The sequence below is a fragment of the Tenrec ecaudatus genome, chromosome 2 (assembly GCF_050624435.1).
Source record: "Tenrec ecaudatus isolate mTenEca1 chromosome 2, mTenEca1.hap1, whole genome shotgun sequence".
Taxonomy (NCBI): domain Eukaryota; kingdom Metazoa; phylum Chordata; class Mammalia; order Afrosoricida; family Tenrecidae; genus Tenrec; species Tenrec ecaudatus.
The window spans coordinates 87,978,754-88,122,932 of record NC_134531.1 but is presented as its reverse complement, the minus strand read 5'-3'; positions in this window follow the sequence as shown (position 1 = coordinate 88,122,932).

Genomic DNA, 144,179 nt, shown 5'->3' with positions numbered 1-144,179 from the left:
ATTTTAAATATCATTTTTAGGGACTCATACAACTCTTATCATACTCCATACATACATCAATTATGTAAAACACATCTGTACATTCATTGCCCTCATCATTCTCAAAACATTTGCTCTCTACTTAAGCCCTTGGCATCAGGTCCTCATTTTTTCCCCTCCCTTCCCATTCTCCCCTCCCTCATGAGGTCTTGATAATTTATAAATTATTATTTTGTCATATCTTTCCCTGTCCAACATCTCCCTTCACCCCCCTTTCTGTTGTCCGTCCCTCAGGGAGGAAGTCACATGTAGATCCTTGTAATTGGTTCCCTCTTTCCAACCCACACTCCCTCTACCCTTCCAGTATCACCACTCACACCTCTGGTCCTAAAGGGATCATCCGCCCCGGATTCCCTGTGTTTCCAGTTCCTATCTGTACCAGTGTACATCCTCTGATCTAGCCAGACTTTCAAGGTAGAAATTGGGATCATGACAGTGGGGGGAGGGGAGGAGGAGAAGGAAGCATTTAGGAACTAGAGGAAAGTTGTATTTTTTATCGGTGCTACATCGCACCTTGAATGGTTCATCTCCTTCCCTAGACCCCTCTGCAAGGGGATCTCCAGTGACCTACAAATGGGCTTTTGGTCTCCACTCTACACTCCCCTCTTCATTCACTATGGTAAGATATTTTTGTTCTGATGATGCCTTGTGCCTGATCCCTTCAACACCTCGTGATCGCACAGGCTGGTTTGCTTCTTCCATTTGGGCTTTGTTGCTTCTGAGCTAGATGGCTGCTTGTTTACCTTCAAGCCTTTAAGACCCCAGATGCTATACCTTTTGATAGCCAGGCACCATCAGTTTTCTTCGCCACATTTTCTATGCACCCATTTGTCCTCAGCGATTATATCATGGAGGTGTGCACCCAATGATATGATGTATTGTTCTTTGATGCCTGATAACTGATCCCTTCGGCACCTTGTGATCACACAGGCTGGTGTGTTCTTCCTTGTGGGCTTTGTTGCTTCTGAGCTAGATGGCCGCTTGTTTATCTTCAAGCTTTTAAGACCCCAGATGCTATATCTTTTGATAGCTAGACACCATCAGCTTTCTTCACCATTTTCTTATTCATCCACTTTGTCTTCAGCGGTTGTGTCGGGAAGGTGAGCATAACAGAATGCCAATTTAATAGAAGAAAGTATTCTTGCATTGAGGGAGTCCTTGAGTGGAGGCCCAATGTTCTTCTGCTACCTCAATACTAAACCTGTAAATATATGCACATAGATCTATTTCCCCATCCTCACATATAAATTTATTTGCATATGTACATGTCTTTATCTAGACCTCTATAAATTCCCTTTGTCTCCCAGCTCTTTCCTCTATTTCCCTTGACTTTCCTCCTGTCCCACTATCATGCTCTGTAGCAGACCTGAAAGAACTTTGTAACGTGTCCTGAGAAACAATGGAACCCTAAGCATTTCTCATTTTCTTTACAACTTATTACCACCATTAACAAGGTGTTTAAATGAATTTTGGTTTTGAGTTCTATGTAGCTATTGAAATGATTATTAGCCTCTAGATAGAGAACATTAAGGTAACAGAGTTTTCAGTAAATATAAACTTGGCTAGATAGAAATTTTGTCCTGTGTCTATTCCTAACTAAGACGGGTAAGTGTTGTTTAAAGTCATTGCTCTCAAGTGAAGGAAGCCTTGTGGTACAGGGCTGATGCATGTGACTGTGATTCACAGGAGCTCCTCTGGAAAAAGACAGAGCTTCTACTTCGGTAAACAGCTACAGTCTTGGACACCCAGTTACAGTCTTGGTGACTCTGAGTCACCATTGACTCCATGGCAGTGAGTTTGGTTTAGAGTTTGACATCAAGTGAGATCTGACTCATTGGATTCACCTGTGAGTAATTGTGCACAGGCTTCCCTATACAGGTTTCTGAAGCTGTAAATGTGAGTGGATACCCTCAACTTGATTCAGTGGATTGGCTGGGAAACTTGTTTTGCCAACTTTGTGGTTACCAGTGCAACAATGCCCAACAGAGATCTTAGCAGATAATGATTTCATGAAGTTGTACAAAGTTACCCTGAGATATACATCAAACAGGGCCCTCAGTATCAATCATGGAGTTCGGGGACTCAGTTTAATATAGCCACATGTGCAGTCAAGTGAATTTGGTAATATCAAAGAGCATTTCACTCCTCAGTCATAAGCTACTACACCATAAATACATTTGACATCTTATATGTAAGTAAATTTTTATGAACAAGCACATCTCATACATAAACATAAAAGATTAGTCAACCAAATCATTTCATTACAAACCTTTAGGCAATTTTATTGCACCACATTTTTTGTAAATGAGCGTCCACTTATTCTACTACTTTACCAAGGAATTCCAGTGACGCAGTTTGTTAAGCATGGGGCCGCTAACTGTGAAGTCCTAAGGTTGAACTCACTAGCTGCTCCATGGAGAGAATGTGAGTGCGTCTGTTTTAATAGAGGTTTAAATCCCTCGGACCCCTCGGGAGTTTTCCTCTTCCCTGTACTTTGCTCTGCATCTCAATCAAATCCAGCGCAATGGGAGTAGAGCAACCACTTGACTTGCAATGAGGACATGAACAATGGCCCAAACTTTATACTTTACCTTTTATCTGGATCAGTATCCCCCACTCACTACCACTGTGCTGATTCCAACTCATAATGACCCTACAGGGCAGAGGAGCATTGTCCCTTCGGCTTTCTCAGACTGGAACTCTATGGGAGTAGAATGCTTCATCTTTCTGCCATAGAGAAACTGGTGATTTCCAATTGCTGACCTTACCCACTATGCAACCAGGATTCCTTAATCATACAGATACCAGATACTCAAGATTGAATGAAGGAAGGCTTATTAATAGCCTGCAGTAAGCAGATGATGTAAGAGGACTAGAAGCGCCTGCTCTAAAGATCAAACATCACAGCCTTTAGTGTGGTTTGAAAATAAATATGAAGAAAACCAAAATCCTCACAATTGGACCAATGGACAGCATAATGATCATGGAGACAAGATTGAAGTTTTCAAAGATTTAATTTTGCTTGGATCTAGAGTTTGTGATCCTGAAAGCAGCAAAGGGTGTGCTGGACAAGTCAGCTGCACAACAGCTCTTGAAAGTGTTGAAGAACTAGGCTGTCATTTTGAAGAGTAAGCCACTGCATTTTCAGTGGCATCATATGCACGTGAAAGTTGGGTAATGACTAAAGAAGACTGCACACGGGCTGATGTCTTTGCATTATAGAGTTGGCTAAGAAACCTGAAAGTACCATAGACTGCCAGAAAGACAAACCCACCTGTCTTGGAAGAAGCACAAGCACATGGCTCCTGAGATGCTAGGGTGCTAAACATCATCTCTTGTACTTTGGACAAATTAACAGAGGACCAAATCCTAGAGAGGACATTATGCTTGAAAAAATAGAACATCAGCCCCAAAGAAGAAGACCACTGGATTGGCACTGGGGCTGCAGCAATGCGCTCAAACCTATGATTGTGAGGAGGACGGCACAGGACCAGGTTGTGCCGTTATGAGTCTTAATGGACAGGACAGCGTCTGACAACAATGACAGCGTCTGACAACAATGACAGCGTGTGACAACAATGACAGCGTGTGACAACAATGACAGCGTGTGACAACAATGACAGCATCTGACAACAATGACATGCTTGTATATTTTTTCTTTCTCTTAACAAAAGTGTATTTTGTTTTGTTTTTATTTCTTGCCACGAAATCCTCTTTGCTGAACTGATACTGGTGTGAATGATGAACTATATCATTATTACTGGAAAACATGAAGACGATTTTAAAGACAAAATCAGAGAAGGAGCAGAGACTATTCATAAGCAGAAGAACCTAGCCGTAGGGGGACAGAAGACACTGTGAACGTTAGAATACATGGACAATTTGAGAAGGAGATGGGAAACAGGAGCAAACTCGTGAAACATCCTTGGTCCTTTCTGATGTCCAGGTTCTAGTTTCCATTTTCTCTAGGTGGAATGTCAAGAATAGGTTTCTTTTCCTCACAATGAAAAAAATATCTTAAATAGTGGTGATCTCATAATTCTTGTGAGCAGAACCTAACATGTGTCTGAAGAGTTATTTTGGGAGAACTACTTAAATTCAAATTATTCAGAAGCCAATTTCAGGTGTTGATTCTCAGGGAGCCCAGAGATATTCTAATTATGAATCTCCAGATAGTTGTCTAAATTGTCATACAAAAGATGACTGTTGATTCTACCCGAGAGATTTGTTTAGCTATTTCAGAATTTACATAGGACTTAAGCTTTCCATAAAATGTAATGACTTTATTTTCTATAGGACTTAAGATTTCTATATAGGACTTAACAATTCTGATATAAAGATCTTAAAGTGTCAGAAGTCCCCTCAAATTGTACTTCACTTGGAGTACTAAGGTGTGTCTGACCTAAAGCACAGTGTCTTCAATTGCTTCCAGTGGACAAGCTGGATGAAGAATAATGAAAACTGGAGGATTTCCTTTGAATTATGGCATGGATATGTAATATTGAATATAACATGAATTGTCTGAGAGTGAACACATTTGTCTTGAAAGAATTGTAATCATGTTGCTCCTTAAAATCAAGAATGGCAAGATTTTGTCTCACAGGTTTTGAACAAGGACGAAGTAGTCCTAGAGGAGGACATCATGCTTCATAGAGGATCAGCAAGAAAAAGGAAGGCTCCTCATGGAGAGGAACTAACAGCAATGGAGTCGTGTATATGAATAATTATGAGACCGATGCCGAACCAGGCCGTGTATCTTTCTATTATACTCAGGGTTGCTACAAAGCAGAATTAATTCGATGGCTCTTATCAATGAACACAAAGGCAAGCTTTCTATGTTACTGCAAAAACCATGTATTTTTCTATTGATCACTTTACCTCTGATGATGTGATGCACAAATCTTATGAAATATCTACAATAGGAGACTTATAATTTGTGTGGGTCAAAGTTTTAAGAATGCATTTTCAAACATCAAGCATTGACTTCTTTTCCTGAAGCTTGCATGACAGTGAGGCAATTGACATGCATTTTGTTTTGTTTCCTTTTCAGTAAATCTATGTAACTGAAAGGAACACTTCAACTCTGTTTTGCTAAACTCTACAACATATGGGGGTAATTTGTCGATTGTTTCTATTTGGGTACTAGGACAGGTTGCAATTATATAAGAGAATTCAGACTCCTTTGACACCAATTAAGAATGGTGCCATACTATTGCATACTATGGCCATTAGCTGCTATAAGTTCTCTAAAAATATTGTTTAGATCTACCTATATATTTAACAGACTCATATAGATTGATGTATTATTATTATTTAGAAAAATGGTATTATCTTTATTTTCAAAGTGTGTCCTTACGTTTGGTTAAGATGTAACTTTGATTAAACAAATGGGTGAAAGCAATAAACATACAATTTCAACCAACAAGGACATTCCATTATTGCTGGAATTCAGGTTTTCATCATACAGAGAGAAAATGTTACATTTGGAAACCAAAACTCATCACAAGAGAATTTTATTAAGGAATTTCTCAGAAGAAGAAATCCTCCCAGTCAGTCGGACCAGTGTTACTATGTTTTGTGTCCCACATGAATACCCAGAGGTTTTAAAAATGTACGTACATTAGTTTTTCTCAAAACATATTAGAGAGTTTTATAGGGTTGCAAGGCCTATCCCGAACTCTTTTCATTTCTATAAGTGTTAGTTAACCCCATAGATAAAATTTTAATGAAAATAATTATAGAGATGAATGAAAGAAAAATCTTTCAGAATTCTAGAAAAAGTATTAGAAAAACTTTGACTGGGAACTAAACAATTATTTTTAACATATGAAGATAAAAGTACAAATTTAAATATTATAAATTAAATTTACCAAAATTAAAATATTCACTTGTTGAAAAGAAACTTAAAATGAAAAGATAAGCCATAAACATGGAAACTATCTTAAATTAATATTATAATAATGAACATACAAATTCAATGATATTTTTTAAAAATTTAATCTAATTTTTAAGAAGGGCAAAGGATTTAAACAATTCATAATAGATATATATATATATAGATATGTATGCAAATATGTGAAAGAATAGTCAATATCATTAGTTCTTAGGTCATGGAAATTAAACCCCACAATGAAAAGCTGGAAATAAAGAAGACTGGTATACCAGTTGATTTTGACGGTGTAGACTAACTTTAATGTACACGCTGACAAAGGGAGGGTAACGTGCACGATCACCCGTCACAACAGAGCTTTTAAAAGAAGTTGAGTGTATCCTAACCATAATATAGAGTCATTCTTTTCCAGATGCTCGCCCAGGAAAAATGGAAATGTGTGTCCATATGAGAGCTGGTGCAGAGACATCCACAGCAATTTCACTTGTACTAGCCCAAACATGGACGTAGTCCACATAAATATCAATCGATGGATAAAAAAATTGTGTTGTACAATTAATGCAACACAATGTATTACATGTAACAAAAAAGAACACAAATGTTGTGAAAATCTCAAGATGCTGAGTCGGATTGAAGAACACCGAGACGAAAAGATACTTTCTTTATGATTCCACGTATATAAAATTCTAAAAAGTGAAAAATAGTCACCAGTGACAAAAAATGGGAAAATCGTTTCCAGAGAATTGCAAGTGGGAAAGTGAAATGAAAAGGTGGATTATTCAGGTGCAGAAAATCTTGGGAAGTTAATGTACGTGTCTATTACCTTAATGGCAATCATGGATTCTCGGCTCAAAACTCAACTTTAACATCAATATGTGTAATTCTCTGCCCATTAATATGAATAACACTTATGATTCAACCATAGCTCAATAAATATCTAAACTCAAGAGTAAAATATGTGTACTGAAATAAGGAAGATTGCAGATAACTTCATTGCCACATGATCACTATTAGAAGCTGTCGCATAGATCAAAGGTGACCATTTTTCAAGATTGTTATCTCGGTAGTAGAATGCAATGAGCTTTGGCCATCTGAAAAAGTAAACATAGGGAATCTATGTGGGCCAGAAATAGCTCTTAAGTGCCTGCATCACTATTCACAGGAACGAAATAATCAATTTGGCTTTGATGATCAATTCTTAGATTAAAGACAGCTGAAATACACAAGTGAATGATGTGCCTGGGTTAGCCCTCCATGACCCATTGTGGTTTTAATAACATTATTAGAAGAAAAATGTCATCATCCAAGGTGATCTCATAAGAAACCACAATTTATAGCCGCCCCGGCTTATTTTCTAATCTAAAGAACAACTTTGTGGCTTCGCTTAAAGAAAGTGAAGTCTTTGTTTCTCCCTGAGGTTGTCATACCAACAACAATTATTTAGCTCTAATTGGTCTGTAGGAGGTCAGGATCAGCAGCCTAAAACTGCACTTTAAGGATTTCAGATTTCAGCTCAGTGGTTAAATTATAGCATTCTCTCTCTTTATAGTAATATTCTGAAAATGCCTCTCCTTGCCCTCCCCCACCACCTTTTTTTTTCTAAAGGAAATTTTAGTCCATTAATAAGAAATAAGCTCAGGGTGCTTGTGGCTATAAAGCAACATTGATTTTTTTCTTCTTCTTGAAATTTTCCTGCTCCAGTTCTTTGGAACTGAATGTAAAATAATTGTTCTTCTATATTTTCAAAAGCGTGTCATCTAGTTTTTATTATATTGTTCTTAGGTCTGTTAAATGAAAACGCTGGAAAAGCAGATGCCAACTTGATTCTGAGTATTTTCTAGCCCCATGAATGCCCATTTTCCTCCCTAATCCTTCTCTTTTAATATAATTTTTAAAATTTTTACTCTGTATCTGCCTCATTATAATCATGTGTGATATATCTGCCCCAAGGTACGGTTAGAGTTTAGCAAGAATAACAAAATTAGAAGGGCCACAAGACATGATTGGCATGATGCCGAGGCCATCAATATTCAATATGAGTTTGGGGATAAGGTCTCTTTAATGCTACACTGAAGGTATCAAATTCAGCACTTTGCATCGATACTTATAACAGTGACAGTCCCTTAAATTCAATGTTTTGTTTCATAAAAGGAATATAAAGAGATCATTAATTCCTAGAGTACTAAAAATAAATGAATGAATAAGTGAATAAATAAAAAGCCACTACCATCAAGTCGATTCTGACTCACACTAGCCATCATTGGCTTTTAACCTCTCTTCTCGTGGTTCACAATCTAACACTTACCTGAAAGTACCCATAGTCTAATACCTACCAGAAAGTATACAACCTAACTTTGACTTGTGACCTGTCCACTTCGCATTCATTCTGTTCACTGAGAATGATCTCTATGTTTTCGATGATAATTTATTAGCATTACCTATGTTTACTAGAACATCTAATACCTATTATCAGATGCATAGATATCTTTATCCACTTTTAAAGTAGCTGCTAATTGTCCCCTGCTCTTGACAGAAATACTATAAAAAATCAAACTATCAACGATTATTTTATGAAACTTTACCCTGTTTTGAAGTGTTTGAATACACTATTATTACTCAGATCTAGAGGTAACGGTAATAATTTTACTAAAAATTCTGAGAAAAGTACTTTTATAATAGCATTATTAGGCAATCTCCAACAATTATTTCAGTAAAGAAAGTTATGAGTTTGGTAATGATACACCGTATCATTGCTAATATCTGCACAAGCTGCTTAACTAACTTTTTGTTCCAACCCTGACTTGCTGCTCCTTCAGCAGCATCACAAGTTAACATTTTAAAATCTATGATCCCTAACCTAAGTAATATAAGTAATAATGATTACTTAGAAGTATGGATATGAATGCTAAATTAGATCATATGCATTCGGAAATAAACACCAAGAGAATTCTCAATAGACTCATAATAGTAAGGAGGGGAAATCAAGAAAATTGGGCTGATTGTAAAGGTGATTAATCTATTTATGACAGTGATTGGAATAAAACTTAAACATAAAGTAACTTTGTGACTATATGAAATGTTGATGATTACTTGAGGTATTTGATTATATATATTTAAAATTCATTTTAAAAATTATACTTGGAGATTTACTACTCAACGCATATTATCTATAAACTCAATGATTTGTTTAACTTTCTTTAAAAAATATTGGGGGGAAACACTGAAATAAAATCATGCATATTTTAAATTGTAAGTGCTTAAGAAATATATATTTTATTTTAATAAATGAAAAACATTTTTTCTAATAAATTCTCCAATATACGATGCAATATTGTGTGTCGTGTGTGAATGGGATGTATATGTGTCTGTAACTTCTCTTTCCTAATCTCCCGTTTTAACTTTATTTTCAACTCTTTAGCTGTTTGTTCACATTCATAAAGGCACTTCACTTGATTAACCATCGGATAATGTGAGAAAATGCAAATAAGCTTTCAGTAAAAAGGGAATACAATAATCCTTACTGTAGTTTGAGGAAGTACACGTTTTTGATGGATCTCATGAACACTTAATATGGTCTGTTTTGCCATTACTGGCATGTACATTTGAGGGAAAATATTAATGCGAATTGCATAACCCCCAAATTACTTATGATGTGAAATGAAGAAAGAATACTGGTGGTTGACGCTCATACACTGGAAAATGGAAGCAAGCCAAAACACTGGCACCGACACTCTGCTCTTGTTAAGGAAATGCCAAGGGATCTTTTCACGAGAGTAGCTCGCAGATTGCAACACCGTTACCTTAGCTGGCTCCTGATGTGCAGAATCACACCACATTTAAATTTCCATCTGTGGTGTCTGCAACTACTGCTGTCACTGCGAACATGTCTTCTCCCTTGCCAAAGTAACCCTACGGGAGCTGAAAGCCCACAGGACGCACCTCCTTCCGTGGGACAGCCAAGTAGACTTAAACCAGTTTTCAGGGACGTCAGACGTTTTTACGTCAATCACAGAATCACGCCACGTTGCAAAACAAGTCAACTTGCATTAAAAAATGAAGAGTCAATGCTCCATTTCTAATAGCTGGCCTCACTCTATGTTTAGAATAAGTCTTCCGTGATCCACTGTTCCACTGTCTCTGAGCAGGGACAATGAGGATGCTGTGTTCCCAGATTTTTCTTTGCGGAAATACAGTCTTCAGATGCTTTGAATAAGTCTCAAGTGATTAATGCCTATAAAAACGGAATTGGTTATGGCAGCTACATTGCAATTTGTTTGGTACAATTTTGGGTCTGCATTATTTCCTGGATAGCTATCACACATTGTGTATTACTTTGAGTTGTAATGAACTCTCTCTCTCTCTCTCTCTCTCTCTCTCTCCCTCCCTCCCTCTCTCTCAGCGCACACCCACACTACAATAAACATCAAGCTTGTAAGTCTAATAAATTGAAAGAAGGATTAAACTAAAGCCATGACTTGGTTAGATGACAAATCTTTCTGCTTTAAGCAGAGACTTTATGATCTTTTCCCCGTTTTTATATATTTATACAACGGGAAATAATTTCTGACCCCAAAGAATTTGGAAGGAAAATGAAATTAAATTTTAAAATCTTTAAAAGAAAAACTTACACAAACAGTTTTCACATATATATATATTAAAGCAAAGATGTAGGTATTTGTTATGTCTTTGATACTTTTTGCCTCAGGAGTTGGTCTAAAAAACACTTATATTAAAAGTTATATATATATATATAATTGAGATATACATTTAACTTATATTACCTCAAACATATAATTTTTAATTTTAATATTTTATATATTAAATATTTTATATAGTAAATATGAAGAACAAATAGTAACTACCATAGTTAAACTTCAAGAAATTTTAATTAAACAATAATCATGATGTTATTTAAATGCCTCCACGTTGTATATTTGATTGTCTATATTATTCTTGATTTAGATCAGTATGAATGCAAACCTGATGGTTTTAGGAGTTTGCATTATCTGCTAGGAGACTGAAATGATCAATCTAAGAACATTAAGCAAATTCTACCTCTTTGCTCAGCTGTCCTGTTGCTAAGCAACTAAATTTGTTTATCCTTTCCTGCTGGGTCAGGACTGGGGGTAATGAGCTGATGGTGCATGTCAGACAAGGGAGCTAGTGGCTGACAATGAACTCTAAGCTTCTTGGCTTTTCATTGTTTTCCCACTTACTGACCTCCTGCGCAATCCAAAGCACATTCTACCGCTTCTCTGCGATTGTTTCTTTGAGATCATTAAAGTAACCACTGTAAGAACCATTCATCCAAAAGCATGCATCCGGAAACGGTGATAGCCCAAATACACAAGATAAGACAAGTGGCCACGTAGATTGAACCTCTTTCATAAAAGTAGTATTTTGGGGGGGGGTTAAAGAAAGTAAAACTGTTTTTTTCTTTAGCTGATGTACTTTTCTCCTTCCTTCAAGAAATGAATGGCAGAAGTGATTGACAAGGCACTGTATACATTTCCAAAGCCAAATCTTATGACATAATATAGTTCTACAAATAAAAATGTCTATAAAGATGCCCAAGCTATTTCTGTAGGAATAGAAGGGATGAGTTACATGCCATTCCATTTTGATGAACTTGAATCCATTTTCTAATCAACAAGATTGCCCTATACAATAAACTACTGATTGTGACTGCTGGCGTTCACAGTGAGAGGACAAGATGTGTGGTACAATGTTCTCCATTCAGCTACTCATTTCCCCCCGGCTTTGAGCGATTCTTCATGTCCTTATGATCCTTCACAAAGTTAGTCTGATCAATTGTGCTACACATGCCCTGGGAGCCAGTGGACACACACACAACACAACTCTTTGATGGCTGCGTAGGGCCAATTGGGCCTCGGTTCCTAATTCCTGTCAGGGTTCTCAAAATATGAATCTAGTTTAGGGGTGCTTTGTACCCTTATAAAATAATGGGTTCTAGCCTCATTTACTTCTGGGTATTTTACTAAAACATCAAAAACTACATGTACAGAGGCTGAGATCTTCAGGCCATCTTATCTCTATCAATTCAGTCTCTCTGACCTCTGCGAATTTCTTTCTTTTTCGCTCCCTGGCAGTGCAAACTAGAGATCACATGACGTGTTGTCCTGATCTTTAAAAGAACAGTGACAGTATAGAAAACATCAACAAAATCCCTTTGCTTTCACGGTCTTCCTCGTCACTAGTGCTGACATTTGGGCTCCAAACTCAAAGAGATTCTAGTAAGCTGCAGTGAGGATTTCTTTATCAAATCCCAAAGACTTGCATTTGGAAGAATACTAGTTCCCATTTTTACAGCAAGCTTATAACAACATGAGTGTCAAGGCTTGAGGAATACCGAAACACAGCATGGGCACTTGAGGGGGATAAAAAGCACGATACATTTCAGAATGTGTTGTTTTATTTATTTTTAAAGAACCTGTCAAACTATATTGTTGAATTAACTAAATAATATAGTTTTCCTGCGGTAGATTTCTATGCTCACTGTAGTTGTAATGTGCCTTTCTTACAGTATATGTGGTAGTAGAGGCTTGTGTGGCTACTATTGGTTCAAACATATCCTTGCTGACTGTGGAGAGTAAGTAAAGAAGGATGCATTCATAACGGATACCCTCACGTCTCTATTTTTCATCCATTAACTGTTTTCGACAGCTTAGCTACATCTCATTAAAACATGGCCTATGCACCCATTTGTCTTCAGCGATCGTATCATGGAGGTGAGCACACAATGGTATGATTGTTTTGTTCTTTGATGCCTGATACCTGATCCCTTCGACACCTCGTGATCGCACAGGCTGGTGTGCTTCTTCCACGCGGGCTTTGTTGCTTCTCACCTAGATGGCCACTTGTTTAAGCAGCCATCTAGCTCAGAAGCAACAAAGCCCGCGTGGAAGAAGCACACCAGCCTGTGCGATCACGAGGTGTCAAAGGGATCAAGTATCAGGCATCATCAGAGCAAAAAAACTCTTACCATTGTGAATGAGCATGGGGAGTGCAGAGTGGAGACCCAAAGCCCATTTGTAGGCCACTGGAGATCCCCTTGCAGAGCGGTCTCAGGGAAGAGACGAGCCAGGAAGGGTGTGATGTAGCAAAGATGAAAAATACAACTTTCCTCTACTCCTAAATGCTTCCTTCCCCACCCCACCCCCTCTATCATGATCCCAATTCTACCTTGCAAGTCTGGATAGACAAGAGGATGTATACTGGTACAGATAGGAAATGGAAACACAGGGAATCCAGGGCAGATGATCCCTTCAGGACCAGTGGTATGAGTGGCAATACTGGGAGTGTAGAGGTAGGGTGGGTTGGAAAGGGGGAACTGATCATGAGGATCTACATATGACCTCCTCCCTGGGGGACGGACAACAGAAAAGGGGGTTAAGGGAGATGTTGGACAGTACACTATATGACAAAATAATAATTTATAAATTATCAAGGGTTCATGAGGAAGGGGGGAGGGAGGGGAACCGATGAGGACCTGATGCCAGGGGCTTAAGTGGAGAGCAAATGTTTTGAGAATGATGAGGGTAATGAATGTATAAATGTGCTTTACACAATTGATATATGTATGGATTGTGATAAGAGTTGTCTGAGCCCCTAATAAAATGATTAAAAATAACATGTCCTAAGCTCAACTATGTTCTCTTCCATATACAAGATAGAGTATTAGCTAGACATTAACTGCATGTCTAACCACGAAAGAAGCCACCAACTCTAGAGACACAATTGAAGATTATTAACTACTCAGCGGCACCTAATGCAAACAACGACCCCTTGATATGAATGAAAGCAATCAGTTTCCTCTGAAATATTCTGTTGAAAATAGAAACTAGAGTCGAATTCTTCCCTCCCATTGTTTTTATCATTACAGACCGGTAGTTGATTCAGAAAGACCCATTGGGGCAGGGTAGAGCAGCCCCACCAGGGGGTTCTAGGCTGTTGTGTTAATGAGACAGGGTTTTTGTTTCCAGAGTTGCTGGGAAGTCTTACACCATCAACCATCCAGGCATTTAACCCTTTTGCTACCAAGGGCCCTGTTTGTTGTGTTAGAACAGCATTGCGGTTACTAGGTCCCATCTAGTCCATCCTGCCTCAAAGCCACGCGACCCACAGCTGAGTGAAGCTCTGCCATCCGTCCTCACAGCGGGTCTTAGGTTGGAGCAGGTTATTGCCGACACCGAGTCAGGCCATCTTGTCAGAGGCCTCCTTCTCTCTCACTTCCCTTCCACTTCACCAAGCATGATGTCCAGTCAGGAGAGACAGGATACATTTCAGAATATGTTGTTTGGTTTATTTTTAAAGAAACTGTAGAGCTATATTTTTGGAAGTAATACATTTTAAAGTTTTCCTGTGGTAGATTGTGTTCACTGCAGTTGTACTGTGACTTTTTAGCCCCTTTCTTTCGGTATTTGTGGTAGCAGGTGCCGACCTGCTAGCAGAACTGGTCTCGCCTGGTAACATGGCCGAAGTCCTGAGAGACTGCATCCTTGCACCTTGTCGCAGGGTCGTTCTGGCTGTGCTTGGTCGAGAGGGAGGGATTTGTTCTTAAGGCAGTCTAGGGTACATTCATGACTCATCACCAGCACCGTAATACAAATGCTTCCATATTTCTTTGGTCTTCCTTATTCAGCTCTAACTTTCACATGGGTGTGAAATAAGCAACTGCAGTTCCTGGCTTGGGTCAGGTGTATCTTAGGCCTCAAAACTTTAAAAAGGTAATATGCAGCAAATTTTATCAGTGCAATGCATCCTATGTTTTTTTTTCTCACTCTTTTTTTCTTATTGTATTTCTCTTGGGTTATACTTCACATATCATACAATTTAATTATTCAAGCGCATTAGGAAGATTTGTACAATCACCACCACAATCAATTTCAGAGCAGTTTATTTTTGTACTGATTGTTGGTATCTTTCCATTTACCTTCTTTTCCCTTATCTTGCCTGTAGGAATGTATCAGCCCAGTCACTATCTCTATAGATCTGGATTTCATGTACTACTTCATTGATTGTGTGATCATGCAACACAAAATCTGTTCAACTTCCATCTCTGCTCCATTTATCGTTCCACTGCCTATTGGTCCCGTTGTGAGAATGTTTTTTGTTTTCTTCATATTGAGGTGTGATCCATTTTGAAGGATGCAATCCTGGGTCTTCATCGGCAAGTGCTTCAGCTTCCTCTGATGGTCAGCAAACAAGAGTGGGTCATATCCATAGCTCAAATTGTTTCTAAGCCTTCCTCCACTCCTGATATCACTTGCTTCTTCATATCATCCAGCTTCTCTGATGATTTGCTCAGCATACAGATTGAACACATAGAGTGAGAGGATACAACCCGGATGCGTGCCTTTCCTGATTTTAACCCGTGCAACACGCCCTTGTTCTGTTCGAATAATAGCCTTGGGTCGTTCGAGGAGTCCCGCGTGAGCACAATAAAATGTTCTGGAATCCCTATTTTTCTCAGGACCATTCAGAGTTTGTTATAATCAACACAGTTTCATGTGATTGTGTACTCAACAGAACACAAGTAAATATTTTATCCTGTTGTCTACTTTCATCCAAGATCTATCTACTCTCAGCAGTGATATTTCCGGTTCCACATCCTCTTCTGGATCCCACTTGAGTTGCTAGCAGTTTTCTGTAAGCGTACTACTGTCATCCTGGTTGAAGGATCTTCAGCAAAATTTTACTGTCTGTGATAACAATGATATTATTCTATAATTGGCACATTCTGTTGGGTCACTTGTCTTTAGAATGGATACAAATATGGATCTCTTCCTGTCACTTGGCCAGGTAGCTGTCTTCCCAGTGTATCGGCATGATTGCCAGAGCGCTTCCAGTTCTCAATCAATTTGTTGAATGTTTCAGTTAATATTCAGTCAATTCCCACTAATCCTTGTTCAGGGCAACAAGGAGCTTTTCCTTCAGGACCATCCATTGTGAATCAGATGCGTTTACTTGAGAAAAAGTCAACTACTTCTCCTTAGCACGATGATTTGGTGTATTCTCTCCATCTTCTCTCGAGGCTTCCAGCATTTTTAAATATTTTGCCCATAGAATCTTTCCATATTGCAACTCGATGCTTGAATTTTTCTTCAGTTTAATCAGGTTAAGATGTACTGAACATGTTCTTCCTTTTTGGTTTCTAATTCCAATCTTTGCACATGTAATTACAATACTTTGCTTTGTCTTCCCAAGCTATCCTTTGAGGTTTTCTGCTCAGCTATTTTACTTTATAATTTCTTCCATTTGACTGAACTACTCTACAATTAGAGCAAATTTCAGAGTCTCTTCTGACATCTACTGTGATCTTTTTTCTCTTTCCTGTGTTTTTAATGATATTTGGTTTTCTTGATGCATGATCATCTTGATATTATCCCACAGCGTATCAGGTCTTCTGACATTGGGGTTCGATGGAAAGAATCTGTTCCTCACACGTATAGCCTCGAGATAATATTTTGGATCTGTGGACTTGCTTTAACATTCTTCAACCTACTTTAATGTTCTTCAACTGGAAAGTACATATGAACAAGAGATAACTCCTGACCTGTATTTGGCTGCAAATATTGAACTTTTCTATTGTCTCCCACCCTGCTGTAGTCAATTTGATTTCTTTTTTATTTCAACTGGACAAGTCCACATGTGCCGTCACCATTTGTGTTCATAATACGTATTTGAAAGGAAGAAATCATTTGTTTTTCAAAATTCTATGATGCAATTCCCAGCTTTATTTCTATCATTAAGGTCATATTTTCCAACTATGATTCCTTTCTCTTTGTTTCCAACTTAGCATTCCAATCGATAATAATTTACACAGCTCAATACAAAAGTAATTAATTAAGATTTTTTTCTTGTTATCTTGGATTTTAGACCTATTCATGGTGTTAATTAGGGTTCTGATTCAGAAAATTGCATTGGAGATATCACATCAGATCATGTTACCTAGATATAGTGTTCCACTATGGATTTAGGTATTAGATTATGCTAATTTATTAATTTCAAATCCTAGTTTTAAATATGAGAAGAACTCAGACCTAAAAATTACAGGATAAGGCAAAAATGTGTAATACATATTTGAAAAAATGAAAGGTGTTAAGGGACTTCTAAGGAAAGCGATACCTGGACCCATGGTATCTCGTTGGTTACACATTGGCTGCCAGTCATAAGGTTTGAACCCACCAGTTACTCTCCAGCCTTTAAGAAATGTAAAGGTCTAGAAACCCAATGGGGCCGTTCTTCTCTGTGTTATAGGGTCCATTAGATGACATCAGTTGTTGTTGTGGTTGTTGTTGCTTTTTGTATAGGAGTTTGCTCAATAAATACAGAAACTACGAGTTGGATATAGAAAGGGCAGAACATAGCCTGAGAAGAGTGAAAAATAAAAATGAGAAGGCATACATATGGACAGTCTGAGGAAAATCCAGAGTGTTGAAAATTTTAAACCTCATAGTAATTTTCATAAATATTTTGAAGACATAGATGTTTTTATTTAAAATTGTGCAGTAAAAATTTCAGAGCACATTTTAATATAGAGAAGTCAATGGATAATTTATGTTAAATGTTTCAGGGGTGAGGTTGACTCCAAACTTCTTTAAAAGGAAAATTCTAACTCTTCAGAGTTTCTGTGTACAACACAGATGGAGAAGCTGTGCCTTATTCTAACAAGACTGGAACATTTAAATTTTAATAAAGGCGCCTGAACTCTGACAAAGCCATTTTAGGTTTCAGAACATATGAATCGCTATCTAATCCCAAATCCCTGCCAGTCACTTGACTATGGCTCACAGCAGCACTGCAGGCCCGAGTGGAACGTCCCTGGGGTTCTCAGACTGTCGACCTTGATGGGAACAGCAAGTCTCGCCTTTCTCTTGCAGAGAATCTGCAGGTCACGACTAGCTGACCTTGTGGCTAGAAATCAAGCACATGGCCTGCTTCATCACAAGAGTCCCTTATTTTTTGTAGAGTAGCTTTTTTTCCTGAATCTTTTTAAAAAGATAAAACCTTGTTACTGCCTTTTTGTTCAGTTCTTAATGAAGGTGAGGTGATTCTTGGGGAAAATTCCAAGTTCATGTGATTTGCACTGTTCAAATATATCTTTGCATCAAAGGACACCATAGGAAGTACAATGGCCTAGATATTTAGTACAACACAAACATAAAGCCCGATTGCACTTCTTCAAGCTAGCACATCTCAGGCTAGCTAGCGCTACATTGAAATATTCTGTTTTTTGTGATCATGAGGTGTCAATGGGATCAGGTATCAGGCATCTAAGGCCATACCAAAGGTAAATTGAGAAGGGGGGGGCATGGAGTTAAGACTCAATGTCCATCTGTAGACAATTGGATATCCCCTTACAGGGAAGAGATGAGCCAGTCAGGGTGCAGTATAGCACCGATGAAACACACAACTTTCCTCTAGTTCTTTGGTGCTTCCTTTACCCCACTATCGTGACCTCAACTCTACCTTACAAATCAGATTAGATCAGAGCATGCACACTGCTCCAGATAAGAGCCGGAAACACAGGGAATCCAGGATAGATAAACCCCTCAGGGCCAACAAGGAGAGTAGAGATGGCAGGAGGATTTGGGGAGGTGGGGGAGAGGGGGGAACTGATCACAAGAATCAACCTAAACACCCCTCCCAGGGAGACGAATAACAGAAAAATGGGTGAGGAGTGACGGAGGACAATGTAAGAGATGGAAAAATAATCTATAATTTATCAAGGGTTTGTGAGGGAGGATAGGCAAGGGAAGGAGGGGAAATAAATGGGAAGCGGATATCAGGGGCTCAAGTGGGAAGAGAATGCTTTGAAAATTATGATGGCGGCATATGTGCAAATGGGCTTGAGACACTAGATGAATGTATGGATGGTGATAAGAGATGTAAGAGCCCCCAATAAAAGTATTCTTTTAAATTGTGATTTTTTATTGGCCATTAGAGGAAAGAGTAACATATGATATATGTTAAATATCTCAAGAACTAGAGCTGATAGAGGCAAAGTGGTGTGATTTTTTTTTAATCAGCAGGTCAAATATACTCAGAAACGAGCCCAACATTTGAGGCACTAAGAGGTGTGCTTGTCGGTGTTCTCATAGCACCTTGACTGCATGTTTGGTCATCTTCAGGCTGATGATGTTGGTAGAATTCTAGTTCCTTCATCACTGTTTTCAGTTATTAGTTCCTAATTCAGAAATGGTTGTATTGAGCGGATTTCTTATTATGTATATGGATCTTATCCTATCTCAGACAATGTTGCTTTTGGAGATAAATTTGTATTATTCCTTTTGAAGATGAATGTAACACAATTCTTATTGAATTTTCATTTCTGTCATAGTAAATCATATGAGTGTCTGATTAAAAATGACCAATACCAGTCCCTTTCAGGAAACTAATGCTTAGGATATTGATCTTTACATGTTCCGCTTCACTTTTTATGACTTCTAAGTTTCCTAGGTTCATAGTTTGGACATTCCCAGTTCTAGTTTTTAATAGATGCGTATAGATGTCTCTTCTTTTCCGAGTCATGCCTCCTCAGAAAACACAGGTTCTGAAACCCCCACTCCATAATTTCATCATTTAGCTGCACTGTGAAAAGGCAGCTCCTCCTCAGTCATATTTTTATTGCCTTTCAATCACAGAGGCTCCTCTTTGTCACTCTATCTGACAAACTTCTCCTGCTATTCTTCAGGTTTTCCTCATGTGAGAATGGTTTTCTGCTATTCATAAGGCTTTTTGTGGCTAATTCTTCAGAAGTAGAGAGCCCATTTCTCCTTCATAGCCTCACTTTGGTCTAGAAACTGTTGAATCATGTTCACTTGGCTGGACCACATTGGTATTTGAAATGAGGCCACATAGCTTCCAGGAGTACAGCAACACATTAGTCACCGAGAAGAGCAAACTGACCAACAAATGGTGCTATCAATTAGAAAGTAAATTTACTAAGGCAAATAAGTCATGGATGCTTATAACTAGTCAAGGCTTATGCAATCAGCCAATCCAACCCAAACATTATATGAAATGGAAATTTGAAGTCTGTGACTATTATCTTTCTTTTTTTTCCCCCTCAACTCAAACATTCATTTAGCATCTCTTTCTTTGGAAGGCTATTTTCCCTGGATGAATGCATTGTGTCCAGCTGATATTCATTGTGATTACACATGAACTCTTGGATAAGATATGCAATTCCATCTATATGGATATGAAATGAATTACCAACTTCTTCCAAAAGTGTTTGAAGTAGTTAGATCACATGTGTAGACATGTGAGAAAAGATTTTTGTAATGAAATTCTAAATATCTTACTGTTAGCTAAACTGCAATATTGATGAACACTGATGTTTTTGTTAGATGATAATAGTAGGTATTCATTGATTTCATTGGAAAGTATCAATGATGAGTTTCGATAAAGCACGCTGAAGAAATCATTCCAGAGAGTGTATGCATTTGATAATTTACTTTGATAGTTATGATTTATTTTCTACTTGCAAACGCTTAGCAATATTATGGATCATGGATGTAGACATTCAGTGGTGAAGGCAACAAGAGCTGCAGATATTTCCCAAAACAACAACGAAAGAGACCCTACTGAGTCTGCTCAAGAGAGAAGGTCAGATAACTTCGTGAATTTTCCAGTCAGCTTTGTGCCAATTGTAGAACACCTTAATTTCTTCTTTGGAATACCTTAACCTCTAGCATGTTTTCCCATGGGATTAGAATACATAACATCAGAAGACTTTCCCTATTATCTAAAGAATTGACATTTACTTTGATAATTACTTGGAAGATTCTGAGGAATACTTTTACAACTTCTGATATATTTTTCTTTTTATTTAAATACTGAATGCAAAAATTTCCCCCATCTTCATTATTTTTCTGATGAGTAGGAATCATGGGAATATCTCAGTAGAAGCCTCTTGGAATCCTTGTCTGTTATTTCTTATTTGAAGACACTTTCTTAATCTATGAAATATTTTAGATCATAGAGAAATATATATCCCATACCACATAATTAGTAAATACTCTTGACTTTGATGTGCTTGTGTTTTTGCTTATTATATCATCGTGTGAGATTTTTTCATCTAATCAACCATTTGCTTCATTTTGAGTGAAAAAGTCAACATATATTTCATGGATACCCATAAGTTGTAAATCAAGTTGTATAAATGTAACTCTTGTGCTACATTGAGAGATGTTTGTAAGACATTGCTTTCAAGGTAGAACTTGTTTAGATATTTTTATCACAGCCCGTATTGTCGTAGGAGTAACAATAACATTGTTTAGAGATGTACACTAGAGGGAGGTATTTTACCTGGACATTAGACCGATGAGGAAGAATGGAATTCTTTCCCAGGAAATGTTCCCCATACTTAATGTTACATAATTCTCAGCACATATGCCCCATTAACAAAGTTGATAAACCCCAGGGAATGGAAGCAGAGACGGAGTCACTTGGCGGCCTTGCTATACGGTTTCTTCAACACATTCCTGTAGGTGTTTGGTTTTTCTGAGCTCCACACGCAGAGTGTCGCTCAAAAACCAACACTGATTACTGGTTGAGAATATATTTGACGCTTTCTAACTACAGGGAATTTGAAAGCAAGTGAGGCAAATAGTGAATATCAGTAAAGCTATTAAGCTCATCATTTCAATAGTTGTTACTTTTAGGTCATATGCACAGTGCTATGACTGACAAGATGGTCACAAGGGGCAGGAAATGTCAATGGTAAAGAGAAAAGTCAATTATGGAAGAGATAATATTTTCTCTGTCTCTATGTCTCCTTTATGGTCCATTTCTCATTTCTCTGCCTCTCTCATCATTTTTGAGTACTAATAGAAAGGGAATTCTAATTCAGTGTGATGACACTTTTATTGCAAGAGAGAACCAAATTGTAGATCTACTTTTTCACCCCAACAAACATTTTAATGTTAATTATTATGCCTAAGCCTTAGTTCGTTTTATATCTGTATTTTTTATATTTGTATTTTTCTCAATGGACTCTTCTGAGGTTGGACAATGTTTACTCAAATCATCCATTCTATTTAAGATTCTCATGAACAATGTTTCAATTTTTTATTTCTATTTACCTGGACTCATGAATAAGAAGATGAAAGAGAAAAACATTCTTAAGGTTTTGTTTTCTGATTGCTCTCCATGTGGAAATGTTCTTCCCTGCTTTGGCCAGGGATCATTTCCTTTTAATGAAAGCAAATCTTCATCTGATACTACAGACTTTTCAGACCTCACTAGTGTTCCTCACTATCCTTCACCAGTTTTTAGTTTGGAAAGAACACTGGGACCAAGATCTCCTGTACTAAATTTTAACATCACCATTTCCTATGCTCCAATTAAACTTGAATTGGCTGATTCCTGTCACAGTTAAACCCTGGCCAATCGAGCTGCTCTACTGAAGTGGGGTACAAGCTTTCCTTCAGATGTTCCGAAGCAGTTGGCACTGCTGTTTCCATGTTCCCCTTTCTTCAGTGATGCGATAACGCTGCAATAATACGTAAATGCTGACACAACAGAAAACCTCGCCAGTTTGGCTCCCAACCTTGGCAAGCTTTCTGTGATAGTTGCACACTCCTTGAGCTGCACAAAATGTCCGTGGCTCCTCCACAGCCTGTCTTGTGAAGGAGACTGCAGAGGAAAACTACAAGAGGTACTAATTTTAGAGAGAGAATAGTAAACAGGACAACAAATAAAAGCTCTGCTTCGGCACATTGGGACTTTCTTTTTTTTCCCCTTTTAAATGTGCGATTCTTTTCCCCAAATGTTGCACTAGATTTATTTTTAAAGGTGTCATCTATTTCCATTCCAGTACTATGTCATCTATAATTTAAATTTATGAGATAAATCTTGAGGTTCACCAGTGGAGCAGCTGGAGAATTCTAGCCACTTTGCCATGGAAAATGCAGATTTGCTGAAGGATTTTGTGTCTGACAAGCCCCATTGAAAGTACCTCATTCCTTTCCTGACAAGCATCCATCAACATGTAATATTTATTGCTCTGTTTTAGTTTCACTACAAATAATTGGCGGTCCCTCAGCAAGGAGACGGCTTCCTGCTGAGGCAGCACCTCTGCACAGCTTCTCCACGCTGAGAACAACTGCTCTGAAAAGGATGCTTCCCAAGCCGGGGAGAAAATGAATGAGGGATACTCACTAACATGAACGAAAATCCAAATTCATTCCTTTCGTGTACCATTGTGGTTAGTTCCCCTATTCTTTGATCACTGTGAGAGTAGTAGCTGAGTATTGATGGATTATTTTACAACCAAAAAAAATCTTGCTGACATACCATTCTTTGTGTGTCCACTACTGTTACTCTTCTTAACTTTGAACTTTGAACTTCACTGTTGCTGCCTTCTCGAAACTCAATCTGTGGTCCCAGATTATAGGTCAAGGAGCAAAATACATCATGGTGATATCAAATGTTTCTTCTTTCCTGTGTAGATTGTTATTGGAACACCTGACAGGAGAATTTTGCATCTGATGATAACTGCTGTAATAAAAAATTAGAAGAGCCTTGGTCGCCATGTGACACCCATGCCTTGCAGTTTGCTTGTCACCTCTATTTCCTTTGTTCGAGGTGGGAATGTTCTTAAAGAACTTTGTTTCTGCAAAATGTGCATGGCCTGCACTCCCAAAGAGAGGGAGAAAGTGAGAAGGGAATGAAAGAGAAAAGTTGGTATGTTGATTACGCTTTTAATAACCAACAAGCTTGTAGAACTACTCAAAAACACCACATTTCCAATTCAGAGGCTTTCAAGCATTCCTCAGCAAGTGCCCTGTTCAGCCGCGGCACCTGTATTTCATTATCAAAATCAACTGCCGGTTGTTTTCTCCCACTTGACAACGATGTCAGGACTTCCCCTATTGACAAAGTTAATCTGATTGTTTCTAGTGGGCTATGAAAGGGGATAAATAAGAGTATTAAGGTACAGATACACTCTGGCAAGCTATGCATGTCTTATTTTGGATAATTAGACATCAAAGCTGTTGACATCATCTTTCATTTTGTGAATTTCATTTATATTTAACAATAGTAAGCCAACTGAAACCTTAACCACTATATGTATGCTCAATTACTGGTAAAGGGATGGAACTTATACATATATTTAGAATTTTCGCACCGTATCCCACAGTTTTCAGAAACTAAACTTCCAGAAGTCTGAGAAGGTACATATGAAATGAAAAGATAAATACCAAGATTTATAATAGGCACAAAAATTAAGTTCCAGTTGCCTTACACAAAATACCTAAAAAAGTTCCAAAGAGGAAACAAGGAATTCTGATGGATAAGAGATTATCCTAGATCATGGAGATTAGGAAAAGCTCTATGGAAAAACTGGGGTGTAGTGTAGACTAGTGTAGATGAACAAGACTTTGATCATTGAATAAATGATCAGCATGGAAAGGGTGAATTCTGTCCTATAAATTAGAAAGGTATCTGTGTCTCACTTGTGCTTTGAGGCGTCTGGGAATGTAGTGGGTTTAATTTGGCTGCTAACCTAATGGATGGCTATTCCAACCTACCCGCCATTCCCCAGGAGACAGCTGGGGCCGGCTGCTTCTGCAAAGATGGATAGCATGGGAAATCCACAGGATCATTTTATCTTGCTTTGTCCTACGTGGTTGCATTGAGTTGGAATTGATTATTGGGCAGTGAATAGCAAGTGCTTATTTTCAAAATGATTTTTTAATTTGTAGACTACGCACAAGGCCTGTAATGTTTGGTTTGCCACAGCCCTGGTGGGATAGTGGTTACAAGTTGAACTGCGATCCACAACGATATAAGTTGGAAACCAACTCTTTGGGAGAAAGACCCCATGCAAAGTTACCACAGGGAGTCACTGCGAGTCAGTGTCGACTTGATGGCAGTGTATTCGGTTGGCCTGGCTGGTTTGAGTTCAGGAATTATCTCGATTGTCTAGTCCACAGTTAGTCGTCCACAGTTTCAGAATCCTCTATGCTGTAGAGCAGTGGTTTTCAATCTTCCTAATGCCACGACTCTTTAACACAGTTCCTCATATTGTGGTGATCCCCCCGCGAAACATAAAATTATTTTCATTGCTACTTCATAACTTTGATTTTGCTATTGTTATGAATCATTCTGAAAATTGTAATGTGTTTTGGATGGTCTTAGGCAACCCCTGTTTGACCCCCAAAGAGGTCATGACCCACAGGTTGAGAACCAGTGCAATAGAGCCTATGGCAACTGACAACAATTTTGATGTTAATGCCTTGTTGTGTGATTTTTAAGTTTGCATTTTAAAAACTCCAGGTTTAAATTGGAAAAAAGGAAAGTAGAAGACTGAAGGGCATCATTTCCCATGGTTTAAAGGCCGAGGGGTTGGTGGCATCAGATGCAAAATGATTTGCCATAGATGCTGTCATACAAAACAAATGGCTTTTTAAAGATGGCAGTAAGACTTCTTGACATAAACAATGTGGCTTTAGGGTATTAAGTTATTTTCTGTTGATGGAATTACCCCAATTTTATAAATGAGCAAAATCATTCTTAAAGGTTGTGACTTGTCCAGTGTCACACTGCTAAGAAGAGGTGGTTTGGGGCTTGAAGTATTACTTATGTACCATGTCAGATACTGCGAGAATATTTCCCTATATATCTTCCCCTTACATTCTCACACTAAAAACAGTGTGTGCTTATATTAACAACATGCTTTTAGAAATCTTTTCTCTCACACATTTCAAAAATAAGTCTGGATATCTCGTTCCCATGACAAAACCCCACTGACCCCAGACTGGGGACCTTCATGACAGTCATCTTTGCTCCTTTCGAGTAGCAGTGTCAAAGCCTTAGAATCAAAGTAATCCTCTGGAAGAAGAATCTCCGCAGTCCTTCAATCTGATATCTCCTTGTTAACATGCCAGGTCAAAGCAATGCGTCAATCTTATTCAGTCAACTTCTAGTGAAAAACCCTCAGGTACAACACATATTAAAGATAAACTCCACACCTCCCTGATATCTTAGTTCTGCTAAATAATTTTAACAATAGCATAGGAAGATGTGTAGAGCAATAATGTTGCCTGTCATTCCCCACCTGCTTCTGGTCCATCATAGCCTCTTGGCACTGGTGAATGAGTCAGCTTTTCTCAGGCTGAATTTGAATCCATGCAAGCAGACACATTCTCAATGAAATATATACTGGGGACGATTTTCAGTTTCAAATCGACTTGGTTCCTCAAACATCAGTGTGTCTAGAAATACTAATCCTTGCTCCTAGAGCAGAAATCATAAAGAGCCATGCAAATTGGATCCACCCGGTCTTTAACTTGGGCCAATTCTGCCACAGTATGTGCAGACACATTCTGGGTTGACATGGCTGCATAATAGAGATAATTATAAGCACTTACTTATCACACAGGGGTCTACTGAAGATTAATTAGTTAATGTTGGCAGACCCAAGGTGTAATATATGTGCTAAGTATTATTACTATTACTGTGCCACTTATCTTTAAAGAATGTTGTTTCTGAAGTCATAGTGCCTCTGCGCCATCTGCTCACAGCAGCCTTTACCATGTCTTTACTCAGAGCCTGAATCCGGTATCTGAATAAAGAGATGTGCTCCCGAAAAATCTATCACACCTCCATCTGTGCTTATGGAATATGAATTCAGACATAGGCATAAATGCAAATCAATCACAAGCGAGGAGGCTTCTCCAGTGCCCAGAGTCACATTTTGAGATGTTGCTCTAATATTCTTGCTTTGCATTTTAGAATCAGCTAACTCACGATGCGACGCTTCTGTGAAATTCTGTCTCTTCTGAATCTGAAATAGGATGTCACGTTAGAGACCCGAACTGCCATCTCTTTTGTTCCCAGAAAGTTGAAAGAGAAAATTCCCCCAGAACACGTTCACTGTCTAATCGTATGCAGAAATTAGCTCTCCATGATTTCACTGCTTTGGATATTAGTCTAATTATCAGAAGCTAATGAGTTTTTAAAGGTTTCTATATGAAATCACGATTTTGAAACTTCCCTCCTGCCAGAATTATAACTAGGTTACAGACAACATGACATGATCTATGACCCATTTTTACTAATGACTAAAGAATGGAGATACAGCTCCTTATGAATAAGCACTCTTTCCGGAACATGACAGGGCACTGCAACTGAGAACGCTCTGAAAATCAGAAAGATTAAAATCTTGAACTAAAATTATCCAAATGTTTCACGGATGCCACTATAGTAATATAAATACCATCTCCTGCTTTTGAAATAGTTATTGGTATCCCAATTATCACACATATTTAATATTCTCCCACAGTAGGTGGCTCAGTGGAATTATTTTTCCTCCTGTCATTTTACTAGCTGTTCCTCCAGTCAGCTGCAAAGGGTACATTTATCTTCATTCTGAAAAGGATCCAGATATCCATGATAATTCCAGTATCTTGCTATGTAGTTTATTCATTAATCCAATTTGTTCACGATTTTTATTTAATCCGAGAGTGCTAAAACCTTTTATGGTGGCTAAAGAATTAATCAAGTGGGTAATAAACTCAGGTTGATTAAAGCTTCGGTGATTGGTTCTATGCATAATCTGATCTCATGAAGGATACAGGTCATATTTGAATGCAATTCATCTCGTGTAAATTATGCATCTACCTTATGATTGGATAGGTTTCAGAGGTATAAAGATTAATAAAATACCATACCTGGCACTAAGAGGAAAGATAAATCTAAAACTATACTAAAAATGGTAAGTTCCAAGCGAAGTAATTTGACTGAGTATTGAGAAAGCTCAGAGTAGGCAATGATTCATTCTGTTTGACGCCGTGAAATGGAGTTCCAGAAGGCTCTGGATGGCTGCTGTTTGAGTTGGGCTGTGAAGGATGAAAACAACAGAGCTAGGTTAAACTGGGAGAAGGCACACTCGGCTGTGTTGCCTATTCTTTGAAGCAGCCAGGTGTCTCCTTGAACGCAGCTGTCTTCTGTAGTTCAAAAGGAGCTTGGAGCACCTTTCCTGTCTTGAACATGGTCTTCTTAGTCTCTTGGGTTTTGCTCGCCTGTCAGTTCCGCCCCCTCAAGTTTCGTGGCTCTCTTTACCCCTTCACACTAGGAAACAATTTAAACATTACTTGCTGCTACTGAGACATAGAGTTAACCTTCTCCCTACTTCTCAGAACGTTCAAGCTAACAGGTGCCGTCTCACTGATGCTGACTCAAAGGGATTCCATGTGTTTTAGAGTAGAACTACGCTCCAGGAGGTTTTGGGTAGATGGGATCTTTCAGACATCGGTTATTGGGCCTTCCTTCCAAGATAAATGTTTCTGGGTGGATTTGAACCACAAACCTTTAAGTGAGTACCTGAGCAACTAACCATTCACGTAATGCTAGTAATGGCCTGCAAAGTTCACATTGGAGACATTGAAAAGACAACAGGGAAAAGACAGACAGCAACGCACAGGATGAATGCCAAGTACCTACGCGGCAAAAGGCAAGACATTGGATGGATCTAAAACTCTCTCTTCCCTCGTGCTTTGGGTGATGACAGAATGATGTAACCAGCCCCACAATAACAGTGTTGCTCTGAAATAGCAAGAAGAAGCCTACCAGCAAGGTTTTGACCTATCCCATAGAAAATATGAATCATAGGTGAGGGCGTGACAAAAATGGCATACCCTTTTCAATAGCCATGGCATCATCTCTTCTTAGAGAAAATGGTTGGATCTGCCATCCTGTGAGCTAAACTCTGTGCACTTGGGAGTCGTCGTTAAGGGTTCAGCTCTGAACACTATCTGGGAAAAGAAAGTTTATAAACTTTATGATTATTACCTTTCAATCATAGAGTGAACTCAAAAAACTATCCAGTGAGTCGAGTTTGAGGTATTTGAGAGCTCCGTTGCTTTTGCTAGACCATTCTGTTTTATGACGTGATCCCCTTAGATGAGGATTCAGGGTTTCAGCCAGATTTGCTGATCTTTAATGGTACTTACATTACCAGGTAGCCCCAGAGTCTAAAGGCTTGTGTCCCCTCAGGAATAAGATGTGATGGAGTGGAGCTGGCTCAGAAGAGTTGCGGCATGACAACTTATGCAATGCCTTCTCTGTAGACTAAAAAAGGGAGTCTGGACTCAGGGCTGTAAATTTGGCAGTGTCCATGAGTTCTAAATTGGCTTTTAAATGAATGAGGTAATGGAATACTCAGACAGAAGGCCCATCCATTATAGAAATACACCTCAAATTGGTCCTTCTTTTGGTAAAGGCTGAGGAGTACTTCTAGTTAAAACTTGGCAAGTTATTTGCTTACCAGGTCTTGCTGAGATTTAAATTAACTGTCACAGTGATAAAATTCTCCTAGAAACTAAATGAAAACGCCAACATAAACAAATACCACAGAAAGCCTTTAAGAGTTTTCAGAATTAACTGTTTGATCTAGATGAACACATCTCATTCTGTTGGTAGAGTTCACTGAAAACAACTTCCAACAAAAAAGAAAACAACTTTCATTCTAAAAGGGGAAAGATTCAAATCACATATATGAATATGGCATGACTATATAACCAATGGAAGAAGATGCAGAAAGCAAAAAACAGGAAGAGAAGAAAATTGGAAGTAAAGAGACAGTATTAAATAACAAATAAAGCAGTCCTTTAGTAGACCATAAAAATTCTCAATTGGGTCATTAAAAACAACAACAAATTAAAGACCATTTAAAAAACGTTCAAAACTCATCCAGCTGAATAGAGCCCACATGCCTCTCTGCGCAATTTCCACCCTGGTCAGGATTTGCCTAGTGAATTGAGAATCTATTAGGTTGATGTGGTTTCCATTCCCTTGTTTTGATAGCTTTTTGGAGTTTACTTTGGATTCTGTTGGGACCTTTCAGCATTTTCTCATCTGAAGAGACTGTCATAGACAGCGCTACAAAGATAATCTCTTTTGCATAACCCTTCCATTGCTCAAAATATCCTGGAACTTTTGTTTGATGCTAAGATAGCATAGCTGCTCATGCTATTCTCACAACCTCACTGTAAATTATTACCAATTATTCCTATTTTGTCATTCAATAAATTGAGGCTGAATAAGGTAACTTGTGCAAATAAACATGTAGCTTCCATTCAAACCCAGATTGTTAGGCTATAATTCCAGTACTCTTCTAAATCATGTATGTGCTGTTAAACTCTTATAGCTTCATTTAATATGTATGAGTCTGTTTTTCAATTGCATCATGGTTTTTGAGACTATTATACAGACCATGGAACATCACTTCTGTCCTTCCTTCAAAATTGTGGCATTGACATTTTTTATACTTTTGATAATTTTGTAAATATCCATAGTTATTTTCTAGTTGTGAAAATGGAATTTCATGAAAAAACTAAGTAAACTCACATTTAATGTCCAAGATTTGAGTTCGACTTCCCTGTTTTGTTTTGATTTTTAAGGTAATAGGTGTATGTACAAAATCTTCATGTAGGAAAGAAGAACAAATGTTAAGGATAGCAATACGATACTTACTTTGTAGTTCTGATCTTCAGTTTAAAGTATTTTTGCCGTTTTTAAAAAGCAATATTTGAATCACCAATCCATAATCAACATCCATTTCTGTAGAGTCGATTCCAGCTGTGGTGGCCAACATATTTCTGTGGGTGAAACTGCACCCCACAGAGTTTTCCAGATGGCTGTAACCTTAGGAACGCAAGCAGGACTTTCTTCCACGGTGTAGCAACATGGAGTGAATTGCTAAGAACGTTCAATTCCAACACAAAACATCTCCTGATCCCTCTTCTGTGTTAAACTTCACATGATGTATTGGTGTTGTTTTCATTACCAATTATATCATCTGTCTTGCTTTCGTACCGCTGCAGAATATTTCATTCCTGTGGCTTAAAATTTATCTCGACATTTATTACTGAGAGAGTATAGGGATTCTGCAGATTTTTAATTCCTGCAAAGTTAGCTGCACTGAACATCTGAATGCCAATTTGTGAACAACTGCATGTAGAGATGCTGAATATAGGCCTTAATGCTTCATTACTGGATCAAAGACTACACAGCTTATTATTAGATTTGTGGGTTAAATTCATTTTCTGTTTTTTATTGTTTTCCAATGTGACTGTTCATTTCTTTATATTTATTAATATATTTATCATATTAAAAATATTGTATTTCAGAGGTTTTTAAAGCTTTTTATAAGGCTTTATGCATTCATTATATAAATATATATAATATTTTCTTTGATGTGAGGTTTGGGGCACAGAACACTTTAATTTTTACGTACTAAATTTACCAATCTTTTCTACTGCTACTTCATCATTTTCCTTTCAATTTAGAAAGAGCATTCCCCTCCCAAAAGTATTTTCTAAATGTGCTTTCTAAATTTGTGAGCACTTGGATGCTTGATTTTAAATTTAAATATTACGGTACCTGGAATGTGCGGGGCTCACTCATGCAGTCGTCGGAGTTTATTAATTGAATAGCTAGTTGCCTCCATATGGTTTATTTACACAGCTATTTTTTAGCCACAAGTTTGACTTGATCATGCAGGAAATTCTTTATGTGTTTCTATTTATTTCTTGAATTCCACACAGTTGATCTGTCTTCCTCTTCAGACCTCACATCCAATAATGACTGTAGTTTTAAAATCTGTTGAGTTATCTTCCTTTATTATTTGTTAATTTTTCAAACCTCACAGCCAATTTTTAAGGTTTTATGTTTGTTGGTTTGTTGGTTACTTGGTTTTTAACACAAGAGATTTAAGATCAGCTTGTTCAAGTTGCAAAAATAAGGTTGTTTGTATTTCATTTAGATCATGTAAAATCTGTAGAGAAATTTAAGTTGAACTTACATTTTTACAACACTGAATATTTCTCTACAAGCATGAATTATATCTTTTTTTCTGTTGAAACTACGCTAGACACTATATCCTTATGCAGTATTTTTAAAAATTGATACACACCTTTCATATTTTAAAATTAGACCTAAATATCAATGATCTATTTTTTCAAATAACATGAATATTTCCCTCTCTCTTTTTTTTAGCTTTCTGTTGTAATTTATGTGAAGGTTACAGAGCAGATTTTGGCTGTTTTTGTGTGTGCAATAATCTAGTATATTGTCATACTTTATTGCTTGTCTTTCTCTCTTGTTCATTAGAGACCCTTTGTCTAGCGTTTTAGCTATAGATTAGCTCCTCTGTCTTAAAGGCTTTAAAGTAGAAATTGCATTTCATACGTAGAAAATAAAAAGCAGGCATTCCTGGGTTGCAGGCAGCTTTTTTTTTGGGTGAGCACCCAGGAAGCACTGCTTGTTTAGGAAAACAATTGTTTTTCATATATTTATTTAATTATTTATGTGTATTTGGCTTTCTTGGTGAATATTTCTATTATTGTTCATTTTAATTATTTCAGGTTTTCTATGTGCATAATCATCTGAAAATATCTTGCCCTTCTTATCCTTTCCAGTATTTATACTTCATGTTTTAAAATAGAAAGTTAGGTTTTAAATAAAAATTTCACATATATTATTGGTACTTCTAAAACAATACTAAATAAGTGACCAAGTATGATAATAAGCACACATTTTATTTTTAATAGATTTAATGGCAATTACTTGAGTATATCCTGGCTATAATGAATTTTCCTTTGATGTGTATGTCAAAAATATTGTTGAAGTTTTATGAGATGCACATTTTTATAAAAATCAAAGATTACATATTAATTTGTCTCAAATAACATTTTCCATCTATTTAATAATATGGTTGTGTCTTTATTCTTTCTAATATTTTAAGCTACATTAACATACTTGCATATAGAGCTATGCCTTCAGATTCCTAGAATAAATCGTTTTAATTATTTTCTACCATTCCTTAAATACTCTTCAGGCTTATTTATTTGTTTTATATCTGAAAATGGTAAGGGCTATGTTGCTGTTTCCTTTTTCATTAAGCTATAAACTTAGAATAGTAATTTTATGTTGATTCTTTAAAAATGCGGTTTGACACTAAATATTTCTCTCCATTTCAACATGCTTGAGAACTACCTGATTCTTGGAAGCTTGATATAATTCACTGATGACACAGCCTTTAGTTTTAGTGTTTCCTTAGGAATAAGAGTATTGGAGAAATTTTTTAATCTGCTTTGATTTATTCCTTGTTCTTGGAGAAGTTTTGTTATTTCTGTTATCATCATGAAGCCATGATTTTATTCTGCCTTTCAAATTTATATGCTGACTAATATTACTTGTATTTACCCTGAATCTCTAATTAACAACATACTCTATATTATTTAATATATTATTATGTGTTTCCACTTTTGTCTTTTATTTCCCAAATTAGTTTATAAGTACACACACAAACACACATATTATTTTTACGTATATGTAATTGTGTATATGTTTGCGTTTAATGTGTTTTTATTATATGTGCTTTCACTTTCTTATTTTTTTCATTACTAGTTATATGTATTATAAATATTAGTAATATATACTTTTAAAAATATTCATATAAATATATTCATTATAATTGCATATTTATAGATATTCACTCATACATCAAAAATCTAATTACTTATAATTGTTACTGTTTCTTATAAACATTTAAAATTTCTGTTTGTATTTTCCAATTGTTAAAAACAGTAAAAATTATTGCTTGTCTTATCTAATTCTTTAATTTTTGCTTTATCACTAGAGATCCTCTCATTCGGCTTACTTACTGTCATTTTTATTTTTCTAATTCTTTAGCAATATTTCATTTATTTATTATCCTCTCTTATTTAAACAGCAAATATTCTTAGTTTCTATATTTTCTTTTTAAAACCACCTTATTTAGTTTTTAAATATACTTAAACATATATCACTCTGCCATTTTTATTTTCCAGATATTTTACACTTTGTGTTTATTATTTTGGAAAATTTCTACATTTTTGATGAGTTGAAGTTGTTTTTGTGTGTTTGAAATCCTAATTTTGAAAAATACTTTTAATTTAGGTTGAAAATTTATTTTAAAATATTTTAAGGTTTCTCAAAATATATTTTGATGGTGATTGGAGTTTGGGGTTCTGTGTTTTTTGCTACGTATATCCACATATGTGTGTTATTTGATTTCAGGCTAAATCTGTATTTAAAATATTAATAAAAATAGGAAGATAAGCCAAAAATTATTGCTACTTGGTTCTAGTTCATTCCATTATTGATTTATTCCAAACAAAATATGCCTAGACATGTTGCTGCAATCAGTGGACAGCTGCAGACAAATTATTTCAGTAATACATTTAGTTGAATCTTGTTAGGGCTTCTTCCTCTTAAAAAATAAACACTTTCCTCACATAATCGCTGAAGATGAAGGTGTGCATTAGCAAGTGTGGTGAAGAAGGCTGATGGTGCCCGGCTACTGAGAGATATAGCATCTGGGAACTTAAAGGCTTGAAAGCAAACAAGTGGCCATCTAGCCCAGAAGCAACAAAGCCCACACGGAAGCAGCACACCAACATAGGTGATCGTGAAGGGCAGAGGAGACCAGGTCTCAAACAACAAAGGTGGGGTGGTGGTGGGAATCACATCACCGTGAATGAGGGGGAGTGTGTGATGGGGACCCAATGCCCATCTGTAGACAGCTGGACATCCCTTCCAGAGGGGTAGTGGGAAGGAGATGAGTCACTCAGGGTCCAGTGTAGCAACAATGAAACTCACAACCTTCCTCTAGTTCCTGAATGCTTCTTCCCCTCCCAATTATCATGACCCCAATTCTACCTTGCAGACCTGGTTAGACCAGAGGATGTACAGCGGTGCAGTAGGGATCTGGAAACACAGGGAATCTAGGACGGATGAACCCCTCAACACCAGTGGTAGGAGTGGCGACACCAGGAGGGAAGGAGGTGTAAAAAGGGAGAACTGATCTTGGAGATCTATGTGTAACCTCCTCTCTGGGAGATGGGCAATGGGGAGGTGGGTGAGGGGAGATGCCGGGCAGTGTAAGATAAGATATAATAATTATTTATAAACTATTAAGGGACCAGGGGGAAGGGGGGAGCGGGGAGAGAGGGGGAGGGGGAAAAACGGAAACCGAGCTGATTCCAGGAACCCAAGTGGAAGGTGAATTTTGAGAATGATGAGTGCAACGAATGTATAAGGTTGCTTTGCTCAATTTATGTATGTGTGGATTGTGATAAGAGTTGTATGAGCCCCAATAAAAAGATTTATTAATTTTAAAAAATCCAAGTCCAATCAAAATAGTGAGTCTGTGGAGATCTACTGGCCTGGTTAAATTTTGGGCAGACAGGTGTCAGCTCAGAAAGTTGTGGCAACTGAATTTTGAAATTCCAAAAGGGTAATCTTGTTAGAATACAAGGGCAGCGAATAAGAGGAAGACCCTCCATGAGATACTGACACACTGGCCACAAACACTGGGTTCAAGTTGAACGATCTGAGGAAGACGCAGATCCCGGCAGCGTTTGCTTGGTTGTATCCAGGGCTGCTAAGAGTCTGGGCCCAAGCTGTGATATCCAGCACCCGTAACACTCTGCATCGACTTTCTTAAAGGAGGAGTTTTCAGAAAATTGAAATGAATTGTGGGAAAAGAACCAAGAAAGATTCTTCATGACATTTTCCCACCACAGAACATCTATCTGCTCATTCTTTGAGGCGAGTGAACGCTGCCCTATAAGAATTCATTGGGAAATTTCAGCCATATACACTGCAGGCCTAACCCTGCTCTGCTACACTTCTTATGGTTTCCACAGCTTAAAAAAATGAAATAGAAACAATAACAATTAAATCCCCCACAAGGACTCCTTACCTGTGTTTAGGATTTGGTATAAAGGGAAGAACATAGGATTCTTTGAGGGAAGAGCTGTGGCTGTAAATTGTTTTCAAGTCAGCTCTCAGTCATAGCGACCCTCTATGCAACAGAAGGAAATGCTGCCCGTGCTGAGCTGTGTTCCTCGTTATTACGGTGTCGCTGCTGTTCTTAGATCCAGTAGCTCAATGCATCTCCCCAAGGCTCTTCGGGATGGTCATCCTATAATTGACGAAGCCTGGGGATCTTTTATAGGGACCATACTCAATGATGGGTATGAGGGAGGACGTCTCATAATTCTTCCAATGATTATTAGGACTATCCTTCATCTAGGATGGATTATTTTTACTATTTTAGCAGTCCACGGTCCTCTCAATAGTCTTCATCAGCATCTTATTCTAATGCAGCAATCTTGTCCATCCTTCCTGATCCATTATCCAGCTTTCACATGCACTCGCGATTCTTGGAAATACCATGGCTTGGATCAGTTGTACCATAATCCTCAGAATGGTATCTGCGATCTTTAACATTTAAAAGAGATCTTGTACAGAAAATTTGCCTGATACTCTAAATACTTCATTTTAACTTCTTGACTATGGCCTGCCATGATCCTTGATTGTGGAGCTAAGTTAAACGTAATTCTTTACAATTTCTACCTTTTCTTTGTGTATCAGGGTCTATTGGTCAGTTAGTGAGGATTTTGGCTTTCTTGATATCAGCTAGTGTGGTGCTTAGATTTTAATGTCAAAGTGTGTAGAGGTAGGAGTGGTGTCTGACCTGTCAATCAAGTGGTAGCCTGGTGATGCCTCCTTGGAGATGTGCCTTTTTTTTTTCCTTCCTAAAACCATTTTATTACGACCTAATCCACACATCATACCAATCCATGGTTCAAGCACACCAAGCCGTATTATCAAATTCCTACTAAAATCTGTTTCAAAGCATTTTCCTCCCTTTTGAACTCCTTGATATCAGAGCTCTCCATTACCCTCCACCCCATCACTCCCCCAGCTCTCCCACCTTACACCCCTGGAACTCTTAATCAAGTTGTTGCTCTATCCTGGGTTTCATATACCAAAAAAGAAATACAAATTTAAAAGATTCACGAAGGGTACCCACTGTTGACAAAAACAACAGAGATTAACCCTAATATGAAAAAAAAACAGATAATGTTAAACACCTGATCAAGCCCAAAGAGTTTAAGAGATGATCAAATGAAGAGGTTTTAACCATTCAAGTCAGATTTATTATCTCTGTCTGATAACCAGTTTATTCTCAGTTCTCAATTGCGGTCAGAGGGAAATCCCCACAGGTTTATTCCCTGTGTTGATCCAGCAAATGTATTTTGGGTTTCCACTGTCACTCTCACTTCCGCTGGGATCAGATTTTCAAAAGAGGGGAGGATGGCCTTAGTGACTCCATGAAAACATATGATGAGCTCTGCCCATGTCCCTTTGACTCCTCCCCCTACTCTCAGACATTACTGCCGGAGTGATGAGGGATACTGATGGGAAAGTCAAGCCGGGAGGGAGGAAAGGGGGCATACACAGCTGGGAGAAGACAAGCGAATGTCTGTTGGTAGGAAAGGGGGTAGGACCAACTTTTAGTGGGGAAAAATGACTAACAATACTTCTAAGGACCTTAAGTGGGGAGTGTGCTTGGTACTATACTTCTAATAAGCCACATTGTCATTAGTTTCCCCCTGGGGACCCAGGCCATGTGTCATACAGCACTGGATTTCACAGCACACAGCAGGCTCCAAAGGCTCCACCAGTGAGATCCAATGTGGAAACCCCACCAGGTGAACTAGATTCTACCTCAAACACATGTGTAACCTAAAGACTTAGCACTGAAATTACATGTCATGTGTAGAAGCAGAAGACAACTCTACCAAGTGTATTGAACTGTTGGTAGGACAGACTAATATTTTTGCTTTCTACTTCAAAGCCATCTTTGCTGTATCAACATATGCATTATTCTGGCCGACCGGTGACTGACATTGACAATGAACATTACTGTAAGTTTTGCCTGACCACCAACTCCCATTGTTGGGGCAAGTAACATCCAGTCACAGAAGGATGTATTCTGCACAAGTGCATAATCTAGGTATTGCAGTATGTAGTCAGCTTTCACACGTTCAATCTCCCTCTTTCAAATGTGTTTTAAAAATTAATGCCATCAGCAATCAATATCACTGTAAACAGAAGGTCCTTATGTCACAGGGAGATGATCAATAAGATTATCTACCGTAAATTAGCAAGGGTGTCTCTAAGGTGAACCAGAGGCCGATAAGAAAACATAGATTCAGAATGGATTTTAGGCTCACAATTAAGTGTGGCTCCAATCTAAGAACAGCTAGTTCTTACCGTTTGTCCCTGCTGAATACTGACCCTCACGAAGGAAGTGCAGAAGACATGAGTGCCATAGCCCAGTGTGGTGAAGAAATCAGATGATGCCCGCCTATCAGATAGAACAGCGCCTGGTGTCTTAAAGGCTTGTTTGCAAACAAAAAGCCATTTAAAGTGAGACATCAACTAAATCCAGATATAAGAAGCACACCAACATCTATGATCCTAGGATCACAGACTGTAAATTATATAAGCCAAATTCAAGGGAGGAAATAGTATCAAAACTTAATTTATGAGATTCTAACATGGGATGTGTCCTTAGAAGAGTTGTTGTGTTGTGAGTTGCCTTCAAATCACATCAGTTCCCACTCACTCATAACGAAGCTCTGTGCAACAGAACAAACACCGGCCAACCCTGCGCCATTGACACACTTGTTATGTCATGTTGCAGTCCCTGCATCGATCCATCTTGCTGAGGGCCTTCCTCTCTTTCTCTGACCTTACACTTTACCAAGCGTGTACTTTTCCAGGGACCTGCCTGTCCATAGAACATGTCCAAATTGTAAAAGACCAAGTCTTGCCATCCTTGCCTCTAAGGAAAATTCTGGCTCCTCGTCTTTCAGGACAGATTCATTTGTGAAATTTTTTGGCAGTCCAGCGTATTTTCAATATTCTTAGCCAACACCATAGTTCCAATGCATTGAATTTTCTTTGATTTCTTTATTCAATGTCTACACAGTGATTGAAATACAATAGCTTGAGTCAGGAGCACCTCAATCGTTAAAGTCATGTCCCTTCTTTTCAACACTTGTGTAGTTGATTTACCCAGGTCCACGCATTGTTGAGGCTCTTGACTGCTGTGTCCATGAGGCTAGAGTGTGGGTCCAAACAAGACAAAATCCTTGACAACCTCAATCCTTTCCCAGCTTATCATGATGTTGTTCCTCATGAGTCCAGTTGTGAGGAATTTTGTTTTCGGCACATTCACCTGTAAGACATACTGAAGGCAGCCATTCAGCTGTAAGACATACTGAAGGCAGCCATTCAGCTGTAAGACATACTGAAGGCAGCAGCGCTTGATCATTATCAGCACGGGATTAGAGTCCTCTTCATTTCCACCAAGCAAGGTTGTGTTATCTGCATAAAGGCATAAGCTTTCTTCTCATGCAAATGCCACATTCTTCTTCATATAATCCAGCTTCTCTCATTATTTGCTCTGCATAAAGATTACATAGATATGTGAGAGGTTATCCTGACATACAATTTTCCAGATTTTAAATCATGCACTAGTTCCGTGTACTGTGCCCACAGCCACCTACTGGTAACTGTACAGTCCCCATGTAAGCACCATTAGGTGTGCTGGAATTCCCGCTCCTCTCAAGGCCGTCCACAGTTTTTGATGAGCCGCAAAGTCGAATGCTTTTGCACAGTCCAGGGAGCATCAGTATGCAGCCTTCTTTTTAGTACAGAGATTCTGTGTATACTTTCTAACTTCTTTTGATGTTCCCTGCATCATTCAATATTTTCCCATAGAATTTTTGGATATTGGAAATTCAGGATTGAAGCATTGCTATCATTAGTGTTTAATGCACCGAATCTGTGCTGGTAAAATGAAATCTTCTACAACTTCATTTTCCTGTTTGTTGTGAAAGATGTGTTGATAATAATTCTTTACTGTGTTAATTTTATTTAATAAAAGAATCTATGAGTTTATAGTTTTGCTTTTTAAATTAACCATGTATTTTACCACTTTTGCGTTCCTTTCATTTTTAGGATTTTTCACATATTTTCCATTTTAATATATATTTATTTTAATTTTTATTACCCTCATTTAGTTTGACTTTAATATTAATATTATAAACATTACTTTCTCTTTGGCAGCATTTTCCCAATTTGTCTTTCCCTATCTATTTATTATTTTAAGGTACTTTCTTTTAGAATTTTATCTGAACTCACTATGACATTTATATCATTATTTTCCAGAGTTTCAAACATTGTATTAAAATATTTGTTATGCTTTTGTATGTATATTCTCTTATCTATGTTCTTTTTTCTTCATATTTATCAAATATGCATACATAGGATTCAGTCTATTTATCTTATATTTTATGTTATGGCTAATAATTTATCCATTATCCCTAACTTTATTATTCTCAATTGTGCCCTAGATCTGTCCATGCCCTTTGCTGTATTTTTCATATCATCTAATATTTTACCTATTTAATGTATTATTTTCAGAAATGCCTTGTATTTAATTTGCATTTATAATCTTAATGTTTTTAATTCATTTATTATCTGGTGTATTTTGTCTTACTCTTTGATTACATATCCATGAATTAAACACTTTTAAAAGAATTTTTAAAGGGCAAAGGGAGAGGGGAAAGATGGCAGGGAGAAGAAAACAGATGGAAAGTTTAACGGAAAGGAAAAAAAATTAAAATTGCTCTATGAAAACAAACATAAATCCTCCAGAGACCTTACCCCTTGGATCTAAATATCGGTCAGAGTGGCTTTAAAGGGAGGTGGATTTGGTGTCTTCAATGACATAAAAGTTCGTTTCAAACATAAGAAAATAAATAATAAGAATGTAAACCATTAATTGTCTATTCATTTTTAAATCATGAAAGAGAAGGGTTTTTCGAGGTTCTTTACTCTCTTGCGTTCCACCGATAAACTCTAGTTGTAGAACCCGCAATGGCGGTTTGGGTGCCATGCCCTGTTGAGTTGGATGAATTACGGGCTGGTACTGAGGGAACCACAGCAGATTCCGCCTTCCTGTGGACGTCCTTTGAATGATCTGCTGTTGTCTCTGTCTTATTGAAACAGCCTTACAGAGGGACCCAGATTATTAAAAATGAGGTAGGACCAGGCAGTGTTTTGTTCTGTTGTGCATAGGGTTCCTATGAGTCAGCACCTGTAAACAACAACAGCTCAGGACTGGGAATAACAATGTAATGAAAAGGTAAGAAAATCAGTAGGCTGGGCAAATAACCCTAGAGGTCAGCCCCACTAACTCTGTAAGGTTGAATAGCAAAAGCTCAGAAAGGTATGTGGCCATAGGGGGCCATTAAGTTGGTTCCAACTCATAGTGACTCCAGGATCAACTTAGATACACTGCCCAGTCCTGTAGAAACCTCATAATCATTCTTATATTGGGGCCCGTGGTTGGAGCCACTGTGTCAATCAATTCTGTCAAGGGCCTTCTTTTACACTGCCCCTCCATGTTACCAAGCATGATGTTGTTCACCAGGGATTGGTCTCTCCTGACAACAAATTCAAATTACATGAGATGAACTCTTGAGATCCTTGCCTCTGGAATATTCTGGTTGTACTTCCTCTAAGACAAATTTATTGATTCTTTTGAAAGTCCATGGTTCTTTCAATAGTCTTCACCAGCACCAGAATTCAATTGCATCAATTCTTTTTCCATCTTCCAGCTTTCACATGCATAGGAGACTATGGAAAATACCTTGGTTTGGGTCAGGCGCACCTTAGCCCTCAAAGTAACACCTTGCTTTTCAACACTCTAAAGAGAGGTTATGCATCAGATTTTCCCAGTGAAATGTCTCTTTTGATCTCTTACCTGTGCTTCCATGAGTATTAATTGTGGATCCAAGCAAGAAAAAGATTAATTTTTGTCTTGACAAAAAGCAATCTTTTAACCATTTATCATGATGTTACAGTTGCACCTACTGATAGAGTTGGGAGCATGTGGGTTCTTTTATTGTGTTGTAATTAATGCTGAAGCCTAAAATTCTTTGTCTTCATCAGCAAATGCTTCACATCCTTTTCACTTTCAGAAATCAAGGTTGTATCATCTACATATCAAAAGTTGTTAATAAAATTTCCTCTGATTGTGATGCTGCATTCTTTTCCACATAGTCCAACTTCTCTGCTCTTTTGTCAGCATACAGATTGACTAATGATGGTGAGAACATGCAACCTTGATGGACACCTTTTCTCATTTTAAACCAAGCAGACTTGTTACCAGCTTGTTACTCTAGTTGCAAGTACCACATGAGCACAATTAGGTGTTCTGGATTCCTCTCAGGGCTGTTTATAGTTTGTTTGGATCCAGACAGTCCAAGGAGCTTGACATAATCAGTGAAACACAAGTCAGCATCTTTTTTGTATTCTCTACTTTCAGCCAAAATTCATCTGATATGAATCATGATATCCTTTGTCTCAAGGTTTCAGTAGAACTTTCAGACTAAAAAACAGTAATTATATCCTTTGTACCAAGCCCTCTTCTCAATCCGGCCTGAACTTCTGGCAGCTCCTAGTCGCTATATTGCTGCAACCACTACTGGATGATCTTCACCAGTATTTTACTTGCTTATGATATTAATGACATCACTCTGTGTGTGCATTCTGTTGAGTCATTCTAACGTGGAATGGGTACAAATATGGATCTCTTCCAGTCAGTTGACCAAGTAACTGTCTTCTGTTTCCTTGGCATAGATGAGCGTGGCCAGTTCTCCATCAGGTTGTTTAGGAATTTCATTGGGGATTCCATACACTCCTGGAGCCTTATTTTGGCTAATGCTTTCAGTGCACCTTTAACTTCTTTCAATACCAATTGGTTCTTCCTCATATACTACCTCTTAAAGTAGTGGAATTTCTACTAGTCCTTTTTGGTACGGAGACTCTGTGCCTTCTTTCCATCTTCTTTTGACACTTCTTATGTCATTCAATATTTTTTCCATTGGAATTTTTCAGTATTGCAATCCAAGGCTTTAATTTTCCCCCATTTACTTTAGCTACTCTATGAGTAAGAGCAAGTTTCAGAGCCTCTTCTGACATCCATTCAATCTTTTCTCTTTCCTCTGCTTTTAATGACCTTTTGCTTTCTTCATGGATGATATTCTGAATGTCCTTCCACAGCTCATTATATTTTTTGCCATTAGTGTTAAATGTATTAAATCTGCTCTTGAAATGTTTTAGAAATTCAGATAGGATATATTCAAAGTCATATTTTCACTCTGTGAAATTGCTTTCATTTTCTGCAGCTTCAACATGAGCTTACATATGAGCAAATGGTGGTCTGCTCCACAGTCGGCCCCTGGTTTGATTTTAGCTGCTCATATTGAGCTTCTGCATCATCTCTTCCCACAGATACCATCAATTTTATTTCTGTGTTTTCCATCTGAAGAACTCTATGTGCCTGGTGACTGTTTATGTTATTGACAGAAGGTATTTGGTACTCATGATTAGTTGTGATCTCCAGCTTCATGTCTTTCATCCAAATCATATTTTCCAACTACTGTTACTTCTTCTTTTTTTCCCACTTTGGTATTCTAATCACCATAATTATCAATGCATCTAAATTGCATGTTTTATCCATTTCAGACTGAAGACATTGGTAGAATTCTTCAATCTTCATCACTAAGTGTGTTGACTAGTACATAAATTAGGGAAGTAGTAGTACTGATTTAAGAAATGTACAAGGGCATTTCATTCAATAATGAGGATGACATAGGACTGGCCAGTGTTTACTTCTGTTGTATATTGGGTAACTGAGTCATAAGCAACTAAATGGCACCTAATGACGACAGCATTCACTCATGTAGTAATTAAAAAGACAAAAGAAAACGCTCTGTGGTCAAACTGACTCCAATTTACAATCACTATATAGAATAATATATACCATTTCCAAAAAGAATCTGAGGCTATTATTTTTAGACTCAAACTTTCCCCTTCAGAATGGCTGATGGGTTAAAATCACCAACCTTTTGGTTAACAGACCAGTGCTTAAACTGCTATATCAAAGGTACCTTATAAGGCTATAATCTTTACAAAACCATGTGTCAGCAGTCAAGTGCTTAACCACTGCACCACTTTCTCCAAGTTCAATTGAAACTAATTTTTCACTGTGATATAAGTTTATAAGAGTTGATTATTATATCTTCAAAAATAGTAAAAACAAGTGAGCAAACTGTTTTAGACAGGGTTCTCTAGAGAAACAAAATAAGAACACTTATGAGTATATATATATTAGCCATCTATTACATTGTGTAATATATATATATATATATATATATATATATTGCCAACAGAGCAGTACAGAGGGCTCAGTTCAACTCACTTCCATGAGATAGTTAATATATTGGCAGTCCTTCAAGTCATGAGGGCTGCTGGGTGCAAGTCAAGGAAGAAGACAGCTGAGTCTTCTGTAGAGCAATATAGACAATCCAGCTACAGACAGCAAACAGCAGGGCATGTCACCAACAGTCAGCCAGATGACAGTGTCTAACAGTCCCTAGCTCAAGTGATGTACACACCAGCAGTGTTGTGAAGTAGGTCTCAAAATACCTTAAGAAACTATGAGACATGGTCTATAGATTGGGTGTCCACAGGTAGTGTAGCTTGCAAGTTGAGGCAGAGAACTAGTTAAAGCAGTTTCACACTAGTCTGATCATCAGAAAGCAAGAGACAGATAGACGAGGCTTACTGAGCCATTTATCTTTTCTCCCTTAAATTAAACGGCAACTTTATTAATCCCACATACACCAATTGGCCAGGTTGGCACAATAAGCCTACCTATCTCACAAATGTTGTGAGATCGGCCTTGGGTGTAAGTTGTTATATAATATTAATTGACAATTTTTATTTGTATATATTAATATATCCACCTCCCCTAAACCCCACAATCTATGATGGATGGAAAGCTAAGGAAAGAAATGTTAATACATGAATGTTATTCAGCACACCATGGCCTCTGAACTACAATTTTGCTTGATTGCAGAAGTAGAAAGAAAAATTAGAACACCTTTGTGGATATAAAGGAGAAATACTCGAAGCATCTTCAAAAAGTTGATGGAAAATGCATCGGTTAAAGGAATTATTCATGGATTTCAAAACATATTAGCAAGAAAATAAATTTTACTGACATGTGGCAAAAGACAGAGGAAAAGATCTCAGTTTGAAAAGAGCCCCTGTCCAAGCAACAACAATTCCGTTAAAATTGAAGCATGAACAAACAAAGTTTGGAGTGAAGCTGCAATGGAAGGATGATTCAGTAAATGGTGCCTTTAAACGCTATGATCACATTGCCTCCAAGAAACCAGCAGTTTCTAAATAGCTAACTAATTTTCAATGAGAGGAAAGGTGATGTTGAAGATGAAGCCAGTGGTGGCAGGCCATCCACATCAATTTTCTAAGAAGCAATCATTCTTTTGGCCTGATTAAAGAGGATTAGCAACTAGCAACAGAAACAATAGCCAATACCATAGAAATCTCTAGTGGTTCAGATCATGAGATTCTGACTGAAAATTGAAGTAGAAATTAAAGATTGAAAAATAAACTTTCTACTCTGGGTGCCAAAGGTATGTCAAGATCAACTGAAGCCAAGACAATAGCTCTCAATGGAAATGGGATCAGGATTCTGAAGCATTTCTTAGAAGAAGTGTCATAGGATATAAAATATGACTTAACCAGTATTACCCTGAAGACAAACCACACTCGTAACAATTGCTGCCAAGAGATAAACGTTGTCCAGTTTTCGTGAAAATCAACAGGGGTAGAGCAAAGATCATGGCAACAATCTGGAAGATGTTCAAGCATTTTGCTTGCTGATTTTCAGGAGACTCTAAGAACAATAACTCCTCATTTTATGAATGCTTTAAGAAAGTTAGCCAATGCTTTAGCTGAAAAACACCTGGGAAAGTGTCATCAGAGAATTATCTTCCACAACCACAAAGTTCCTGCTAATAATTCCCATTAAATAATGCACGTTAGAAGCGTTTCAATGGGAAACCATTTGGCGTCCATGTCCTGATTCTGATTGGGCTATTTTTTGACTATTTTTGTTTCCTAATCTTAAAAGATACCTTTCAAGGACAATTGTTTTCCTTCAGTCACTAACTAAAGAGAACTCCCTGACATGGTTTTGTTCACAGAACCTCTAGTTCTCTGAGATGAACTAAATGGCTGGCACCTTCACTTATATAAGCATTTGATCATTATGGAGCTCGTGTTGAGAAAAAAGTTTAGATAGTGTTATCTCCTAATTCCATTTACACAATAAACTTTGTGAAATATCCTCATATTCCTTCCATCGTTACTTGGAATCATGTAAGGAAGTAAAAAACCTTGCCTTCATATTATTAGTTTACTGATTCATTATGACCACAAGGTTCAATGGAACCGGCAGAGGGAGGAACTGGATTTTCAGTAGTGCTTCATGGGATAGATAGGGATATATTTAGAAAGTTAAAATTTAAGGATATTTTTTCAATGATTTACAAACCATTCAGTGTAACTCACCATATTTTCTTCCTCAAGCGGCTGCATAATGTTGTTTCTCAGTCTCTTTAATCCCAGCTCTTCCTTTCTTCTTCCTTTTTGATATCATTTGATTTTCTTGAAAGTGTTTGTCTGAAGAATATCAGGAGAAAATCAAAAGTTTATAAGAGGTTTGTGAGAAGAACAAAAGTTAATTGTTGAAAGAAAAAAAATTCCACAAAATTTCATTTAAGTAGTATTAGTGTCAAAACTTCAGCATGAGAGAAATAGTCCCTTATGTAGATGGTGGGAAATACTCTAGTTACTAAGCCTTAGAAACCATTAGTGGAGTTCCTCCTTTCATTTAAACAGCAAGAATAATATTCTTTCAATAATAAATTCTTACCCTGCAATCTGTTTGTGGAGTCAAGGAGACTACCTCATGCAAGTGCTCCATGTGTGAAATGCCAAAACAGACCTTGGAAGCCCCAAACACATCATGTTGTGGTCAGAGGGAACCCTCAGCCCAAAGACACAATTTGAAAAATAAGGGGTTTCAAAGCAAAAGTCTATGTGTGCTTCAGAGTTGTTTATGGAGATTCAGTTTGCCTTAATCAGTTACACTTTTTGTGCCATAGATTATGTATACTAATCATACTAGTAAACTTTGAATTTAACATCATAAAGCGAGAACTCACGAGCTATGAGAGAAGATTTGACTGTTCCTAAAAGATAAAAACTCAACTTCAGGTCGCTACACATAAAATTTAATGTAGGAATTAGTTGTGGAATTGTTGACGGGCTTGATCTGGCATGCTTGTGTCCGCAGAGCTCCTGGAGAAGTTACGGGAGCTTATAGCTCTGTAAATGCCAGGCGTTGAAGTCAGGCTGCTCATGATATGAACTGGGAAGGAAAGAAAATGTAGGTATGAGAAATAAATGTTTGACACAAAGGGGGATATTCGCCATACATTTGGCTTACACAAAAGATCAATATTCTGACGAATTCAGAGAAGTATAATAGGAGATAAAAGCTGACTCGAGCAAGGTAGCTCCTGCAAAATGGTTTCCGCAGTGCTCCCACACTAAGGCACACTAGGGAGAATGAAGACACTGCATATTTCTGAGGGACGAGCCACTGAAAACGTATGAGTTTCAAGAGAGCATTGCCGGATAAAATGCAAGAAGAGGAGTCCCCTATGTTAAAAGAAACTGAAGATACAATTTCAGAAAAACACATGGGCCTGACTCAAAATGAGAAGAAACAGCTGCAGACATCTATTAACAATTTGGAAGTGGAGTTTGCAAAAAATATGGATCTTTGAAAATTGGAAGCCATCAAAAATAAAAATAAGTACAAAAAGATCAATAATATAGACATTAGTGAATTGAAATTTATTGAGGTTGGCCATTTTGAGTTGGAGAGTCATAAGGTTTATACTGAGAGTGACAAATTCAAGAGGAATGGTGTTTCATTCATCATCACAAAGAACATTTTATGATCTATCTTGAAGTACAATACCATCAGTAATAGGATAATATGTATACACATACCAGAAACTCTAGTTGATACAAGTATTGTTCACTCCAGCTACTAAATCTAAAACCTGATAAAGATGAATCTATAATTATTGGTGGTTATAATTTGAAAGTTTGAAACAATGAAAGATCAGTAGTAGGAAAATAGGCCTTGGTGACAGAAATAGAGCTACATAGTGCATCGTGGAAATTTGTAAGACCATTTAATTCATTAATCAACAGCATAAATGGCAACTATACATGTGTACCTTCCCAGAGGAAATACACAGGCCTCAAATTCACTACATCAGTGGAACAAGACCATAAAGCCAGACATCAGCTAAAACATGGCTAGCAATAGACTAGTCATGCATCTGTGGAACAGACTCATCATAGGTAAGTGCATTTGCTCATATATAACTTCAGGTTGATGCTGACAAAAAGGAAAGTAAGTCTGCCACAGCTTAGCTGTAACTGAGTGTGTCCACGCAAATGTAAGACCGTCTCAAGAACAAATTTGGCACATGGAACAGAGATGATAAAGACCTGCTGAGTTGTAGGATGGCATTAAGAACATCATCCATGAAGCACGAATAAAGACATTAAAAAGACAGGATGGGGGAAAAGACTAAATGGATATTAGAAGAGACTCCGAATTTGCTTTTGAATATGAATAGCTAAAATGAAGAGAAGAAATGATTACAGTAAGTAAAAGATCTGAAAACAAAACTTAAAAAACACATCGAAAAGACAAAGTAAAGTCTTATAGCTAAATATCCGAAGACTTGGAGTTAGAAAGTCAGACACAAAAATGAAGACCATAATGAGCATATCTCAACCTGAAAGGCAGAAAGGAATAATCAAACCCTGAATTGAATATTGAAAGATTCTATGGACAAACTCACCACTTGTCTGTTTGCTTGTCCCGCTGTGATAGCTTGTGTGTTGCTGTGATGTGGAAACTATGCTATTTTTATTCCAAATGCCAGCAGTCATCTAAAGTGGCAGGGTTTCAGTGCAGCTTTCAGTCGAAGCAAAGACTATGAAGAAGAAATGGGCTGTCCACTTTGGAGGAATTAGTGACTGAAAATCTTATGTTGATTACTGGAACATCAAAAACGGAAGCCCTAAGGAAGAGAAGCAGACCAGTCATATGGTCGCAGTTTGATGACAATATTTGGAGGCACCAAGGAGATAAATAGTTTGCTGGAGTCAGGACACACCCACTCCCTGGGAGACATTGCAGCTAACAAGACACATGGAGCTATGCTAGTGCCCTGAGCTAGAGGAGTCACATAGAGACCCTGCCAGCACTGAGCTGCTTACACCACTACTGGATGGACAAGACTTTCCACCCACTGGTCTATGATCTTCCCGTATTCGGTGTCATTTCATGTGTTTCATGAGTCTGAAGAGGACTTTATAGATTGATATCAGACATATGGGCTAATATTTGACTTAAGGACTTGATCTGGACTGGGCTGTGAAGTTTTCTCAATATTTGATTGCTCTTGTATATAAAGCTCTTTCTTATACACCGATAAGTGTCTCTATGAATTTGTTTCTCTAGTCTACCCAGACTAATGCAATGACTCAGGAAGAGGTGTCTTCTTACAGTAAGCATTATAATGATGTGAATGGACTAATGCCTTCAGGACCTTCATTTGCTGATAAGGCATGACTCAGCATGAGAAGAACCAGGTGCAAAAATCTACAAATAATTAGAACTTGTAATGGACCAAAATATGAATGCAGGAAATTAGAAGTTGTAAAAAATGAAATGGAATACATAAAGGTCTATATTCTCCATATTAGTGAGCTGAAATGGACTGGTATTAGACATTTTGAATCAGAAAATTGCATGATTTACTATACAGGGAGCAACAGATTCAGGAGGAATGTTTTTCCATTCATCATCAAAAAAGCCACTTCAATATTATCTTGAAATACAGTACTATCTGTGATATGGTTATATCTACCCACCTGAAAAGAAACAATCAAAACAACCATTATTCAAATTTATGCACTACCACTAAAGTTTGTTATGAAGAAATAAAGAATTCTAACAACACCTTCCTACTGAAATTGATCAAACATGCACTCAAAATGTATTGATAATTATTAATGATTGATATGAGAACATTGGAACCCAAGAGGAAAGAACAGTAGCTATACATTATAAGTTTGGTGAAAGAAATGAATCTGGAGACCACGTAATAGAATTTTGCAAAATCAACAACTTATTCCAAGCAAATACCTTTATCAACAATAAAAAGGCGGCTACGTGTGTCAACTTCTCCCGACAGTATACACAGAAATAAAACTGACTGTGTCTGTGGGGAGAAGTGATAGAGACTCTCAATATCAGCAGCTGTAATGAGTTCAGGGGCTAATTGGGGAATAGATTATCAATTTATTAGATGTTAGCTCAGGATGAAGCTAAAGAAAACTTTAGCCCATGAGTGACAGAAAATTGACTTGAGTATATCCCACCTGAACTTCAAAAACATGTCAAGAAGAGATTTGGTACATTAAAAACTGATTACAGAGCTGATGAGCTGTGGGAGGACATCAGCAATACCATGCATGAAGAAAGACAAAGGTCATTGAAAGACAAGAAAGAAAGGAAAGGGCAAAGTGTGTCAGAAGAGACTGACACTTGTTGTTGATTGTAGATTATCTAAAGCAAAGGGAAGAAAGGATGAAGTCAAAGAGGAGAACAGGAAATTTCAGAGTAGCTTGAGAAGACAGAACAAAACATTATGTTGAAATGTGCATTATGGTTGCAAGACCAAAAATAAATAAATAAAGTTAGAAGACCAAAAGAGGAAGAACATGCTTATCATACCTTCAAATGAAAAAATAAATCGAGAAAAATTTGAGCCTACACTTGCAATACTGAAGGACTCGATGGGCAAAATATTTAAAATTGCAAGAGGAAACAACTGTACTAACTAGAAAAAAGGACAACAGAATAAAAGTTTAAACAATAAAGAACAAAGAACTCAAAGATTAGAGCAGAAATAAAGGAACTACAAAACAGAAAAACACTGGAAAAAGTAACAAGAATTTATTTTTTTAAGGATAAACAAATTTGACAAACCTCTGATAAACTTAACAAAGAAAAAGAAATAGAAGAGGAAACTATAGCTAGAGATAAAAAGGGTGGCATCACAACAGATCAAATGAAATAAAAATAACACTACATTACAGAAGACTGTATTCCAAAAATCTTGATAATTGAGGAGAAATGGACCAATACCTATAAATACATCATCCACCTAATTAACTCAGACATGTAGAAAAATTCAACAGACCTATATCAAAAGAATTAATAAGAAAGTTCACTAAATTTTTTTCAACCATAAAAATCTCAGGACCACACGGTTTCATAGGGGAGTTTTACCAAGAATTCAGTGAAGACTTGTCACCAATGCAACACAGACTATATCAAATATAGAAAAAGACAACCAACACCACAAATAATTCTATGAAGTAAATATAACCCTGATACCAAAACTAGGAAAAGATTCCACAAATACTGAGCAGTATCCCTCATTAATAAAAAAATCTTCAACAAATTTCTGTTCAATAGAATCCAACATCTTCTCCAAAGTTAATTCACCATGATGAAGAGGGATTCATAGCAGGGATGCAAGGATGATTCAATATTAGATAAACAATCAATGTAATTCACCACATACAGAAGACAAAAGTACAAAAACAACATGATCATTTCAATAGATTTTTTAAAAAGACATCGACAATATCAAACACCCATTTCAGATTAAAAAAACCCTCAACAAAATAGGCATACAAGGGAAATTCCTCAACATAATTAAGTCCATGTATGAAATATCAACAGCCAACACCACACTTACTGGGGAAAAACTCCTTATCACCACGTGTTTTTTTTTAGTCATCTTATTGGGGGCTCTTACAGCTCTTATCACAATCCATCCATCCATCCATTGTGTCAATCACATTTGTACATATGTTGCCTTCATCATTATTTTCAAAACATTTTCTTTCTACTAGAGCCCTTGGTATCAGCTCATATGAAGGCCTGATAATTTATAAATTGTTTTGCATGTCTTACACTGACCATTGTCTCCCTTCACCCACTTTTCTGTAGTACATTCCCCTGGGAGGGGATTACATGTAGATCATTGTGATTAGTTCCCCGTTTCTTCCCCCAAGCCCCACCTTCTCCTTACCTTCCTGTTGTCGCTACTCTCATTATTGATCCTGAGGGGTTTAATCTGTCCTGGATTCCCTGTGTTTCCAGCTCTTACCTGTACCCATGTACATGTTCTGGTCTAGCTGGATTTGTAAGGTAGAATTGGAGTCATGATAGTGGTGTGAAGGAAGCATTAAAGAACTGGAGGAAAGTTGTTATACTGCATCCTGGCTGACTCATCTCTTCTTTGGGATCTTTCTGTAAGGGATGTCCAATTGCCTACAAATGGGCTTTGGGTCTCCACTCAGCTCTCTTCCTTACTCACATTGATATGATTTTTTTGTTCTGGGTCTGTGATGCCTGATACCTGATCCCATAAGCACCTCATGATCACACAGGCTGGTGTATTTTTACCATGTGGGCTTTGTTGCTACTCAGCTGGATGACTGCTTGTTTATCTTAAAGCCTTTAAAACCCCAGATGCTATATATTATAATAGTCGGGCATCATCAGCTTTCTTCACCACATTTGCTTATGTACCTATTTTGTCTTCAGCAATTGTGTCAGGAAGGTGAGCATCACAGAATGCCAGGTTATTAGAACAAAGTGTTCTTGCATTTAGTGTGTACTTGAGTAGAGGCCCAATGTCTGTCTTCTACTTTAATACTTATCATATGCACATAAATCTATTTTCCTATCATTATATATAAATATATTTACATGTTTACATGCCTGAATTTAGGCCTCTGTAAATGTCCTTTGTCTTCTAGTTTTTTTCTCTATCTCCTTTTAATTTCCTTTTGTCCGACTATCATGTTCAGTCTTCATTCAAGTTTCAGTAATTCCTCTCAACTACATTACCCTTGATCAAAACCGACCAGGGATCCTATAACCTCCTCACCATCAATTTTACATCACTCATTGTTCCCTTGTCCCTGGGTTTGTTGACACCCACCTTCCTTCCCTCCTCTCCCCCCTCTGCATTGTCCCCTCGGAAACATCAGACCTGTTGTTTCCTCCTCCAGATTGTTTATCCCATCTATCTCCTCTAGATAGACATTCAGAGACAATAATAAGCACAAAAACAAGATAGAGAAAAACAAAACAACAACAAAAATGACAGAAAAGAAAGACAGAAAGAAAGACAGAAAGAAAAAAAGACAGACAGACAGAAAGAAAGAAAGACAGAAAGAAAGACAGACAGACAGACAGACAGACAGACAGACAGACAGACAGAAAGAAAGAAAGAAAGAAAGAAAGAAAGAAAGAAAGAAAGAAAGCAAGCAAGAAAGAAAGAAAAGTCTATGAATAGTTTCAGGTCTGTTTGTTGACCTTTAGGGGGGTGTTTTCCAGTCTAGTCTGATGGGGTACCACATCCTTACCTCAAAGCTTACTTTGGGGGCTTCTTTACTTTGCTGCTCTGTTACACAGCCTTAGAGTTTTGCCCCCGTGTGGTGGGGTCAAATTGGTACAATTCCTGCACTGTGCCTCCATTGTTATCTCCTGTAGCAGTATGGGTCATTGAGGGACGTGTGTCCCATGGTGGGACTGACCCTCTGGTCCTATCTGTGCATTGGCTCCTCTGTTGAGGAATACTGTACTTGGGGCTTGATGGGCCAGGATGTGTTTCACTCTCTCTCTTTCCCTCTTCATTTTCTCCTGTGTGCTCTGATCGGACATGTCCCTCTCCCTGAGCTGCAGCTTCAGTGCTGTCCTCTGAAGTGAATTCTTCTTGGGGTGGGGAGAGGGTCCACCAAGTTCAGAGTAGGGCTGGTCTCCCAAACCTCTCTATTGATTCCCTGCTTCATGATGGCATGTTGCATTCACTTTTTGGCACTCCACGTTGAAGTCTGGTCCCTCTCTCCCTCTCTTATGGAGACATAAAATATGCCCTCCCCTTAGGTGGGTTAGTGCCCTGTTCCTCCATTACCAATGCACTTTTTAATTTCTGTCTTTCTTTCCTTCTCCTTTTTAGTTGGCTGCCATTCATACCCCTAGATTGGGTCTGGCCCCTGTCATCGTGCCTGGACCTCACCCCAGGAATGGATGTCTACGGCAGCTTTTCTCTATGCCCCCTTTGCCTTTTTAAGCTTACCTCAGTAGACTCATGTTGTATATGTCCTTTTGTGCATGGCTTACTTCACGTAGCATAATTTCCTTCGAATTCTTCTGATGAAGCAATGTGCTTCATGTGTTCATCTGTGCTTTACATGGATGTGTAGTGCTCCATTATATGTATGTACCACAGTTTTTTGATCCATTCATCCGTTGATGGAAATTGGGGTTGTTTCCAACTCCTTGTGGTTATGAACTGTGTCACTAGAACACTTGAGCATAGATGTTTGGCCATGGTCTGTTACTTGCCTCTTCTGGTCATATGCCCAAGCGGAGCGATTGCCAGGTCATATGGTAGCTTTATTTCCATCTGTTTTTGATATCGCCAAATTGATTTCCATAATGGCTGTACATACCTACAGGTCCACCAGCAGTGGACAGGAGTTCCTATTTCACCACAGCCCTTCTAACTCTTGTTACTCTGATTTTTTTGAATTGGGCTTTCTTTGAGGGTGTTAGGTTGTATCGCGTAGTTGTTCAAATTTGCATTTCTCATTTGACTAATGATTGGGAAACATTATCTCATGTGTTTAATGGCCATTCTGATTTCTGCCCTTGTGAAACTTTGGTTTGGGTTCTTTGCTCGCCTCCTCAGTAGGCAGTTTTTATTTGTTTTTTTGTTTTTTCTTATTGTAAGCTAGAAGAGTATCAGATTTTAGTAATAAGGCCTTTGTCTGATGTGCCAGTGCTAAAGATGTTTTCCCAGTGTGGGCTCTCTTACTCTCTAGGTGAATTCTTTCGATGTACACAAGTGCTTTATTTTCAGTCTATCTCAATTGTCAGTTTGTCCCTTTGTTGTGTTTTTGTCTTTCCCTATTTCAGGTAGCTTATGTATTCCTTGTGCCAAAGTTCTCAGTTTGTCCCCATTTCCTCATTGATGGCCCTAATTGTTTGGGGCTTTAATTCAAGGTCTGTGATGCACCTTGAGTTTATCCTTGTGCATGGAGTGAGACAAGCATGTTGCTTCATTTTTCTACAGATATATATCTATTTTTTCTAGGACCATTTATTGAAGAGGGCATGTGCTTTCCATTTGATATTTTTGGGGTCCTTATCAAAGATCAGGTTTCTGTCTGCTGATGATTTTATTTATGGGTTTTCAGTTCTTTTCTATTGGTCTGAGTATATGTAATCATACCAATATTACACTGTTTTGACCACTTTGTTTATATAATAGGTGCTAAAGTCAGGTAAACTGAGCCATCCCACGGTGTCCTTCTTCTTGAGGAGTTCTCTGCTAATTCTGGACTTCTTCTCTCTCCATATGAAGTTTGTAATCAGCTTTTACATTTCTTTGAAGAAAGATGAGGGTAATTGTATTAAGATTGCATTAAACTTATATAGTGTCTTGGGAAGAACTTACATCTTTACTATATTGAGTCTTTTGATGCACAAGCTTGGGACATTTTTCCATTTGTTGAGGTTGCTTGTAATAGTCATCTATAATTTTCCTCGCACAAATCTCTTGTCTTTTTAGTCAAGTATATCTCTAGATATTTTAGTTTGAGCTTGGCTCTTGTGAAGGGTACTACCTTTATGATCACCTCTTCTGTGTTCTTGTCCAATATGTATAGCAATCCGATAGACTTCTGTTTGTTGATCTTGTATTCTGCCACTTTGCCACATAGTTCAATTGCTTCCAGCACACCCCTTGTGGAGCTTTAGGCATTTTCCATATATCTAATCATATCATATGGGAATAAGGATAGTTTAATCTCTTCCTTCCCCAGATGAATATCTTTGATGTCTTTTCTTTATTTGGGTGCCTTTATAGTTGACTCCTTTTTCCTCTTAGCTGCTCTTATGATTTTTCTCCATTTCCTCAAAGTGGGATAGTTTAAATATTATATGCCTTGATGACTTCTTCTTGGACTTCTTTCTAGTTAGTGTTCTTTTGGGCCTCTGGAATGGTTGCCTGGTTTTCATTCATTAAGCTGGGCAAGTTTTCCTCTAAGAATTTCCTCAGTGTTTGTTCTGTTGACTTCGTTTGTCTTGTTCTGATAATCCAATTATTCTAATGTTGTTCCTATTCATAGCATCAGAAATGGCTCTCACGTTTTCTTCAGCTTCTCTTATTATCTTATTTGACTGCTTTCCCATTTATTGAAGTCTGCTTGGCTATCCCCTAGGTGAATTTCTGCCTTGTCAAACCTTTTGTCTGTGAATTGGCTACTAGCATTTGCTATCTTGTCCCTTAGGTCTTATATTTCCCTTTGGTGTGTGGTCTTTATCTCCTCTACCATTTCATCCTTGTTCTGTATTGCTCCTCATATATCCTATATGACTCTAATCAGCATTCTAAAGATGTCTTTCTGTGGTAGTGCAATGTCTGTTTTTTCTACTTGTGTTGTTAGGTTCAGTACTTCTTCTGACATTGCCTTTTGTTTCTTCTGTTTTTCCATTGAGGATTTTGAGCCTGATTGCTATTCGTGTGTTTTCAGAGAGCCCAGCACCATTTTTGAGAGTCAAAGAACACAGGCTCTCTGTTGGGGAGACTCTAAGGAATGCTTCTTAGAACTTCCAGCAGATAACTGCACTGGGGTGTCAGCTACCGCTTTGTCCTCCTGTGGTTTCACTCTTTCCCTATCCAACCAGTATTCTGCTATTTGGAGAGTAAGGTGGATAGTCCTTTCAAGGGATGCAGGTTGGGTGATTGTGAGCCCATGAGGGTAGTGCTGCACTGCATGATCTCACAGGAAGATTTGGTGTTGTGGCCCAAAGTGGCTTGGAGTGCCACAGAGGGTGTTTGGCGGTTTCTGCTGCAACAAGAATGTCATGGAGGGCGGATGGATGTGCCCACATTGGTGTAGAGCATAACGGATAGCAGACAGAATTACCCTAGTCTGCAAGACTGTTGTGTAGGATAGGTAGAGGTTCCCGCAGCAGTGTGGAGCACTAGAGAGTGCTGGCAGAGCTGCCTTAGGCCATGTGAAGCACTCTTGCAGGTGGGAGGAAGTTCCCTCAGCCATGTATAGAACCAAGAAGGAAAGGCAGGGATTCCCCCAGCCAGGTGAAGCACCACAAAAGTTGGTGGAAGTTCCCCCAGACACTTAAAAGGCTTAGGAGGGTGGCCAGGAGTTTCCCCAGCTGGATGGAGGGCATGTAGTTGCCCTAGTTGGAGGGGAGTGGCCTGGAGGCTAGCTGAGGCATGTGAAAGGAAAGAGAAGAAAAAAGTGAGAGAGAGAGAGAGAGAGAGAGAGAACCCAAACAACGGAGCATGCAGAGATTGTGATGGGAATGAGAAAGAAAAAAAATAAAGAAATAATTGAGCCCAAATCACCTGACTATGTGACTGAAGGGTTTGAAACACTACCAAAAGGCTATGGCAAGCTGTGGTTGAGTTTAAGTAAAACCCTTGGCCCAGTCAAAGTAGCCTGGCTCAGATAAAAATTATGGGGGAGCTAAGGTTAAGCCTTAGCTGGCCTCCACAGTGGTAAACCAAAAGCCCACATCTTTTCAAAACCTAGTGAATCTGTGTCTACTTATCTTTATGATGCTCCTCCTGTGACCTAGAAGCATGGGATTTCCCTCTCAATGGCTCTCCTGCACTGATTTCTTCAGAGTCCCTCTGGTGTGTGTTATTCAGTCACCATCTTGCCGGAACTCCATATCACCACTCTTCTTCAATATCATGCTAGAAGTCTTATCTAGAACCATTAGACAGCAGAAATAAATCAAGGAAACACACTGGGCAAAGAAGAAGTGAAACTCTCATTTATTTGCAGATTATAAGGACTCCACAAAATGACTATTGGAAATAATTGAGGGATTTGGTAATGTAGCACAGGACAAGATTTACAAGAAGAAATCAATTAAATTAGTATATACCATGAAGAAAGGTCCGAAACACACTTTGAGAAAACACTAACATTTACAATAGCCAAACGCAGTTGAAATTCCTAAAAATAAATCTAACCACCCAACAATGAAAGACCTGTGCAAAGAAGACTACAGCGCATTTTTCATGAAACCAAAAGAGACCTAAACACATGGAAGAATATTCCATGTTCATGGATAAGAAGACCTAATATGTGAAAATATCCACTCTACCTAAAGCAATCACACATACAACACGGTTCCAATTCAAAACCCAACTTCAGTCTTTAAACTAGAAAAACTGATTACTAACTTCATATGCATAGGGAAGCTGCACAGCATAAGGAAAGAACTCTTGAAAAAGAACACAGCAGGAAACTTTAAATTACCTTACTTCAAAACCTGCTGCACAGCCACAGGTTAAAAACAGCATGGTATTTGATCAATAATAGCTACAAAGACCCATTGAACAGGATATTAATCCCATAAAGAAAAGAATCCACCTACAAAGAATGCTGCCAAAAATCCAAAAAACATTACATGGGAAAGGGACATTCTCTTGAACTAATGGTGCTGGAAAAATTGCATCTCCATTGGAAGCAGAATGAAACAAGACTCATATTTTTTTTTGCTTATTTATCTTTCCCACAGTATTTGGAATCTTTTGGAAGGGAAAGTTCATTTCTCATTTTATTAGAAAGTATAGTAGAGTATCTCATATATAACAAATATCTAGGCAAACACTTTTGAAATTTTCTATTCAGGCCCTTGACTTCATTCTTCCATTTGCTTAATCTATTCTAGGATTAATAGCAGGTTTCAGAGTCTCTTCTGATATCCACTTTGATCTTTTCTTTGTTTCCTGTCTACTTAATGACCTTTTTCTTTCTTCAGGAATGTCCTACCACAAGTCATCAGATCTCCTGTCAGTAATGTTCAATGCATCAAATTTGTTCTTGAGATGATCTCTAACTTCAGGTGGGATTGAATCAAGGTCATATTTTGACTCCTGTGGACACTTTTCATTTTCTTCAGCTTTAATTTGAACTTACATAGGAACAATTGATGGTCTATTCCATAGGTGGCCTTTCGTCTGGATTTACCCACTGATATTGAGCTTCTCCATCATGACTTCCCACAAATGTAGTTATTTGGATTTCTGCGCATTCCATCTGGGGAACTCCATGTGTACAGCCCTCTTTTGTATTATTGAAAGAAAAGTATTTAATATTAACAAGTAGTTCGGTTTGCAAAATTCTGTCATGCAACTTCCAGTTTCATTTCTATCACCAAGTCCATATTTTTGAACTATTGCTCCTGCCTCTTTGATTCTCATTTTTGCCTTCCAATTACCAACAAATACCTATTCACTCTGATTCCATAGTGGGTCAATTTGTGATTGAAGTCATCAGAAGAATTCTTCAATATCTTCATCACCAGATTTGTGGATGGTGCATAAATTTTAATAATAGTTACATTGCTTGGATTTTCTTGAAGGCAGATGTAATCTCATCACAGACAACACTGTACTTCAAGTTGAATTTAGCAGGATCCTTCCTGACAATGAATGCCATGCCATTCTTCTTGAGTGTGTTATTCCCTGGCTAGTAAGACATGTGGGTTTCTGATTCAAAATGACCAGTACTGGTCCATTTCAGTTCATTAATCCCTAGGATATCAATTTTCATGCATTTCATTTTTGACCACTTTCAATTTTCCTAAATTCATACATTGCGTATGCCAAGTTCCAACCATTAACAGATTTTTGCAGCTGTTTCCCTCACCCTTGAGTCATGGTCCATCAGCAAATGAAGACCTGAAAGGCTCTACTTCTACAGATGTACCTGAGTCACATCACCATGGTCAACTCCCCTCCAAGAAGTCATCTCATAGTCAGCACATTCTGAGTGCCTTCGGGCTCAAGGGCCCCATCTGCCAGCAATATCGTTGACAATGTTCCCTTTCTGTTGTTTAAGCTTTCGGTATTTGAAAATGTTTGGGGGTTATGCATAAGGTGTTCAACAGCTTCTTCCTCTGAATGGGAATTTGAGTCTGTCTTCATTGTGGGTCCTTAGTCTGGAAGCTCCAATGAAACCTGTCAACTTTGGGTGACCCTGCTGGCATTTAAAATACCAGTGACATAGTTTCCAGCATCACGCTGACACACAAACCACTGCAGTATGAAAAACTGACAGACAAGATTGAAAGATTCCACAGAGTCATAGTAGCAGAAAGAATTAGTTGACAGCCCAGCATTTCAGGAAGTAGCATAGGAAGAAGAAGTTTAAAATGAACTGAATATATAAGCCAAAAAACGAGACTCCAAGAATTGACAGAATGTCCATTGAAATGATTCAGAAAGCTGAAGAAGTACTGGAAGTGCTTACTCATCAATGTAAGGAAGCTTGCAGGATATTTACCTGGCCAACTGACCGGGAGAAATACATATATCTGCCCCTTGCAGAGAAAGGTGACCCAGTAGAATGCTCAAACTATAGAAGAATATTATTGGTATTTTACAGAGTAAAATTTTACATATGATTACCCGATAATGTTTATTGTAGTGCATTGACAAGAACTGCCAGGAGTTCAGGCAGTCAAATTGACTCAGAAGAGGAGGTGGAACTACTGATATCATTGCTGATGTCAGATGGATCTTAGCTGAAAGCAGAGACTACGAGGAAATTGTTTACTTGTGTTTCATTGCATATGGAAATACATTTGCCAGTGTGGACAATAATAAACTGTAATATAACCTGGAAAAATATCAGAATTCCAGAACACGTCATTGCACTGGAGTTCATTCAGAAATTGTACGTAGATCATGGGGCAGTTGTGTAAACAGAAAAGGGAAAACTATATAGTTTAAAATAGGGGGAAAGTGTGCATCAGGGTTGTATCTATCCAATAACCATTCTTGTTCAATGCTAAGCAAATCATCAGAGAAGCTGGATTATATGAAGAAGAGTGAGACATCAAGATTGGAGGAAGGCTTGTTAACAGTCTCTGGTATGCAGATGACACAACATTGCTCACTGATAGTGAGGTAGAATTGAAGGAATTGCTGATGAAGATCAGCAATTGGATTGTAGCCTTCAGTCTCGAAAACAACTCAATGTAAAGAAGACAAAAATCCTCACAACTAGGCCAATAGGCAACATCATGATAAATGGGGTAAAGGTCTGACTTAAGAAACTTTGTCTTGCTTGGATTCACAATCAATGATCATAGAAGCAGCAGTCAAGAGCTCAAAAAACAGATTGCATTAAGTAAACCTGTTGCATAACACCTCTTTAGAGTGCTAAAGAGCAAGGGTGTTTCTTTGGGGACTAAGGTGCACCTTTCCCAGCTCTGGGAGTTTGCATTCTATCAGGTACATATGGAAGTTGGACATTGAGTAGGGAAGAGAGTAGAAGAGTAGAGGCATTTGAATTGTGATGCTAGAGTAGAAAGTTGAAAGTATCACGGGCCACTAGGAGAACCAACTGATTAGAAGTAGTGAGGCAAGAGTGCTCCTTAATGGCGAGGATGATCAAACTTTGTCTTACATACTTGAGATATATTGTCAGGAGAGACCAGTCCCTGGAGAGGGACATCATGTTTGGTAAAGTAGAGGGGTAGTGACACAGTCGAAGACCCTCAATGAGATCTCTTGACAGGATGGCTGCAACTGTAGGCTCAGGCATGGTGCCATGCTTCCTTCCGCTGAGCTGAAGGTCACTCTGGGTCAGAGTCTGAAGGTCAGAATGTAATCCTGCCTTAATACTGCATTGGAGAACTTCCTCCAAAATGACATCATAGTCCCAGGCAGGGTACACAATAGTAATTGATCACACATGGAATTATGGCTAGAAGATAATTAATTAACCATGCCTTACATCCTTCAATTTCCCTTTTCCTGCATCACTAATTGACTTTGGATATATGATGTTTAGGTTAGTGTTGCAATCAAGTCAACTCTGACATATAGTGACCTAATGTATAACACAATGAAGTGTTGCCCAGTCTTACATCATTCTTGCAATTCTTACTATATTTGAAGCCATGTGGCAGTTATTTCTCTGTCGTTTAGTGTAATAGAAGGCAGTATATATTGGTTTATTGGTTTCATAATGCTGAAGGAGCATTAAATTGGAATGATTTAATGATGTTTAGAAATAAGAATCAGAATTGGAGTTATAGACCTAAGAATTTTCAATAGGGTAACCTCAATAGTTATTTATTCTGACTCACCCTGGCATTGCAGGAAAGAGTAGAATGGCCCCCATTGGGTTTCCAAGACTGTAAATCTTTAAGGGAACTGACAACCTCTCTTTCCTTTGCAATGATTGGTGGGTTCGAATTTTTGACCTTGGAGTTAATAACTGAATGAGAATCTCACTATGCAACCACAGCGCCTTGATAATGACTAAAGATGTTTGCGATCATAAACTATTCTTACTCAAAAAGGAATACTTCTTAAAGCAAATCCTGACCTTTACACTTTCTCCCTTCCTCTTTCTTTCTCCCATGTTCAAAGGTAGCCATTTTGGTTGGTATAAGATAAACTTTAGATCAGGACAAGAAAAGGGATGAGAAGTTTGTTTTACTTTCAATTTGTTATGTAAGTTATTGTCCACATCACAAGATGAAATTTTATTTTAAATATGCATTGTTTTGAATAAAATTAGGTATACTTAACATAAATATGTTTATTGTGTAACTCTGAGTGCTGTCACTAGATAAGATAACTTCTCCCTCCCCCCCCCAATGTCCAAAGCCATTTTTGAGCTGTTGTTATAGCAACTAGATTTCTGAGGTTGATCTGGTCTGAGTGAGAGACTACAACTCTGCAGAATCAAGTTGTCTTGTTTGATTCTTTTTTTCTTGTTTGCTTATGAAAACTTTTTATTTTCCAATGCTTAGCCTCAAAAATGTACTTGATGCTCTGAGTGGTAGTGGAGAGAGGTGATCTAGTATTAGTTTGTACATGTTACTTACATGCATGTTTGTATTTATTCACTTGTCTACCTTCCCATCTATCATACATGATGGGTAATATTTTATTATATCTCCATTTCAGTTGACCTCTTTTCATAAAAGGAGTTAACTAGTTTTCTAAAGATGTGCTTTTAGGTTATAAGAATTAAATTTCTCATCTGGATTTGGCATGCATGAGGAACATGAAAATGGCAATAGCATGGACAGCACAAGCAGCACCGGCTTCCTGACAACACAGATGAATCTGCCCTTGCCCTCAGACAATACTATTTTTTTTTTTCAGAATGAGAAAAAAGAAAATTTTGAAATTACTGATTGAGGACCAACATTTAAGTTAGTCTTGGAGCTAAGATGAGCAGGAGCAAGTATCAAGTTGAAAAATTAATGCCAGAAGGATTTGAATATATAGAAACAAGAATTTACTAAATATATATGTAGCATTTGGTCTATCCTTTCAGACGTGTCTTCAGGAGAAACTTGCACAATTGCTTATAAGTGAAAATGTAAAGGCTATAGTATTAAGAGTTTTGTGATGTTTCCAAATGTATTTTGTTCTTGAGAGAGAAACCAAAGTGTGAAATTGGTGGTAATTCTTTTTCTGCTTCCCAAATAATTTTTCATTATTCTGAATGAGTTTAAATATAAGTCTTGGTAAAGTTTATTCTTTTGGAAGGAATAACTCCTATAGGCATGGTCTGAAGAAGAAAAGATTTTGTCTTGTCTTTTGGTTTCCAAAAAGAATGAACTTTAAGCTAAAGGATGAAGCTAATTGTGAATTTTCCTATGGTGTTTTGCCTATAAGGTTTATTGGTTCCTGGTAAACCAGATAACCTATCATCTATAAATTAGTCATAGATGATTAGCTCTTTTTTGAAATTTAAATTGAGTTGTTAAAACTACACTAAACAAGGATTCATTTTGTTGGGTTTAAGAGATGTAAACAATTCTGCTCTAAAGTTTTTTTATGAAAATATACACAGAGGGAGGGTCCAAAGAGGAGCTGATACCACAGGCTCATATAGAAAGTAAATGTTTAGAAATTAATGATGACACCATATGTACAAACATACTTGATACAATTGTTGTCTGGATTGTCATAGGAGCTGTAAGAGCCCAGTAAAATGAGCTTAAAAGAAAAAAGAAAATACATACAATCATGCAATCTGCAACTCGGTTTCCTATGTGTAACCTTTCCTGCAGTAGACTTCTAAAAGTTAGAGATTTTAATAATTACCTCTAGACATCCCACTCTATTTCCCTTTCAGATCTCACTTTTAAAATCATTTCCACACAATCAAAGGTCATTCTCCCATCATCTGGGGAAGGAGCCTGCCACAGGGATTCTGCAAACAAGTTTGAGGCAGAGCTTTATTTGCTTTCTGCCTCTGTTTACATTCTGACCCCAGTTTTATCTGAAGAAATTATTCATGAAATTCTTTTTTTCCTCGTCTTGCTTGCGAAGCAGCTCTGGGGTCTGCAAGCCATGGAGTAGTGTGCTTATCATGCGTATATTTAGCACCCTAATCTCTGCAACCCGTTTTAGCTGCTTCTTATGCTTTCCTTGACATTTTCGTGTATGCTTTTTGACATCTGCTTGCAAACTCCTGCAGCCTTTTCAATCCTGATATTCACTTGTTTCATCTGATGTTGTTATCATTCTTCTTAGATATGCAGATGCGTTGCTTTCCTTAGAGTCCTGTCCCTCCAGTCCTGTTAGAAAGACTGCTCCAGAGACATGCTCCTACTGCTTGATTGCTTATTTGACTCCTTGTTTATTGTTATAGTCTTTGCTGCCTTAGACCTCTAGCATTTGACAAATGGTACCACAACTTTCCTTTGAGAACTGAATACTTTCAATTGACTTTTTAGTATACCCTGCTTAAAACACAACACAGTGAAATATGCAATATGTAGTATTTGAGATCAGCTTCTCAGACTGCTCTAACAATATTCACTGAAAAGCTCGATTTCACAGGAAAGCACGAGAATTCTAATGAAATGAACACTTGTCAGAAATGATTTTCAAAACCTGAGTAATTAGCGACCTAAGGTGCTGTCTCATCACACGGCATCACTTTGTGTCAACAATCATTCTTTCTGATCATCAAAGCTGAATTAATCATTTATTTGCCTGTGATATCATGTAGCTCTATGACATTACCTACGTGTTGGGTAATGAACTCCCAGAAAAGTGTGGTACTTTCTTCAGATCCATGAAGATTTCAAGAGGAAAAATATTTTCTAGTGAAACATGTGCACGAGCCATACAATTTACATCACTGGAAAAGGTCCCAGAAGGGGTGCAAATATGCAGGGACTGTGACTTCTGGTGAGCAAAGCATATCTGTGGGCCCTGAACTCACCCTCTGCAGTGACTCCAAGATGCATGAACGTTTAGTGCCAACACCCTGTTTCTAATCTGTGAAATGAACGCTCTCTTGTTTCTATGTTCTGATGATCAGAGGATATTTGTGTAATAGTTACTTTAAAAAATCTGTCATTGCTGAGGGTGAAGCACTAAGAAGCTCAGTGTTTGTCAATACAGAATGGTGTGATGTCTCACCCATAATATTTAAGCCCATAGTTTAACCTCTCTTATATATTTAATGCAAGATAATTGATCAACACAGCATTTTGAAGTAGGTAGATAAGTTTGAGATTGGACTAAGCTTTAAGAGCAGAAGTCTAATTCTCCTGGTATCATCAGTAATAAAATTAATTTTGTGCTTGATATTTTTCCCTCTTTAGTCATTAAAATAAATTGACACCTGGTATTTAATTTTTCACTTTGATAATAGAAATTTGATTATAGGGGTGCTCTGAATTTATAAAAGATATTTTAAAATGGCTTTCAAAAGTATCCTTCACAATACCAAATATTTCTTGAGGAGAGTTAAACGGTGTTCCACATATTCCTAGGCCTTAGGATATTTACTTTACTATCTTGGAGGGGGGAGGGGAGAGGCCCACTCTCCTGAAAAAATGGATGTCTCCTAGGGTCTTTAGACATTGAGCTAAGTACATGAGTTATTGAGGTGAAATAAGTTGCTTTCAACAGTTGTTAATACATCATTAATAATCATACATGCAATAAATAACAACACATGACTTATTTCCTAAGAGACACATGACTGCAAATTGCAGTAACAAATCACAGCGTGTGTAAAGAATGCTCATTACTCCAGTGTGCACAGAAGCTGTTTTAACAACTGTATTCTTTATGGTGAAGCTCACCCTAATTAGCCTTGCCGATTCCTCAGGGAACGTGTGTGCAATGTTTGACATTGTGATGCTTCAGCTACAGTGGGGGAGGTAGATATCTTTTCTGCACCAAGAAAGCACCAGGCCAGAGCCTGGCTTTCTCACCCAACACTGGTTGTAATGTATGCTTTGTGGTGAGAGTAAATAGCCTTTTCAAACAAGTAGATAATAATTTCAAACATGGAATTAAATGACTAATTAAATCAATATTAACCATGTAGGCTAGACAGCAATGAAGGCTAACATCCATTTCTCCAGGATGTCCCTTCCAATAGGAAGGACATAGAATCCACTTGCTTGCTGGTACGTGTTTGCGTGCGAAGGAGTATAACCACCCACATTTTAAAAGAACCCACATCCTAATCTCTGTTGTATTTGAAAGGTAAGTGGAATATTTAGATGCGTGTATATATGTGATATTTTTATGAAAAAAGAAAAACAAAGTCAGAGCCCAGGAAAAGGCAGTGTGTTTTTTGCCTTTTTCTTTTCAATGAAACATTATATGTAGATTCTGCTACTCTGTTAGCTTATAGCTTGTTACTAAATCAGACCTTTCCTGCAGTGAAAAAAATTGCATATTTTCGTTGTAATCCTTGACAGCTTAAAGTTTAATGGAGGCAGTTTTTTTTTAAGGTATATAATGGGTTGACACCATGGAAGGCTGCTGAGAGCTCACAAACTCAGAAATAGCATGAAGTGCAATAAGAACAAGCTCTTGTTGACTTTTTTTAAATCATAATTTTATATTCTTGATAAAGAAAGCCAGTGAGGGAAAGAGTTAGCTTTTTGTTGTTGTTTTCTTAAGTAAGTTGTTTGTCTCACACCAATCAAATGATTCTTTCACCGTGGAAGCGCTTCAGAGTGAGGATTTATTCGAAAGGTTAGAGTATGGAAATATAGTCATTAAGAGACAGGAAATAGATATATGCCTATAAAAGTAAGAGAATATTAATCGCTAACATGAAAACCCAACAGAAGGAACAGTATTAGCCTCTTTTTGAGAGTAGGAACAAGAAAGAGCAAGCAATACTGCCCTACTTGATATCAAAAGGGCAGGCTAGTTACAGCTACATTTACAGATATGAACAAATCACCCACAGGTAAGGCATGGTCGGGGTGTGGCTGAGGCAAGTGAACAAGGGTCCCTGGCTTTATAACCACATTGAGAGTTGGCACCAAGATTCCTCTTGGCAAATGAAGTCTCTTGGTTGAAGATAATACTTTGATATAGCTTTCTGTTGATGCGCCAAACTTAACAGATATAAACTGCTAGAGGCAGGGGATGGGATGGGGAGGGGATTGGAATGTCCTTTAAAATCTGTAAAAGGGACAGATAACTAGAGAGTAGGAGGAAAAGGATGGTTCAAAACACTAAGGTGGCACACTTCCTTCTTTCAATTATGAATATAACATAATTTTAAATTTTATGACTGTCTCAATATACATCACTCGTCTCTACAATGCTCAGTAAAACCTCCCTTATATGCATCAAATGTGTATTAATAGTATTCTAGGAAAAAAAATAAGTGGAGTGGGGAGATACAAGAATAACGTCCTTTAGAAAGTTCGATATGAAGATTATCCCCATGAGTAAGGTTAACAATGCCCCAAATGTCTAACTTTTTGACAAAGGTGTACCACTCCCTCATCTTTTTGTCACCTACTATTCCTCCCCTTGATATTCTGCCTAAAACTTCAGAAAACAAGTAAACAAGCTTACTGCTATGGAGTTGATTTCAACTCCCAGTGACCCTATGGCCCAGAATAGCACTGTCCTGTGGGTCTTGAGAGGCGGTCAATAGGCTTGTGCAGGAGCGGAGAGCCTTGCTGTTCCCCATGGAGCGCGTGGTGGGCTTCTCACCAGCCTTGGGATGAGCAGCCCAATATGTAGTCCCTAAGCCAGCAGAGCCCCTCTACTTCACATTTGATGATTCTGTACTTCGATGGAATATCTCACAGGGCTTAGGAAGCAATAAGGAAATGGCCAATGTGCTGTGGAGCTTGAGAAATTGGGTCAGATGACAGGCCACTGACTCAAGTCCCAAGGACCAAAGGTCAGACTGAGGCAAGCCAGATACAGGATCCAGAGCAAAAGAATGAACTTTGCTAATCTGTTACCATGGGATCCTAGGGCTAGCTCAGTGCAGCTACAGAAAGAGAAAATGTCCAAACCTAAAGAATAAGTCCTTACTACTTGGTAGACTAAGAAACACAGCTCTTTGGGAATCAATTCATCGAGATGGCTCCCTTTCTGGACTAGGGTCTTTTAGGCAGTAACTCCTGTGACTGGTGTCCATCAGTATGATTTAACATACGAACTAGCTTTCCATGAATCCTCAATTAGGAAAGGTGGTCACAAAGATGACATTTTCCCTGTGCCCTGGCCACCAAGGGAGATGTGATTTTAGGGTCATGATGTCAAAAGCTCAAGTTCAAGACACAGACATGTTTGCTGCTCCTGAGCATGCTAGCTGGGGCTGATCTGCCTCAGCCACTTCTGCAGTCCCAACCTCCTGCTTTCTTTGTTAAGCAGAAAGTTGACAATTTGCCTAATTCAGGTGCCGTTTAAAACAGGGAGTTAGCTTCACTTTAACACAGATATCAAAGATGAAAGCTAATTTGCAGACCACGCGTAAAGGTGGTAACTTGAGTCACCCATGTAGTAAATCAGGGACTTGAAATAGACCCCATCTTAACGCTGCCTCTTTAACACAACAGACAACTCCGTCCAAAGTGGGACCATAAGCACAGGCATAGAGTTTAGGATTTATAAGACATCACAAACCAGAGGACTATGGCCAGAAGGGCCATATGAAGTAATAATTCACTGCACTGTAAGGGAAAGAAATGTGTGGTGTCTTCCCCGCCCTACCCCTACAGCAATGAATTGAGAATTTTGTGTAGGAGAGAGAAGGAAATATCCAAAGAAGTAGCACATAATATTATAAAGATGATTAAGCAAAGAAAATTTAGTCAAAAGTAGCTTTGGAAATGAGATCCTGGAAGACAGAGAACTAACGGAAGAGTGGGAGAGCGATTGAGTGACAAGACATCAACTCTCTCTGCTTTGAGTCTGAATCTTCTTCCTTATAATCTACAATAAGCACAAAACCCCTGTGGGTCAGATTGGTTTTTGGTCCTCTGGAGCCATTTCCTTTCTTTCACAAGAACCAAGGAACGGTTGCTTTTAAAGGATGATAGGCTAGATAAATTTTCTTACTGAGCACATAATAAAGCTTAGTTCATGTAAATCCACGACTCAATTTTCAAGGTTGAAGTTTTTAACAAAATTAGACAAGTACCTTTAACTATACTAAAACCTCCAGTCATCCTCAAATGGTTAAGAACTTGACCACTCGCCAAAAGGTTGGCAGTATGAACCCATGCAGAGGGACCATGGAGGACAAGCCTAGCAATCTGATTATGAGGTGACAGTTTTGAAAATCCTGCATGTTAGGTTTACTTTGCACACGTGAGGTCACTATGAATCAGAACTGACTGAATAACTAACAACGGCTACAAACATATATATACATATATATGACGCATAGATACACAGTGGAACCTTGGTCGTCTAAGGTCTCTAAGCTCAAACTTTCCAAACAGCAAATTTTGGAAAAACGAAAAACTCCCTTAGTTTTCATAACTTTACTTGATAGTTAAGTGAAAATCAGACAGGGGAAAAGCTGCACAGCCCAGAGTGAGGCGTGCACTGGGCCTCGCCTTGGGCACAAAGGGGTGATGCTTCATCCCAAGCCCCTCTCCTGCTCAGACACCGCATGGTGGCTGTGTTAGTGCATTAAAGCAGTCAGCAGTGTGCTGTTCATTCTGTTTTATTTGAGTAAAATACTGTGACCATGGCTCTAGGGTGATACCAGCAGCAGAGTTAAGGGGGAAACTGTGAAAACACAATAGCGTTAAAGAAGGAAATCATGGTGAAATTTGAATCTGGTAGCCACTGGTCTGATTTATCAACTAAATACAACATGCTTAGTCAACATGATCAACATTAAAAAATGTGATTAAAGTGGTTAATGTGGTGAATGGTGTGAAATCATTAACCACAAAACAAAGAACCCTGACCACTGAAACAGTTGAAAAGTTCCTGTTAGCTTGGATGAACTGAGAAACAACGTGATGGCAATAATGGTGATATGCAAGAAAGCTAAAATCCTCCAGAGTGACTTAACATCCTGGAAAAATGCATTTGTAAGTGTAGTTTCGGGGCCTCAGAACCCATTTGTTGGTTTTCCATTATTTCTTATGGGGAAACTGTTAAGTTCTCAAATTTCCAGTGTCCAAACACAAATGTGGAATGAATTGACTCTGACCACTGAGCTAACACTGTGTGTGTTTTGTGGGTGTGCGCATTCCTCACTTCTCAACAAAATTGTCAGGTGGAACACCAGTGATTGAATGCTCCTATGTTCCAGGTGTCATTCTGAAGCCGGCTGACAGGCTGTTCCCTCACCTGCAGCTGCTGTGCATAGCTTGTCAGATTGTCTCTGTACTACAGTTTCCATATTTGGGTGGGCATACTCTGCCATCTCAAACCACAGGCAGAGATGATTGGGTCAAGGTTTTCATTTAATAGGGAACCTGTCTTACTCTGATCTACGTGGAGCCCTTCCTGCCTGAAGAATACCCCTGATCCAACTGACTAGAGTGTGCCCGAGCTCAAATGCTGCGCTCTGAAGTGGCTCCTGTTTGTCCTACTTGTGACCTTGTACCACCAACTCACAGACTCAACGCTCAAAAGTTGTAACTCAGCCTGAGCTTCTCTGAAGCTGCGAGCAAGCATGCAGGCTGCAGTGGCCCAAAGTCTTGGTACCAGCCTTGAATCACATATTTGGATTTTATTTGCATCTAAGACTCGGATTAGATGTGTTTGGGCTCAGGCGGGAGACATTATCTCACCCAAAACACACGAGTCCTTCCATAGATAACGGTGAATGAGAAATAGGTGTATATAATTTTGATAAGTGTAATTAATAACAATAGAGCTGCTTTCATTACTTGCTAACTATGTGTCTTTGAACCCATTTATCTCTTTAGATATCAATTTTCACATCTGCAAAACATGAATATTGGAGGTCACTTAGAATCAGTGTACAAGATAAAGGAAGCATGCATTAGTACCACAAACATTGCTGAGAGGTGGATAAGTTTTCTGCTAGTAGAAAACTCCCAAAACCCAAACCTACTGCCATTGAGTGAATTTTGACTCACAGGGACCATGTAGGTCAGGGTAGAATCGCCCCTGTGGGTTTCTGAGGCTTGCTTTTACAAAAGAGCGTTGCCTTTCTCCTACTGAGTGGATGATGGTTTCTGACCGCAGACCTTGTGGTTAACAGACCAACATATAACTACTATGCCATAGTTGCTAAGGGAAAGATAGACATATATAAAGATGAGAGTTAGGGGCAGATATGGGACATTCATAAACTTTAAGTCCATAAGTTGCTACAAGCAGAGGATCTGTAAATGGTGGTGACTTTTGAGAAGGGAGTCTAAAGAGTCAGCCAAGAGCTAAGAAACCCTGTTAAAGAGTATGCGCTCAGTAACCAGGTCCTCTGGATTGAATTGCTACAGTATTGCTTATTTGTTAAGTGAAGCAGGGAAGTTATTAAATGTGTCTGTGACACCATTTTTTAAATCTGTAAAATGGGCATCACCATGGGCTCACCTCAAAGCACTATTGTGAGGCATAAATGAATTTACCTTATTGAAAGAAGAGAGCATTAATTGATATATAAAACAAAAAATGAATACATTAGTTGGCAAACAAAAAAAAGAATAATCCTTATGGAATGGTGTGACTCTGAATAAAGCAAAATATTAGCATTTGAGGGCAACATGGTGGTTAGAAATTGTTGAGCTTTGAGAGGTGAAGTGTTTAGGTAGTTAGGCTGACCTGTAGCCATGGGAGGATGGCTTCAGCAGTGAGGTTCTTGCTGCTTGGCTGAATCTCCAAAGTATACTCATTCATTGGGACTGGTATTGATCTGTGGTGGACAGAAGTGTGCTTACTGATGGAAAGTTGGTTGGCAAATTGGGATGGTGCTTAAAATGGGTGTTCCTAATTATTTGTTACTATGACCATAGAACAACTAGACTTTCTTTTCTTGAACTTAGAATACAGGATCATTTTATTCTCAATTTAAGTTTTTTAGAAAATAAATATTTATAATTATGACATATTGTTATTTATCCATTGATCAGATTGAGAACTTGTTCGTTTGTTTTCAAAAATGCTAAAGATAGAATTTTATTACAACTGCAATCTATGTATTAAAGGCTTATCAGCAAGCAGTAGAGTGACCTGATTATATTTGTGTTTAAAAAGAAAAACATCTCTATTAGCAAAGTGGAAGTCCAAATCATTGCTATATTTGAGTGCTTTTTTGCAACCTTTAAGTCCATCCATCCAAGTCATTGAGGATCAACTTTTTTTTAAATTTACCTATTTTATCAACTATGATGTCTTTCTCTAGGAACTGGTACATATTCAAAGAACTAAGTTGAAGTCTTATATCCTCCCCTCGAACATTGTTGAGCTTCCCCTAGCATAGATTTGCTCATTTTTTGGAAGCACATATATATTTAATATTACTCACCAACATCATAATTCAAAGACATCAATTATTCTTTTATTTTCTTTATCCACACCCAGTTTTTACATGTATATGAGGAATTGAAACTCCAGGGGTTGGGTCCGGTGCAACTTAGTAACTTAATGTGGTATTTTTGATTTTTAACAGGTTAAAGAAGTATTTTGAGAAAATGGACCTAATGAGATATATAATTTGGTTTCCTGACTTCTGCTGCATGGGTTGTATCTCAGAACACATGAATGACAATTCCACATCTCTTACGTGTGCTCAGGAGAACCCATACATATAGACCGAGAGGCAGTTGTTTACACTGAACAGAGATGCTGCTTGGTTCACCATCAACAAAGGTTTGAAATAGAGCTATCTCCTTTCACAATACTTACTCCATGTGTATGCTGAGCATATAGAGAATTTGGACTCTCTGAAGAAGAACATGGCATCAGGACAATACTTGCTGAGAATGAAGAGGTCTTCAAGTACTGATGAAGAACAAAGACTTTAGCTTTCAGTATAGATTGTCATCAGTAGGATAAAGACCATCACAACTGTACCAATAAACAGCATCATGAGAAACATAAATCTTGAAAGTGCCAAGGATTTCATTTTACTTAGATTCACATCAACACCCAAAATATTAAAATACGGATTCAAAGCAGGGAAAATTAGAAAAAGAAAAAGTTACTTTATATAGCCTTGTGGCAAAAACATCTCCCTCACCAATTTTTACCAATAAAAATAACTCACTTTGGAAGTTCCAAGGGATTTTCACATTCAGGGGGTAAAAGGAAATCAACTAGTGCTGTAGTTTAAATTATATAAAAATTAATTATACAAATTATTGTTGCATTTTGACACAGGTGTTTGCTTCTATTTAAGAAGATAAGAAATGAGAAAACTGCCACATATTTGTTATTGATTGAAAGTGTTCCTAACGTCAGGATGCATTTCACTCTCGTGCGACACTTCTAAGTATTTCTCTGAGGAAGTCCTCTTTAATAAAGCAAATTATGAAAACTGATAAAAGAAATAACCAAGAAAGGTGTGCATATTTTAAGCTATTTTCATTTGTTAATAACATTGGCCAAAAAAAATCATGGAATTGAAATGCTACTTTTTCCAAAGGGGAATACAGACTTCTTAGTTTACACTACCCAAATCATGGTGCCTTTTATGTCTGTGTGGGTTTGGAATTACCCAGTTGCATGACTAAGGGGAACGCTGGAATTAAAAATCCAGGGCAGATGTTATAAGCTTTCTCAGAGGACGTTTATGCCTGAAAAGGAGGACACAGAAAAGTATTACAAGTGATTCTGTTTGTAGGATCTGCCTTCCCCAAACTCCTTGGTTTCTGGAAAGTGTAAGAGCACCCACGAGGCTCGATGAAAAACAGGCATTCCGCATTTATCCGGACCTCACGTAAAAGACTTTCAAGGGATCAACTTGTTCTTGGAAATCTCAAAATGTCCTCTTATAATAACACCGTGTGAAAAAAGAATTCTAAACAGAAAGATCAGCAGCTTGTAACTATATTATTTTTTAAAAACACCCGCTTCTGTAAACAAACTGACTTAAATAATATTCCTGCAATTCTTATGTTAGGGTGAGGAAAGGCCAAAGTGAGGGAAATTATCTCTTAAAAGGGAAATATAGCTAAACTGCAAGTCTATTATAAGTAAGAGTAGTTCCTTTGAATCTCGTTTTCAAAATCAAGTACATTATGTAGTTGCTACACAATTTGCCACTCCCACACACAAATCAAGATTATTTAAATATATGTGCTCATTATAAATCCATTCCCATGTATCCAAATTGATGTTCTCAATCTATGCCCATTCCTTACCCTAGCTGTCTTCCAGGGAAAGTAGAACTTACAATGAGTAATAGCATATCAGTGATTTGAAATATTTCTGTATTAAAGCATGGCACAGTTTGGGCAGGCAACATTTCACAGACTTGTGTTAATTTACTTTCATAGTTTCCTGGGGGCATCAAAAAACAAGAAGACCTTTGATAAGATGGATTGACACCGTGGCTGCAACAATGGGCTTAAACACAAACACAATTGTGAGAATGGTGCTGCACCGGGCAGCGTTTTGAACTGTTTTACGTAGGGTTGCTATGAGTCACGCTGACTAGGTGGCACCGAAGAATGGTCTCCTATGAGTCTACGTTGTGGAAATAAATATAATTGAAACTAGGAGGTTGGGCACTGCTTTTTAAAATAGCTATAACCTGCACTATTGTCTGGAGTTTAAGAAAGTTTCATTATATTTAAAATTAGAATTTAGAGAATAGGTAATTTTAACATGCAACCAAATACTCACTGCCATTGAGTTGGTTCTTACAGACAGTATCTCTAACAATTCTAAGGGTCAATGGCTCACTGCCATTGAGTCATTTCCAATGCATAGTAACCTTGCAGAGTAGGATAGAACTGCCCCTTTATGTTTCCAAGGCCTCAAATCACTATTGTTGCGGTTGGGTGTGCCGTGGAGTCGGTTCTAGCCCACAGAGACCCATGTGCAACAGAACGGAGCACTGCCAGGTCCCTCACCAGAATCACAACTATTCTCATGCTCAAGTCCATTGCTCCAGCCACTGTGCCAATCGATCTAGTTAAGGATCTTCCTCTATTGCACTGCCCTTCTACTGTGCTACTACATTGCAAAACATGGCGTTCTTCTCTAGCGACTGGCTTTTCTGACATGTCCAAAGTATGTAAGATGAAGTCTCACCATTTCTGCCTCTAAGAAGCACTCTACCCGTACTTCTTTGAAGACAGATCTGTTTGTTCTTTTGGCATTTCATGGCACTTTCTAGATTCATGATCAGAACCACATCTCAAACACGTCTGTTCTTTCATCTTCCATCTTTAGAAGAGCACAAAGCCTCATTTTTCTCCTAAGGAGTAATTGGTAAATTTGAACTGCTGATCTTGTGATTAGCAGTGCATTTCAGAACCCAATAAACCATCAGGGCTCCTTTTAGCATGAAGCTATGCGTTAAGTGCATCTTTTAGCATATGGCAAACATTTAATAAATCACGGAAAAGGGACATCAATGTCAGCAAGCAGTTGTGAAGACAAATGATAGAGTTCCAAGTTCTTAGTATGCCTCCAGGACTGGCCTCTACTTAACTCTCCAAAACCCTGTACCTCTGCCTCCACCACTTCAATGGAGCACAAGTCCTAGTACACGTGAGTCCTAGCCATGTTTTAAAATTGTCACCTTGAAACACACATTAACCTCTAACCTGCATTATAAGTATTACTTGTTGTTTTGATTGTTGGTAGGTGCCATCCTTATGTAAATAGGACAAAACCCTGCCTGGTCCTGCCCCAGCCTCACAATTGTTCTCGTGTTTGAGCCCATTGTTGCAGCCACTGTGTCAGTTCATCATGTCAAGAGCCCCCTGCTTTATGACTGCGTCTCCACCTTACCAAGCATGATGTCTTTCTCCGGGGACTGTCTCTCCTAACTGTATATCCAAAGTACTTGAGTTGAAGTCTCGCCATTGTTGTATCTAAGGGGCATTCTGGCTATCATTTTTGCAAGACAGCTCTATTTGTTCTTTTAGAATCCCATGGCAATTTTAATATTCTTTGCCAAAATCATAGTTTCAAAGCATCTATTTTTCCTCACGATTGTTAAATGTCCAACTCTCACATGCATATGAGTGTATTGAGAATATCATGGTTTGAGTTAGTACCTTAATTCTCAAAATAACATTTTTTTAAATTTTTCCTTTCCAACCCTTTCAAGAGGCCTTGTGCAGAAGATTTACCCAATGCAATGCACTGTTGGGTCTATTGACTGCTGCTTTGATAGGCATGGATTGAGGAGCCAATCCAATCAAGGGGAAATCCTTGACAACTTCAATCTCTTTTCCATTTATCATGATGTTACCTACTGATCCATTCGTGAGGCTTTTGGTTTTCTTAACATTGAGTTATAATCCATACTGAAGACTGCAATCTTGGATTTCATCAGCAAGTGCTCCCCGGCCTCCTTACTTTCAGCAAGCCAGGCTGTGTCACCTGCGTATCACAGGTTGTTAGTAAGCCCTCCTCTGGTCATGATGCCTCATTCTCCTTTTAACCCAGGTTCCCTGAGGATTTGCTCTGCAGATTGAAAAAGTATGGTGACACACACATTTGCAGATTTTATTCTAATAATCATACCCTTGTTCTGTTCGCACAGCTGCCTTGAGGTCCAGATATCACATTGACACAGTGAGCTATTCTGGAATTTCCATTCTTCACAAGACTGTTCAGAGTTTGTTGCATTCCATCCCATAAAATACCTTGGCAATGTCGATACAACACAGACATCTTTCTGGTATTCTCTCAGATCAGCTATGAAATTCCTTGTTCTGTGTCCTGTTCTGAATCTGTCCTGAACTTCTGGCAGCTCCCTGCCCATACTACAAACCATTGTGGGATGGTCTTCAACAAGAATTTACTTTCATGTGATATTACTGATACCCCCCTCTAATTTGAACATTCTATTGGGTCACTTTTGGAATGGATACAAAAACGCATTTCTTCCAATCAGTTGGCAAACTAGATCTCTTCTAAATTTCATGGCACAGACAAGTGTTTCCAGTGCTTTATTATTTAGTTGAAGCATATCAGTTGGTTTGCCATCCATTCCTGAAGCCTTGCTTTTGGCTAATGCTTTCAGTGCAACTTGAACTTCTCCCTTTAGATCCACTGACTCTTGCTCATGTGGTACCTCTTGAAATGGTTGATCACGAATTTTCCTAAAAGATGGGGCTTTGCGCTCCCATAAAGTTTAGTCTTGAAAACTCAAAGTGGCAGTTCGATTTTGTCTGACTTTGAATCAATTCAATGGCAATGATATTTTTGCTTTGTTTTTAATTTCCTTAGTCACCATGTGCACGTGAGTTGGTAGTACTGTGGTGGCTTGCTTGCTGCTGTGATACTGGAAGTTATGTCACCGGTATTCCCCAAACCAACAGAGCTAACCAAGATTCACAGATATTGGCAGAGATTACAGATTATGAGGAAGAAATAGGCTGTCCACTCTGCGGGGGGTGGGTTAGCCACTGGAAACCTTATGAACAGAAGTGAACATTTTCAGTAGAAGGCAGTAAGAAAGAGGAAGACCCTCTCCAAGATGGCTTTCCACAATAGCTGCAACAATGGGTTCAAACATAACAACACTGTTGAGGATGGGACAGATCAGGAAGTAGTTCATTCTGCTGTACATAGAGTTGAAACTGACTCAGTGGCCCAGGACACAATTTCTCTAGATTCCCTTTTTGTAATCTGTTCTTAATCTGGAAGCTGAGCTGAAACCCATTCACCTTCTTGCTATTTGAAATACACAAGTTAGGTTTGGCATCATAGTGACATGCAAGCAAGTCACCATTGCAAGACAAACTAACAAATAATCAGAATTAACATTATTAATTATTTACACTTTGATTTAGTTATCTTGAAAAACTAACCCAAAACATCACCGTTCTTTTCTATTAGGTGGATCTCTTCTGGATTATAATCATGTATAGTTTCCTTGTTATGAAATGTCTCCTGTACTTAGTAATTTTTATCACATAATTATTTATTTTATGAGACTGCAATCCTTCAGGGAAAAAAGACCCCAAATCTCTTCTTCACCATTGCATCTAAGGCCTAACCCTTATGTACAATATCTCTGGTCAAATACTGTGCACTGAACATCATAGTCACAAACAAATAATGAGAGTGTTTTGGTGTTTACAAGCCATATTAAACTATGAGATTTGTTATTTCTTAGTCCATGCACAGTCATGCAATCTACTGAACCACTCTTTTCATGAATCCTATCATTCAAAAAGTTCTTCATATCTGAATGAAGTTGAAAACCATAAGCTTTTTACAAAAGTTTATTCTTCATTTTGATTAGAAGAAACATCACCTTGTGTGGAAAGAATTTTCAAAAGTACAAATATGGAAATGCTTTACTCATGAATTTAATGGGAGGAATAATAATTTTTAAAACATTTTAAGTAGATGATAATGAATGTAAATCATTCTACAAAACAATGTGAGCTTATTTTCACATTTGTTTGGGATTAAGCTGCTGTCATAAACCACTTCCACATGTACGCTAATGAGAACTGCAGGCAAACCAAGTACCCTACTTTTAGGATTCTGGACAAAATGCTGTACAAAACTCTGTCAGTCCTACACTTGCCACCATACTTGGGGTATCAGTCCAAGTCACATTGGTCATGAGTAACTCTATTTTGGTGTCTCCTGTGGCTCACAAAAATATTGAGCCCAAACTGGATTGATGTAGACCCATAATGATTATTATTTGGTAGCTCTTAGTAGTGGATATAAAATCAACTAGTAGCTTTCTAACAAATCCTAATATTTAAGAAGAAAAACAACATTGATTTTATATCGGCATTAAATACCACCAATGCTTCCAGCTGCAGAAGACCCGCGATGGAGAAAGCATTTAACAATATGCTTCCACCTGGCAGGGGCAGAGGCCATCATTTGCGATCTCATTCTGATAGTGTTAGCAAGCGGTAGGGGTAGTGCTCAACCTTATCTTCTTGGAATAGCTTATTCATATTTCATGCTTTGTTCCTGGTTGCTGAAGAGCAACATTCATGTCATCAGTGATCTTTGTGTTTGTGTGTAAGAGAGGGAGACAGAGAAAGAGCATGTTGCAAATAAAGTTCCTATTTGTTACCAAAACTGGGCAGAAAGATGGATTCTAATATCTGTTATAAGCATCATCTTCATGTTCTCATGTGCTTTGTTTCATTTTGTTTTGGAGTAAGTATTAAAATAGAAATATTTAAGAATTTTAAGTATCTAATTATTTTATTAAAATATAGGTCAGATCCCTCTATAGCAGTTTCTTTGATAGTTTTCATCATCTTTCTGTATTTTGTGTAATAATTTATACCATAATTATGAGCAAATAATTCTAAGGATAATATTTGATGTGCTTGAATGTGTAAAGGTTACGCTTCTCAGATTAATGTAATATACAAAATTTCCATGGGTGGTTTATACTTAATTCAATATTCTTTCAAAAAGAGGTCACTGAACACTGACTCTGTAAATAGAATGTAAATGTAAATGTACTTGGAACCAGTTATGCACAAATATACAGAGCATTATATTTTACTTTATTTTACAAAGCTTTCAGAACAGCTTTGTGTATGAGCATATGTATAATTTTAATATGTAGAAAAATTCTAAAGAAAATGAAAAGGGTCTATGAAAACTTTGTAGGGTTTACCTAATTTAGAGCGGAGAACAGCAAAGACTTCTTTGACCCTTTACACGATGGAACTTGAATGTCTCTCTCTATGGTTATGGCATCTGATTGGTTGGCTCATCTGGAGTGTTTCTATTTGCACAATAGTGACTACAGTTTCACAAACTAACTGGGTTGGAAAATACTACAGAAGTTGGAAAAATAAAGTAGATAGTTGAGAGTAACTTGCTTTTAATGTTAATTTCACTTTGAGCAAAAGACATTTTCTTTCCCCTCAAGGTTATCGATACCCCCATGCTCTGATTTGCTGTCTTGCACTCACTGTAAGCAGCACGGAGCCCCTTTGACTCATCGTCACCCAGTGACTAAAGAGTACGGTCTGGAGGCCTTTCGAGTTGTAATCTTTATAGGAGCAGAACTCCAGCCTTTGCTGCAGCCGGGTGGCAGCTGCCTACTTTCTGGTCACTGGAGGGGCCCTTAGTCACTTCAAACTCAGTGACCTTTTCATACTTGTTAGAGAGAGAAATCATTTGGTGCAATACTAAGGTTGGCCTTCGTAGACCAGGACATTATTTTCAAATGGAAGCTAAAATCTAAATGTTTACCCCAGGTTTCTTTTTAATTTCAGTCACTTTATACTAATAAGATAATTCAGTTAATATTAGCCCAGTTAATTTTGTCTTCCAATATACATTCTCCTCTAATCATGATTTTTCTTTCTCTATAGAAGTACTACTTCTATATGCAAAGTTTATGTTGTATCATTTGTACATTTTGATAAGATTGAAGCATTTATAAATTTTAATTAACAAAGGAAATTAATCTTGCTTATTTTATACCAAAATATTTCTATGCTTAGGCAGGTTGAGGGATGGGGTGAGCAAGAACCTTTTGATTTCCTACACCTTTAGTTTGCCTGCCTACTCCTAACTGCTACTTTGTACAAGATTGTGACGTGAATAAACACCTATTATATTAGGTTTCTTGGATATTTCAGAATATGATAAAGGAAGAAGTCAATTGTCAATCCCTGCAAGCCTCTCCATTCAATTATATACACCGTTGGCATCAATGAGGACTACAAGTGGCACAGTAACTTGAACACTGAATCACTACTACAAAGCTAAACTAATCCACCGGCCACGCCTAAGACAAAGGATGGAGCAGTTTGCTTCTGTACAGACTTACAGTCAAGGAAGCCTATGGAGCAGTTTCACTCTGTCCCATAGGGTAGCCATGAGTTTTAATCTACTCCGTGGCAGTGGGTTAGATTTGGGGATAAAAGTAATATTATGGGGAAAAAATCTGGGTCATACATGCCAGAAATAAAGATTTTCATCTTATCAAACCTTAAGAATCAAAGGAAATAGGTCTGTAATGGGCTAGAGTTGCTGACATAACCACAACACTGGGCCCAATTAACAATACCATTTTTAATTAACAGCTGCTGAATCTCTGCCATTGAAATATTCACGCTCTAGGTGTGAAATGGCAACCCCCATTTGTCATATCTGTCAAAATTAATTTTGGAATCCCATGGTCTTCCTTCCACGAGATAGTAGTAAATAACTAGAGCATACTTTCTACTTGCTAAAGTTCAATTTTAAGATAACGACTCAGAAAATAGAATAAATTTTTTAAAATGGGCAGCTTTAAGAGTCCAGTTCCTCAATCACCTTTATAATCTATCTGACACTACCAAGCGTGTGAACTTCCCTCCAGATGAACAGAGAGAGCATGATTAGGATGCAAAGCCTCAGCGTATAATTCATTCTAATTTTCCATTTGAGAACATACATTAAGCCTCCCTCTGCTGAACCCAGGCACATCCTGATAGTTCATATTTAGTCCTGAGGCCACAACTATTAATGAGAATATTTTCTAGAGAGCACCATGGTCTAATAAAAAAGGAAGAACAGCTAAGTGTCTATAGATGTGAATAGGATAATGAGAGTCTGATTTCCTTACTAAAATGTGGTGTCACATTCTACAGTGATGGCATGGCTGGAAAGGACGTGAAAATAAGGAAGAAAACAAGCAAGCTGCCTAAATCTGGGTAAGAACCGTCCGTGAAAGGAGGCGTTCAACCAGAGGAAGACGGGTCAGTACTACTGCTAGAACTGCAATGCTTTATGTGTTTCTATTGAGCATTCCATCAAATATTACTTTAAAAAGTAAGAAACAGCAGCATCTACTTATCTCATGCATTCTCTTAATAATCTTGTCACATAGATCATATTATATCCATAATGCAAATATGAAAAATAACCAAAGATCTAATATACCAAATGAAAGTCAGAACACTGGTAAATAGTTGAGACAGTACCTAATAGATTGATCATTTGATCCTCTCATTCACCCATTCATTTATTAAGTAGTCACAATATGGTACTGGGGATTAGAAATATAGAGATGAATGAAATACATACCCTGTCTTTAAAGAGTTTACTTGTGGCAGAGCTAAGAGTAATATTATCGAATAAACTATGATAAAGCTGACAAAGTACAATATACGTGTACACATCATACTTGTCCATGATTTCACAGATAAAAGTGCACAATCTTCCTGTATAAATTGATATAGCAAAGTAGTTCAGAAGAAAATTGTATTTTCTGAATAATTTCATGATTTTTATTGTAGTCTCTTTTGTTCATTTTGTGTGAATCATAGTTATTGATAGAGAAAAGAACACATTTTAAAGCATTGTATCTTTTTAGTGCTCAAGACGCTTACATTCTAATTACAGAATAAAAGACACTCTGGAAACGGCACAGATGTTAAAGTGCTTTAAGGTGATAATCCTTGTCTCCGTCTTCCGGTAAACAAGAGGGAAGCCACAGGGTGGAGCATGGGGTGCTGCCTTCATGCTTCCCCATTGAGGAAGTTGCTCTGACATCAGAGAGAGCGAAGTGTAGCTTAGACATGGGAGAGCACATGCGCGTTTGTTTCGTTCTGTTGATGCTGCTGGGTTTGTTCTGGCCCAAGAAGCGCCTCTGAGCAGCACGCTGTCTGCACCGTGCTCCTGATTGTTATGTTTGAGTCCACTGTGGTGACCGAGTGTTGCAGCACATTTGAGACGTTCTCATTCAGCTAAGGATCCCTGGATGTACACTGATTTGCTTAATGTGATGTCCATTTTCACTGGGCACAAAGATGAGCGTGCTAAAGACGAGCAGTGGACACAAAGATGAGCCAGATGTCATTAAAACTGACTCTATTATGACACTGACACTGAAGAACATACATAGAAATCCTACTTGGCAATGGAAGATTTTCTATTCAAAAGATGTATATTTAATAACTTTAGCAATCTGTAATGTACCCCTATTTTACATTTAATTGTTGAAGCATGAGGCAGCACAGGTCGGTAAAGGAAGAAAATAAGTACTTACAGAGCCGTGCACGGTGAATAGCTGGTTACTTACATTTACAGCGATGAATACAAAGACACGCAAGTCAGACACATGTTGAAATGGTAGTTCACTACATAAAATTTAAATATTTTTCATGTTATTACATTAAATATAATGTTTTCTGAAGTACTATTCTTAATATTACATGTTATTAATGGAATCTATACCATTAAACGTGTGCAGTCCCTTTGAAGAGCATCAATTTTGTAGCATTGAAAACAATAAGCAGAAAACAATAAGCATTCTTATAGCTGTGCTGGTGAAGGTCGCTTATCAGCTTGGCTAAGCCATCATTCTCAGTAGTTTTGTAGTTATGATGTAGTTTGACAGTTATGCAGTGATGTGTTTATCTCTTATGATGTAATCTGATATAATGTAGTCACCACCATGATGATTTTGGCTATGAAGTGCCAATCAGTTGAAAGGGAATTTACTTGTGACTATGACCTATATCCAATATATGTGAATATTGTGACAAATAGTCTGTCATTTTGTCCTCTTTGGATTCTGTATCTGGCTCTTCATTACCTGACTGTCAGGTTTTTGGGCTTGAGACAGAAGCTTGCCCTTTTTCCTGATGGGATGTTGTGAGCCTGTGAAGTACAAAAGTCAGTACTCTGTCATCTTAGGCGCCAGTATTGAAATCATCAGGCCTTGCAGCCATGTGCATCAGGAAAAGTGTCCAGCTTAATGTTTCACCAAGGGATTGGGAAGCATCTATAATCACTTGAGCCATTTATTAGGGATAAATCACCTTCTATCCACATTATATAGATATATAATATCTTTGGTTTTGCTTCTCTAGAAAGCCCAGCTTAAGAGTGTAACAAAACCTCATAGTATGTTTCAAGAAATAAAATTATTTCCATTCCAAATTATTGAATTAATCATTTATTCTATTCAGTAGGTATTTAATTCATCTACATATAGTGATGTAATGCAGCAACTAAATTTATTTTATTTTTCAATAAGCAATGCTACAGATTTCTTTCGACATTTATTTGGCATATAGTATTTACAATATGCTAACTTATTAAAATTATTTTTACTTTTTTTTTCAAATTTACCATTGCCTTGCTTGCTTTTGTTTTACTGTTTTCTTAAGTCATAAAAAGTGGCATTATATCTCCACAGGGAAAGAGGGACCAGACTTCAACCCTGCGCTCCAAGATGTGACTGCAACAGGTAGGCGTGGAGCAGGGAACCAGTGGCAGGTCTGGGGACGGGCCCAAATCCCAACTACTAAGTGCACACCTGCCCCTCCCCACAAAAGAATGTATGTCAAAGGAAGGCTTTGAATCTGCAGCTCTGGGAGAGGGACATAACTGATCAGAGCACACGGGAGCAGATGAAGGGGGAGGAGGAGAGAATGGAGCAAATTCTGGCCCACTAGGCAGTGAGGACCAAGTTCCCAATTAGAGCAGCCAGTCCACAGACAGGACCAAATGGCCAGACCCACTATGAGACATGACGTCCCTCACTGACCCATAGCTCTACAGGGAACAACACCAGAGGCACAATGTGAGAATTGCACCCGATCTGATCCCGCCACACGGAGCCAAAATACTAAGGGGGCCCAACAGAACAGCAAGGGAATGGAGTAGTGAGGTCCCCAGGGAATCCTGAAGGTGGACTTTGGGGGCAGGGTGTGGTGCCCCAACAGACTGGACTGGAAAACACTCCTAAAGGCCAACAAACAATCATTGAACTAACTACAAGCTTTTCTTTCTTGTGTTGTTTTTTTGTCATTGGTTTGTTGTTGTTTTGTTGTATATTGTTGCTTGGATTTGTTCTGTCTTGTTTTTGTGCAAGTCACTATCTCCATGCATCTGTCTAAATAAGATAGACTAGATGAACAATCTGGAGGAGAAAACAACGGACTGACAGTTCCGGGGGGACATAGGAGAGGGGAAGTGAGGGGAAAGGTAGTGGTGTTAACAAACCCAGGGACAAGGGAACAACAAGTTATCCATATCGGTGGTGAGGAGGCCGTGGGAGGCCTGGTAGGGTATGATCAAGGGTAATGTAACCAAGAGGAATTGCTGAAACCCTGGTGGAGATGAGCATGATAGTGGGACAGGAGGAAAATCAAGGGAAATAGATGAAAGAGCTGGGAGGCAAAGGGCATTTACAGAGGTCTAGATAAAGGCATGTACATATGCAAATATATTTATATATGAGGATGGGGAAATAGATCTATGTGCCTATATTTATAGGCTTAGTATTAAGGTAGCAGAAGGACATTGGGCCTCCATTCAAGTACTCCCTCAATGCAAGCATACTTCCTTCTGTTAAATTGGCATTCTATGATGCTCACCTTCCCAACAAAACCACTGAAGACAAAGCGGGTGAATAAGCAAATATGGTGAAGAGAGTTGATGATGCCCAGATATCAAAAGATATAGAATCTGGGGTCACAAAGGCTTGAAGGTAAACAAGCGGCCATCTATCACAGAAGCAACAAAGCCCACATGGAAGAAGCACACCAGTTTGTGTGACCACGAGGTGCCAAACGGATCAGTTATCAGGCATCAAAGAGCAATAAATCATATCATTGGGTGCACACCTCTATGATATGATCACTGAAGACAAATGGGTTCATAAGCAAATGTGCTGAAGAAAACCGATGGTGTCTGGCTATAAAAAGATGTAGTGTCTGGGGTCTTAAAGGCTTGAAGGTAAACAAGAGGCCATCTAGCTCAGAAGCAGCAAAGCCCACATGGAAGCAGCACGCCAGGCTGTGTGACCACGAGGTGTCGAAGGGATCAGGTATCAGGCATCATCAAAACAAAAATCTTACCATAGTGAATGAGGCAGGGAGTGCAGAGTGGAGACTCAAAGCCCATTTGTAGGCTACTGGATATTTCCTCATCTCAGGGAGGAGATGAGCCAGTCAGGGTGCAATGTAGCAAAGTTGAAAAGTACAACTTTCCTCCATCTGGTTCCTAAATGCTTCCGCATCATATTCGAATATTCGAATTCTACCTTGCAAGTCTGGCTAGACCAGAGGAGGTACACTGGTACAGATAGGAACTGGAAACACAAGAATCCAGGGAGGATGATCCCTTTAGGACCAGTAATGTGAGTGGCGATACTGGGAGGGTAGAGTAACAGTGTGTTGGAAAGAGGGAACCGATTACATGGATCTACATGTGACCTCCTTCCTGGGGGACGGACAACAGAAAAAATAGGTGAATGGAGATGTCGGACAGGGAGAGATATGACAAAAGAATAATTTATAAATTAGCAAGGGCTCATGAGGGAAGGGGGAGTGGGGAGGGAGGGGAAAAGATGAGGACCTGATGCCAAGGGCTTAAATGGAGAGCAAATGTTTTGAGAATGGTGAGGACAATGTATGTACAAATGTGCTTTACACAATTGATGTATGTATGGATTGCGAAGAGTTGTATGAGCCCCTAATAAAATGATTAAAAAATTATTAAAAAAACAAAGTGGCAATATATTAGTTTTGCAAGTTCATGGAAAAATTTAGTTATATTTTATGAGCATTTATCCATAAACTTTTGAAGCACAATTGTATGCTTTCAATAATTTTGTCAGATAAGAAAAATAAAGGCCCTCTAATTTTTTATTATTATATTAAGCTCATAGATTAATTTGGAGAAAATTGACACTTTAGCAGTATTTAATATTTTTATTTGGGGTACATGATATCTCTTGATATTTATTTGGTTTTCTGCTGTAGTCCATGGGAAATTATTGGCTACTGATTCTTGATCCCAGAAGTATTTGTACTAGAGAAATTCCAAGACTCCACTTCAAAACTTCAACGGTTATTAAAATATTCTTGAATTAATTGCACAAAACTTTATTTAATATTGAAAATGTTTACATCATTTTCTTAGTAGAAAAACACTCAACTTTTAATATATTGCCAAGTTAAACATTCCCTACAGATTTAAAATTTATAGTAATCAAATGTTTTGTATTCCTTTAGCTTTTATTTTTATATATTGCTTAATAAACAATATTTGCTGGAATATGTGCTCTAAAATTTTATTTTAAAATAAAAAGCATAAAAGTTCTGTAAATACAACTAACAACACACAGAATGACAAGATATTTCAAACACTGAAATAGTGATATTGGATTATTGTACTTTTGCATGTGTGAAGTGTGAGCAAACGGTCACATTAAATATCAACGCCAAAGAACGTAACAAATTAGACATTTGATTGTGTGCTCTATTTCTCTTTGAGTGACTTTAGGTCAGTTTTTGTGCTTTCAGCAAGTGTGGTAGTTACATAATGTCGTGTTAATTTAAAGGTATTAAGAGTGAAGGGGTGGAGTTTAGCCTGTCAATCAGGTCACAGTCCTCTGATGCGTCCTTGTAGATGGGACCTTCTCCTATGGAGGATCCTGGCAACTTCCTCTCTCTTTGTTTCACCTTCTGTTGACAAGCCATGTGGAACCACACTGAGATCTGAGTGAGCCATGTGTCAAAGACCTGTACCAGCCCTTCAATGCTTCCCCTGCCATTGGATCCACAAGACTTGTTACCCATCCACCTGTGGTCATCTTGCATTCTGCATCATTGCATGTGGCTGCTTGAGTCTGAAGAGGAATTTATGGACTAGTATGAGATTACTGGCTAATATCAGATTATGGACTTGATCTGGATTGCACAGGGATGTTTTCTTGACATACAATTACTCTTTTTTATAAAGCTCTTTTGGACATTTATGAGTGTCTCTAAATTTGTTTCTCTAGTCAACCTGGCCTAACACAGCAACTTGTTCATTTCATCTAACTGCCTGATCTACTGGTGGGAGATTACTCATAGAGTCAGTAAAGCAAGCATAAAAATGATGAAGTTAAAGAATTGAACAAAAGTGGTCGATGAGACAAAGTTAGGTATTATTATGCCACAAGGAAAGACCTAGATTTAGGAAACCAAAATAGAGAATATTCAGTATTTCTCAAGCTGAAAGAACTAATGAAAAATCTAAGCCTTAATATTGAAAAATTCTATTGACAAAATATTGACCAAGGCAGGAGTCCTTAAAAGAAGATGGAAGTAATACATAGTCATATCCAAGAGAACTGATCAACATTCAACCATTTCAAGGGGTAGCATATGATCAAGAGCTGATGATATTGAAAAATGAAGTCCAAGTTTCACTGAAGACTTGATTTTTGCTTGTTTGTTTCTATTCTTTTGAATCCAATAGTCTGTTGGTTAATTGACTTTTATAAACCAATTTGATCATTTTCATAGATTATGTTCCTTGTCCATGTATGGTCACTGAAGCCTTTTTTCCCATTAAATTGTGATTAGTGAATCTTTTAACAGATAACATTTTGAATGCCACAAGCTTAAAAACAAATAATAAAACAAAACACAAATAGTTTCCCAGTCTTTGCAGATTGAGTATGTATTGAGAAACTCGGTGCTTTGACAGGCCTACACTGAACCTAATAGTAATGCTGAAGAGTGAGATCCCTGATATTTTCCGAGCACAAGTGATAATTTTTAAATCGCTGTTTACACTTTTGAATATACAGGTGATTTTGAATATCATATTTTATTTTTTAAAATGTTTCCCCAGCTTTTCCTCCATGGCCCTTGTTTGCCGGTTGCATGTCTCAACATTATATTTTGGCAATAGGATGGTGGTCTATCTTAAGCACAGTACATCCTTGTTCAAGTCAAGGGAATTCCAAAATTGCCAAAATAGAGATACGTATATTTCATAAGTACTTTTGTTCACCAGACAGTGTAAAACAGAGTTATAGTTTCCAAAAACAGTCTGTTCTGCTTCCTCTGGGGGCAGGACCAGGGCCCCATACTGAGTTGGCTGTGGAAGAGGGAGGATGAGCACGTAAAAGCCACAAAACTTTCTTAAATTTTAAAGGTGCATTTTCCTTGATTTGGGATCTAATTTGTTACTGTACACTTTTATCTACTTTCCAGTCTATTCTCTCTTTGAACTCTGTATGTGCATCTCTCTTCCCATGTCACTCGTTAAAGCAGTCAGATTTTGTCTCAACTTGAATATGCATAAAAGTGAAACACAAATGAAGGCTGAACATGATTGTGGGATGAGAGAAAAGTACAAAGAAATGGAGGAAAGAACTAGGAGGCAAAGGCAGTTAGAGAGATCTAAGTACAGGCAAATACAGATGTAAATATATTTATATACAAGGGGGAAATAGATTTATGAATATATTTTAATAGATTTTGTATTAAGGAAATAGATGGACGGTGGGCCCAACTCAAGTACTCTTTCAACAAAAGAACACCTTGTTCTAACAATTCGGCAGTCTCAGATGCTCACCTTCCTGGAACAATTGCTGAAAACAAAGTGGGTGCATAAGCAAATATGGTGAAGAAAGCTGATGATGCCCAGCTATCAAAAGATATAGCATCTGGGGTCTTAAAGGCTTGAAGATAAACAGGTGGTCATCTATCTGAGAAACAACAAAGCCCACATGGAAGAAGCACATCAGTCTGAGATCATACGGTGTTGAAGTTATCAGGTATCAGACATCAAAGACCAGTCCCCCCCTAACATTGTGAATGAGGGAGTGTGCAGGGTGGGGACCCAGGGCCCATCTGTGGGAAATTGGACACCCCCTTGCAGAAGGGTCATGGGGAGGAGATGAGCCAGTCAGGGTGCAGTGTAGCAATGATGAAAATACAATTTTCCTCTAGTTCGTGAATGCATCCTCCCCACACTATCATGATCCCAATTCTACCTTACAAATCCAGCTGGACTGGAGGATGCACACTGGCACATATAAGAACTGGAAACACAGGAAATCCAGGACAGATGAACTTCTCAGGACCAGTGGTGAGAGTGGCAATACTGGGAGGGTGGAGGGAACGTGAGGGGGAACAGATTACAAGGATCTACATATAACCTCATCCCTGGGGGACGGACAGCAGAGACATGAGTGAAAGGAGATGTTGGACGGTGTAAGATATGACAAAATAGTAATAATTTATAAATTATCAAGGGTTCATGGGGGAGAAGGGAGCAGAGAGAAAGGGGAAAAAATGAAGAACCGATACCAAGGGCCAAGTAGAAAGCAAATGTTTGAGAATGATGAGGGAAACAAATGCACAAGTGCTTGACACAATGGATGGATGTATGGATTGTGCTGAGTTGTACGAGCTCCCAATAAAATGATTTTTTTTAAAGCAGAAAAAAAAAACCTGTATGAGTGGACTCCAACCTGTCAATTAGGTCACAGCTTGATGATGCTTAAGAGCTTGGAGGCTGTGGCCATTTTCACAAAGAAGAAACCAGAATGTCCCCCTCTCTCTCCCTCTTCACCTTACTGCTTGCTGGCAGTCTGCCTGCCTGCTTCAAGGGCTAGCTGTCAGTGCCCTGCCAGGTTTCTACCCACTAGGGATCCACATGAGTTCACCCACCAGCCTCTGAGCTTCTTGTGTCACACTTCACCTCTGCACCATCAGCCTGCAGCTGTGTGTCTCTGAAGAGGGCCCTGGCTTCCATTGGACTTGAGTTGGACTAGTCTGGTATGCCTGTTGATATAAGATTACTTCTTGAAATAAAACACCCATTGTATGTAGCATGTACTTAAATGTTTATCTTCCCCATTAACTCATAAGATACTCGAGTAGGAATTTAAATATATACATTCCTTGATACACAATAATAAATAACATTTGACATAAAATAATGACTAACTATATATTTACTGAAATGACTTCAACCCTATCGGTCCCTGGATTTAACTCTCAATAAGAATTTCAGAGGTTAGGGGTTTCTGGGCTGGTATTTAGCGTATCTAATTCCAAAAGGTAAATACTTGATAGTGCTCAAAATAAATGTGGTGCTATTTCTATGACAAGCACCTTGGTGAAAGTTAAAATAGCAACAAATGTGGTTATTTAAAATTACAAAAGTATTCACTTTTATTTTTATGTTTTAATAGTTAAAAACAAAATGCAAGTTTCCAATTTCAAATTAAACTACTATTCACTCTTAACTAATAATACCTCGGCATACTTGACTTTTCAGGCGGAATGATTAAATTATGCAGCTATAGAAGGCTCTCAGGATGCATTGACAGGTATTACAAACCTACTATGTTCCTTTAAAAACTATTTAAAATAGAAGACATTGATTTCAATCCTTTGTTTTTCTTTCATATGAAATACTTTGGATTCAAATATTATCTGTGAAATTTCATTTTCTATAACTATTTCTTTTCATAGAATTTATCATTTAGAACACCGTGTTGCTCAAAATTGTTACTTTCAGTAAAGAAAAACTAAAAATATAGTAGTATTTCCCTTGACCAGGTGAAAAAATCTTTGAAGAGACATTTTCTTTTTATAAAAAAGAAAAGTTTCACAATCAAGTTAACAGTAGATTGCACACTGAGAGACTAAGTCAAAGCACAAACATGTAAATACAGTATTTTGATCATTAACAAATATAGAATGGATTACTTCATTTTGTGGGTTAAGTATATCTTGTTTCACTAATTTTAAAGTTGAAATCCTACAATGGTAAGTGGAAGTACACAGCACAAATAACCTTTTTATTTGTTCTTCCATGTTTATACTTGCGAACCTTTGTGCTACTTTTTATGTATAAATCACCCAGCTTTAGAAAAAAACTGAGCATACTAGTCCTCAGGAGGAAGAAACAAAAAATGTATTTTTGATATCTTGGTGTTTTCCATTAGTGGTTCATCAAATGATTCTCCTGTCACCTTTGGACATACTTTCTGTTTTCTTTCTTTCTAATCCCAGGTCATTGATGTTTAGCTGAAACTCTACATGTGTCCCCCACCCCCCATAAGCAGAGAAAAGATACAGAATGACGAACAAGTAAGCATTTCCTTGAATGAAGGTATCTAGCATGGAGGGTGTCTTAAACTTGTCTTATGCAATACTATCACTTTTGTTCAAAAAGAGGGCTAACACAATTATTTAATCTTCAAAAAAAACTGTTGCTTCAATGAGCCTCTCTATCTTGAGTGAACTGGATATTATATTAACAATAATAAGACTTGTCTGGTGATCCATTTTCCATGCTAGTCAATGTCCTCTCTTTTCCAGAAGCGGTAGCAATATCAAAGCTTACCTTCAGGTGTACATCTGGAAAAGCAGTCTTCATGCAAAATCACATCTCATATCAGAGTTTAATAAATGATTCTTTATATTGAGCATTTATAATAGTATGAGGGGTTTTCAATGAATTCATGGGAAAATCTCCTTGTCTCCCCCTTATATATAAGTCAATGGTACTTTGTCCTCTATTTTCCAAGTAGTTGAAATTACCTATAATTTTTTAAACATTTGGCTCTCATTGGGTTCATTAAAACACAAAGAGGTAGAATTTACTTTGTTTCCCTTTTTCTCTCCCTCAACTTACATCTCATTATACATGTCCGAACATTATATATAAAGGATAAAAAAGAAAAATTATAGGTACATATAGTCATGTACCTGTACGTATGCATCAATCTATTTATGTGTTTGTATATTCATACCTTGAATATAGAAATTATTTGTTAATATGTATTGTCTTCTACATGTTATCTTTGATAATACATCTTGTTAATATTATTTTACTACTTATATTAACTTGAGAAACTCACTTAATATCTATAAGTCTTTATTTTTCATATGGAAAGTAATGCTAATTTTGCAAAACAGTAACATATATAAAACATTAATTACAATGCTTGGCATTTGGTAGTAGCCCAATAAGTGATAACAGACCCAAATCCACTGCCACTGAGTCCATTTCATGGGAACTCTCAGACCATAAATCTTTGTGGGAGCAAAACAGCATCCTTCTCTTCAGAGTCAACTATTGGGTCAAACTGCCAGTCATCAGGCGAGCAGTGTCATTTAAATTATTAAACCATTGGCTACACTTTCAAGCAAAGGAGAACAAAGAAAAATGATGATAAGGAAATATTTATTTGCAAGAAAAATTGCCTCATTTGAGACTAATCACCAACTTACGCAGTATAATGTTGATCAAGCATGTAATCAGGATGTATTGATAATTACTGGTGATTGGAATTCAACAATTTAAAACACAGAAGGAAGATTAGAGCTAAGATATATGGTTTTGGTAATAGAGATTATTTTACATATTAAATGATAGAATTTTATAAAACTAACCATTTATACATTAAAATACCTTTTCTAAAAACATAAATGACAACTCTCAACATATATTTACCTCTAACCAGATGCAATTCATAGGAATCAAATCAGTCTGTGGAAAGCAATATTTGGCATAGACACAATATCATCAGTCAAAACAAGGCCAGGAGCCTACTGCTGCATAAACCGCAACTTGTGCATTTGCAAGTTGAAGTCTACATTCAAGAAAATTAATAAAATCCCATGAGAAATAAAGTATGATATTGAGAATGCGGTTGTTTGGTGGGTTGCGTTCGTTGGCTGCAGGCCACACCAACCCCACGCACAATGCGGGAAACACCACATGCTCCAGTGTCAGCCTCACAAATGACCCTGTGCCTGAACTCAGTGATGCAGCCACCATATCAATGCAGCTTCATGAGGGCCTTCCTTGTTTTTGTTGCCTTTCCACTTTAGCAAACAGTATGTTCCTCTCCAGGGACTATTCTTCCTCAACAATGTGTCCAAAGCTTGTAAGACAAAGTCTTGCTGTCCTTGTCGCTACGGAGCACTCTGGCTGTACCTCTTCCAAGACAGATTTTTAGTCCTTTAAGTAGGATGTCAGAAGAGACTCTGGGAAATGCTCTAAAAAGTCAAAATATAAGTAAATTAAGTATGCAATGAAGTAAAAGAGCTGCAGAGAATTTTAAAGGGTACCGTGAGAAGACAAAATAAAGTAATAGAATGAAATGTGCAAGACTTAGAGTTAGCCTACAAGGAATTAAAAGCTCGGTGTATACAAAGCAGAAAGAATTGAAGAAAAACCACAGGCCTAAAATTGCAATGAAGAATATTTTTCAAATATTATATTTGGAAATCATATTGCAAAATAATATTTTTCCTAGAAACAAAATATTAAACAATACACATAGCATCGAGAGAAGCTAGGAAGCATATAGAATCATCACACTAAACATCTGGTCACCATTCAAGCATTTTCAAGAATTAGATTATGATATAAAGTAATAACAACAAAAAGTGGTGGTGCCAAAGTCAGAAACCCAAGCTGCGCTGAAGCATGAGAAAAAGAGACAAGACTCCAGGCAAAGACAGAATATCCAATGAAACGCGTCCACAAGCTGAGGAAGCACTGACAGCTATCACTCATCTATAGCTCGGTATTTGACAAAGGACTTGACCACCCAAGTGGAAGAGATCCACAGTTCCATTCATATCAAGGAAGAGGTAGCCAACAGAATTTGGAAATTATTGAACAATATCCTTACTATCACAAGCAAGTAAATGTTTGCTGAAGATCATTCAACAGTGGTAGCAGTACATCCATAGGGAGCTTCCAGAAATCCAGACCTGGCACACAAGATTATTTGGCAACAGGGATGTCACTGCTACTGTCAGACAGATCTTGGCTGAAAACAGAGAACACCAGCAAGACATTTATTTGTGTTTTATTGACTATCCAAAGACATTTAATGGTGTACATCATAATAAAATATGGATAGCATTCAGAAGAATAAGAATTCCGGATTTTTTATTACTTTCATGGTCTGACAGTCACTCACACAGATCAAGGGGATCCTGAGGCAGGAGTGTAGTGCATCCTCTAGCCCCCTGGATGCAATGATGTATATTTTTCAAATATTGTATTTGCAGGGAACTTCCTTGACACAGAACACAACTTTGACATCAGAGGGCTGGCCAAGGGACAGCAGTAGCAGCAGAACCAGGAGCCAGAACATTGTCATCAAAACCATCAGCAGCCTGGTACCCAATCTGCCGACTTCAGTTTATTCACAAATCACAAGTCTGCCCTGCTGACGTCTGATTCAAGTGCCTTTATAGCTTGTGGTATTCCTGAAGCTCCCGGATTCATCAGCCCCTGAAGTCACATGAGTCAAAAGAACCCTCCAGCTTGACAGCTGACTTAGTGACTTGAAACTGGACTGAACTTAATTGCTTCTACACTTGTATGAGCTATTTTCTTGATATAAATTATCTCTTTATATGTATTATATATTTAAATGTCACTGGTTTACCTTCCCCAGAGAACTCAGACTAACATAGAAGAAGTGAAACTAAACTACTCTTTAGAAACAAGCATGACCAGACTTTGTCTCGTATACTTTGGGAATGTTATTAAGAGAAATTAATGCTGGGAAAAGACATATTTTGTAAAGTAGAAGGGTGAAAAATAAGACCTATGGGGAGAGGAGGGTCCCCAACAAATCATCACAGGTCCGGTAGGCACAATTGTATTGCGATAATAAGTAAAGATTATAGTAAAGTTGTAAAGATTATAGTAAAGTCATGGAGAGCATGTGAGGTGGAGGAGAGATTGGAATAATGGAGTCAGACACAATTCATGGTAAGATGCTCACCTCAGCCCCGCTTGGTGGTCCTCGTGGGGGGAGTCCGGCCCTGAGAGCAGGAAAGACCCCGGGTCCGAGAGCAGGAGGGAGCCTCCACTTTACTAACCAAGAGTTATAGCTCCTTCGGGGGGCATGATTACAGGTAACCACACATCACAGGAAGGGGTAGTACAATAGACATACACTTCATACACCTACTTCTGATGACCTCCAAGTGTACAGTCATTCGCAAACAGCTAAGTTTGGCATATATTTGGGGGAGACAACTTAGGGAGAAATGCTTCTGTTTCTCACAAAGACCTCAAAAATACATATTAACACAGGCTGAAACAATAGATTCTGACATAATAACTACTGTGAGGATGGTGTAGGACCCAGCAGTGTTTCATTCTGTTGCTATGATAGCTATGTAATGCCATGTGAACTTGAAGATGTGTGAAGGTGTAAGGGTTGTATCCAACCTGTCAATCAGGTCGCAGCCTGGTGGTGGCTTCTTGGAGGCATAGTCCTCTCATAACGAAAACCCTGAGAATATCTCCCACTCTCTCTGCTGTTCTCTTTCTTGGTTGCAGACTGTGAGAGTGAGGGAGCTCTGCACTATTTCTGCGGAAATGGATCCACTTTACTTTGCATCTATTGACCAGTTTTCTTTCTGCATTCTGCATTATTGTATGTGGCTGTGTTCGTTTTAAGAGGATATTATGAATTACTATCAGACTTATGGACTAGAATTGGACTAGGCTGGTAAGTTTACTTGATATTTAACTACTTCTTGATATAAAGTTCTTTATTACACATATATGAGTGTCACTGGATTTTTTTTTCTAGTCAACCTAGTCTAACACATTTTACAGGGAATGCAGGACAGATAAACCCATCGGGAATCAATCCAGGACAGATAAACCCATCGGGAATCAAACAACGTAAGGGGAAGGTCTGGGGAGAAAGTGGGAACCAATCCAAATGATCTATCTAGAACCCCTTCCAAGGGGGATGGACAACAGAAAAGTGGGTGAAGGGAGACATTGGTCAGTGTAAGACATGAAAAAGATAATAATTTATAAATTATCAAGGGTTCATGAGGGAGGGAGAGTAGAGGAGGAAGGGGAAAAATGAGAAGCTGGAGCCAAGGGCTCAAGTAGAAAGAAAATGTTTTGAAAATGATGCTGCAACAAATGTACAAATGTGCTTGACACATGGATGGATGGATGATTGGATGGATGGATGGATGGATGGATGGATGGATGGATGGATGGATGGATGGATGCCTGGATGGTGATAAGAGTGGAACAAGCTCCCAATAAAATGATTAAACAATAAAGAGGAGTGACAGCCTCAACAGCCCACAGGAGCAGTTCGCCCTTGTCCCATATGGTCACTGTGAGTAGGAATGGAATCAATGACAGAGATGACCTCATATTCACATGGGTCAGTTCCTTAAAATGTCTTCCCCTCCCTTTCTTCTCACTCTAGTTAGTTAGTTATTTGGTTAATCAATCAGCCAGTCAGTTAGCTATTTGCCACTAAGTCAGCTCTAACTTGTAGCAATCAGACTGAAACACTATTTGTTTCTGTTCCATCCTAACAATCTCCTTAATCTTCTCTTGATTGGCTGCTCTCAGAAGATCCAATGACAGAGTTAATTACGTTGTATTAGATCTTATCAGGGGATTATTAGGTCCACACATACATGTGCTCAGCTGTGGCAGAGGCTAGCACTCTGACACAGCACTCTGCTCTGGGCTTATAAGCAACTGCAAAGATTGGCTTTCTGTGTGTTTTATCATTTACCTTTTTCCCCTTCTTCTTGCTTTTGTTTTGATAAATTGCCACTACTGCCACAATAGGAGAGGAATCAACCTTATTATCAACACTCCTTGATCATGACAGAAGTCAGCCACTGTACTGGAGTATTGAGAAAAAGCAGTAGTCATTTCTGACTTTAGGTTTAGTTGTTCATTCTCTCTCTCTCTCTCTCTCTCTCTCTCTCTCTCTCTCTCTCTCTCTCTTTCTCTCTTTCTCTCTTTCATCCCTAAATAAGACCCCTTAAGTGCCTACTGACCTGAAAAGTTGTGACTCCCCGTCTCATTCACTCATGACTCCACTCTTGCTGTGTACACCTGGCTGTACCCGGATAGGCACATGCTGATGAAGAAGAAAGAGAAAACGTCTACTGATTCCAACTTGGGCGTTCTGTGTTTGTGTGTACAAGGAAGGGTGGGGAGATTCAATTTTTTGCTTCCTTTTTTTTTGGTTGTTGTCATTTGTTTGTTTTTTATTGTTCCACTCTGTCTCCAGCTGACAGACTCAACAATCTCCATAGATTCAGTCAATCTCACACCTCCAATAGCCATAGCCATTGTGTATAAGGGCCATGCTCAACTCTTACCAGTTGATCAACAAGTAAAATAACAACATGATGTCTTGGAGACAATAGAGAATCAACATTCACATGAATCAACCTATTCCAGAATATGGAAAAAAGGATAGCAAAATTCCAATGTCATTTCACATTAATAAATAAGAATGGCATAAAATGACCAAGATACAGAGTCAACAAGCCTATCTGAGAAAGAAAATACACTATAATTTTTGGAAAATTAATTCAGAGGAATAATTCTTAGGAATGTTCAATGGATGGACATAAAGATTGAGACAGCTATGGAAAAACATTAGAAGGACTCATAAATACACTAAAAGAGTAATGTAACCAAATAAATTAAAAAGGCAAAAGAGAAGGAGCCATGCAACAATAGAAATGGAAATCAAGAGCAATATTGAGGTATTAGAAACAGATAACACTTTGAAAGAGCAAAATGATCAAATCAAAGCAATATGAAGGCTGAATTAGTAAGGTTGAATAAATATCATTAGTAGCAATCTTTGAGGAGGAAAGCTCATAAAAAGAATAAAAGTAGATTAAAAAAATCCAAGGAAAGCCTATCAAGTATAATAACCACATGCATATACTTGATAGGAATTCCAGAATAGAGACAAAGAAACAACAAAAACAAACACAGAGAAAACTGTCCCAGAGCTGCTGGGAGAACATTTCCAGGATTTCATTAGAGGGAAATACATTAACAATCAAGGCACTGAAGGAACTCTGAACAAAGAAAATAACCATGATCTATTTTAATTAGACTTTCAAACATCAAACATAAGGACAAAATTCAAGGAGAACAAGGGGGAAATGAAAAGTTACCTACAAAGAAGTACCAGTAAGAATATTTTACAATATTTCAGCAGACACTATACAAGCAGCCAAGCAATGGAAAGAGATGTACAAAATTCTGACAGTAAACAAAAATTCCAAATGAGAATCTTAAATCCAGTCAAATCATCCTGCAAGTATTAAGGATAAAGAAGAGTATTTCAAAATAGGGATAAGTTGAAGTAAAAATACACTATTAGAAACACCACTAAGGGGAATTGTTTGGACTGAGAATCAACCACCACAACAGACACCAACCTGAGATCAATATACAAAACATCACTACCCAGTTGTACTTAAAGTAAAACAAACACAAACAGTGGACATTTTATAGTAATAAACACACACATATATAAAAAGAGAGAGAAACAAAATCAACAACTTATTTCAACATCTTCAGTAATTAGAATGAGAGCAGCTAAACAAAACTTCAGCTAACAGAACAAAGAAATAACAAGAATTACAGCAGCAATGGATATATCAGAACACAGGAAAACAATAGTCAACAAGAGAAAAAGTTGGTTCTTTGAATGAATTAACAAACTTGTGAAATGACTGGAAAACTTGGGGATAAAAGGAGAAGAGGCATATATCATGTATAAGAAACAAAATGGGTGAAATTGCAATAGAACCAACTGAAATAAAAAGAAGATACTAATGTAATGCTCTAAAGGATTATACTCCAGTAAATTTGAAAAATTAAACAAAAATAAAAGTTTCTAAATGCTTACTAACTACCTAAACTAACACACACTGATGAGAAAATGTCAACACGCCCCAAACAAAAGTATAAATAAATTAGGTCATTAAAATATCCAATTAAAAAAGTCCAAAAGTATAGAGGTTCACTGAGGAACTAACTCTATCAAACAATCAGAGAAAATTTCTACCAAACATTCAGATAATATTTCTACTCGAACTATTCTAGAATATAGAAAAGATTAGCAAAACCCAAACTGACTTTATGAAATAAGAATGTCTCTAGTACCAAAATCTGGCATACATTACCCGATTAGAAAATTATAAACCCATTTCCCTCATTAAATACAAGTATTTAAAAAATCTAGCCAATGTAATAATTATAATAAAATCAGAATGACATCGTTAATCATTAGAAAACAATCTATGTAATCCACCATATAGATAAAGTAAAAGAACTACATGATCATATAATTGGTGCTGAACAGACAGTTGACAAATCCATAACCTATTCCTGATAAAAGTCCTTAACAAAGAGGAATGGAAGCAAAATTAATAACTCTCATAAAAGGTATATGCACAAAACTGAAGGTCAATGTGTTTCTCAATGGGGACAAACTGAAAGTATTCCCTCTGTGAATGGGAACTAGGTAAAGTTGCCCTTTATCACAACTCTTATTCAATATTGTGCTGGCAGTGTTAGCCAGAGCTATTCGTCTACAAAAATAATTCAAAGGCATCAGCATTGGCAAAGAAATAAAACTCTCGTTATTTGTGGATCCCCTGATTCTACATGTATACAACTCCAATGACTGGACAGGCAAATTGTAGGAGATAATTGAGAGATTTGGCAATGTGGTAGGGGACAAGATCAACAGATAAAAATCAATTGGATTCCTGTAGACTGGCGGTTCTCAACCTGTGGGTCGCAACTCCTTTGGGGGTCGAATGACCCTTCGTAACAGTAGCAAAATTAGTTAAGAAGTAGCAACAAAGATAATTTTATGGTTGGGGGGGTCACCACAACATAAAGAACTATACTAAAGATAAAGAACTATACTAAAGGGTGGCGGCATTAGGAAGGTTGAGAGCCACTGCTATAGACTCTGAAAAGGAAATCAAGAAAATAATAGAATTTACATTAACCACCTGTCTTAGGCTGAGTTTTCTAGAGAAATAAAAACCATAATTACGTGTATATAAAGCAAGAAGTTTATATCAGGAAATAATGTATATCAAGATTATGACTCACATAGTCACGGAAAAGATGACCAGTTAGGCTTACTTCCTTGGGAGAGGTGCTTGGGAGAGGTGCAGGCTCTTCCCTACTCATCTGGTTGCTAGGCGAAAGAGCCAAAGATCAGAAAGCAGAGGGGCAGGAGTGGGAAGTGGTGATAGTTACGGCAATGACTCAGGAGATGAATGCAAGTGCAACGCAGGCAGTGCTACAGTAGTGGCTCATTGGATAGCTGTTGTGGATGAAAAGAAGGTGCGAACAACAGGTCATGGTGGGCCGCTGAAGCTGGTGGCACCCAATGCAGAGTAAACCCATACCAGTAAGAGGAGAAAGAGAGAGAATTCCCTTTAGCCATTCAATTACAAGTATGCACATCCTCAATGAGGCATCATCAGACTGCCACACTGGGCTGAAAAGTGCAAGGACCTTGGAAGGAAATCTCCAAGGCCAAGGTGCAATATCAAGGTGAATTGACATCTTGAATTATCATATCACCCAAAAGATGAAATACTTAGGGATAAACATTAACAGAGAAACAAAAGACTTATACAAAGAACACCACAAAACACTACAAGAAATCAGAAGAGACTCTCCTGAAAGAAGGAATGTAGTGTGTTCATGGAAAGGCTAACTTAACATTATGAAAATGCCAACACTATCCAAAGTAGTCTATAAATATAATATAATTTGGATCCAGATACCAGCACCCGTCTGTAAAGAGAAGGAAATATTAATCATCAACTTTTTATGCAAAGGAAAGAATCAATTAAAGTGCTACTGTCGAAGAACAAAGTATTTTCCAACCTCAAACTTGATACAGAGCAACAATAGTCAAAACGGTCTGGTATAGATTCACCAGTGAATCTGCAGACCAGTAGAACAGATTAGAGAATCATAAATAAATCCATCCATCTACAGACATCTGATTGTTGACAAAAGACCAAAACATATTAAATGGGGACGAGACAGTCTCTTGAACAGCTGTTGCGGTTGTTGTTAGCTGCAACTGAATCAGCCCTGATCCACAATGACCTTCTGCACAACAGAACAAAACACTACACGGTCCTGTGTCATCTTCACAGTTAATCGCCAGTTTGACCAAGCCCATTGATTCCACCACTGTGCCAATCCATCTTTCTCCTCCGTCACCACCTCTCCACTTTCCTACGTATGATGTCCTTCTCCAGGACCTGGTCTTTCCTCCAAAATCTGTAAGACAAAATATTGCTGTCCTTGTCTCAAATTTCCCAACAAATGGTGTTGGGAAAAAATGGATTTCCATGGGCAGAAGAATGGAACAAAATCCATATCGCTCTCCATACACAAAATTAAACACAGAAAGACTAAAGATCTAAGTGTAAATCCTAGAACTATAAATAGGATCAATGAAAACAAGGGACAAACTTAGGATCCCTAATATATGGCACAAGCACTCTATCAAACAACAAAAAATCACACGCACCAAAGAAAACAAAATTATTGCGCTTCTCTTTCACTGCCTCCTAATCCATTCTGACCCATAGGGCCTCCATAGGAGTGTAAAAGTGTCTCTGTGAGTGCCTGAAGTGTACCTCTTTACAGGCCTAGAAATCCGCATCTGCATATGCGCAATGAACTATGCCATGCTGGATCCTTAACAGAGTGTATCCAAAGAATAACAAGAAAGCCCATAGAATGGGAACACTTTTTCCGGTGTTGTATAGGACAGAGGCTAATTACTAAACTCTCAAAAAAAATTCCAACACCGCAACAGGAAAAAGATGAATGATCTAATTTTAAAAGGTCAGAGGGCGTGAACAGTCAATTCACTAAAGACAAGATCAAGGTAGTTATCAAGCATTTAAAGCAATGTTTTCCATCACTAGTATTCCAAAAATGCAAATCAAAACAGTGTTGAGAAATAACCTCATGGCAGCAGTGAGTACAAAATTAACATAAATGAAAGTAATAAAAACAGAAGAAGGTACTGAGAGATTGGAACCCTGGTCAATTGTGGGCAGAATGGTAAAGCCGATTTTGGAAAGTGGTGTAGCTCCTTCTCAGTTGGGAACAGAGATACCCTATGACCTAGCAATCCTTCCAAGTGGTATAGCCCCTAATGGAAGAGGACTTACCAGAAATAGCTATATGCATATCCATATTTACAATAGCAAGATGATGGAAACAAACTCAATGACCATCTATTAAAGAGTGGAAAAGGAACTTTATTACCTAGACACAATGGAATATTATGTGTCCTTAAAGAATGATTATGAAACAATCAAGCACCTCGTGACATAGACGGATTTGAAGGACATTAGGGTGAGTGAAGTTAGTCAATCATAAAAGAAAAAAAAATTGTAAGACAACTACTAAAAAGTCAAGATAAATGTTTTTATACCAAAAAGAACATTTTCATGATTACTAGAAATAGGAAAGGGTAAGAGGAGAGGGCAACTAATAGGCTAAAGAGTAGATAGTTATTAACTTGGTTGAAGGGGAAGATAATGTTCTACAAGAGAGTGAATGGCAAAAAAAAAAAGGAGGGCGTTGTTATGATGAGCCAACTAGTCAGATGCATAGTGACATCAAGAATAACAGAGGAAACTGCCCGGTCCTACGCTGTTCTTACACTCTTCCCATGACTGAGCCAATTGTTTCAGTCACTGTCTCAATCCGTCTCCTTGAGGGCCTTCTAACTCAGTCCCCTCTATCCTACTCAGATGACGTCCTTCTGCAGGGACCAGCCTTTCCCAACAACACGTCCAAATACATAATACAAAGTTTGGTCATCCTTTCATGTAAGGAGCACTCCGGTCATATTTCCCATGACAGATCAGCGTGTCCCTTTAACAGCGTATGGCACTTTCAATATTCTTCTCCAATACCACAGCTCAAATGCATCAATTTTTCACCAGTTGCTTTTCAATGTCCAGCTTTCACATGTATGTGAAACCATTGAAGCATATATCATGGCTCTGATTAAGCACACCTTCTCCACATCACATCCTTGCTTCTCAATGCCTTGAAGACATCTTGTGCCACAGATTACCCTACACAGTATGTGTTTCGACCTTTTGACTGTTGCTGTCACGAGCATTGATCATGAATGTGAGCAAGACAAAAACTCCTTGACAGCTATAATCTTTTCTTCATGTATCCTAATGTTACCTATTGGTCCAGTTGTGAGGAGTTTGGTCTTATTGATATCGAGTTGCAAACCATACTGAAGGCTGCAATCCTTGATCTATATCAGCAAATATCGCCACTCCTTTTAACAAGCAAATTTGTGTCATCTGCATAACACAGGTTTTTAATAAGCCTTCCTCCAATCCTGATGCCACATTCTTCTTCATCAACTCAAGCTTCTCTGATTATTTGTTCAGCATATATATTGAATAAGTATGGTGAGAACATACAATCCTGTCATACATCTTTCTTTTAAAACTGTGTAGTGTCCCTCGTTCTGTCTCTAGGACTACCTCCTGTTCTATGCAAACATTTCTCATGAATGCAATGAAGTATTTTGGAATTCCCATTCTTCTCAGCGTTGTCTATTGTTTGTTATGAGCCACACAGTTGAATGTGTTTCCATAGTCAAAAAAATGTAAACAACCTTCTGGTGTTCTCTGCTTTCAGCCAAGGTCCATCTGATATCAGCAACGACATCCTTTGTTCCTTGTCCTCTCTAAACTTGGTCATCAAAGCTCCCTGTTGTCAGATGATCCTAAGCAAAATTTCATTGGCATGTGATAGCAGTGATAGTGTTCTATAGTTTGAGCATTCAATTGGATTATCTTTGGAATGGATACAAATATGGATTTTATCCGGTTCGTTAGTCAATTAGCTGTCTTTGAATATATATTATAATATATAAAATATATGTATTTCACTGCCATGTCAATTTTGACTCACAACAACCCTTTAGAAGTGTGGTCCTCAACCTTGTTAGTGCCACGACCATTTAATTAAGTTCCTCATATTGTGGTGACTCCCTGATCATAAAATTATTTTCGTTTTTACTTCATAACTGAAATTTTGATACTGTTATGAATCAAGCAGCTCCTGTGAAAGGGTCATTTGACCCCCAAAGGAGTAGCAACCCACAGGTTGAGAACCACTACTTGAGAACATAATAGATATTCCCCTTTAGGTTTCAGAGGCTGTAATCATTATGAAAGCAAAACGCCTCATCTTCTTGCCTCAGAGCACCTGGTGAGTTTGAATTGCTGAGTTTGTGGTTAGTAGTTTAATGGACAGCACAGAGCCTCTATAATATAGCATCATTTTTATACATATATGATATGATGTATTATATATATTAGATTATAGATTATGTGGTTGTGGTTGTTAGGTACCATCCAGTCAGTTGTGACTCAAAGATACCCCATGCACAGAAGAATGAGACTGTACAATCATGTGCCATCCTCAACATTGCTCCTGTGCTTTATCCCATTGTTGCAGCCACTGTCCAATCCATCTCCTTGAGGACCTTCCACTTTTTTGCTACCCCTCGGCTTTAAGAAGCATGATGTCCTTCTCCAGGGACTGGTGTCTCTAAAATCATGTCTCAAGCACGTAAGATGAAATCTCTCCATCCTTGTCTCTAAGGAGCTCTCTGCTAAAACCAGATGTGTCTGTTCTCTTAGCAGTCCATGGATTTCCAATTCTTTTCACCATCACCCATATTCAAATTCAGCAATTCTTCTATCTTTCCTCTTCAGTGTCCAACTTTCACATATATATGAGGCAATGGAAAATATGATAGATTAGGCTAGGTGAATACCAGTCCTCAAAATTACACATTTGCTTTGTAATAAATTAAAGTGGTCTTGTACATCAGATTGCCCTATGCCACATACCACTTGATCTCTTGACAACTGCTTCCATGGGCATTGACTGTGGATCTAAACAAGACAAAATCCTTGTATACTACAATCTTTTTGCCATCGATCATGATGTTACCTAGGGGTCCAGTTGCAAGAATTTCTTTTTCTTTACATTGAGTTGAACCCATACCGAAGGCTGCAATTATCGATCTTCAAGCCTTTCTCACATTCAACAAACATGGTTGTGTCATCTGCAAATCTCAGGTTGTCCATGAGCCTCCCTCCAATCCTGAGGCCACATTCTCCTTCACAGAATCCAATCTCTGATGATTTGCTCAGCATACAGATTGAGTAAGTTTGGTTAGAGCATACAATGCTGACATAGATATATCCTGTTTTTAAACTATTCACTACACCTCTGATCTGTTCACACACTCCCCATTGATCAATGAACACATTCCATATAAGCACAAGTTCTATAATTCTCATTATTCTCATGCTTCTCCATTATTTTTTATTATGTACATTGTCAAATGCTGTTAACTAATCAGCAAAACACACTTAACTATCTTTCTGGTATGCTCTGCTTTCAGTCAAGATCCATCTGACTTCAGTCATGACACATTTTGTTCCCTGTCCTCTTGTGAATGCTGCCTGAATCTCTGGAAACTTCCTGCAGTGTGCTGCTGCAGTCATCGCTGTATGATTCAGCAAACTTTTACTTGCATATGCTATCATTGACACTGTCCTATAGTTTGAGAATTCTGTTGGGTTATCTTACATTGGAATGAGTATAAATGTGGATCTCTTCCAGTCAGTTGGCCAAATAGCTGTCTTCCAAGTTCCCTGACCTACATGAGCAAGTGCTTGCAGTGCTTCACCAGCTTGTTTAAACATTTCAATTGTTCATCCATTAATTCCTGGGTCCTTGTTTTTGGCTACTTTCCATGCACTAGTGGCTGTTCCTTATATGCGACCTTTTGTAATGATGGTGTGTCAATTAATTCTTTTTGGTATAGTGACTCAATATAATATTTCCATCTTCTTTTGATGTCTCCTGCATCATCCAATATTTTGCCTATAAAATATTTCAATAATCAACCTTATGCCTGATTTTTTTCTTGAGTATTTTCCATTTCATTTCTTTCACTTATGTTGAATGTGTTTCTCTTTGGGGGTTTTATAACTCTAGATCAGCAGTTCTCAACCTATGGGTTGCCACCCCTTTGGGGGTCGAATGACCCTTTCACAGGGGTCATCCAATTCATAAAAGTATCAAAATTACAGTTATGAAGTAGTAATGAAATAATTTTAAGCTTGGGGGGATCACCACAACATGAGGAACTATATTAAAAGGTCGCAGCATTAGGAAGGTTGAGAACCACTGCTCTAGATCTTTACACATTTAATTATAATATTGCCTTTCTCTTCTCAAGCTGCCCTTTGCCATTTTTTATTCAGCTCTTTGATGTCATCATTTATTCTATTTGCTTTAGTGACTCTAAGTTTGTGTCTCTTGTGACATTCACCTTGTTCTTTTCTTTCTTGTATTTTTAATGACTTTTTGCTTTCTTCATTAATGATGTTCTTGATGTCCCTCCTACAGCTCATTGGCCCTTCTGTCATTAGTGTTCAATGTGTCCAATTTGGACTTGGGATGTTCTCTAAAGTAAGGTGGGATAGACACAAGTCATATTTTGACTGTCAGGGACTTGTTTTAACCTTCCTCATCTTTAACCTGAAATTACATATGAGTAATTTATGGTCTGTTGCACCGTGAGCCCTGGCTTGGTTTTAGTTGCTAATATTGAGTTTCTCCATTATCTCTTCTCACAGATGTAGTTAATTTAATTTCTGTGTATTCCATCTGTAGAAGCACATGCATGTTGACTATTTGCTATGAACAAGTCATTGATCTTGCAATATGCTGCCATGTGATCTCAAGCTTTATTTCTATGACCAAGATCCTATTTTCAAACCATTTTTCCTTCCTCTTGCACTTCCATCAAATCTTGCACTCCAATTGCAAATAATATTCAGTGCATCTTGATTGCACTTTTGACCAATTTCTGATGGAAGATTTTCATAAAATCTTAAATTTCTTCATCACTTGCTTTAATGGTTGGTGTGTTAATTTGAATTGTAGTTTATTTATGTTCCTTTATGGCAGATAGATATAATTCTATCACAGACAATATTGTACTCTAAGACTGATTGTGGAGTATTGTATTTGACAATGATTGTATCGCCATTCCTCTTGATTCAGTCATCTCCAGAAGAGTAAATTATTTGATATTTTGATTCAAAATTGTCAGCTCACCAATGCCTAGGTTATACATTCTATTTCATTTTTGATGATTTCCAGTTTTCCTAGACTTGTAAGTCATGCATTCCAATTTCTGATTATTATTAGATTTCTGCAACTGTTTCTTCTTACCTTGAGTTGTGTCCCATCAGCCCTTGTAGGAAGATCATTCCTGCAAGCATTGCTCCATTTCTGCCACCAGCGGACTAAACTGTGAGAAAGATACGCCTCCTCAGTTATATTCTGAGTACCTTCTAACATCAGGGAGTCCTCCCTTTGGCACTATCTCCAACAAACTTCTGCTTCCATTTCTTGGGCATTCAGTGTTCAACAATGTCAAGAAGCTCTATATAAAGTTTTCAGAAGGTCCTGAAAACCACTGATTCAGTCTCAACGATCTGTTCTTATCCTGGAAACTCTGGTGAAACCGGTTCCCTATGGTGACCCAGGTACCACTCAAAATATCAATGACATAGTTTCCAGCATCACAGAAACTCACAGGCAACCACAATCAGACAAAATGACAGGCAACTGGTGTATTGTATATGATACTTGTACTTATAATTATATTATATGTTATAAATTATATATTTTAATGCACACACAATGCTCTGACTCTACTCCAGACTAAGAAATTATCATTTGTAGAGCTTTGGAAAGATGAGAATCCATCCCTGGCACTGTAGTGGTTATGAGTTTGTCTATTAAGTAAATTTTTAATCATTCAAAACCAGCATCTACTCCATGGGAGAAAGACAATGCATTCTACTCCTATAGAGAGTTACAGTCTCTGAAATCCACAAGGACACCTTCACTCTGTCCTATAGGGTCACTCTGAGCTGGAATTGTCTTGATGGCCGTCCATTTGGAGGGTTTTGGTTTGGCTTTGGAGGAAGATGACCAATGCTATCGCTACCATAGCAATGCTATCATCAGTTTTAACTCTGCAAATTCCAACATTGGATGAAGGAAAGAAGGAAAGGCGACAATGAAAGTGTGTGCAAGATTTACCATAAAAATGTGGCCCAAGATACCTACACTCCTATGAAAACAGTGCTTGTGAAAAATCACCTGCATGGACAGGATCTGCACGCTCTCACTGTGGTTGCGTGTAGAAACAGATGGAAACACCATAGACAAGCACCACAGAAAATATTCTCATATATTTAAAAAGACATGGTAAGAAGTCAGCATCTACTCAATGGGAGTGAATAACCTGAGAATAATATCTCAAATTTGGATATATTTTGAACACTTATACAATGAGTAAGATAAAGATACCACAGGTTGTCTACGAGAAATGGAGCAATCCAATTCTTAAAAAAAAAACCTGAAGGGGTAAATCTTAATGAAAACAGATAGGCTTATCTTTTCCTTGTAGGACAACTTGTGGATTTGAACCAACAACTTTGTGATTAGCAGTCTAACACTTACCTTACAGTATCACTAGGTGATCTGAATAACCATATAGTAAATAAAAATATCTTTAATAAAATATATTTGAATTAATATAAATGATAACATCACAGAAAAGGCAACAAACCTTATTTCCTTCCAGGTGTAAGAATGTAGCACCATTTAGATGATTGCCAGTTTGTGGAAAACAAGTCCACTTATGACTCTGTGTACAATTGTCAATTTAAAGAAAATATAGAGCGCAGAGGAGTATGCTGAATTATACAATGAATTTTCAATTAACAAGGTCCAAACTTGGCATTTCAACAGGGAGAGTCGCCTGAATGTTTAACAGATCGACCTCAAGGGAATGCTGACTTGCTGGTCATGTTGCTGTGAGTCCTGGCATGTTTTTTCAGCCTGGCTAAGCTTGTGAGAATTTTTTTACTTTCTGCCTTTCTGCTCTCTTCCTCTGGATTCTGTGTCTGCCTTGCCTCTGCCTAACATCCAGTTCCTAGGTCTTAAATTACAGTCTGTCACCTCACCTGACTTCCAAAACCTTGTGGATGAGGAGGGTCCTCCAGAAGGACACCTACATTTTGATTTGGACATGATGTCAGGTGAGATCGATGCCTGGAGAGGGAACACAGACTGGGTGAAGCAGAGGAAGGCACTTAAGGAGACACACGGACACCGGGATTACAATGCAGGAAAGATCAGAATTGTGTAGCTGAACTGAAAAGTGTTAGCACCTAAAAAACTACAGCAATCCTAGCTCCCACAGCCATGTGAGCCATTTCCTTCACAGTTCATGATGTTGCGGTGAATTGTAGAACTGTGAGATGTGCTAAGCCTTAGTGGTTAGCACCTTCCGAATGCTGTGGCCCTTTCATACAGTTCCTCATTTGTGGTGACTCCCAGCCATAAAATTATTTTCATTGCTACTTCATAACTATCATTGTGCTACTGTTATGAACAGGGCAACACCTATGAAAGGGTCGTTCCACCTCCAAAGGGGTCGTGACCCAAGGTTGAGAACCACTGTGCTAATGGGGGAGTGATGACAAGGATGGGGATGATAGAACAGGATAGCATTTAGGAAAAGTTGAATATTTGGGGAGAACTTAATCTCGACCTCATGTGCCTAGCTGAGAATCAATTGTTTTAAGATAAATTATTTTTACAGTGAGTGGAAAGGAAGGAAGGAAGATAGATAAATAGATAGATAGATAGATAGATAGATAGATAGATAGATAGATAGATAGATAAATAAATACTGGACTGTACAAGAAATGTGTACATTTAAAGACTTCATCTATCTGTTAAAGAACAAGCATGGGGGAACTGATTACAGGGATCTATATATAACCTCTTCCCTGGGTGACGGACAACAGAAAAGTGGGTGAAAAGAGATGCCACACAGTGTAAGATATGACAAAATAATAATTTATAAATGATCAAGGGTTCTGGAGGGAGGGGGGAACAGGGAGAGAGGGGGAAAATTGAGGAGCTGATGCCAGGGGTTTAAGTGGAGAGCAAAAGTTTTGAGAATGATGAGCACAATGAATATACAAATGTGCTTTACATATTTGATGTATGAGTTGTATGAGCCACCAATAAAAAGATTAAAAAACAAAAAAGATTAAAGAACAAAAAAGAGCAAGTATGTACAAACACTAGATTTGAAGAATATTAATTCTCTAAGTCAGTTTAATATGGGAGGAGATTAGCAAGTACAGGGTTAGAGACTTGCAAAAAGTTTGTAGGGAGACAAGTAGACTGCACTATGTATGTAAGGAAACTGAAGACACCAGAGAACAATACTCATATATATGGGAGCATTCTGGCACTAAGATGGAAGCAGATGCTGACAGTCCATCAGACTTTCATAGAAGTGGGAGATTTAATACCTACCCCTGAGATAGCTAAAGAGATAATTAGGATCATGCCAGCCTGAACTGCCTGAGGTGTTTTGATGCCAAACCAATTTGAAGTATGAAGATATACTGTCTGAAAGAGCAAAAATATAAATGACATCAGGATGAAATTAACTAATTTTTTAAAATTAGAGATTAATGGAACAGCTATTAAAGTTTGATTTTATATTATTTTCATTCTACTGCTGTTTTATTAATAACATGACTAACTGGTATGGCTGGGTGTATGGCTTGGTTTATCTTAGATAGATATGGGTTCAAATCTTGTTACCACTAAATAATGTCATCTAATTAGTTGTGTTTGCTTCAGTTTATTCTACTGTTTACATTAAGCTGTATTGGAAAAAATGCTATTATTTTATTGTTGGGAATTGAGATGTTTACAGATAATAAACATTTCTAATACCTAAAATTCACCCCCCTTTAAATGTTAATATTTGAAATTATTTACTTTTTGCATAAATTTGAGTGTATAAATTTATGGACAATCTTTTCCAAATTAAATAGTGTGTATAATTAATATCTAATATATTCTGGACTAATTGGGCTCATAATTAATCCCATTAGCTTTTTGTAGGAACTCCAATGCTTTGATAACCTGACTACCACTGAGGTCGTTTGTTTCTATGTAAATGGTTATCGACAAATTATTATCCTGACTCAGTGTGTCTTTTCCTTTAACTTTAAAGTATTATTTCCCAATAGGTCAGCTATTAGCTCTTCTTTTCTTGAATCAAATCTGGGCTCCACCATGTCATCTTAAGAAATAAAAGTTTCCAAGGAAACCAGGTAGACACATTTGTCCAATGAATACAATTAATTGTGCATAAATTATCGAGTCATTTTTCGTGTTTAAGACTTGGACACGCAAACATGCAAAGCTCCTGGGCTTTATGAGAACTGCTTTCTTCATTCTTCCAAATGTTATTTCCTGGATGATTAGGATCTGGATCCAGTTGTAATTGAGGCTGCTGAAATGTTCTCTGGCCATACTTTGTACAACTATGGGGATTTTTTATTTTGTCTGAGTTACACTGATACAAAGCAAAGAAACCATCAAAAGTAAAGGGAATAATAATGTGAAAAATAAACAAGAGCCAGAAGTTTTATTAAGGCTATTTAAAAAAATTTTAAATAGCTTGCTTTACATTTACTTCACATATCATACAATTTAATTATTCAATCATACTAAGATTTTTGAAGTGATCACTGTGTTAGTCTGGGTAGACTAGAGAAACAAACTCATAGAGGGAGACTCATATGTGAATAAGAAAAAAGTTTATATACAAGAGCCGTTGAATATTGAGAAAACAACCCAGCCCAATCCAGATCAAGTCCATAAGTCTGATATTAGCCCACATGACTGATACTGATCTATAAAGTCCTCTTCAGATTCATAAAACACATGTAATGACCCCGAAGCAGGAAGATCACAGGCCAGCGGGTGCGAAGTCAGTGGTGGTAGAAGCCTCTCAGTGCTGATAGGGGTCTCCATGTGGCTCCTCCAGTTCCTAGGGCTAGATCAGGGTATGGCCAGGTGGATTCTCCTCGGGGATGTCTCACAGAGAGTGAGAAGAGAGAGAAAGTGTCTCCCTCCTGCAAGAAGGGAAATCAGGATTTCCCAGAATTATCAGGAGAAGGCCAGGCCATCACAGAGACCTCATTGGCTATCACCGGAGTGACAGACTAGATTCCACCCCTTCACACTTAATCCTCTCAAGTCCCAAATTGACACCAGATGATGTAACTGCCACAATCACCACAATCAATGTCAAAGCATTTTCTTTTCATTCTCCTTGTTGCTGGTTCATTTCATCACATCTTCCCCTGTCATGCTCTTATCTAGGTTCTATCTTGATTGGTCTACCAACACTGAATTTCATACACAGAAATCATACAAAATAAAATCATAAAAAAACACAAATCAAAGCAAACAACCAAACAAAACTCCAACAACAATGGATAGAAAAACAGTAAGTAAAACATCAAAGAGAACGCAGAAATTACCCGAAACTGCAACAACTTAAAAATGTGTCAAGAAGAAGATTAAATAATGGGGCATTACATTTTCAAACTATAACTACATCATCCACTTTACAATGCTTCCTTAATGACCAGTAGTTTGTTCACATGTCCGGACTACAGGTTGTCTATGAAGAATGTTAAGTAGTTTGAAAAGAAAAATCTAAAGCCTCAGTACAGAAACACAGAATGATCCAATTTTCAAAGCAAAGATAATAGTACCCACCCACATGAGATCTAGACTTATCATTCCTTTCCCATTGGAAACATTATAAATATTATTGAACCCATCAGCTGTAGAATTCTTATATTGTGCCAGTACTTATTTATTAGATGCTGACTTACATGTGTTTAGTCAACCAATTTTGAAAACTAATCTACTTACGGTACATGTAGCTTTTCCTAGTCAGGAAATGAAGAAATCTATGCATTCTCAGCAACAAGTTGCCAGCTCAGTTAAACGTAAATCTGAAGAGGCCTTTAGAATCTGCCAGTTCACGTCATTTGTAGCTGGATGCTAGGAGGATATAGTAAGAATTAAAATGATATACATTAGAATTCTGCTTAGTCATATTTAAAATTAAATAAAAATTACTACCCACTCACTTCTTTACATGAAACACTGGAATTTCTCATCATCAGTTATGTAATTAAAGTATCAAAGACATGAACTGATATATCAGCCAAGTTTACCTGATCAATCAGATAGTGATTAGCGGGTACAGTGAGAGAATAATGGCATTTACAGAATTCCTAGGAATGCAAATCATTGTACATATTTTCATTTGGGACTGATTTTAAGTGGTGTAACAATACTGCTGCTTTCATTTAATTAATATAATTCATAATCTTAGATTGATCCGCATACTCAGATTGGCTCAAGAAGGGTTTTTAAGCCGTCTTTATGAAGACTCACCATTTCAGGAAGCCATCCTGGTACAGACGCGTGTAGTTCTCCTTACTGTTGGCTGTTACATTAGTGGTTCTGTAGAAATATCATTTGTAAGTTCTCTGGATCCTTTATGTTACTGAGGGATGTCCTCAGTTGCCATCTAGAGGATTGGGATTCATGGTGATTCAGTATGTTTTAGAGTGGAACTGTGCACCATGAAGTTTCAATGTCTGTAATCTCATGGACATAGACAGCCAGACTATGTACAAACCCAACTGTCTTCTTCCTAGTCAAACACTGCATGATGCTACCTAGGGAAACATAAGTATGCTTTTTATTAAGTTTTCTTGAGTCTCACAGTACCAAATGTTACTTGGTTCTACACAAGTTTCAGAATTATTGCAATATTTCAGTCAATTGCTGAACCAAGTCAGCAGTGACAAGAAAATAATAAAACACAGAAAGACCTCAGTTCAAAATAAAAAAGCAGACTAAAATAGAGACTAGGAAAAATTAAAATGAGTTCAAAGGGAAAGGACATGATGATATGTTAATTTTTAACTTAAATATATCTGCAGTAATTCAATTCCCAATTCACTCTGTCAGAGGACAAGACCATCCTCATTCCCAGTGAATGGTCTAAGGGAATCTAATGGAGCTTTAATGCACATGGGGACTCTGCAAATTCTTGGTCAACACTATGATTTAAATGGAATTCAGAGTTAGTTCTTCAGTCTTCCTTTCTCATTGCCCATCTCTCAAGAGCATATAAACTATTGAAAGCACTCTGACTTGGGTCAGGTGCACCTTGGTCTTCACCTTTTGGAAGAGATTTTCCCAAGGTAACACATTATTTGATTTCTTGATGACAATTTCTATGGTTCTTGATGGGGAATTCAAGTATAATAAAACTATATATATTTTATTTTGAGCTTGCTTATTGATCCAGGTGTGAAGATTTTTGTTTACCTTATGTTTATTTGTTAGCCATATGTTGATTTGAAGGATTCAGCCTTGGATCTGCATCAGTAAGTGCCTGAAGTTCTCTTGGCTTTCAGCATCCATGATTTTGTCATCAGTAGATAGCAGGTTTTTCATGAGACTTCTTCCAGTCCAGATGCCATATTCTTCTTCATATAGTTCAGTTTATTATCAGAATATGTGCTTGGCATACATATTCAGTAAGTTTGGTGAAAAAAAATTAAAAGAAAACTCACTACAATGGATAACTGTACTCCACGAGATCTTTTTAATGTGTTGACAGAGATGCTACTTGAATAACTAAGGTGTGCCTGACTGAACCATGGTATCTTCTATGACCTCTTTTGCATGAATAAGTTGGGCATTAAATAAGAAAGACATTTGCATTCGGGTGCTGGTGAAGAATATTGTGGACTGCCTAAAGAGCCAATAGGTCTATTTGGGAAGAAGCAGAGCTAGAAGAAGAGCTTCTTAGAAGAAAGCATGGTGAGACTCTGTCCCACATAGTCTGGCCGTGTGATCAGGAGAGACTAGTCCCTGGGAAAGGACATTGCCCTTAGTACAGTAGAAGGAGAATGAAAAGTAGGAAGACGTTTGATCAGATGGATTGACCCCATGCCTGAAACATGGGTGCAGGCATCACAACAGTTGTGAGGATGTCCAGGACAGGGCAGTATGGCCTTCTGTGTAAATAGGTCACTAAGAGTCAGAACTGACGGGCTGGCACCGCACAACAGCAGTAACGATGTTTAGAACATTGATCTTTATGTGCGTCATTTCATTGTCATAGATTTTTGCTTAATGAATTCCACACCCTGATTGTTAATAGATATTTGAGTTGTTTCTTCTCATTTGCTTTTTGTTACATCAAAAAATGAAAGTTCCAAAAGTTTTACTCTATCCAAGTCATTAAGGCCACTTCTTTGAAGAGGTGGTTTTTCCTCAGTTCCTTTTTGAGTGTTTTGATGTAAGTGGCTCATCGTCTACTACACAAAGTCAGCAGTTCAAACCTATCAACTTCTCCACAGGAGAAAGGTCAGGCTTTATGTTTCCTTAAAGATTTGTAACCTTGGTAACCTACGCGGGTCATTCTGCTGTGACCTATGGGGTTACTATGGCAGTGACTTTTTCTTTGTACCCATGATGTTCTAATATTTTTAAAAAAATCAAAACATCCTTATGTACCATAAAATAGTACCGATTGTTGACAAACCCTGCACAATACTCTCAATCGTTGTTATGGTTTCCAGCACCATGTCAATTAATCTCAATGAGGATCTCCCGCTTTTTTCAACTTCTACCAAATATGGTGTCCTTCTCCAATAATTGCTCCCTCTGTACAAAGTAAACAAGGAAAAAAATGTCACCATACTCACTTCTAAGTAGTGTTCTGCTTGTACTTCCATTAAGGCTACTTTTCTGATTCTGCTTGCAAATGGTACAATATTTTTCATCAACTGTGGGGGTTGCATACTACATATACTCAAATATAAGCCGACCCGAGTATAAGCCGAGGTACCTAATTATTACCTGGGAAACCAGAAAAACTGATTGACTCGAGTATAAGCCTAGGGTGGAAAATGCAGAAGCTATTGATGAGTTTCAATAATCTAAACAAATGAAAATAAAATTACTAAAAATTGAGACATCAGTGGGGTAATGTATTTAAATATTTATTTTAAATAAAAATATAAATAATAGGACAAGTCATTTAACATTAGTAAACCAGCACAGTAAGTAGAAAATAGGTTCAACAAAAACAATAAGGTATCAACAATGATACCTTAAGAGTACTATTCCCTGAGCTCAATCAGCAACCTAGCTAAAATGTAAAGAGTTAAAATCCTTCAAAACTGGATTCGTCATCATCATCCGCATCCCAATGCAGAGCTTCAGCTGCTGTGAGGTCATCATAGACGCTGTCCTTACTGAGATCGCCGTCATCACCATCACTGCTGTCTTTTTCATATAAAGCGCAGTCTTCACTGCCATCCATAGCATTACTAATCCTACATTTCTGGAAGACACGTCGCACCACATCTTCTGGAATGTCTTCCCATGCATCTCGAACCCACTTTGCTATTAGCTCTATGCCAGGCTTCATGAGATTTCCTCCTTTTGTAAGTCGGACTTGACCAGATGACATCCATTCATGCCACATCCTTCGCGCAGTCTTTGAAAGACTTATTCAAAGATACACGTCATAGGATGGCTCTGATTGGTTAGATGTGAGTAAACAAACATTCAAAGCCCTGCAGTGTCAGTGGGGCTTTGAATGAACAGCAGAGAAACAGCAATCACCCACAAGATAATGGGTGCTCGTACAGTTAGCTCAGACTGGCGGGGGGGGGGGGGGGGACAAGATGTTACACCTCGCTGGGGTACCACTGACCTGTGTATAAGCCGAACCCCAGTTTTTCAGCACATTTTTTTGTGCTGAAAAACTCAGCTTATACACGAGTATATGTGGTATTTGTCGATTTGAGAGGATTATGAATGAAGGGGTGGAGTCTAGTCTGTCGATCGGATCATAGCCAATGAGGCTTCTGTGTGGGCCTGGTCTCCTGAAAATTCTGGTAAATCTGGTATTTCCTACTTGGAGGTGGGAGACTCTCTGTTTACACCCTGGGAGACATGGCAGCTGACAAGACACATGGACCCACCCTGATGCAGAGACCCCTGCAGTGCTGAGATGTTTCCAATGCCAATAGGTCCCAAGGATTTTCTACCCACTGGCCTGTGATCTTGTACATTCGGCGTCATTGCGTATGTTGTGTGAGTCTGAAGAGGACTTTAAAAATTGCAATTGGACATATGGACAAGTGTCAGACTTATGGACTTGATCTGGACTGGGCTGGGATGTTTTCTCAATGTTCAATTGCTCTTGTATATGAATCTGTTTCTTATACACATATGTGTGTCCATTGATTTGTTTCTCTAGTCTACCCAGACTAACACATCAACATTACAAAAAATGTGCCAATATTCCTTTCATCTTTCTTATTCATTGTCCAGAAAACTATCTGAGTAACTGCTTATCTTCTGCTCATGGAGGACTTACCTAAACCTCCACAAGATTTAGACACGTAGCTTTCAAGGAGAGGTAAAACAGATGACAATCCCCATATTCATCTTCAAAAGCAAAGTTTAAAACTAGGGGCCATATTTAATTATATAAAAATATCAGCACTGGTTATTTCTGTTTTAAATTTAAGTGTGCCTTTGGTCACTTAGGGATTTGCTTTGACTTCTGAATCTCACAAAGTGAAGCAAGTATTGTTCCTCATCTGCCTCTAAAGCAGGAGTTCTCAACCTTCCTAATGCCACGACCCTTTCATACAGTGCCTCATGTGGTGGGGACCCCCAACCATAAAATTATATTCATTGCTACTTCATAACTGTAATTTTGCTACTGTTATGAATCAGACAACTCCTGTGAAAGAGTCCTTCGACCCACACACAGGTGTCATGACTCACAGGCTTAGAACTGCTGCTCTAAAAGGTACGTGTGTCTAATATATTTTCCTGTTTCAATTTTGAGGCCATCATTTCTCAAGAGGACTACAAATTCTTTTGTTTACCACCTTAACCGATTGATAGCTAGAGAAGGAATCGCAGTGACTCCAGTGGTCATTATTGGGCAGCATGCAGTTACGAGCATCACACACAAGGAGGTTGGGATGTGAGAAGCCCTTCTTCCTACCCCTTAAAACAAACAGGCAACCTTTAGCATCAGTACCCACGCGAGAAATAACATTTTTGATAGAAAGAATGTATTCAGTTCACACTAAGTAAAATTAGCAACTGTTTTGTTTTTGCTCTATTATGTTGAGCACTTGTTCTTTTATGTTTATTTGTACCACGGGTGATGTGATGTCCATGTATGTGCATTGGATGAACACTTAATTAATTTTTCTTTATAATAGTTCAACAATATAGTACAAAGAATGATCATATACTTACTTAAATGCCAAAATGTGTTTATTCAACTCTTTCATAAAATAGTAATAAGATCTTACTAATATTTGATTCTTAATAGATAATAACATACTTTATATAATATAAACAAACAACCAAACTATTTGCCTTCACTGTCATCCCCATTCTAGTGACCTCATGAAAGCCAAAGTAGAACTGCTCTTCCATAGGATTCTTAATGACTGTGACCTTTTGGCAGCAGATTGCCAGACCTTTCTTCTGTGGTGTATCTTGGTGGATTCAAATCAGTAAGCTTTCAGTGAGTAGCCCAGTACTTAAAACCTTTTTTGCCAGCCCTTGAGTGACAATCCTAAAAGGGAAAATATAGTGATAATAATATGTTTAATTTTCTGCTTGGATGAAAGGATGCCAATTGCTCCTAAATGCCACTGACTGGAAGACCACTGTTTCACATCGAAAAGGACGCCAAATCACATTGTTCAATTGAAGAGGAGTGAGCAGTGGGGTCTCTTCTTCATGTACAGACTCAGAGAGTAAATAACAAGATTTTGTGAATTGCAGTGAAGAAATGGTTACACAATACCAAATTTGGAACTACAAATTGTTATTATATGTGATTAATGTGTCTTTTAACACATTTATATTTGACACATATATTTTGTTTTTTCTAATTATACTTTCTCTCTATGGGTATTTTTCATGAAATTTTGTAAACATAAAAGTATATCAAAGATAAAATTAGTGTTCACATTCCACCTAAGGATATTGCTACATAGACTAAGTAGGCTTCTTAAAATGATGGGTATAACTTCCTGGATTTATTATCAAAAGCAAGCTGTCTGATGGTGTTAATATACGAAATTATTTTTCAATAGCATCCGCAAGACTGCCACTAACCTTGGCATATGATGTAAAGGACCGTGTTAGTGCAACTGATCTAGGAACTGCATGGTGCATTGTTAGGCAGAAACCAGAACTCGTGGGGCAGGCAAGTGGAGCAACATCCCGATGACAGCGCGCAATGGTGCGCAACAACTCCTGATGATGGTCTTCGAAGCCTAACATTTGGTTTCGAAACTTTCACCTCACAGTCAGCTGAGATAGCTCTCTCTAAGTGTTCCACAGTAAGCTTGTTATTTCCCTCACCTTAAGGCAGTCACACTCATTTTAGACCACATGCCTGCTTCCTATACCACCAAAAACAGTCCCACTGTTGGTTGTGGCCTGAGCAGTATGGTGGGTGTCAATACTGGTTATGCAATAAACTTGACAACTACAACAAACGAGTATTTATTGATTCACCCTTGTTTATTCAGAATGGAGCATTCAACCTCCGTATTTCTAACCCTTGGAACCAGAGGTGTGTCAAGGAAGTCACAGGCGAACTATATAATTCCCAATACAGCTCACTGCCTTCAGGCAGTATTAATATTTACAGGGAATACATTTTAGCCTCTCCAGTCCAGGTACAAATCTCTGCCAACATCCTCCAGGCAGAATAAACTCTTCAAGATCAAATACTTCACACAACTCAGACTATCGCCCTGTCCTTGTGGGTCCAAATAATCCAACACACTCTACTTTTCCTTAATCAAACCCATGTGCTCAGAGCTGTCACTCATTGCTTCCTGTGCGCCTCCCTCCAAAGACCTTTGTTAACCGCTGTCCCTGTCAACTTTGGTAGGGTTGCTCCCCCCAAAACCCCTCTAACAGAATGTACCACCCAACTGAGTCAGGTCCCACGATGGGAGCCAGAGGAAGTATATCAGACTCAGCCACAGCGAGTCTGTTACTTTACAGATCCAAATGTAGATGGATTTTCTCTGCATGGAATTTGCAAACATAATATGACTGCTAACATGCCTCAGATAATTCTTTTGGTGCAATGGAACTTTAACTACATTTGTGAATTCTTCCACAGCAAGACCTTGTTTTCCAGTTACTGTAGTTACTCAGCTCACCCTACATGGTCAGTCTGTTAGCATAGTTACTCTCCGTCCAAAGTCCAAGACCAAGGAGAGAGGTATTCCTTCGTATAATGTTGGGTATAAGCCCAGCATCTTCAGTGGCAACATCTGGAATAGCTGGAGGCGCACTCAGCCTCTCTGTCATCTCAGCACCAGGCTTTGAAGACCGATTGCAGATCTCCTTGGAATCCACCTCGGCCTCCTTAGCCTCATTGCAGCACCAAGTTGGCACAAGTTGCCTTACAAAACAGAAGGGCCTTAGACCTTCTTACCACTGAAAAAGGGGGCACCTGCCTCTTCCTCAGGGAATAATGCTGTTATTACATCAATGAGTCAGGGCTCATAGAGGAAAACATAGACACACTAACCTGCCTAAATGAAAACCTCCATAGTCATGGAAGGAAAAATTACTGCCCGTTTGACTGGCTACAATCCCCCTTAGCCACCTGGATATTGCCCACACTAGGACCACTAATCCTTATCTCTTAATTTTTTTTTCTCTTTGCTCCATGTTTTCTCAGATTTATCTAGCGGCACAGACCGGACCTGTCCAAGGTCACAGTAAATCAGCTTTTCCTCCACACGTACATCCACTTGCCCACCAGTCCTCCTTCTGCATGTTCAGGTGTCTAAGCCCCACGACATCCCCTACCAGCAGGAAGCATCCAGATATATTATGGCTCCCCTTATAATCAAAAAGGCTGGACTGTTAGGCAGAAATGGGAACTCGTGGGACAGGCAAGTGGAGCAATATCCTGTTGACAGTACGCAAAGGTGGGCAACAACCTTTGATTATGGCCTTTGAAGCCCTGATGCAGATGGATGACAGATACAGATAGCATTATTACATTGTTACATTGGTACTATGGTACTAACTGCCAACTTTACAAAACAGCGAAACTGCAATGGAAAATTTCCAAACTGCCCCTACCCCAGACCAGAACTATAAAACCCTTCCAATTGGGGACCCATGAACTTCATCCCTATGTACTCCCCTCCTTCCTGGTAGCATGACTTCACTGGCCCCCACTAGGGACCCATGAACCTCACTCAGGAGCTCTGAAATAAACCTTCAAAACTATTTTCTGCCTTTGCCTTCTTTCTTTCCATTGTAAAATCTACCTGACACTCATTTCTGAGAATAGCTCTGAGCCTTCAATCTGATGCAAGGATGCAGTGGCTCAGCACTTGGCTATTAATGAAAAGGTCAACTGTTCAAATCCACCAACCACTTCATAGGAAAATCAAGTAGCAATCTTCTGTAAAGATTACAGCCTTGGAATCTCTATTATGAAGTTTTACTCTGTCCTTTAAGTTCAAGACAGGAGTCCTGGTGGCTTAGTAGATACACTTTGGGCTGCTAACTGAAAGGTCAGCAATTTGAAACCACCATGGCTCTGAGAAAGACCAGACTTTCTACTCCTGTAAAGAGTTACAGTCTCAAAAACTCACAGTGGTCTGTTCTACCCTGGCATATAGGGTCCCTGAGTAGGCATGGACTCTATGGAATTCATTTGTTTTTAATAGGGTCACTATATAATGTTACTTTGAGGGCTAAAGTGCCCCGATCCAAGCCACAGTATTTTCAAGAGCTTCTTCTGCATGTGAAAGCTAGAAAGCCAAAGAAGAGTTCATTCTTTTGAATTATGGTGGTGGTAAAATATTGAAAGTGCCATGGGCTGCCCAAAGAACATACAGATCTGTCTTGTAATAAGGACAACCAGAATGCTCCTTAAAGGCAAGGAGGGTGAGTCTCCTCTAACATAATTTGGACATGTTACCAGGAGAGACCAGTTCCTGGGGAAGGACATTATGCTTGGCAAAAGGGCGGGGCAGTGAAAAAGAGGAAAGCCGTCAACGGGATGAATAGACACCATGGCTGCCGCAATGAGCTCCAACCGGCGAACAACTGTGAGGAGAGCACGGGACTGAGCAGCATTTTCTTCTGCTGCATGGAAGGTCCACTATGAGCTAGAACCGACCTGAAGACACCTAACAGCAACACGGGTTCATTTGGAGTCAGAATCAACTCAAGGGCAACAAGTCAGAGTCCATCTGACTGAATTAATTTTATCGCTTGGGGGTGGGGGGGGTATGATATTTGAATGAGAGCACCCCCAAGGAGTCTCCACTATTAAAATAGTCTTCACTGGCTTAACCTGTGAACACATTTGAAGTTAAGAGGCAGAAAAGAGAAAATAAACATTTTCACTACAGTCCCTTATAATGGGATTTATTGTTAATTAGAGACATTTGTGAGGAATTTTTCTTTTCAAGTGGATTAGAATAAATAGAACTTTTAGCACCTGGGAATGACTGTTGCTTTTTTGAATGCATTTCAAATCTTCTTTGCATACTTTCAAATTTAATATACTAGCTACCTTTGGCAAGAACACCCTGCCATGTCCTATCTTGGCTCAACTGAACTAAATTAAAAATGATATAATTGATCAATACAAATTATTGAAAAACCACTTCAATTGTCCAGGAGCTATACCTTCCAAAGGTAAGACATCTTTGGCATCATGCTCAGTTTCCTACTCCCCCGAGAGGCAAAAGAAACGGAGTGTTTCAGACATTGCACCCTTCCCTCAGCATTGCAATGTCAGAGTGGTAAACAATCTACTTTGTTCACATGTGTGTTTCACATTCAAACTATTTGCCTAGTCTTAAATTTATAGACATATATGCTTCACATGATTAAAATTTTCAGAATTGTCTCTTTAGCCTTGCACTGTATTTGTCAGATCTATATTCTTTTCTGTACAATAAGCTGATAAATATTCTAGCCTTTTTAAATTATTAATTCTTTTTGCTTTTCTTTTGTAGTTTGTGATTGACATCCATTCACTTCAAGGGTGATTTTCTTATTGGCAAGAGGCAGAAGAGACACACCAAGCATCACCTTCAGGAACATGCAATTTAAGTACTATAATGAGACGGGTCTTTTCAGAGTCTATAATTGGTGACAAGGTATGGCAGCTTCATATCAGACAAAGATGTACAACACAGAGCTTATTAATGAGATTGGAGTGTCATACTCAAGGAAGCTTCCTGTGACTGTGAGACAGGAGAATATAACAGAAAGTGTAGATTGTTACTAAGTCCAATATCTCCAATTTGCATCATAAAACCTTTATGTAAGCCAATTCAAGCTAATCCAGGATGGGCTATTTTTCCCCTTTAGAATTCACTGGAGTAGCCAGCAATCCATCACTTTGGATCCCAGCCCTCACAGACAACAGCAATAATCATCTAAACTTGCAGATATGCTCGGTTTAATTGGGTTAGTTTAGTAACCTTCCTTGTATTAGAGCCAGCTTGCAAAGAGATGTAATATTTTCACAGTTATGAAGACATAGCAGCTGGCCATAGTAAGATTTGATTGTGGATCAAGAAATCAGATTTTCATCAAGTTAAGAACTCTTCATGGAAATATATATGGAATAAATAATAAAGTAAAAGGATTAACAAGGAGACTTACAAAGATATTGGCAAGGCAATAAGAAAACTGTCTCACTGACAATGCTGAAATCTGTTACTCAGCTTACTCTAAAGGTTTTTACTAATACTTGTGAAGAAACATATTTATTTTAAATAAAATAAAAGGATTAAAACATGAATTTCAAAAGCATACACTGTTTTATTATTTAAAAACTCTGTGAACATTACGAAGTTTAAAATTTGTAAATATTATTTATTAAGCTTTACACGGTTTGGTGACCTAAGTATAAGTATATTCTTTTTAACATTCTTAAACATCAAAATGATAAATAATAACACAGAGTCAGATAAAATTTCCAGAGAAGTCCCAGACCCAGATATTGGGTTCTCAATGCTTGCTTCTAACAAGGGACTCATGCTTCCTCTTATGTGAACAATAAAACTAAGTGTTTAGAAAACAAATACCTCTTTTTAAATGTAATGCTGGGACCTATATTAATGAGAGTTCCGCAACCAAGATATTGAATAATAAAGCACTCCAGGATCCCTTCACCATCTGCAGTGTATTAACAAATGCCCTTGATGAGCTGTTTATGGTATAATTAGAAAGAAAAATAAGGTTGAAATGAAAGAAAACAAAAGGTAAGAGGTTCCCTAACGTAAATGTTCCCTTCCTGGTTATCCAGCATTCACTTTGAGAGAACGTGGCCACCTTGATTCCATATGCACTGCTGGAAGGGGGCTGGGTGTCTCTCTTATTGTAATTGTAGGCGCTTTACTCCGTTAGGTTGTAGAGTTCCCCCTTGGGTTGTCAATCTATTGTAATGTCTCCTGGGAGGTCACACATTTTCCAAGCAATTAGAATACTTCTTTGAGTCCAATGTGGGCTTCTTTGATTATAAGCTGAAAATCACCACTCAATAAAACTTTTAGAAGCATTTAAAATTAAAATTGTTTATTGAAGAAATGTGTAGAACTAAATGTTAAATTAGGAACGATTGCATGGATATTATTTCTAATGTATCACACATGGCAAGTTATAAAAACCCTAGAAGCATTTCCCTCTGGGCATCAGGATTTCGGAGGCTGAGTCATAGGTGCCGGCGCCTGGCTTCTTCTGCCATTGGGGAATTGGAAGAATCGCAGGTTCTCACAAGATGGCCTCCTGACAAGTCCCGGTGTGCTGAGAAGGGGTGCTTCCTAGGTTCCCAAGGGGAGTTTGCAGAGCCAAGTTCCAGGCTTGTCTTCCGAGATACCTCTGAACAGTTCACACCATCAAACTTCCGGAGGGTTTAACTGTTTATGACACCCATGGAATGACAGGAGCATGCCATGAGTCATAAATTACTCTAGAGCAATCAGCAACCACAAGGAAAGACCGGAGGCGATGACTTGTTCCAGTCTTTTCAACTGTTTTCCCCCCTTACCTTCAAAACAATGTCAGCTCTAAGCCAGTCACTGGTCCAAAAACTAGAAAAAGTCTACTCCCTGCATAGATTGATGTGTATAAAGTAAAGTGGTAAAAGAAGGAAGGAGATGATTCATTTGATTTATTAAGATCATCCAACTCCTTAGGAGTCCTTGTGGCCATTGCCAGGTAAGTTGCCCTGCTCACAAGGTAGGGAGTTCAAACTCACCAGTCACCATGGAGGAGAAGATGATGCTAACTCACAGCCTCGGAAACCTTACATAGGATCTCTCTGAGACAGAATACATTTGATGGCAGTGGGTTTGGTGCATTTTAAAGTGCTACAGAATGTAGTTTGACATTCAAATTAGTAAATTCACTTTTGGGGGAAATTAGCATTTTAAGTGCCTATTGTGTTTGTATTTGTTCCCCACCTCTTTTTCTTAGTAGATGCATAAATAACTGAATTTTAAAAAGATCCAAGTTTGAATTCTTGTGCCCTTCCTTTTTAGCCCAGTCTGTTGATAAACCACTTTCTATGCACACCAAATGTATAGCAGCACATTACATTGAGTAGAGTGAGGACTTTGATATTGGGTAGTCTTGCAATCAGACTCAGCTGACCCACTTATCTGTGGTATAACATTAGACAGTCATTTGACTGGCTGAGCCTCAATTTCCTTTTGCATAAGGAAAATGAATACCATCCACTTTCTAAGATTGATTTGGGGTTTTGATATAATATATACACTTTAACATAGATACGTGGGTAGATACCTACATTAGGTACACAGAGAGTGAAATTATTTGTATTGTCTTGCCATAGTGCACAGAGTCTATTGAGAAAGGTTACTTATCCCAGCAACGAAGAGATGCCCTTGTTACCATATGATAAATGTGTCTTCTTTTTCAAATACCTTGCTATTGTGACAAGCTATGTTTGTGCTTTTTTTCTAAGTGATTCATGCACATCTTGCTTGGCCACCTGCTTGTAACCTTGACATTCTTTCACTTTCACTAGGTGTGTTTAGTAATAAAAATAAGATGACAAACATAAAACAGTGCCACTTTCAAGTGCAGTGACGCAGCCTTCAGTGTTGTTTGTTCAGTCACCTAACTTCTCTCACTTTATGCACTAGAATGTTGGGAGTAAGAGTGCTATGTGATACACTCTCGGTTGGGCTTTATTTTTTAACTTTAAAATAAGTTAATTTTCTAAGTATCTTTCCTTTTCTGTGAAATAAAATATTTAATTTACAAAAATAAAAGAGAAAGTAGATAAAAATGTGTAAATTACTTTTAATAAAAAATTCCAAATATTATTACTACCATATAAATAAGTACCTGTGCATTAATCTAATATACTTATAGATGTATATTTCATAACAGGTTTTAATGAAAAGTAAAATTAATTTTCTAACAAAGATATGCTATAAGTTACCATGAGCAATTTGAAAATAAGATATTTTAAGAAGATATGAAATGAAAGGGCTAGAAAATGAACCAGAATGTCCAAAATGATTGTTTCTAGTTACATGGAAATCCCTTGTAAAAATATGTTCTATAAAATAAATGAATACATATATTATATCCTGTTATTTCTTCTGACAGATGCAATTTTAGTAAGGGGAAATGTTTGAATCTCTTAGTCACTTTTAGAAAATAACAGCTGCTAATAATTTGAAAAGTTTGAAACCAGTGACCGCGGTCCGTCAGGTGTTGGGCTGAGCTCTTTCATATACTTTCATATACTGGGGGTAGTTTTCTGAAGAGATTTCTCTGACTCCTTTACTGGGTGCTCTTGCAGAAAACCTAAGGCCACTCTATCATTTATCACTGAAAAATAATCATGAACTTGGAGTTCTAAAAAACCTACCTATGAAGCCATATCATGTGCTCAACTTTTAAGAGAGAGTATCATTCATTTAATTATATATAATAAATAATTAAATTATATAATTATAATTTCAGGGAGGGAAAGTGTTTTCTGGGTGTGATTCTGCAAGTTGTACATCTGTACTTATACAAAATGTTTCTCATTTCCAGGTTCTCCCATGCTATGTGTATTATGATGGTGATGTCTGGTCTTTTAGGTCCATAAATTTGGAAAACATTCACATTTTGTCTATGAGAAGATAGTGGAAAATTATGTCATTTCTTTGGCTTCTTAGTTTATTATTTTTTAATTGTTATTAATTTTAATTTGGTGTTTGTTGTCTCTGGACATTTTGTGTTATACATGAGGAGGAATGCAGAAAATGAAGTTATATTCTGCCTTCTCATTCTCTAGTAGGATTTAGACATTGCTGTCCATGAGGGAGATAGCAGGTACGTTTTAACAAAGAAAGATAGTTGCTGACAGCTCTTTGGTGGCAATAGCAAGCAAATATGTTTCTTGATTTGTAAAGGGTTTTAATGTCATCAATAGTAATTCAGCGAAAAGAGAGTTGTAAAATGCAGCTCAAAATGTAGCAAATTGCCTCATTGTTAGTGCTTTAGAATTTTAAAATATCTGCAGCAGATGGTAGAATGCTAGGAGCAATGTCTTGCTTTAGTGTCTAGGAAGAGTTTATGTCATCATAAACTCTAGCATGAGCGCAGTTTCTTTGGCCTGGTGAAAAAGTTGTTATTTTGTTTCTTTCAAATAATCGTTGGTATTTTGAAATAAAATAAGGATTGGTTGGAGGATGGCTCACTTTCCAGAGATATGACAGTAGGCTTAGAAAAGAAGAAATGTTTCAAGACATTTCAATAAAGGTTCTTCTTCCTTGGCAGAGGCTTCTCTGTCTTATCTAGTCTGGTTTTAAATGCCTCCAATAACAATAAAAATGCCCATTTAAAAAAAAGCAGATTTTTAATGTTTAAAAAATTCATCAAAATTTAGTTCTGGAAACTTCTTAAAAATGTGTTGCAGTATCTAAAATTGGTGGAACTGAACCTTTCAAAATGTACGAAAGCATACACAGTTTTAATTAGGTCACCATCAATGTCTTCTTTTCATTATTGGATTAGTTTTTTGTTTTGAAGTTTTCTAATGTTCTCCATTGTAGAAAGTAATAAACAAATTGATATTTGTGACCAGTACAAAACTTCCTAAATAGAAGTGGACATTTGACTACATGATAATTCTAGCTGTCAATCTCCAGGCACCTTAAAGAAACAGAGGATTCATTGTCTTATTTTTATGAACTATTTATGGATTAAAATAAAGAATTCAAAGCAAATGATATTTTATTTTTGTGTAAGATACACATATGAAAAGGAAAAGTCAGAAGAAAATAATAAATAAGCTAATGGTGTTGTTAGGTGCAATCAAATAGATTCAGACTCAGATTGGTCCTGTGCATAAGAGAATTAAACACTGCAGGTCTTGAGCCACCTTCACAACTGTTGGTATGGTTGAGCCAAAAAAGCTTCAGTCAGTATATCAACCTATCTCCTTGAGGGCCTTCCTCCTGTTTGTTAATTCTCTGCCATATATGGTCTTCTCCAGGGACTGGCCCCTCCTGATAACATGCTCAATGTAAATGAAATAAAGCTTTGTCATCCTCGATTCTAAAGAGAATTCTGGCTGTACTTCTGCCATGATAGATTTTATTTTTCTTGAAGCATTTTATGAAGCATTCAATACTCTTCACCAACACCAATTGATTCCAATGCGTCGATTCATCTTTAGTTCTCCTTATTTATTGTCCAATTTTGGACTTCATATGCAGCAATTGAAAAATACCGTGGCTTGAGTCAGGTACAATTTAGTCCTCAAACTATTTTTATTAGTGTTATTAGTTTAATATATGTCCTCTTTAATGCTTTAAAGAGGTCTTTCAGAGTAGATTTCCCCAACACATGATTGTGACATAGTTAATTTGTTAATATAACCCTCTTGTCCTAGTCCTCTATTTTGTGATATATTGCTAATCTTAATGTGTTAGTCCGTGTAGCCTAGAGAAACAAATTCATAGACACTCACATGTGTATAAGAAAGAGCTTTATATACAAGAGCAATTGAATATTGAGAAAACATCCCAGCCCCATCCAGATTACGTCCTTATATCCGATACCAATCTGTAAATTTCTCTTTAGACTCACACAACACATGCAATGGCGCCAAATGCAGGAAGATCACAGGCCAGTGGGTGCAAAGCCTTGTAGAACCAATGGCAGTGGAAACATTTTGGCGCTGGCAGGGGTTTCCACGTGTCTCCTTCAGGTCCAGGGCTCTAGCATACCTCCATGTGTCTTCCCAACAGGAATGTCTCACAGGGAGTGTGTCTGTATCCCGCCTCCTGTGAGCTAGTTATCTCCTGAATACCTCCAAGCGAGGTCATCAAGCTGCAGCCTGATTGACAGACTAAACTCCACTCCTTTTTTCTTAAGTCTCAAACTGACAACAGTTTGTGTCACTACCACACTTAGTCACTGCCTTGTGGTAATTGTTGCATTTTGGAATGAGTTGTCTGCTATGTTAATGAGGCAGCATTAAGGTGTAATATATCTTGAATACCTATTTTCATGGAGAGTATGATTTACAAGAGTATCCTCACGCTTAATGGTGCGGATGGCAGAGCACCAGGCAGTGTTTCATTCTGTTGTGCTTAGGATCAATATGAATCAGAAGCTATGACACCTAATAGCAGCAACAACAACCTTACTAAAAGGTATGATACATGCCCCCACCCGTAATTTTCTTATAAATATGGTCTTAAAATTAGCCAACATCTTTGACATCTATGTTAAAAGTAGAGCTAATTTCCGGTTTAAAACATTTCCCCTAATAGACAAACCACCCTCTTGCTCCTTACTAGAGAAAAACAGAGTATAGGGTCATGGCACTGGTTGAGACTAAACAAGGCCCACCTAAGATGTTCAGCCGTGACCAGGGAGTCCTCTACCTAGACTTGTGATGTCATAAGGCTAAGCCATACCTTTATGAAAGCCTCGGATACAGGTAAGATGTCATCTTTACGATGTCCCCTACTTCCTGACTGAGCATGTTCAGAAGACTATCTCCCAGCAATGGTCACCAGTTGGATTCAATTACCACTCTTAAAGACTGCTGGCCAAAGATGGGGGTAGCCTTCTAGATGTGAGCTCTTGGGTGCACATTTTCTTGGCATGAGAGATGAAATCTTTCATATCTATGTAGCTGCCCGAGTAACTTTGACAAAGTTTGCTTTCTTGGTCTGGAACCTGCATCTGCTTGCCTACTTGACTTTGGGATTTTAGCATTTGCTCTGGCAGCCTTTCACCTGATCTGATTCACTAACTTCCACAGCCTTGTGACATGACAGCATGATGTAAAATCCTCCAGACAGATAGCCGAACCTCAGATTTGGGATTTGTGTGCCTCCTCAAGTGCATGAACCACTTGCTTGATGTCTGTGTGTTCTAAGAGATGTTGAAGCTGCTTGTAGAGACATGAGACAGGAAGGGGACTATTTAGGGGAGGAGTTGGGGTTGATGCCAGCTCTAGAGCAGTGATACAGCATTTTAGAAAAGACAAACACGGGGACATCTTTAACCCTCATCTTATTGGTCCCAGTCTTTTACTAATCATTCTTTTAAAAATTGCATTTGCAAATACATTGTTTCATTTCATGCCAGTTGTTTCCATGGATGTTGATTGTGGATCCAATAAAATGAAATCCTTCTAAACATCATATTTTCTCCACGTGTCATGATATTGTTTGTTGATCCAGTTGAGAGGAATTTTTGTTCTCTTTAAAATTGAAGTTTAGTACATTATAAAGGCTTTGATTTTGATACTCATCAGTAAATACGTCACATCCTTTTAGCATTCATCAAGCAAAGTTATGTCTTCTGATTATCCCAGATTGCTAATGAGACTTCATTCCATCTGGATGCCACGTGCTATCTCAGACAGTTCAGCGTTTCAGATTATGTGGTCATTATTTCATATTTTATTTGCTATTTTTATAAAATTCTTTTTTATTGGCATATAATTCACAAATCATGCCATTCAAATATTCAGTCACATTAAGAAGAGTTGTACAATCAGCACCAGGCATTCAGAAAATATATCTCCTGGATTCATGAAGGCTTGGCTCAGAACAAGCAACCATCTAAGTAAGGGTCCAGCCAAGTCAGCCCAGGAGAGGAAGGACAGCCTGAGAGTTCAAGGATTATAAAGAATAAAATACAAATTGGAACGAGGGAGGAGGATCAGAGCTTAAATTCTGAACACCTGCTTTTCAGAAGGCTATTTAATCTGTCCTGTGGAAAATCCCCAAAGCAACAAAATGTGCTCTCCAGATTTCCCCTAGACTATATGCCTTATTTCTCTTTGCTTATTTGAACTTTAGTTTCATTTTCTTGCCTTTGTTTCATTATAATGAAGTATCCTAGGGAGATTATGATTCAAACCTTCAAGTATTACATTTGGACACTGAGAAAAGACACTTTGATATGAAGTGAAATAAGGATACTCACATACATGCCTCTATCTGTTGTCCAGCTTCTTTTATAATACTCAAAAGACAACATCTTTTAGGGACAGATAAACTTTTTTTTTATTCTGTCTGATATCATCTTAAAAGTCCAAGATGGAGCTTTCATTTAGTTGTTTATTACAAATACGCCAGGACAACATTTTCACTAATAATCACACATGAACACACACAAACACACACGCACGCACACACATGTCCATTCTCTTCCATTTTAAAGATCACACGAACCGTGGTCCTTCTACTCATGGAGAGTTACAGAAGAAACTAAACAAGCATTGCCAAAACAAAGACATCATGCTGCGAGGTGGACAATGAAAATAGTTCCAGAGATATTTCGATTTAAGGTTCAATAGTTAACTCTTGGTTTAGTCATAAGTGATAGAGTATTTTTTAAAATGTAACATGTTATACTGTCTCTTCCCCTCTCCTAAATTATATATACATTTAATTATCCTGATGGTGCATGATTTTAAGAATTCAGCTACTGACTAAAATGTTGTTGTTCAAATCCACTAGCTTCTCTGGGGGAAAGGATGCTGACATCTGCTTCCAGAAAAATTTCTGGTCCATTTCTGGCACATATTGTGGTAGTTTGTGTGTTGCTGTGATGCGGAAATCTATGTCACCGGTACTTCAAATATCAGATAGGTCTCCCAAAGTGAACAGGTTTCAGCAGAGCTTCCAGACTAAGAACAGACTATGAAGAAAGAACCAGTTGCCCAGTTCAGAGGACTTAGTTGATGAAAGCCTTATAACTAGAATGGGACATTATCGGATATTTAAGGCAGGATGAGTAGAAGCAGAACATTGTCAGAGATGGTGACAGAAAGTGAGCTCCTCAGATCAGACAGCACTCAAAGTATGATCGAGGAAGTGGTGCCTTTGCTAAGCAGAGTTGACCGTAATGATCTGAATGGCGTGACGTCTTTGGGAGTAAAGCCTTTCGGACCTGATCTGCTGAACATGTACCAATAATCTGAACTTGAAGTAAAGTATGAAAGGACGTATGAAGTATGAGTCTAGGAAAATTAGAAGTCACCAGGAATGAAGTGGAACACATAAACATCAATATCCTAGTGAGCTGAAATGGATGGCTTTTGACCACTGAGAATCAGAGGATTATGCGGTTTTCTGTGCTGCTTTACACATCCAAGGAATGGCATCACAATCATCCTCAAAAAGGAAATGCAAGACATTTCGAACTCTATCTTGAAGCCATTGACATCTGTGATAACATTATGTCTATCCAATTTAAATAAATCTCATCCAGCAGAGAGTGAGAGTTTTGAGAACGATGAGGGCAACAAACGTTTAAGTGTGCTTCACACAACTGATGTATGTATGGATTGTGATAAGAGTTGTATGAGCCCTAATTAAATGATTTTAAAAAAGAAATCTAATCAATACAACTATTATTCAAATTTATACACCAATCACTAAGCCTAGTGAGGCAGAACTTGAAGAATTCTACCAACTTTGTCTGAAATTGATCAAACATGCAACCAGGATGTATTGATAATTACTGGTGTTTGGAATATAAAATTTGGAAACAAAGAGGAAGGAACAGTATTTGGAAAATATGACCTTGGTGATAGAAACAAAGCTGTAGATCACTTAAAAGCATTTTTCAAAACCAACAAATTGTTCATAACAAATACCTTTTTTCAACAACAAAATAGTGACTATACGTATGAACTTCTCCAAATGCAATACACAGATATCAAATTAATTACATCTGTTAAAAGAGATGATGGGAAAACTCAATATAAGGAGCAACGTCCAGGCAGGGCATGCCTATGGAATAACCACTGATTTCTGATGTATAAATTAAAATGCAGTGAAAAAGAGGAAGACCTTTGATTAGATGCTTTGAGGTAGTGGTTTCATGGATCGTCTCAAACATAAGAACAACTGTGAAATATAGCATAGGTCCAGGTAGTAGTTCTCATTGTTGCACATAGCAACCAAATAACATGTAATAACCACACTGCATGTTCAGTCTGAATCTGAATAAAATTAAAACAAGTCTACAAGAAAAAAAACAAACTTTGAGAATATCTCATCTGATTGTCAAAAACATCTCAAGAGTAGATTTGATGTATTGAACAATGATGACAGAAGGTCTGATGAGCTGTGGGGCGGCATCAAGAACATCATTCTTAAAGAGAGAAAATTTTCATTAAAAACCAGCAAAGAGAGAACAAAGTATATGTCAGCAGAAACCAAAGGGACTCTCAGAGGAGACTCTAAAACTTACTCTCCGTCATATAGTAGCTTTGACAAATGGAAGAAATAATGAAGTCAAAGAGAGGCAAAGTAAGATAGTGTAATGAAATGTTCAAAGGCCTAGTATTAGAACACTAAAAAGGAAGAACATGTTCAGCATATCTTAAACTAATAGAACACAAGAATAATTCAAGTCACAAGTTGCTATATTGAAAGATTCTAAGAGTAAATATTGAATAATTCTGGAAGCACAGAAAGAAGATGGAGAGATTACACAGAGTCCCTCTATCATAAAGAACTAGAATAAGCCACCATTTCAGTAAGTGACATATGAAAAAAGAGTCAATGGTACCAATGAGAGAATTTCAATCTTCATTTAAAGCATTAAAGCAAAAACAAAGCTCCAGTAATTGATGGAACACAGCTGAATCACTGGGAGCAGTTTCTCATCTAGGCTGGATATTTGGAAAAGAGATTCCTGGCCAAGTCACCGAAAGAGGTCCATATCTCTACCCTTTCCAAAGAACGGTAACCCAACAGAATGTTCAGATTATAGATCAATATCATTGCTCTCACATGCAAGTACATTTTTTGTGAACATCATCCAACAAAGTTGGCAGCAGTATATTGACAGGGAGTTGTAAGAGGTTTATGTCAGATTCAGAAGAGGACATGGAACAAGGGGCATTATTGCTGATGTCAGATGGATCTTGGGTGAAAGCAGAGAACTTCCTAGAAGTTGACTTGAGCTTCATTGACTATGAAAAGACATTCAACTGTGTGAACCATAAGAAATTATGGACAATCTTGGAAATAATGGAATTCCAGCACACTTCATTGAACTCATGGAGAACTTGTAAATGTATCAAGATGGAATTGTGTGAACAGAAGGGAATACTGTATCATTTAAATTCATGATAGGAATACATCAGGTTTACATTTTCTTGCCATTCAATCTATATGCTGAGCAAATCATCAGAGATTTAATGAAGAAGTATGCAAGATCAGGATTGGAGGAAGGTTTATGAACAACCTGATATATGCAGATGAAGCAACCTTATTTGATGAATGTGAAGAGAACTGGGAATATTTCTATGGAAGAGTGAAGATTTTGGCATTCAGTATAGATTATAACTCTAGGTAAAGATCAAAATCCCCACAACTGGACCAATAAGTCCCATCATGATAAATGGATAAAAGACTAATGTCCAGGATTTCATCTTGCTGGGATCCAGTGAATGCTCATGGAAGCAGCAGTCAAGAGATCAAACTATGTGTTGCCTTGGGTATATCTGCTGCATAAAACCTCTTTAAAGTACTGAAAACAAAATAAAACCAAAGACCAAGTTCATTGCCATTGAATCAGTGCCATCCAATAAGAGCAGATAGGACAGGCTAGAACTGCTCCTGTGAGTTTCTAAGACTATAACTCTTTCCCGGAGTAGAAAACCCTGCTTTTAGCCCATGGAGCAGTGATTTTGAACTGCTGACCTTGCTTATCACAGCCTGATGTGTAACTAATGTGCTACCTGGGCTCCTACAGTGTTGAAAAGAAAGGAGATTACTTTTCGGACCAAATGTGCCTGACCCGTACATGGCATTTTCAATTGCCTCACACGCATGTGGAAGCTGGCCATTGAATGGGGAGCACCAGAGGAGAATCCATGGACTGAATGATGGTGCAGGTGGAGAATACTGACAGCACCATGGACTGCCAAAGGGACAGACACGTCTAGCTGGGAGGAAGTACAGCCAGCATGGGTCTTAGAATCAAGGATTGCAAAAGAGGGGGTCGGGACTTTGGGACATGTTTTCAGGGGAGAGCAGTTGCCAGAGGACCTAATATTTGGTCAAGGGAAGAGGTAGTGAAAGAGAGGATGGCATCAGCAAGATAGCATGTCACAGGGCCTCAACTAGGATTTCAAACATAAGAGCAATTGTGAGAATGGCACCACGCCAGACAGCATTTAGTTCTGTTGTACACATGGCTGCTATGAATCAGAACTGGCTGGATAGTATCTAACAGTTACAAAAACAATTTGTGTGCATTTTCTCTGCTCATTTGTTTATTAGAATTGAAACGGAGTGATGAACATTTATTTACTAGCAACTGCGTGCACAAGGTAAGGTGAAAGGATATTACTAATAAGCAATGAAATCTAGCATTATAGATTTGGGAATGCAACAGGGTTTTATTAAAACCAGAAAAATATAAATTAGAATAACTTTAAATTAGAACAACTCAATATCTTTTCCACTCTTATCTATGATAATGAGCAAATATTAAATGGATAAAACCCTCTGATTCCCAGCAGACTAATATACAAATTACTATTTCTGAGAATCTGACAAAATAAGTACATTTTCTTTTACTATTGCATTTGAGTTATTGGTATAAAATAAGCATGTTATGAAATTATGGATAATACTATGTTTTAAACTTTTCAAGTAAAGATTGCATAGATTTACAACTATTATTCTGAAACTTTTAAACAACTTTCTAAATTTGTTCATCCATAAGCCTAAATTCCCCATTTTTACCTACGATCTAAATTTCTCATGAAGTTCTAAACAGTTTTCCTTTCTATCCAATCTCATCGTGTCTACATTTTAACTTCAGAAAGAATGAACTGCAAATTCATGTAAAATGTTTATGAAATTTGTAAAAATGTATGATGCCATCTCATAATTTAATTTACTCTGGCACAATGGATGCTACTCATATAGTTTCTTTTGTTTTTTTGTGTGTTTGTTTTGATTCTTTTGCTGGTGTTGTTTTTAGATAGGTGCACATATCCGAGAAACATTTTTCAGCCTCCCTTTACTTATATTGTGGAAATAGTCTGATAAACATAATGGAGTACCCCGCAGGAGGGAGAAGCAGAAAGCTGTCACATGACTTACTCTATGCTTCAGCACCCCAATCTAGGATTCTGATATTTTGTGTATGCTTCAGCACCCCAATCTAGGTTTCTGATATTTTGTGATTAGGCTCAACTCTATGGACCACACACAAGTTGTTTTGTTTTGTCTTTATATATCCAGTCTTTATATACCTCTTTTTAGAATAAACTGCCCTCTGATCCGTTTGGGGGAAAGAGAGGAAAAGCATTGCGTGCCAGCAAATGTCATTTTTTGAGTATCTGTAATTCAGGGTCTTTACAATACTGGAACATAGGCACAGGTATTCTGTACTTTCACAAGGTTTTATAACCACTTAACCCCATCAGGAAAGGATAGAGCCATATTTCCAACTAAGTTCTTCAAAAATATACAAATGGAAGCTACTGCTTTACAATAAATGGAAGCTGCTGCTTTACAGTGTTCACAAAACATCAATAGCAAAGGAAATCTAACTCACATTAAAGGATTTTCTTTTCATGCAGATTTTACTCTGCTTGATTCTGAGATGAATGCTGAAAGAATATTTTAAATACACACACACGCGCACACGGAGCAAAAAATATTTTCTGCTTTCTTTCCCACCCACCACAGGAGAGGGAGGAAGGAGGGAGACCTTAGGACAACAGATTTAATAAGGTTTTGTGCTTACAGCGCTATTACTGAGGAACCGTCATCATTTCTGTTAATACTTACTGTTGTCTTGATGTTTATTTTTATGTGCACCCCAGAATATAATTGGATACTTGAACATATTCGTGTTATTATTGAGGATGCTTTAGGGGATGAATGATATAATTCCACTTAATTGCTATATTTTAAAAATAGGGTTAGAGTTGTCTATCAACTCCAAATCAGTAGATATCACAAAGATTTCAATCAACGGGTAATGGTGATTATGATAAATAAGGAGGAATGGCTAAGAATTTCTGAAAGGCCAGGTTTAAAATTATAACAAAATTTTTATCAGAGCTTGTTGAAAGATTTGTGCATGAAAACTTCTTCAGAACACACAGCTTCCTTCCAGAGTAATTTACATGGATACTGGGCAGTTTGGTATACTAGACACAAAATTTTCAATTTATACAAATTATTTTCTTCCTCCTTTCTTTATCTTCCTCTTTTTGATTGTCTCATTCACTTTCATTTTTAAGAATAAGGGTTGTGTCCACTTATCTTAGGTTGATATGGCCATTATTTCATTTAGTAGGTAATATTAACTTAGTTGCTTTAGTAAGCATTTACTATATTAGTACTCAAGTGTTTATTAATACTTTAAAACAGCATTAGAGATGTTTCTGGAATTTTAAAAAAAGCATTTATGAAAGGTTCTTCATCTAATTTTAGGGAGAAATTAAATCTGAAATATGGACACATTTATCATCTTCCAAAAATATATGAAAACTTATTTCCAATATAATCTCACTTTGTCTCAAGTCAGAATGAACTTTAGATAACACCATTCTAAGTGGTGTTTTTACCACTGGTTTTTATGGAGAAGTGAAATATCTATGCTTTTAGATCAAGAAGAATCATTTTGTGTCATTTAAATGGTTACAATTAGTTGCCACTGATGCTATCCGGACTATTCACCATCAGCAGCTTATCCCAGACGAAAGCACTGCAGCCTTGCTTCCCTTGCTAATCACAGGACAATCACAGGCATCACTTTAAATGGACTTTTACAGTGCAAGAAATATACTGATCTAAAAATTTACAAACAGAGAGACCAGCACATCTGCCCCTATAGGAAATGATTTTTGCATAGTAAGTGTTGATCTGCATAACCATATGATCATCGCAAGTGCTGATTACCAAATCTGAATCATCATTACTTAGCAAAGTTCTATAAATACCCATGGCACCATATAATATATTCAGCTGTGCTAAATTAATAACAAAGTTCTTAACCCCAAGGAGCTTGGGGGTCTAAAACAAAGACGGAAACAAAAGACAAATATGCAGAACATAAACTAAGTTGGAGGGAATTTTTAGTGAAATAAAATCAGAGAAGGATTTTTTTTTGTTAATTGAGGCCCAGAAGGAATTGAGTTATCATAAAAAGTTGGCCTTTCAGATTTCTCTCTACTGTAAATTAAGGGTTTACAAGTGAAAAAATCCATTTTATTTCTTGATATCTTGGGAACTTAGTTATTATTTCTAACTACAAATTATGATGTGGAAAGTACTCAAAGGAGATGGGAGAAATATGTAAAATAAAGAATTAAAGATATTTGACTGCTATTTTGCCATTCAGATGTCAGAATGTGATCAAGAGTTGATGGTCTTGAAAGAACAAGTCCAAACTGCACTATAGACAGGGTGTGTGTGGCAGGGGCGGGGGGACATATCCAGGTATTGATGGAATACTAATTGCAAATATTAACCCATCAAATGCAACTCTGGAAATAATCATTTTGGTCAAAAACATGGAAGACAGTTACCTAGCCAATAAACTACAAGAGATCATATCGGAATATATGTGCCTCGCTAAAGAAAGAGGACCCAACAAAATGTAGAAATTATTTAAAAAAAAAACACTAATAACACATATAAGTAGAATTGTTGCTGAAAACAATTCAGAAAAAGTAATTAGCAGCCATCTACAATGCAAGCACTGGATTCCAAGTCCAGAACTCTGTTGTATCTTATTGCCACCACCAACTTCTCTGCAAAGGATCACATTAGAGCAGTGGTTCTCAACCTGTGGGTCGTGACCCCTTTGCCGATCAAACGACCTTTCACAGAAGTTACCCAATTCATAACAGCAACAAAATTACAGTTATGAAGAAGAAATGAAAATAATTTTATATTTGGGGGTTACTGTAACATGAGGAAATGTATTAAAGGGTCACAGCATTAGGAAGGTTGAGAACAATTGCATTAGAGGGTTCTGGTTAGGTGGTGGGGTTGAGGTGGGAATGGAACATAACTCAAAATCATAAAATAGACTAGCCTTACTAGTCAGATAAAAATTGGTGGAATCCTGGAGAGGGCCCTCAGTCATGTCTAGTATTGATTGAACACCACCAAGACTCAATTTACAGTAAAAAAAAAATAGATCAGTAGATCTATTTCCTCAGCCTCATATACATATTTGCATATGTACATGTCTTTGTCTAGACCTCTATAAATGCCCTTTGCCTCCCAGCTCATTCCTCTATTTCCCTTAACTATGTGCCTATATTTATAGGTTTAGTATTAAGGTGGCAGAAGGACATTGGACCTCCACTCAAGTACTCCCTCAATGCAACAATACTTTCTTCTATTAAATTGGCATTCTATGATGCTCATCCTCCCGACACAACCACTGAAAACAAAGAGGATGAATAAGCAAATGTGGTGAAGAAAGCTGATGGTGCCCGGCTATCAAAAGATATAGTATCTGGGGTCTTAAAGGCTTGAAGATAAAAAAGTGGCCATCTAGCTCAGAAGCAATAAAGCCCACATGGAAGAACACACCAGCCTGTGTGATGACGAGGTTCCGAAGGGATCAGTTATCAGGCAGCAACGAACAATAAATCATATCACTGGTGCACCCCTCCATGATACGATTGCTGAGGACAAACAGGTACATAAGCAAATGTGGCAAAGGAAGCTGATGGTGTCCAGCTATCAAAAAGTATAACATCTGGGGTCTTAAAGGCTTGAAGATAAACAAGCAGCCATCTAGCTCAGAAGCAACAAAGCTCACATGGAAGAAGCACACCAGTCTGTGCGATCACGAAGTGTCGAAGGGATCAGGTATAAGGCATCATGAGAACAAAACAATCTTACCATAGTGAATGAAGGGGGAAGTACATAGTGGAGACACAAAGCCCATTTGTTGGCCACTGGAGATCCCCTCACAGAGGGGTCTAGAGGAGGAGATGAGTCAGTCAGGGTGTGATGGAGCACTGATGAAGAATACAGCTTTCCTCTAGTTCCTAAATGCTCCCCCCGCCCCCCACTGGCATGATCTGAATTCTTCCTCACAAATCTGGCTAGACCTCTCATCCCACAAATATTGTCAGTTTGATTTCTATGTGTTCCATTTACAGAAGTCCAACTGAATCGTCACCATTTGTGTTGTTGAAAAAAAAGTGTTTGCTATGAACAAGTCATTGGTCTTTCAGAATTCCAGCAAGCAACCTCCAGCGTTCTTTCTGCCGAGATGATACTTTCCACCTACTGTTCCAGTCTGTTTGTTTCCAGTGCTTGCTTTCCAATTGAAAATAATGGAAATGCATCTTGAGTACATGGTTAATGCATTTCAGACTGAAGACATTGGTTGAAATTTTTTATTTCTTTATCACTAACTTTTGTGTTTGGTGCCTGGATTTCCTGGAAGGCAGATAGATATACTAGTGCCACACACAGCTAGACCATGAAATGTCCTTTGTGAGGATGGATGCAATGATATTCCTCTTGATTGTGTCATTCCAAACATAGTAAAACTTACAGTTTTCTGATTCAAAATGGCCAATACCAGTCTATTTCAACTCAGAAGTTGGACTGACACAGTGGCTGCAGTAATTGGCTCAACTACAGGATCAATTGTGAGGATGGGGTAGGGCCTGGCCGTGTTCCCTTCTGTTGTGTACAGGGTTGCTGTGCATAAGAATCTACCTCTATGGCACCTAGCAACAACACTATCTAGGACACTGACCTTTATGCTTACCTTTTTTTTAAATTTCAAATTTAACTAGATTGATATCTTTTACATTCCAAGGTGCAATTATTAATTGATGTTTGCAACTGCTTCTCATTTTGAGTCACGTCTCATCAGCAAATGAAAGTCCCAGAAGTTTTATCCTGTAGATTCTATGCCTGTCATATCAATATGGTTGACTCCACTATGGTTGACTCCACCATGGTTGACTCCACTTTCCTAAATCATTCTTTGAGTGTCTTCTGACTTGAGGGGCTTATCTTCTGGCACTATTTCTGCCAAGATTCTGCTTCTGTTATTGGGTTTTTCAGTAACTGACATGATCCTATGCTATTGATCATAAGGTGTATAAGGGTTAACTCATCAGAAGTGGACAGACTCTTCCTTCTGTCTAGTCTATTCTTAGTCTGGAAACTCTTTGGAAGTCTGTTTTCATTCAGTGACTCTGGTCTATAAACTCTTTGTAGTCTTGTGCTTCCATCTCTCTCACCCTTTTCTGAATGCTTCTTTACAATAATTCAAAGTAGTATGTTTGGCCACCTTAAGTCACTTACTTGCTGAAAGTAAAGATGAGTTGAAGCACTTGCTGATGAAGATCAAGGACTATAGCTTTCATTGTGAATTATATTTTAATGTAAGGAAGACCAAAATCCTCACAACTGGACAAACATGTAATCAGTATGGAGAAAAGGTTAAAATTGTCAAGGATTTTGTCTTGTTTGGGTCTATAATTAATGTTCTTAGAAGTAGCAACCAAGAGATTAAAAGATAAATTAAATTAGGTAAATCTGTGGCACAAGACCACTTCAGAGTATTGAAAAGCTAGAATGTTACTTTGAATACTAAGTTGCACTTGACACAAGCCATGGTATTCTCCATTGTGCCATAGGCATGTAAAAGTCAGACATTGCATAAGCAAGGCTGAAGAAGAATTGAAATGTTTGAATTGTGTTGCTGGAGAAGGAAGAATATTGAAAATACCATGGCTTTTCAAAAAGGACAAATAAATCTGTCTTGGAAGAAGTACTGCCCGAATGTCCCTTAGCGGCAAGGATGGTGAGACTTCATCTCACATACATTGGACATGTTGTCAGGAGAGACCAGTCCTTGGAGAAGGGCATCGTGTTTAGCAAAGTAGAAGGACAGCATGGGAGAAGGAGACTCTGAAGAAGATGAATTAATCCACAGTGACTGCAACAATGGGATCAATCATAGGGACAATTATGGGGACGGTGCAACACTTACTTGGTGGTGTTTTGTCCTCTTGGGCAGAGGGCCGAAATCCATTTGATTGCATCTAACAACAACAAGGAACTCTAAATGTGAGTCTTTTAAATATTCTTTGACATTTGTTAGCAAACGGAAGTCTGACAAGGACTTACCAAAGCTTTAAGTTAGATGGGTAATTTTTCTCAACAATCATTGGACAGTCTTTTCTTTATTCTGACACCAGCTGTCCCATCGCAGGACAGTCTACTTCTCTGCTGGATTCTATAGTTGGTTACAATGATCACACAGAAATCACAGATAATCCAAATTATGGGTGTTTATTAAAAAAGGTAACAGAATAACAAATGATAAGATCCCATTCTTTTGTCCAGAAAACCATAGATTGGACTGGAATACAAAGCCTCATCTCTCTCCCTAGGAGCAGCTTGTGGTTTTGAACTGTTGACCTTGCTATTAGCAAGCCAATGCATTTGGTAGTCCCAGGGATGCACAGCCATTTAAGCATGTGACCATTAATAAAAATATTGGCAACTCCC